General features: G+C 39.6%; 10 protein-coding genes across 11 annotated transcripts in view; 3 read left to right on the top strand and 7 right to left on the bottom strand.

Moving 5' to 3' along the window:
• The first annotated feature begins 12,839 nt into the window (after nucleotides 1-12,839).
• Nucleotides 12,840-24,066, top strand: fsd1 (fibronectin type III and SPRY domain containing 1). Its single transcript, XM_083888740.1, has 13 exons — nucleotides 12,840-12,910; nucleotides 16,778-16,873; nucleotides 16,956-17,087; nucleotides 17,882-17,983; nucleotides 18,253-18,275; nucleotides 19,221-19,342; nucleotides 21,479-21,688; nucleotides 21,784-21,882; nucleotides 22,371-22,518; nucleotides 22,963-23,045; nucleotides 23,149-23,400; nucleotides 23,745-23,833; nucleotides 23,936-24,066. Exons 1-13 carry the CDS (start codon nucleotides 12,896-12,898, stop codon nucleotides 24,044-24,046), a joined length of 1,482 nt encoding a protein of 493 aa, XP_083744866.1. The 5' UTR covers nucleotides 12,840-12,895; the 3' UTR covers nucleotides 24,047-24,066.
• A 2,335-nt stretch (nucleotides 24,067-26,401) lies between these two features.
• LOC310926132 (signal-transducing adaptor protein 1-like) lies at nucleotides 26,402-35,090 on the bottom strand (the record flags this gene model as incomplete). The annotated part of the gene is made up of 11 exons (XM_083888233.1): nucleotides 26,402-26,445; nucleotides 27,743-27,880; nucleotides 29,143-29,427; nucleotides 29,535-29,637; nucleotides 30,584-30,653; nucleotides 30,907-31,041; nucleotides 31,139-31,287; nucleotides 31,843-31,899; nucleotides 32,001-32,120; nucleotides 32,210-32,281; nucleotides 35,004-35,090. The coding sequence occupies 11 exons, from the start codon at nucleotides 35,088-35,090 to the stop codon at nucleotides 26,402-26,404; spliced, it is 1,260 nt and encodes a 419-aa protein (XP_083744359.1).
• Nucleotides 35,091-37,093: 2,003 nt separating this feature from the next.
• Nucleotides 37,094-41,287, top strand: LOC310926358 (ras-related protein Rab-11B-like). Its single transcript, XM_083888476.1, has 6 exons — nucleotides 37,094-37,146; nucleotides 37,246-37,313; nucleotides 39,211-39,406; nucleotides 39,487-39,680; nucleotides 40,111-40,191; nucleotides 40,510-41,287. Exons 2-6 carry the CDS (start codon nucleotides 37,274-37,276, stop codon nucleotides 40,653-40,655), a joined length of 657 nt encoding a protein of 218 aa, XP_083744602.1. The 5' UTR covers nucleotides 37,094-37,146; nucleotides 37,246-37,273; the 3' UTR covers nucleotides 40,656-41,287.
• Nucleotides 41,288-46,015: 4,728 nt separating this feature from the next.
• Nucleotides 46,016-48,800, bottom strand: marchf2 (membrane-associated ring finger (C3HC4) 2; the record flags this gene model as incomplete). The annotated part of the gene is made up of 4 exons (XM_083887999.1): nucleotides 46,016-46,174; nucleotides 46,288-46,497; nucleotides 47,737-47,932; nucleotides 48,619-48,800. The coding sequence occupies 4 exons, from the start codon at nucleotides 48,798-48,800 to the stop codon at nucleotides 46,016-46,018; spliced, it is 747 nt and encodes a 248-aa protein (XP_083744125.1).
• A 4,781-nt stretch (nucleotides 48,801-53,581) lies between these two features.
• Nucleotides 53,582-58,242, bottom strand: LOC310926408 (ras-related protein Rab-11B-like). Its single transcript, XM_083888529.1, has 5 exons — nucleotides 58,114-58,242; nucleotides 56,497-56,692; nucleotides 56,222-56,415; nucleotides 56,035-56,115; nucleotides 53,582-55,601 (listed from the first exon to the last, which is right to left on the bottom strand). Exons 1-5 carry the CDS (start codon nucleotides 58,151-58,153, stop codon nucleotides 55,456-55,458), a joined length of 657 nt encoding a protein of 218 aa, XP_083744655.1. The 5' UTR covers nucleotides 58,154-58,242; the 3' UTR covers nucleotides 53,582-55,455.
• A 6,596-nt stretch (nucleotides 58,243-64,838) lies between these two features.
• pip5k1ca (phosphatidylinositol-4-phosphate 5-kinase, type I, gamma a) lies at nucleotides 64,839-96,611 on the bottom strand (the record flags this gene model as incomplete). Its single annotated transcript, XM_083888232.1, has 19 exons — nucleotides 64,839-64,856; nucleotides 64,976-65,065; nucleotides 66,411-66,479; nucleotides 68,909-69,179; nucleotides 71,768-71,887; nucleotides 72,169-72,201; nucleotides 72,366-72,507; nucleotides 72,968-73,129; nucleotides 73,354-73,438; nucleotides 75,105-75,153; nucleotides 75,531-75,614; nucleotides 77,265-77,473; nucleotides 78,120-78,419; nucleotides 81,331-81,483; nucleotides 82,049-82,166; nucleotides 82,435-82,565; nucleotides 82,718-82,804; nucleotides 83,399-83,430; nucleotides 96,479-96,611. The coding sequence occupies 19 exons, from the start codon at nucleotides 96,609-96,611 to the stop codon at nucleotides 64,839-64,841; spliced, it is 2,286 nt and encodes a 761-aa protein (XP_083744358.1).
• Nucleotides 96,612-98,758: 2,147 nt separating this feature from the next.
• On the bottom strand, nucleotides 98,759-103,914 carry gpx4a (glutathione peroxidase 4a). Of its 2 annotated transcripts, none has more exons than XM_083888086.1 (7): nucleotides 103,783-103,914; nucleotides 100,626-100,711; nucleotides 100,385-100,529; nucleotides 100,024-100,175; nucleotides 99,859-99,883; nucleotides 99,675-99,734; nucleotides 98,759-99,074 (listed from the first exon to the last, which is right to left on the bottom strand). In XM_083888086.1, exons 1-7 carry the CDS (start codon nucleotides 103,876-103,878, stop codon nucleotides 99,042-99,044), a joined length of 597 nt encoding a protein of 198 aa, XP_083744212.1. In that variant the 5' UTR covers nucleotides 103,879-103,914; the 3' UTR covers nucleotides 98,759-99,041. The 2 variants fall into 2 exon arrangements, with proteins under 2 accessions (XP_083744212.1, XP_083744213.1); XM_083888087.1 differs by lacking the exon at nucleotides 103,783-103,914 and adding an exon at nucleotides 102,127-102,637.
• A 331-nt stretch (nucleotides 103,915-104,245) lies between these two features.
• Nucleotides 104,246-106,352, top strand: polr2eb (RNA polymerase II, I and III subunit E, b). The gene is made up of 8 exons (XM_083887494.1): nucleotides 104,246-104,401; nucleotides 104,812-104,986; nucleotides 105,302-105,417; nucleotides 105,564-105,644; nucleotides 105,738-105,796; nucleotides 105,888-105,966; nucleotides 106,066-106,134; nucleotides 106,220-106,352. Exons 1-7 carry the CDS (start codon nucleotides 104,345-104,347, stop codon nucleotides 106,129-106,131), a joined length of 633 nt encoding a protein of 210 aa, XP_083743620.1. The 5' UTR covers nucleotides 104,246-104,344; the 3' UTR covers nucleotides 106,132-106,134; nucleotides 106,220-106,352.
• A 341-nt stretch (nucleotides 106,353-106,693) lies between these two features.
• arhgap45b (Rho GTPase activating protein 45b) lies at nucleotides 106,694-128,065 on the bottom strand. Its single transcript, XM_083888117.1, has 24 exons — nucleotides 127,721-128,065; nucleotides 123,803-124,046; nucleotides 122,382-122,564; nucleotides 119,084-119,224; nucleotides 118,148-118,232; nucleotides 117,054-117,126; nucleotides 116,876-116,939; nucleotides 115,635-115,766; nucleotides 115,371-115,432; nucleotides 115,142-115,252; nucleotides 114,205-114,285; nucleotides 113,934-114,101; nucleotides 113,552-113,689; nucleotides 113,262-113,455; nucleotides 113,049-113,164; nucleotides 112,451-112,537; nucleotides 112,208-112,309; nucleotides 111,959-112,122; nucleotides 111,226-111,414; nucleotides 111,004-111,141; nucleotides 109,763-110,034; nucleotides 109,441-109,678; nucleotides 108,068-108,170; nucleotides 106,694-107,578 (listed from the first exon to the last, which is right to left on the bottom strand). Exons 1-24 carry the CDS (start codon nucleotides 128,045-128,047, stop codon nucleotides 107,148-107,150), a joined length of 3,843 nt encoding a protein of 1,280 aa, XP_083744243.1. The 5' UTR covers nucleotides 128,048-128,065; the 3' UTR covers nucleotides 106,694-107,147.
• Nucleotides 128,066-131,548: 3,483 nt separating this feature from the next.
• The window catches only part of tjp3 (tight junction protein 3), a gene marked incomplete at its 3' end in the record, with an annotated part of 14,269 nt that continues 1,638 nt past the window's right edge, over nucleotides 131,549-144,179 (bottom strand). The window contains exons 4-29 of the mRNA XM_083888231.1: nucleotides 144,139-144,179; nucleotides 143,931-144,034; nucleotides 143,638-143,830; nucleotides 143,440-143,515; nucleotides 143,035-143,132; nucleotides 142,728-142,830; nucleotides 142,182-142,355; nucleotides 141,874-141,977; nucleotides 141,499-141,583; nucleotides 140,676-140,752; nucleotides 140,106-140,202; nucleotides 138,591-138,679; nucleotides 138,388-138,460; nucleotides 137,986-138,059; nucleotides 137,667-137,736; nucleotides 137,385-137,541; nucleotides 136,727-136,835; nucleotides 136,424-136,643; nucleotides 135,997-136,202; nucleotides 135,794-135,889; nucleotides 135,594-135,667; nucleotides 134,404-134,614; nucleotides 133,990-134,090; nucleotides 132,841-133,419; nucleotides 131,877-131,935; nucleotides 131,549-131,675 (exon numbers count right to left, since the gene is read on the bottom strand). The exon at nucleotides 144,139-144,179 is cut by the window's right edge and continues 254 nt beyond it. Of these exons, the coding sequence (XP_083744357.1) occupies nucleotides 131,549-131,675; nucleotides 131,877-131,935; nucleotides 132,841-133,419; nucleotides 133,990-134,090; nucleotides 134,404-134,614; nucleotides 135,594-135,667; nucleotides 135,794-135,889; nucleotides 135,997-136,202; nucleotides 136,424-136,643; nucleotides 136,727-136,835; nucleotides 137,385-137,541; nucleotides 137,667-137,736; nucleotides 137,986-138,059; nucleotides 138,388-138,460; nucleotides 138,591-138,679; nucleotides 140,106-140,202; nucleotides 140,676-140,752; nucleotides 141,499-141,583; nucleotides 141,874-141,977; nucleotides 142,182-142,355; nucleotides 142,728-142,830; nucleotides 143,035-143,132; nucleotides 143,440-143,515; nucleotides 143,638-143,830; nucleotides 143,931-144,034; nucleotides 144,139-144,179 (3,397 nt within the window). The remainder of the gene's footprint in view (nucleotides 131,676-131,876; nucleotides 131,936-132,840; nucleotides 133,420-133,989; nucleotides 134,091-134,403; nucleotides 134,615-135,593; nucleotides 135,668-135,793; nucleotides 135,890-135,996; nucleotides 136,203-136,423; nucleotides 136,644-136,726; nucleotides 136,836-137,384; nucleotides 137,542-137,666; nucleotides 137,737-137,985; nucleotides 138,060-138,387; nucleotides 138,461-138,590; nucleotides 138,680-140,105; nucleotides 140,203-140,675; nucleotides 140,753-141,498; nucleotides 141,584-141,873; nucleotides 141,978-142,181; nucleotides 142,356-142,727; nucleotides 142,831-143,034; nucleotides 143,133-143,439; nucleotides 143,516-143,637; nucleotides 143,831-143,930; nucleotides 144,035-144,138) is intronic.

The raw sequence follows: 144,179 nt of genomic DNA, 5'->3' as shown, positions 1-144,179 counted from the left end.
CGTTATGCTGTGCTGTATGGGTGAGGCCACCTCCGGGCTGTAACTGATTCACTTGAGTGGCTGACTAACTGGTCTGCAGGTTTGATGCTGCTTGAGTCACATGGTTGACTTGACAGCTTGTTTCTCTCACTGCGTGGCTGAGAGGTTCACAGCAGACCAGCTGGTGAGCTGCCTGTGCTACAGCGTTCCATGACGGGGGCCTTAACAGGAAACCTAGCTATGGGAGGGAGAGCGTCCAGCTTTGACACTCCTTGTGTCACCGACTCTGTTGCGAAACACCGAGTAGAAAACACACCCCGGTTCAGCAGAGGGTTAGGTTTTTGCAAGCTCACATGAGTTAAAACGAGACATTTCTTCCCCCCCCTTAACGACAGCACCTTAGCACCTTTTGACGCGCAACCGAGTTGTAATTAGGTGTGAGCAGAAGCAACCTAAGGCAACAAAGGACAACAACGGAAATGAATACAACAACCACAGCAGTAACTTTCTTACTGTACTTGACTCTGCTCTGACAAATCGCTCCGACAATGACGAGACAAGTCTGAGTGGAAATGAACTCTTACAAAAAAAAAGGGCAAGCCTCAGCAGGAGCTGGGCCACAAAAGAAACATATGAATAGAGGAACATGTCTGCCTGGTCGACCAACAATGACTGACAAGTGCACTGACAGACAGCAACTCCCACGAAAACTGTTCAGAGCTCAAATCAACACCAGGGACCTGATTTTAGGAGTGTCTTTCATTTTAACTCCACTAAAATAAAAAAATGAAACTTGCAACTAAATATAAATACTGTACATTTTTTTGGTCAAGCAATTAAAGGTTCAGTATGAAACGTTAAGTGAGGTTTATTAGAAAAATGTGTTTGAATAAAGGCTGACTCACGCGTGTGAAGGTGGACAGGCGTGACACTTGGTGGCTGTCAGTGTTCCATGACCATGAGAAGCCCTTAAGTTTCTGTTAGGGATGGCACGATGCTAATTTTTCGTGGCCGATACGATACCACAAACTACAGTATCTAGCGATAATGATATCGGTCTGATACAGTTATTTTAGACCTTTTAAACTATGAAGCTGTAAACAAGACATTGGAGCTTTCAAGCTATTTCAAAGACATAATTCTCCACATGTGTAACATTTATTCTTCTCCTGTAAAGAAGTAATAAGAACAGATATATAGGACTTGTGAATTTTTCATATTTATCTTTCCGATATCCAATCCAGTGATTTTGACCAATATTGGCTTGATGTTGATACTGAGAATCCTATTAGCTCATCACTAGTTTTTGTAGCTTTAGAATAAGATTTGTATTTGTGTTTCTACAGAATGGACAGACCAGCCAGAGAGAGAGAGATTGCGTTTTTTGTATTTTGAAGCGGAAGCTTGAACAGGTGAAAAAACAACATCATTTGTGGTATGTGAAGGCCACCGTAGTTCCCTGATGTGCCTGGGAACGGGAGAAGCACAGGAGTCCTCTGATTATCACACTCTCTGTGGGCTTTAAATAGTAGACTATGAAATGCCAGAACTTCTGCTTTTGTCCAACTGGCAGCTCAAAACCCAAAGACATTCAGTTCAAAATTAGAGAAAAATGTTTTGATTGTTTTTTTGTTGTTTTTTTAACCCCCCAGTGAACTAATCATCTGATTGTGTCAAGTGTATCTGTGTAAGAAGGGAGTGTCTGTTCTGACTCACTGCTCAGTTCACTTATGGAGAAAAAAAGGACAAGCTGAAAGTTTTTCTTCACATCTACCTATCATGCCTCCTGTTTTTTTTTTAGACAAGATAATCCATTATAAATGTCAAACTTTACACACCTTTAAATTGCATGTCAGTCTTCCTTTTACCGCTGTGTTTAAATCTCCGCGTTTGCCTCATTGCCTATGATCTATTGCCCCTGCGGCGACACACAAGCGTAAAGTGTTTGCACGTTTAAAAAGAAATGCACACCAACTGTCAGGTGAGACCAGTGAATTATTTGTGGTGTAGCGTGGTGTGGCTGTGCAGCCGTGTCTCCACCCACTGACCCCACTGAGCTGCAGCGTGACAGCTGAAATTGGGCAATCCCCCCCGTGCCCATGCACTGACACTATGTGTAGATCCGCTTTCCTCGCCAGACTCCAGTATCATGTGCTATGATTCTCACGTTCATTAGGCGATTGAATGTCGCTACTGTCGAACCTCAGAGTGTTGGGTTACGCTCGGCTATAACGTGTTTAAAATTAAATTTTACAGTCTCTGTTGTATGTAGTCATAGGGCTGGGTGATTAAACAGGACATGAATAATTGATTTAATATTCCCCATGAGCAATGTGTACACGGAGAATCCATGTATTATTGTGAAAAAAACACTTTTGTATCATGGTTTGAATGTTTTATCTCAGATTGTTTGTCATTTTCTGCTCATAAAGTGCTTTAAAAACTACAATACCACTATGAATTTGTTTTTTAAAGGGTTAGTTTGTAAGAATTTGTGACATCTAATAGGGAAACTGCATATTGTGTCAGCTGGAGGAAACTACGGTAGCCTTTGCAGACCAGAAAGAAAGATTATTTTTGCTTTATTTACGTGGTAAGCTGTCACATTAAAATGCTTAACGCCCTAACATTTAAATAAAATACACAAAAAATACTTTTTTCTATTTTACAATGCAATCAGTATCGTTTTGTTCATGTGTTTTTGATGTAGTAATAATACCAAGTGCCTTAATGTTACATACTGGACCTTTAAGTTAAAAAAACAACAAAAAACAACAACATACACTACACAATAATCATCAAGATCATTTGTTTTGACAACGTTTTAGCCCCAAAGCAAAGATGATTGTGCAAGAAATACAGTGACTCAAAAATGAAAAGGTGTGCCAAAGTACACATTCATAAGTTATGTTTTCATCAACTTTTTAAAAAAAAATCTCCACCACTAAAAGTATTTAACCTTTAGTAAGATTTAAGGTTCAGAGGATCAAGAAAACAACAACTCATGAGCCGCATTAAATGGAATCAGTTGAGTTTGTTTCAGGTTTCATCCACTCCCACTCACTGTGTCACTTGTCCCGGAGCTGCAGCAGCAGCGACCCCGCAGTGCAGTCTGACACCACCGCCCCGGCCGGATCCGCGCTTTAAGTGTTGGATCAGTGTGTGCCACTACTGCTTAGTCTGTCTTTCGGCAGCTATTATTAGATTAGGATTTCCTTTAATCTTTAAGATACGACAGCCAAGTTACACCGCGGTCTGTCTCTGTCTCTGTCTGTCGCTCCCACCGGTTGCCAGTCCAATTCCCACAACAGCAGAGCCGCGATCAGTGGAAAACAAAAACAAGCCACATGAGACACAAACCTGCGCGTAAACAAGTCTCACTGACGAACAGCGGCTCCCGTCCGCGGACTTACCCGGAGCTGAGAGTCTGGTCTCCGGCACAACCCTCCACCAGACTGTCGCTGGTGTGTTTTTTCCTGCTCTTCCACCTGTAACGTTCACTCCAGTTCACTCCACATCGCTCACTCACACTCACTCACTCCAGCAGGGAGAGCGCGCTCCGAGCGCTGCGCACGTCATGTGACTTTTGACTGGACCTTTATGTTCAAGAGTTCACTGACTTTGCTATGGAAGCCCATCTGCGTCAAAAACATTTACTAACTGAAAAATACACGTTTACATATTTAAAATGATGACTCACATACACGAAATAGTTACTTTGAAACTCAAAATAGTGCCCTGCTATCTCATACTAATAACTATTGATTTACTATCTCTAACTAATGACTTACTATCTAATATCTAGAAAATAATTATTTACTAGCTCAAAATAATGAGTTAGTATCTCAAAATTATGATTTATTAGCTCAAAATACTGACTTAATATCTAAAAATAATTAGGTCATATCTCAAAATGATTATTTATTAGCTCAAAATACTGACCCAATAGCTCAAAATAATGACTTGGTATCTCAAAATAATTAACTATCTCAAGATGATGATTTAGTATCTAAAAAATAATGACAATTGTGTTATTAACATATTAACATCAGCTGTTCTCAGTTATTAAGTCATCATTGTAAGTTATTATTTTTGAGTGAAACAACAACGTTGCTGTGGACCTTTCTCATATTTGTGTTTTTAATATTTTTAATAACAGGTTTACAATGGCCAACCCTCTGTTACACATAAAAAAAACCTGTTAATTAACAAAATAATTTCATTAAAAGCATTTACTCGATTAGAACTGAACGAAACATTAACATTTTATACAAATAAAAAAGGTTCATGATGAAAAAAAATGTAACCTTTGCATTTTCAACATACTTGCACCATCTGCCATCTAGTGGCTGAAAACAGTATACATTCTGCAAAGTAGTACTTGAATCTACCGAATATATATTTATATATATACAATAAAGAATCAAATGTCCAGTTTTATCAGAAAAAAAGTACCAAATAAAAAGCCCTGTGAATGCCATTGTTTGTCTATCATTTTAAAAGCTACACCTATAACTACTGTTATTTACAATATACAAAATAAATCTGATTATAAAATTATATATTGGTGAAAAAAAGAAAAGAAAAAAAACCCTTCTGAATTCATCTATTTACGATATAAATATAACTGCTGCCATCTAGTGGCTCAATAAAAGCAATTTTGCACAATGGGTTCCATTTGAAAATACAAAATCTAAATCTATTAAATAAAAAATGGCTGTGACTTCCTCACTCCATAGATTACTGTCAAAATAGCAATTTGTCGAATATGGTTATTTACAAAACACATACAAACATATGAAAGTGGCAACATGTGCACGGTTGAGAAATAACAGAATAAAAATAATTCTGTAAAAAAACAAACATGTTTAGAATAAGCACCAACTGTCATATAGTGGGTCATAATTGCTACAATGGCCTCTATTTAAAAATTCCATGTCCATAATGTGACTTGAATTATTCAAAATACAACATACATGAACTGCCTATCGTCTAACGGCTCATAATGACTATAGATTATATATTTGAAAAACATAAATTAAAAAAGGTGTGTTCCTAATAAAAAGCTCCATGCCTCCCTCAGGTTCTGTACCTCTGGTTGTCGTATGACTTCCTGCTGGGACTCGGGGGTCTGAGGTTCCCTGACGACGACACGATCTTCAGGGTGTTCAGGTTGTTAGGGTTCGCTGACTGTCCCGGTCGAGGCGACGGCTGCTTGGCCACAGGACGTGTGTTTGCATAGATGGGGTCTTCTGCAGTGCAAAATTGTTATTTAGAAAATGACTATAGAAACTTTCAGTGCAGTTGTGTACACGTTTCTAGTGTAAAGGAGGAAAACCAAGGTTATAAATAATTTATTTCTGTTTAAACAGAAGCTGCCATTTTATTATTCATAATATTTTATTTTAAAATATCAAATAATCCAGACTAGGGTAAATGTCCACCTCATGGTTGCATTTCCTATTTATTCTCCATTTTTTCAAAGCCTCTTTGATGAACTTTGGCTGTTTTAAACGTTGCTATATTATAAACCTGATCAGCAAGAATCCATCAAAGCGTGCTTCAAATTCATCAAGAGGCACCAAGCTCTCTTTAGGGCCAACATGTTTTGTTGTTTGTCAGCAAGTTGGTTCATGTACCGTATGACCTCAATTCATTTCTATACATAAATTGCTAAACGTGTACCAAAGAAACCATAAAGAAAAGATTCAATACAGCAAACAAGCATGGAGTCCAGATGTGAAATGACACAGAGACTGTATCAGTATGAAAAGTCCACTGAAGACTCACCGAGTGTTGTACAGTTATGTTAAAAAGCTCATAATAAACACTAATATAAAATACATAAGATCGACTGTTTCATTAGTTTCTTCATTAGCAAAGGACATATAACTGTTGTCAGTAAATTTGATAAATTCTTGCCATGACACCATCGTAGTTTGCCCTCTATGTCTCTGCTGCATCCGGTGGTCAAACCACATCCCATGAAGAACTATGCTCACTCACTCACTCACTCACATACTAATGCGGGCGCCACCTGACAGCTGCTGCCTTTATCTGAAGACTTGTATCTGTACAGGTCAGGTTTGTCATCAGTGATATCAAGGTTGTTGGGGTTTGTTTTGGGAACATAATGACAAAGATGTCATGTCTATTTTGATCACTAAAACAAACACAGTTCATTGTCGCGCCGTGTGAACACATAATTGTGCATTTGAAATACATGAAAACGACTACTCTCGTCATGAAATCAGGCCTGGCGACTTATCAATATTGACAATAAATATTGGTTCATGTGTGAAGCTTTGGATTGATTTTATTTTATGATTTTATTTTATGATTTCCCCCAAGAAATCTTGGAGGCAAATAGCAGGTGGAGAAGCTGCAGCTACAGAATGAGTGTACTTTTAACTGATCGCACGATGGAAATAACTAATAAGTCAAAATCACTGTGGATTATTCATGTTTTAATTGATTACTAAACAAATAGTTTCAGCTGTGTGCAGAGGACAAGTAAACAGTGCTGAATATAAAGTATATAAACTACAAAAAATACATGGTAATACAAGGACAAATGTCATACATGTTGTTAATGCAGTGTAATAAAAAAGTAGTACCTTCTACCTAAAATTAGCATTTTATATTAAATCACAGCCTGAAACGGTACGATAATTAAGATGAGGAGGATGATTTGTGATTTTTATTCCCAGTTCTGAGCAGAATAAACCACCCAAATGTCGCTCGTTGTCTTTATCTGTGATCTGCCCTACAAATTAAAATAACAAAAACAAGCTGTGTGTTTGATTTTGCTGTAACCACACGGTGAAAACAGCTTCTGCTGTCCTACATTCTGAGATGACATTTTGAGATATTTGTCCCACGCTGTGCAGTTACAGTAAACTACTGTGTTTAATCAGTCCAGCCACAGCATGTGCCTACAGAAGAAGAAGGCAACGTATATGTTGTTCTCTCATTCAGAGAGATTTAAATACTTGCAACCAAAGTTTTTTTTTTGTCTTGTTTTAAACAGATCAAATTTGACCAGACAGGAAGTTTTCTTTGAGATCTTTTTGAGCCTCGTTTATATCTGCTTGTTTGCTGTAGTGTAATTTATCACATAGATGATCTAAACTGGTGGTATATATTACATAACCATTTTCTATTTATTTATTCTCTCATGGGCTTTTAATAAAGAATGTATTGCCGTTTGGTGAACTGTCAACCTTGAGAGAAGAAGTGAAGAAGTACCTCGTCTTCCGTGACATCTTCTTCTCAGCACGGCACATATTATGAGCAGCAGGAGGAACAGGATGAGAATCAAAAAACCCAACACCATCCACATCCACCACTCCATGAGCAGAGGGTTCTCTCGGACAAGGTTGGGAGTCACTGCAAGACAAAGACGCATCAGTGTATTTAAGACAACCAATTTTTTTTTTGTTAATAATTTGTATTCTTAAAAAAGACATAGTCCCTTTTTTAAATTTCAAATCTAGGACACACTGCTGATTTTGGTTTTTAGTATTTAAGAGTAAAAAACTGGTCATGCTGACGTCAAGCGTGACTCTGTGGTTTGCAGACGCTCACACCTCACAGTGATGCCTGTAGCCGTGATCTCTCACACCGACACTCTTACCACGTACAAACACACACATGAAATTCACTTTTTACTCTCCGCATTCAGGTTTTACACTCCGAATGTAGTTTTACCTGCTCCGGATTCCATTTATTTTCCTTTTTTGCCACATTTCATTGCACTAGAGAGTTGCTTTAATTATGTTATCACTTTTAAATATGTATTTAGTTCACTTTAAATTGTCCTGCTGTTACAAACTCACTAAAAACACTCATAAACACACACACACACACACACCTGCTGTACACATGCACACACACCTTGTTTTCTCGTCACTAGTGACGGCTGCGCTGTAGTTTCCATTAAGCTCTCTGCTGACACCAAGGAAGCAAAATGACAAAAAAAAGTATTCATGCAATCATAGCAACATAGAGTATTTACAGTATATACAATATATATATATGTTATATATAAACATCTGAAACCATTTATGAGCTTCCCTGATAGAGTTGTAAGCAGGTAAATGCATTTATGTATGTATTTTTCAACAAAACACCTGCTGGTTACCAATAATAAGTTGCATGACTGTGTGTGTATTCACAGTAAATGAAGGTGTCCTATACATTGTGCTGTTACAGTCGATTATTTTATCATTTATTTATTAAAGTGTACAGTTTAGTGTAAATCAACCCTTTTTTTTCACTCTAATGACACAGATACAACATATCTTTAGTGTAGTTTTGCCTACACATGATGTGATTTAGCTCATTATTTTCCTGTATAAGAACTGTTTTTAGTATAACTTCATAGTTAAGCCAAATTACTGTAAAAATAACACTTAAAAAAATCACTTTAGCTGAGTTTCCTGTAATAGTCACACATCATTATATGGTACCGAATCATAGCTAATCAGAGTTTTGACAGAACTTTAAAGCACTGCTTACAACTGTATAACGTTGTGTCACAGAGCATTTATGACGTGCTGCTTTCACTTACTAATAACCACTTGTGTTTTGCTGCTTTGATCAGTTTGGTAACCGGGAATTTCTTCTGTCACTGCACACTGGTACCATCCTCTGTCCTTGTCTGTAACGTTTGCTATGACATGCGTCTCCCCAGTCGACCCGTTGGACTTCGGGTCTGCAGATCTGGACACTGTGTACTCCTTGATAGTATGTGAGCTGTTGGGCGAAGATCCAGAGGAAGGGAGGAAGGTCCATTTCATGCGAAATCTTTCGTACGTTCCCGTCTCCAGTTTGCAGTGCATAGTCAGAGAGGAACCGATGGCCACGTCCACATTTTTCTCTTTGTGATCCAGAATCACGTGTTCCTGACCCGAGACCAGCAGCACTGCCGCTGGAGATAGAACATTGTTCATCAATGATGACAAACATTAAAGGTGTCATATGTAAGAATGTGGCCAAAAATGGTTACTACATTCAAATTCAAAATACAAAGGTCTTTTAGGTTTCGTTTTCTGACGTAACTGGCAACCCGTGGTTGCTCGGCAGCTGAGACTTGTCTTGGTAGACGGCAGTAGGTGGCGCCACATGCCAAAACATGATTTCAAAACATAAACCTGATTTGCAGTCTGCAAAATGCGAATATTTTGGCTGTACTGTTGTTGTTGTGGTGAGTTCAGTTTGCTATATGAACATTATTCCTGAGTCTCTGTGACTCTGTGAATTAGGAGGATTTTACGGCCAGTTGCTTTAGATTTATTACATAATCCACCTTTAAAATACATTCATCGTTGCATTGACCACCATTAACCCTTAGTAATTTGCCATGGGAATAACACACAACTCCTTATATGTACATCCTGGGTGTGTGTGCTTATAGGTTAAAAAAAAATTATTTCGTCATCTTGAGTCAAAGTTATGATGAATGTTTTATCGCATTTTTAGTAATGATATAAAGTAGCAATAATTCTGCAGAAGTCACAAAATGGAGGGTTTTTTCTTTTCTTTTTGTACATAAAAAACGAGCTCAAAGTGAACTTTGAGCTGTGATGTATTTCCAAATTTCACAAACTCAATCTGATTTTAAATTTTTTTAGTACTTTTTGCTCAGGTGTGTTTATAGATTTGGTGAAAATGAAATACATTTTTAATCAGATTGCTGGAAAAAAAGGATATGAGACACTACGCCTCTGTATATACTGTACATTTTAACATAGTAAGGGAAAAAAGCAGCCAAAATGCTCTGTTTTCTAACGCTTTAAACACACATCTGTGAGCTTTTGATTTGTAATATTTCAAGTCTCACCTGTGAGCAGCACCAGAGTCGAGTGTTTCAGCAACATTTCCAATCGTTTCATGTGAGATGAGCTTTTCCTCTCACACTCATCCTGTCCCTGCTGCCGTCTTTGTCTTCACCTCTGCCTGAGCTACACAGACGCATGCATGTGGGTGGAGAGGAGGAGTTTGACTTTTTTCTCTGACACTGTAAATGTGTGAGAGAGAAAGGTGCTTTTACTGAGGGGACTGGTGGATGTGGTATAAAAAAAACCTTAAAGATGGAAAAAAAAATCATGTAGGCTTTCAAAAGAAAGTCTCCTGAAAACATACTCTGTACAAATATAAAGACTGGTACTGATAAAAAAAAAAGAAAAGGACATTGTGCACACTTCTGCACATCGGTGTCACACACACACACACACACACACCGACTTGCTAGATGAATAGATATAAAACAAGAAGTCCAATTATAACTCAAGGGGTTTGTGAAACCTTTGTGGGTTTTGGTGCGAGGGTGCGAAAAACACATTTCACTGAGCCCCCTCTGTGTCTTACTAGAAAAGGAGCTGTCAGCTTCCTGTGACAAGACACAACCATGACAGACGTATGTCTTTCCTCTTAAAGTCAAAATGAATACAGGAGAGACGAGAGCTGTACAGGAATGTTGTAAAAACACAGGATTATCTGGGTGTTGAATGACCTCTGCTATAAACCCACGTTTAATTCACTGTAAGTCAAAGGAAGCAGCAAGTCGAGATAAAACTAGACTCAGTCTAGTCTGTGATGTAAGTGGAGCAACAATCTCAAAACCTTTGCTTAGTAGAACAGTAGAGGTTTGAGTGTACGCTGAAACATAACATGCCAACTTTTTCAAATAAAATGACTATATGTTAATTCAAAGTGACATATACTCATTTGCAGATGCAAAATTTGCAGAAAACTGCATCTCCCTGTGCGTTTGAGAAGTTTTAATACAGAGTCATTGTTATTAAATGACAGCTTTTTTTGTAGGTTGACATAATTGCACTGTTGTCACTGCTGGATCTCGTGAGCAGAGCAAGTTTTTTTCTAGTTATTCAACTGTGTCAAACTTGAGATAAGCTCATTATGTTCAATCAAAGTTACGTTTGAAACACTTTTAGTGGAGAAAACCACTGGAATCTCTGGGACTTTCTAGTTCAGCATACATTTTAATGTCAAATTTTCATCTGAAAAAAACTTACACATGTATTTGTCAAATAAGTGTTAGTGATATGATGTGAAAGTGAAGTGTGTGTCATGTCATGTTGGCTTTAAGCACAAATTCTGATTCAAACCTATCTTTGTGAGCACATTTAAATGGCTTTCTGAGGGGTTAATAGTTGGATTTTGTGGTTGTGGTTAGTTTTAGGTTTAGATTAGTGTTAGATCGAGGGTTAGACATTTACCTTAGGTTAAGGCGATATGAAATACATTTTGTTATGTGTTGACACAGTCACATTATGGGGAAGCATCTTCCTGTTTGTGTGGTTGGTTTGAGCAAATCACACCTCCACTCCACTGTGGTAGACAGATGCCCACTGTTTCACACACATTCAAGCCTTGTGGTGGTTAACTGCCACTTCTGTTGTACTTGGCTTCACTTTTCCAACTGCAAAACTATGTCCATTGTTATAGTCTATTGCTATATTACCATGTGTGAATATGAGAGCACATCCTCCCTCCATGTAGAGACAGGATCAAACACCAAAATAACAACAGAAATGACCTTACAGCCATTAATGAACTCTTACATTTTATCAGATGGAGGGTAAACGTATAATATTGCACCTGGATGTGACTGTGTGAGTGTCAGATCGAACCCTCGATTGGAAGCTTTTTAAATTTTCTTTGTCTTTTATATTTCACTGCAATTAACACAAACATTTCTCTCTCTGTGTTGTGGTCAAATACTGTTTGGCCTCCAGGCAGAACACCTGCCCAGACCAGGTTTAGTTCCTATTTATAACTCTTTCAATATGACTCCAACATTATCCATCAGAGGTGTCTAAATACAGTGTTGTAATGTAACAAAGAACAAATACTTCATTACTGCACTTAAATACAAAATTCACATATCTGTAGGTTACTTTCTAGCAACTTTGACTCCTCTACATTTCCTAAATAAATTGTGTCCTATATTTCCCATAACTATCTTTGTTACTCTTTACTACAGAAGCATATTGCATTCACTTGGGGGGAAAAAAACCTGTTTTTTGATTTAAAAAAATTTCTGTTTTGCTGACTAATATTTTTTTTCCTGTTTTTCTAATTTTTTTCCCTGTTTTTTTGAGTAATTTTTTTCTGTTTTTGGAGTAATTTATTTTCTGTTTTTCAGAGTAATGTATTACCTCCGCCACGGAGGTTATGTTTTCGCCGGAGTCTGTTTGTTTGTTTGTTTGTTTGTCTGTCTGATAGTTAGCAACATAACTCGAAAAGTCAAGGACGGATTTGGAAAACAGAAAGAAAAAATTTGCACGAAAAACAGAAAAAAAAATAACTCCGAAAAACAGGAAAAGTATTACTCAGAAAATCAGGAAAAAATCAGACAGAAAAACAGGGAAACAAATATTAGTCAGAAAAACAGAAAAAAAAGATTAAAAAAAACAAACCGAAAATTAATTACTCAGAAAAACTGGACTTTTTTTTTTTCAAGTGAATGCAATACGCTTCTGTACTTTACTACCAAATAAAGTAATAATAAGAATAGTTGATCATGGTATGTATTTATAAAATACATGAATTCATTACCTTCCACTCTGCTTTACTCAAGTATCCCTTTTTATGTACTTTATACAAGACTGTCCAGTTATCCATCTCTCCGATGCTCCGTGAAGGCAGCATTTCTCAGCTGCACGAAGGAAACTCCAGCTCCCAGGATTCTCCTCTGGCGCACGCGCTCTACGTACAACGGCCCAAAGGCGTTGGTGGTGGCTGGCGTCCGTCCGAAGATGCATCGCTCCTCAGCAGCAGCAGCAGCAACTCCGCTGTACCATTAAACCTAAAACATACACCCGGGAACGAAAGAGAAATAGCGGCGGTGTTTGCGGCTCAGGCGGCGCCGTAGTGTCTGCGCAGCGAGATGGGCGACCAGAAGGTGAGCGGGAACCGGGGGAACAGGTGTCTGTGATGGGGGAGAAACTGCTTCAGCAGCAGGGCGTTAGTGTACAAAGGAAGGAGGCGGGGGAGACGGAAGGAGAAGCCGGGGACTTTGTGGATGCTGCACGGGCTCGCGTTTCACAGCTGTGGTGTTTATTTTAATGGACCTTTGTCCGGTTACAAGCTTCGTCTCGTTCGCTCCACCGACGACTTGGTGCAGCAGTCACGGAGGGACCCGGGCCTTGGCTCAGCTCTTCTCTCGCATCAATAAACATAACACACTCCTTCACTATGAATGAGCCTTTTCATTGTGACACAGCAAGCGAAATGAAGGGCAGTGGTCAATTACAATGGGACAATAATACGATATTATCACGATAAAAAAGCAGTTGGTCATGGTGAATTTTCCTCATTGTTATAATTGTGAATGGAGAAAATGGTTAATATCGTTGTTACTGGCTTTTAAAGTCTGCCTAGGTCACTAACATATAGTCCTAGTCCATTATTTTTGTTTCAACAGTTTATTACTATCTAATTTAAAGGTCCAGTGTGTAAGAATGAGTGAGGAGAAACCCAGCCTACTTTAGCAAAGTGAATCAGTCATCTATGGTGGCCTTGACATACCAAAAAGGTTATTGTTCTTAATTAAATTATCCTGTCATGCACATTGTGGCTGGTTTGTCTGTTACAGCTACTGTAGAAACAAGATGGCGGCCTGTGTAAAGCAAGGAGCAACACGTTACAAAAATTTAACAATTTAATTTGAACTCCGACAGGATTTAGCATACGTACTCGTAATTACCGTAACGCCTAGAACGCTTGTGATATCTAGAAAATACCAAAACTATGGACTGGCGATCTGTGCACTGTGACCTCGCCTTTTTGCCCTATGTCAGCTGAGAATCCGGTAGGAAACGGATGGATTTTTACCGGAAAGAAGGAAAATAGAGATTTGCGCCCGTATACTTGTCATTACGGTAGCCCTCATGACATCACAGACCAGATTCACCAGCACGTCACACATGTTTGTGACAGCGTCTCAGTACCGTAAAGCGAAAGTTGGTAGAAAAAGGGGCAGAAGCACTCACTCATTGAGCATTTTTTGACAATTCTACCGCCATAAAATCTTAATAAATCCAGGCGGCCTGATTATCATGATGATCATAAGAGGGTTAAACCAATTATAAATGTGTTTAATGGTGTTATTTCACCCTAACACGCCCAAATAGGACAGACAAGACCTTTAAGATTCTTGTCTTCACTATTCAGTATATTTCCATTCCTTATTAAGATGTTTTTTTTTTACATTTTTGGTAACGTACACAATATATTTTGTACCAAGAGTAACATTAATTCATGTTTCTTCTGTAAGCTTTCAAAAGGATGTGCACCAGTACACCAGTGTGTGTGTTTCCTGTCAGCCTCATTATTAAATTATAAATGCTTGTGTCCGTGAAGTGTCCTCTCTCTGCTCATGAGCTAGTCCCCTCTGATCCCCTCTGAAGAACTCATGTGTAATCATCTTTAAAGGGAGATGAAAGCATAAAGCTGATTGTTCTTGCCGCACAGCCAAACACGTGACTATGTTTACATGGATAAGCTCAGTATTGTCCACCTGATTCGGACTAAGACGAGGTTTTAACAATCCTCAAAGATGCTCTAAATAGGTCCTCAGTCAAAAACATGCTCAAATAAAAACAAATGAAACATACACACATCATTCGTCCATAGTCACACACTTAAAATCAAATCTCAGAAACATAATGAGGCAAAAGGAGAGCGTAAAATAGATTATTTAAGATTACAAACGGGTCTTAAGGGGTAGGTTTTGGGTGGTGGCTGCAGTGATGTCATGCGGACGGAAATGGACACCACTTGTTTGAATATTGACTTTATTCCGTCATAATCCACTTTCACAAGTTGCCAATACCCATTTATATTCTGGTTTGCATTTTACAGAGTGTCATCTGATGATGACTCATGTCTACATTACACCCACTGCTGTGGTAACTCACAAGAGAATATTATAATCTGATTACGTTGTATACATACAATTAATGCAAAGAAGGTGTCGTTACGCCTGAATCTGATCTTTAAAGGAAGTCGTGTTGCTCAGTGGGCGACATAAACACACACACAGTTGCTGTGTGATTATAGTTTGTCTGTAGGAGTGATTTGTATTTGCTCTGTGTTCGTCTGTTGTGTGGATTTGTATGCTGCACGAGTGAAGTATCTGTGTTATCTTAAAGCGGAACTAGACCGGAAGTTCCTATATCGCTGTTTTTTTTGGTGTGTATCTGCGTCATTACCTTGTTTATGAAGCCTGACGGTTCGAAACAAACAGTTCAGCCATTGCTGAGAAAGTTGTTTTATTGTAATCTCGGGGCTCAACGAGATCACTGAAAATCCCGTTAATGTTACGTAAGCAGCGGTTCTCCTGAACAACCGATCGTCCTGCTCCGGGCGGTAGTCCGGGCACATCCGGTTGCGTACATTGAACCGCAGAAGAAGAATAACGTCCGTTGTGGAGGTGTTTCACGAGCAACAGTGTCTTCTGACTCTGGGTCTGACTCCGGTTTAAAGTCATAAAGGGACTGCGGCGGGGAGTCGTGAAGAAGCTATTTTTAAACACTGTTAAAACAATGTTTTGATAATGAGTAGCAATGCATCCACCGCTCCAGAGAGGGAGCTGCGCTTCTGAGAGCTGACGTGATAGATTACGTCACTTCCAGATACCTGGCCAATCACAACACAGGTGGGAAGGCTCTATGCTGGCTGGCCAATCACAACACACTCTGTCTTCTCGGGCGAGATTTATGGCTAAAAATAGCGCGACTGACAAGCGCTTCGAAAAGGACAGATTTCAATCGGCTCGTTTACATCAACTAGGAGGATTATGACCATAAAAACAACTTAATATATGTAAGTAGACCTCCATAACTCACATATATGTGCAACAGGACCACTCTATGTGACCTTTAAGAGATTTTCTGCGCACAACAGGGCAAAAAGGAAACTGGGTAGCTGCAGCGGCCCTAGGCCCTGTAAATCTGTATTTTAACAGCAGTTTCTGTATTGGTCTGACTCAAATTTCCTCCAAGGTAATAAAGTTTATCTTGTCAGAAAATTATTGTAACATATATGGCTGTTTAATTAAGTCTATCTGAACCAGGCACAAATCTATATATTGCTGTCCATGTAAACCATTGACCTTATCCTGATTCTGAAGAATTAAGGGTGCATTATGTAATAAATCTAAAGCAACTGGCCATAAAATCCTCCTAATATGTCACAGAGACTCAGGAATAATGTTCATATAACAAACTGAACTCACCAACAACAACAGTACAGACAAAATATTTGCATTAAAAAAAATCTTTTGTAGACTGCAAATCATGTTTATGTTTGGAAATCATGTTTTGGCATGTGGCACCACCTACCGCCGTCTACCGATCATTGCCGTCTGTAGAGTCTCAGCTGCTGAGCAACCATGGGTTTCCAGTTACGTCAGAAAACGAAACCTAAAAGACCGGTATTTTGAATTTGAATGTACTAACAGTTTTTATCCACATTCTTACATATGGCACCTTTAAGTTTGATCTTATTCTGGTGGTCGTTTTAACATGAGTTCTGACTCTATCACTGCTGTATAAACTTGCGAAAAGAAGATGTAATCTGGTCAAATCGTGTCTCCATAATCAAGATATTCCTTAATGCTGTTAAATTGGTAGTGCATTTTAATCTGGTTGATATCCCTGGCAGAGCTGCTCTAGTGTTTGGATGAAGAGAATCCTGCAAGAGTATTTAACTGTAATCTCCTGGATTTCTTTTGTCTAAAACAATGATGTTTTTGTCTTCTCATCAGGAGTCTCTGCGTAAGATCACCCACACACTGGCCGTGAAGAATGAGGAGATTTCAAATTTCACCTGCACCCTCAAACAGAGCCTTGACAATCTGGAGGTACAAGTGCACACATGGCAAAACCAAGTTTTTCCTTTTTTTAAGGGAAGTATTTCAGCTCGTTCCTTTTGGTTACCTTTAGGCAAGCTCCAGCCGAGTGCAGGACGACATGCAGTCCGAGTTCACTTCCCTCCACAAGGTCCTGGACGAGATGAAGGAAAACATGCTGACGCGCATCAAACAGGAGAGAGCCAGTCGCACATATGAGCTGCAGGTACCAACTGATGTGTCTGCATTCATAACAACTAATGTATTTCAGCATGAATACAGCTAGACACATATTTTAATCTACTCAAGCTATGGCTGATTATTGCTCTGCAACTAACAATTTCTTTCATGATCTATTAATCAGTCGATTATTTTGTCCATTTATTGATTTGTTGGTTGGTCTGTTAAAAATGTCCGTTATGTTGATGTTGATTTTAAATGACGATGTATGTACTCCAATGTCCACACTGATTCAGTTTTAATGATTTATATTGAGCAAAGAAACCAGAAAAATATTCACATTTAAGAGGCTGAACTTGTTTTAATTTAGTGCTGTGCACTAGGTTAACGCATGTTGCTGAAAAAGATGTGTGTGACACCCTAACCCTAACCCACGAGTCCAGGCACAGTTTACCAGTTAGCTCCGTTAGCTGCATTAGTGCATTAGCTCGATTAGCGACGTTAGCGCGCCTACAGACGAAAATAATCAGCGTACCTGTGTACCTCTGTTTTCAAAGTTTAGCGTTTCTTTAGAGACTCATTTTAAAAATCCGGTAAAAAATTTGCTTTGTGACTTCAGCTCTGGCTGATTTAAAAATTCTGTCATTACATGGCTATTTGTTTTGTATGATTCTCTTCAAAATACAAAATACTTTCTCTCCTTGATCTTTGGCATGTGCTCAAATAATGCAGCTAACTCCAAACAAACCCTGTACAGAGAACATAATAGTTCCATTATACTGCAGGGGGAACCGATGAGAGTTTGCAGATGTCTAACTGTGACTTGAATGTTTTCTGCAGAGTCAGCTGGGCGCCTGCTCCAAAGCCCTGGAGAGTTCAGAGGAGCTGCTGGAGCTGGCCAATCAGACGCTCTGCTCCTCTGAGACGGACGGTTTCACTCAGGTAAGTGACAAACTCCTCTGCTGCTGCTGCTGCTGCTGCTCCTGCACTGCTCTCTGTTTATTACTGCATTTTTAACGAGTGACGATAAACATCAATGTCCACATGTACGGTTTTAATCTGTCCTCCTTGTGTCGTCATACTACTAGTTGTTTTTTAACACACACAGCCACCTGCAACTTTTTTTGTGTCCAGTGATGATGGGACTCAGATTTCTCTTTGCTCCGTATCTCCTTTCTCTTTTCCTTTCCCTCTCTGCTCCTCCTCTCCAGGCGGCCAAAGACATTAAGGATAGGTATAGTACTCAGACATCCTTTTGCTCCCCCCCACTTTGTCATAGCCTCCTATAACCAATGAGCTATCTCATCGTATAGCATGCATGCATTCAAACGTATAGCCACCACACCCGTTCTGTAGACAATAAGCACTGTGGACAGACTTTCCACACAAGTCCATTTTGTCTTTTGTTTCCCACTGTCTTCCATCTGCTGTCCGCTCTTCCCTGGATGAAAGCTGCTCCATTCGTAGCGCTGCCTCCTTAGTGTTGATGAGGGTGATGAGTTGAGTCATAGTAACAGAAGTCTAGCTGGTGGCTACATCCACATTACTCCTTTTTTATTAAAAATTACATAAATTCACCAGAAGATCACTGAAAACAGAAGCTTAAGTGTTGCTGGGTTCTGTTTTCATTTGAGTCTGGGCAGTGTATTCCACGTGCAGTACATTAAATCCATCCCTTTCTTATGCTAATATTGAAGAAAATTATAATCTGATACATAATATTTATTGTATTCATGTTATTGTATTATTGCCCGGCCCTACTGGACCAACACAAATGTAGATGATACAGTTTCCCACATTCAGTTCCTCATCGACAATCAGTTTTGAATGAAAAGCTCAACTTCACCTCATTTATTAATCGGTCTAACAACAGAAATCCTCTTCACTTGTATTTTCGGATACTAAGCAAACAACTGCACAGGACAGAATCATCTTCCTGTTTAAACCAGCATACACATGACTGGTTTACTGCATGATATGCATTTATTAGGCGGGGTTTACTTTTATTTGATGTCATTCTCAAATGAAAAGGTACTAGTGTGGATGTAGCTGTAGTGATGAGCACTAGAATCACCAGTTTTCTTCCCCCTCCCCTGTCTCAGATTCAGTTGAATAATGCACCACGCTTGTTTCTACCTCGTGTGTTTGTGTCTCTGTCTGTGCATCTCTTTGTCTGCAGTGTGACAATGGCTCCAGCCTTTCGCCTCTCCCTGAAGGCTAAAGCCAGTGACAACATGAGTCACTTGATGGTGGATTTCAGCCAGGAGAGGGAGATGTTGCAGGGACTCAAGTTTCTGCCAGGTCTGCTCCACTTCCACTGCAAAGACACGCATAGAAACAAACTGAATTTACTGATTTACATCTGATGTGTGCTTGTTATTTACTAGCGTATATAACGACACGTATGAAGGTTGAAGATGCAACTTAAACACATACCTTTTTGGTGTGATAATTAAAGACACCATTACATGTATTTTCTCTTTTGCTCTTTGCACATCAGAAATGTGCTTGGATGTATAATTTTGCCATTTTAAAGATACATTTGGTTTAATAGTGATAGATAAACAACACCATCTATGTTTATATTGGTCCCTTATTGGCTTTGGGACAGGGCCAAGAGACATCATGTATTATTTCTTATCAAAAAACAATGAAGATAATTACTTCCAATTATCAATCACGTCACTTTCTGACTGGAATCGTTTGACTCAACGCGGCACTATGTCCTCACCAGTGTCGCACTACTGCTTTCTGTGGCAGATCAAAACCGAAACTGCGGCTGACATGAAAACCTTAAGACTCGCAGTTTGGCACCGTGTTGAGGTTTTGCAATAGGAAATTCACAGACATCACTGGCTGCCAGGTGATTATTGGATGATACCAGCTGTCAATCACAATGGTGTCTATTGGTGTCTCATGTGCTGTGCTTTAAGTGGAGCTGAATCCAGCGATTAAGACCATTAACTCTGTTTAGTGACGTTCTACCTGAAGTGAGAAGTCATTGCCACATACTTCTCGTCAAACAGACTTTTGTTTTTTTTTCCAACCAGTGGAGTTGTTGGTCACCCATGTATATGGTTTATGGTTCTTTTCGTCATTGACCCACCTCTCTACAAAACTTTATAGAAATTGTTGCTGTTTAGCTTTTTGAGAAATGATGACAGTTGGACAAACAAAGAAACAACCAGCAATTAAACTGACAATTCTACAGTATTTTAAAGATTTATTTTTTTATTACAAATGTAACTGGGCGGTAGTTCAAAATAGGAGTGTTGTTAAACTGTCATTGATGAATGTGCAGTAATAAATCATGAGCAAACATTGCGCAGTCAAATAGTCTGTGTATATAAATTAGTCAAAGGACATGAGCTGCATCTCGTAGCCTGAAAGCTTTTTCACACAGTTATGAAACCACAGAGATTCGTCTCTCAGTTGTGCTGTGTGTGTTTGTGTGAGACTTGTTAACCTCTTGAGTGTGAGTTTGTCCTATTGCCACAGACGGACTCTTCTGATGTCTACTTGATGTAACCATAGACACTTATCATGGTAGCCGTAGTGACTTGTAATGTGAGAATATACAGTGCTTCATAAATCTATGAGACCACCGTTCATAAAAATTAGATAACATAATAGATATCTTATGCATTGTCCAAAAAATGTGTTTAAAACAAAAAATTCTTCTTATTTATTTGGCAAAAAAACAAACATAATTCATCTTTCTATACCCAAATGTGAGCCAGCGGTTAAAGAGCTTCTACAGAATGACAGAAACAATTAATTTTTTTAATTATTACAAATGCTGTAAAATAAATGCTGCATATTTGTCCTTGTTTATTTAATACTTAGTGATTAGTTTTACATAGATATTTATTTACTTAAACGACCAAACAACAGTGTATAGGACCAGTTAGCTGAGGCTATAATGGGAACAAAATTGATATATGCATGAAAAAGTGTTTAGTATTTTAAAAGTGCTCTTTAAAGCAAAACTATGCAAGTTGTTTACCTTTAAAATAACAGCTACACTGTTATTTTGATGTGTTATTTTGTGAGTTTCACAAAAGTCACTCAGCAGATTCTGTGGAAGTTTTCCTGTCAACTCCAGCTTCAAATATCTGGATAATGTCCTTAGTGAGCCCATGCAAGAACAAAGCTAGAAAATATTCAGATAATTCATAGCTAGCGCTCTGCCTCCTTCATGCTCAAGCCAGACTCCATCCTTCGCCTGAATCTTCATGTTAATGTCTAAAAGCTCAAACTGACAGAAAGTGTAAGAAAAAATGAGCTGAAGTTGAGTTAAAGATGTAAAAACCTGCTTTAATAGTGAGCGACAGCATGTCCAGTAAAATATATAATATTCCTTTGATGAATATTCCGTGTGTTCAGTGTGGATAACTCTCCGTAACAGAAACGCCTTTTCTACTCTTTCACATTCAGTTCCTGCCACTCCAGAGATCCAAGTATCCGAGTGCCAGGTGTGTGACAACACGGTGAGCGTAGTGTGGACCTTACCGGAGCCCGACAGTAAGATAGACCACTACATCCTGGAACATCGGCGGACGAACCATGAGGGTCCACCACGCATCAGAGAGGACTACCCCTGGATGGTGTTGGAGGGGATACGAGAGATGGAACACACACTGATGGGTAGGAGGAGGATGGTGACAAGAGTTGTGGCATTTGTTGTCTTAACTTTGAAGAAGATGATTTCTAAAAGATAATTCTGTGTCGTTTATTGTCAGGTCTGCGGTTTGACACCCGTTACATGACGTTCAGAGTGAGAGCGTGTAACAAGGCTGTGGCGGGAGAGTTCTCTGAGCCAGTTACACTAGAAACCCACGGTGAGAATACTGGGCACGCACATTTGTCATATACACACTGGAACATTAAGTATGACATTTAATGGTTCTGTTGATAGGAATTTTTTTAGCATTATTGATCATTAATTCCGTAAATATGTTCAGCATTTTGTGATGCGATCACTTCTGTCACTTCTGCATCTCTGATTCTAAGCCTTGAAGAAATCTGGCCTGTGATGAGAGACCTGGAGAGAGAGAGGGTTCTCCTATTAGCTGTCTTATTACAACTACTCTGCCTCTGACTTCAGCACCAGCTACAACTTCTTACACCAAAACCTTCAATAAATGATAGAGTCTTAAAAAGAGTCCGACAGTAAACAGAATTAAACACATGTTAAAATCAGCAGAGTTTCAAGAGAAAACATCTGTCATGCACTCTTATTTGCCCGACCCTGCCCTCTTCTACTGAAAAGATTTGATTTTTTTTTTAGTTTCACAGTTAATAAGTCTGCTTCCTCTTTGGTTTCTAGCTTTCACCTTCAAACTGGACGCTGCTTCAGCCCACCAGAACCTAAAGGTGGAGGACTTGAGCGTGGAGTGGGACAGCAGTGGAGGGAAGGTGCAGGAGATCCGCAAAGAGAAGAACCGAATCAACTCCCCAATGCACTCTCCAGCCAGGTTGTAAGAATGTGCATTTCAAACCAAATGATTATTCACATTTGTTCTGACTTTAAGCAGATGAATCATAGGGAACATGATGTGTTCTGTGTTTTTTTTCTTTCTCCCTCTACACTGTCTGGCAGCTGTGCACTGAATCTATGTGTGTATAAATAGTCATTTTACATCACACATGCCTGTAATCAAGGAAGAAGAGCAGTCATCGGTGTCAGAGAAACTGTGTCACATGAAGGTGGAGCACCTGTGCTGCTCTTTCTTAACCTCTTTATTTAAATACACCTTTGACACAGATTGTTTTAATGCTTAAATTGGTTTAATGCTTAAAGCTTAAATTGTTTCACACCTTTAAAAATGTCCAAGTTCAGTAACCAACCACACTTATTAGCCCTGCGGTTGTGTCACTGCTGCCATTATGAATAAATCCCTATTGTTTTTTATAACCAGGTCAGCCCTCATGTCTCCTAAGAGAGGACCAACAGCTCGTCCAGGCAGAGACAGGTTTACAGCAGAGTCCTACACAGTGCTGGGTGAGAGTGGACTTCTTAAATGTTGTATAATCACTCACACAACTCAAGATTTTCACTCTGTAAATTCCATACATTTATCTTCTTGGCTGTCGTCTCGTTGCAGCTGACACCACAATCGATGCCGGACAGCAGTACTGGGAGGTGCGGTTTGACAAGGAGAGCAAGGCCTTCGCTGTCGGGGTCGCTCTGCGAACCCTCGGTCGATTTGACCAGCTGGGGAAATCCAGCGCCTCCTGGTGCATCCATCTGAACAACTGGCTGCAGCAGAGCCTCACAGCCAAGCACAACAATAAGGCTCGAACACTGGACTGTCCGATCCCAAGCCGTATAGGCGTCTACGTCAACTATGATGAAGGTAATGTGAAAACACAGTGAAGTAAAACTGACAATAATGATGGTGCTCGGTTCTTCACATGAAACACTCTGATCTCACCGATACTGGAGAGAGTAAAAGATAAAACAGCTGATAAAATGTTTAATCCTGATGTTTTTGTCATTGTTAGTTTGTTGAAAAATATAGAAAGTAATGCAAAACAAATGCAGATTCTCCTCTTCACCTTATGTGTTAGAAGGTTTAATACAACTATGGATATTGAAAGACATTTTTTTAGGCATAGTTTTCTAAGCCATAATTATTACTATTAACTTTAACTTTTCTTGTTGTATGTGTGAGTGATTTGTCATCTTTGTTGGCTCCAGGTTTATTGTCTTTCTACGATGCCAAAACTAAGCAGCTAATGCACACCTTCAAAACCAAGTTCCCGCAGCCTCTTATTCCAGCTTTCATGGTGAGAAATGTTTCTTCATCAGTGTCCATTACCTATACAAACTTTCTTGTTGTGTCTTTTTGCGTTTGGAGAACTGAGAACTATGTGCCTCCCCCCCCGCAGGTCTGGAATGGTACCTTCTCGGTAGTGACGGGCCTGCAGGTGCCCAGCGCGGTGCAAAGTGGCCAGAGGAGGAACAGCGGCACCAGCAGCTCCAACGCCAGCCTAACATAGATCCATCCACTCTCTGCCCGCTGGACACTCACCAGCTCTGTCTGACCACAGTCACTCACCTGCTGTGACTGTGCTTGCAGCTGTATCATGGAAGAGTCACATCACTGGTGTCTGATGGCCAGGCCTGTTCCTCATGTATGTGTTGCATGACAACAACGAATGGTTAAGGGAACGAGTGAGTCATCCGCACACTCAGAAGTCTTCACCTGTACCACTCTGGCCGTTGTGATCGCTTGGGGCACATTAGGTGTATTCTTACTAGTTTACCTCTCTCTTCATTTATTTCGCACTGTCGCACTGCTGCTCGAGCAAAGGCTTAGCGCTGGCCGCTGCCCTTTCATCATTCCCTCCTTCCTTCCATCACCAGATCTATCAGTCGTACTGTCACGCAGCAGGCTGCAGGCGCAGGTTCGAGCCCTCACCTGTTTGCTCTCTTTCTCCCTGTGCCTTCATTGTCATTTCCACTTTGACAGGCCAAATCTTTAATTTAATCAGCACCAACCTGCTAATTTTCCACTTCAGCAATTGGTCTCCTTTTGTCCCCATTAAGTGTATTGTGTCGGTGTCAGTATAGCCTATCGTAGCTTAGTGGTAATTATCACCGACTGAATCCATATACAGTATGTAACTCAAAGAATAACCTGCTCTTAGACCATGCTGCTAGTCCATCACTGAATCATCAGGACTCTTTACGGATCATAAGAAATGAACTTGCACACGTTAAGGACGTAGTATTTGAATTCCCGCCAATACTTTATGGTGTTAACTGCATTTTCACGTTGTAGTGAGGACACACTTTTCTCTGGATCTTTAAAACTCCAGCTGAGGTTCTGAGAAGCATTTCTATTAAGGGATACAGTTCAGTTCAGCACATTATGCACATATTTGCTGTTCGATTATCAAAAGTTGACCTATATCACCCCCACTTATGGCAGCCTTCTTGTTGGATTAGTTAGCACACAGTGGTCCAGCACCTTTTAAGGGTGGAGGTAGAAGCACTGCAGTCTGTTGATTGGTTCTGTGTGAAAACAGGAATGGAATAGGAACACCTTTTCAATATATTGTGCATTATGACATAGAAGACAATTGTCGTACTGAGATGTTTTCACACTGTTTATGTAGCTGATGTGGTGATTGTCATTTAGTCCACAAACCCTGCTGTGGAAACGCAAGCCATATCAGTGTTTTCTGTCTGTGGTGAGCTGAACTGTTCTGTTCTCCTTCGTGGAAATGCAGCTTTTGTATTAAACGAGTCACGTGACGGCCAGGCTCTGTACACAGTCTTAGTCTTGTAGTGGAGTCATAGAGGCTTCTGGACGATGGAAATGGCTGTTCTCTATACATTATATTCGCCTGACTGCACTCTAGGGCTTGTATGTTTAGTATGTTTGTGTCTAAATCCAATAACACAACTTCATCCACAGAGAGATGAGAGTAGTGGGCTCTCTGTTGAATAACAACTAGCTAGCCAGTAGCTCCAGTTAACAAATGATATGAGAGTTAAACAGAAACTAAACTCTGAAAATTGTTCATTGACATTTTTGACATTGATATCTGTGCACCATATGACCCCCCTGAGTAGCATCCACGTCAGTCTCACTTTGCCATGTTTCTCCCTCTGAATGCATATCCGTAGCCTGCAATGCTTTAAAGAAGCGTCCAGCTGAGAATTATGTTAGCTTTATTTCACGTGTCACGTTTTATTGTACAAAGTTGAATTTTTTTCCCACTATAATCAGCCATTGAGGTAATAAAGGAGTGAGAACAATTTGTTCACTGTCGTCATTTTCAACAAAGGACAACAAATATTCTAGTGCAACAAAGAGCAGAGTAGATACAGAACATTATGAACCTGACAGACTGGTTATTACTTTTAAACTTCTGAATAACAGATACTCGTCTAACCTCCAGGAACGAGAACAACAAAAACTTGTATGTACAGTACATCCATATGTATATATATATATTTACATCACGTCTATGAGACAAAACATAGACATTATAGTTCCATAAAAAAATATAAAATTATACATTATATGCAATCATACCAACAAAAAAGACAACAGTGAAAAAGAAAACACTGCTGTCAAAGATGAAAGTAAATAAACGTGGTGAAGATAATGGGCCCCTGTTTACAGGTGATTAATGCTAACGAGTGTCAGAGAAGGCTGAGTCGATAAAGTGTTAAGCCTCAGAGAAGCCTTTCTGCTGACAGGAAGCCAGTGAAGAGGTGGAGATCGACGTTTGAGAGGAAACCAGCTCCTCTCCGTCTCCGTGTGTGTCGGTCATTCTCGCAGACACGGTCTCTGAGACGACTGAACATCGCCGAAGCTGATGGTTTTCGCACGTTTCACGTCACTTTGCGCTCTGTTCAAACCGAAGTTTCAGCTCTGCTATAGCTGCAACAGAAAACAGTCACACAGAGACAAACGTTAGTTTTAAACACTTAGCAACTGCCCGTTACAATAATATAACCTAATATAATCTGAACTCAAAGCTGTGAGATTTGTGATTTGGTCAGTGCCACAATGATGATTTTTTGCAAATGTAGGCACCTATTGGACAATACCAGCTCTCAATTACACTGGTGTCCACTCACATCATTTATCTATTTTCCTCTAAATGACAAAATAAAATTGACACCATATTCATTGAAGAATAGTCAATACTATCATTACAGGCCATTAACTGCTCAGGAAAATGTTTACCAACATCATAAATCAAGTGAGAAGTAGCTAATTTTCCCATAGACTTCTATTCAAATGGATCTTTTTGCAGGCAGCAGCATTGCCCCCTAGTGGCTATCCAATGTATTGTTACTTTCAGATTTGCTTCAAGGGGAGGAAACTGGGAATCTATGTCCACTTTTTATTTATTTATTTATTTATTTATTTATTTATGATCTATGGTTTAATTTAATTAAGTAAGCATTGAACAATATGACATTTTTAATGTCACGATTATCCTGACCAAAACACAATTTAGTTTACAATATTGGGATAATTGTAAAAAAAAAAGTCACTTTACTACTGTAAGGTTTTGGTTTTTTTTGCAACGGGAACTGACAAGTCATGCTTTTGTAACACTTGTCAGTTTTTGTTTATGTGCATAAAATACAGTAGTTACAGTGCAGTAGTTTTGTACTTTGACTTATTTAAACTGTGCTTTCAAATCAGATTTTTGTTGTTGTTTTATGCCTTGAGATTTTAAATGCACCTCTGGAAGCCTGGACCCTGGTTTTTTAATTTAATATAAAAATATTTATTTACAATCCATACTGAACAGTCTATGGACCGAGTACAACAGGTGTCACCGGATTTGTTGACCCCCTCAAATTCAGAAGGCATAATCTAATGTATTGTTGTGATTTGTTGTAGGGGATCATATTTAACTAACAGTATGTGCTGCTTAGAAACAACGGACTGGTGTATTTTTAAGTGTAGAAAGGAAAATGCACGTGTTGAAGTTATGGGTAGATGCAGTATGCAGTAGAGTTCAGTTAAGAACGTAAAATGGGACATGATGTTCTTAAGTTTGGGAAAGCTGCCAGAAGCTGTCACAGTTGTTTTGTTTTTGTCTTCTGTGCCAAGAAGATTATTCTTTTGTAAGATTGAACTTTAATTCGGCTCATAACTGCGGCTTAAAATGAAAAGACAATTAAAGGAAAGTTTGATGATAAACAAAAGCTCCACTCACTCTGTCCTAAAGGGTCAGTGTGCGACCTCATTCTCGGCTCTGGGTTTGTGGAGGAGGCGAGGGAGGGAGTCGATGCTGCTGAAAGTGATTTGCGAGGAGCAGGAACTGGAGGTTTAATGGTGGGAGTTTTCCTCAGTTCTGTCCATTGAGAAAAAATAAAACGTGATGTTAGTCATACGGTGAGTAAAGGGGATTTTATTCTGAGATGAAGGATTAAATAATGGAAATTACGTTGTAGTGCAGCGACCGAGTCCTCCTCCGTGCTTCTGTCTGTCTGCACAACTGTTTGAACAGAGACGTGAGTTAAGCAGCGAGTAAAAAAAAAAAAATGGAGTCAAACCTGTTTGTGTTTGTAAGAGGGAAAATCCAGAGAGTGACTGATGCATTTAGAGTTAAACTTACACTCGTTTACAGGCCCCGAAACCAGTGACGGTGCTTCTTCTGTTGTTGGTAGTTTTACTGCAAAAGAAAACAAATGTATTGCTGAGTCAGTAATAAAAAAAAAACAACAGCTGCTGTCACATACAGTCTTAATAGTGATGAATCACTGCTGCAGGTGCGTTTGCTCGTTTATTTAAGTCCATAGAACTGAACTCTGTAGGAACGTGTAGCTGTGACTGAGTGAGTGGAGTCACGCCTTTACACTGTTTTTCACGCTGACTTTGTTCACACGCACAACAAGGATCTGACCTCAATCTGAGCTAAATGTAATCCAGATTATGAGTTGATAGAATACTGCATTCATATTCCTGTTTACATGTTACAATCATCTACATTCTGTCCACACTCCAGATTAAGACATTTACATTTACAATTAAAATACTCCATGTCTTAATCTAGTTTTTGCTGCATGGATTAAGATTTTGACGCGTGTCTTAAACTGATCAACACACAGATTATGGTAACAAACAATAAATGCAAAACATTGACATCAATAATCCAATTGTATAATCCAAATAAGATTGATAATGATGTTCATACGAGATGGTCATATATTCCTGTTTACATGTTACAGACGAAGTGCTGTTTACATGAAGTGTCTTATTTACAGTAGACTACTCTATTTATCTGATCGAAGACATTAGATTTTGATGTTAAATGTTTACATGCTACAAAGCTCAATGTGAATCCCATCCACATTACGTGAAATAATCTCACAACACTCCACTGCAATAGCAGATCATCATAATCACGTGGTCACTTTTCTGAATATTGCTATTTTGCGTCAGGGAAAGTCAAATATTAGCTCTTGCGGGTTGAGAGGAGACATTTCTTTTTTTCCACCTGCATACTTGGACATGTTTAAAGGCCAGAGAAAACTTGTCTGACGAGCAGTGTGTTAACCGTGTAGTGGCTGAATTTGTGTGTGTGTGTGTTATTGGATTTATTCAAAAAGTTACCTGGTCTACGAGGCAAACTTGGCGGGACGATGTTAGGACGGACGATGTTAGGACGGGCGATGTTTGACGGGAGAACCTTTGGTGGGACGACTTTTGGTGGGACAACTTTTGGTGGGACAACTTTTGGTGGGACAACTTTTGGTGGGACAACCTTTGGTGGGACGACTTTTGGTGGGACAACTTTTGGTGGGACAACTTTTGGCGGGACGACATTTGGTGGGACGATGTTTGGCAGGGCTTGTTGAACACTTATTTCTCCGTTCTCGTTGTCCGACTGAATAAAAGCTGTTAAAAAAAGAAGAAGAAAAAACTGAGCCACAGCTTAGACCAGTGCTGTGTGATGTGGAATACTGACACTAGATCAAATGTTGTGAATATGTGTTTGTACGTACTGATGCTTTTCTCATACTGTTCCTCAAAGAGCAGAGGAACCAGAACTCGGTCCGTTTTCTCGACTAAGTAGTTGACCACATCCTGCAGCGTGGCACATGGGACCTGCATGGGTGAAAGCATGCATTAGAACTCACTCTGCAAAAACAAAACAAGGATTTTTTTTTTACCTACATTGTACTAGGAAGTCATTAACCACAACATTATAGTTATGATATTAATTGGACAAAGAATGAAATCGTGTGCCAGAACATTTTGCACACAGTGAGTCATGACAGACAGAGTGACCGTGTGTGCTCAAGTCTCCCGTAATTGTTGTTGCTTGACCTGATTCTATCCCGGAAACACATGTTGTATTTACTCATCACGCCATTTACGATAAAGCCTCACAAAAAACAAAAAACAAACAGCGGCCATCAAGTACGACTTGTTATTACATTCCTGTTCTCCACCATCATGCAACTGGAGCTGGTTTACAGAATTTACTGCAGATTTTTATCAAGTTAAGTAAAAGACACGATGCATGACACTGATACATGTCTTCAAACACTTTTTAACAAACGACTCGGCTAATTAAAAAAAAATCTGCACTTGCTCGAGTCTAAAACATCTTACACAATAGCTTTGCAGCTTTTTCTCGCTGTTAAACAGTCGTTTATGACAAGAAACCAAAGATTCCATAGAGAAAACAAGAGATTTTTGCATCGCAGCGCACAGCAATTGATGCTTCTATCAGTGAGTTTATATGTGTTTATATGTACACTCAGATTTACCAAAGTGACACAAACATAACCAATGAGGCAGCAACTAAACCAGCAGCTCCCTGTCCCTGCAAGCTTAAACTGCAGATTTCCTGCAGAACTTTGGTGCAGGAGAGCGACTGCTTTACATATTTTTTTACCAATTTTATTATTAGGTGAGACTTTTATGAAGTTCTCCTTTGGGACTCCACTTGGCAGACATGTTTTCATTGATGGTGAGTGTACATTATGTGTCACTACCTCATATAAGCCCACTTCAAAAACACCTGAACTATCACTTTAACACTTACAGGGTTTTCCAGAGCGATGGCAAAGACCCCGTCATGTGTACGTGACACACGGTAGTGTTTGAATATAGCGCTGCGAGAGAAAGAGAGAGGCAGTCAGTGAGATATATCATGTGAGTAGATACCGTAAATATATATTTATAAAAGTGTTAATGAAACCAATATTTGAGACATTTTGGTCCTCAAATTTGAGTCAGGACTTAGTTTTAGGGTTAGGGTTAGAATTCATTTCAGGTGAGATTACAAGTTAGAGATGGGCATTTAGGTTAAGGTAAGAGGCTAAGGGTGTGTATTATGTCTATGAGTGTGTGCGTGTGTGTGCATACCCATCATGGTCCTCCTGTCTGGTGGTGATGGAGAAGGAGTTCCCAGCACTCCCAGGCCTCAGGAGCAGGTTTCCTTTCTTGCTTTCTTTCTCAAGCAGCAGTTCTGCCTCCAGCCGGGACACACCGTGGTAACAACTGAGAGAAAACACACACACACACACACACACATCACTGCATCATATGTCACTGGAAGAGTGTGTATTTTTTGTTTGAGTACTTCATAGTAACTCACGGTGGCACGTCCGTATCAGAAGTGTCAAAGGACCTGGAGGTGAAGACGCGCAGAGGAGCTTTTTCCTGTCTTTCCTTCTCCTGATCGACTGCCACTTTGAGCATGTGGAGCTGACCTGGGAGCAGGTTGAGGGAGGAGGGCACCGACAACTGTAAGGAAACGGGTAATTGTCAGGTAACTATGAGGCTGCATCTACGACTTCACTTTTCTGCACGATCATGGTAATGTTGTTTCCCTGCAAAAACTTTTTTGTTTTGCTTTCATACAAAGTGACATATATCCACGACATTAGGTACACATACATTAACACAAATATCACATGGTAACTGCTTTTTGCATTTAGTGATTCTAGTGGATGGATTTAAGTGCTTTTTATTCATTTAAACAAGACGTCTCAAACTTAACATAATAACAACTTATAATATGAGTTCTTTCTGTATTTCATTTAAATGAATAGATTTGTTTTGCATCATAAACCTGTGTTTATTAAGAGTTTTATATTGTCCCAAATCAAAACAAAGACTTTTATTTTGAAAATCTGTGAAATATCGTCACTACCCCCTACTTAAAAGTTGCTTTGGCTTCTTTTCTTTTTTTTTCCCACCTGACCAGACGGATGCTCAGTGGCCCCCAGGTCATTTGAGTTTGAGAGCCCCGATTTTCAACAACGATTAAATCTATTTATAATGTCGCACATCACTAACCTTAGACACAGAGATGATGTAGCCCTTCCACAGCTCACGGGCCTCTGTATTGGGGGCCTGTAGAAAAACAAATGGATGAAGAAGAAAAAAGAAACTGTGAAAAGAGCAATACACTTGGAAAAAAATGATGAATGACACGTTTACTCAAAGATCCTCACAGTTAATTTGATGTTTTCCTGTTTAGTGGTGACGGTGAACCGAGCTGCGTCCAAGTTCCGATCCTGGCTGCTGTCGTCCACGATGGAGATCACTCCGCTCACATCCAGCCTCTCTACATACTGAGGAAACACAGTATGCTCGATCACAAATATATATATATATATGTTTTATAATCGTGCATGTCATAACTTTGGCCCAAACAACGTACATCGGCGTCTCTTTTGTCATTGAAGAAGAAAAGGATGTTTCCACACAGGCAGCTCCACAGTTTGCGGGACGTCTGCACAAACACAAACACAAATGACAATTAGAAAAAGGGGATTTATTCTGTACTAAACATAACAAGGCTAATAAGTAGGACGCACGTGTGCATGTGACCTCATATCTGATGTGATGATGAGTCAAGAGTTTGTAGCCACAAGATGATCTTCGTGTGCTTTAAATAGTGCCAGAACTGGTCTGACCTGGGGGAGAAGCTGGTGATGGTAAACAGGTCGACTAATTCATTTAGTTTACGTAAAGATACATTTAGGAAGACAAAGAAAAAGTGATATCAATCTTCAGTCTTTTACCTCTTTTTAACACCTTAGCTGTTGATGAGATGTTTGTACCGATACATTTACCACCTTTAGTCATAACAAGCCTTTTCAAAAACATCTGCAACCCTCACATACTGTATATCCTGGTCATGTGACTGTGACGGCTCTTTTACTGTGTTTAGTGAAGCAGTTACAGCATCGTTAGGGTTAATTATGATGTGAAATAGAAATTCATTGAGACTTGGCACTGATCTCTGTGGACTGCAGGTGGGGCAGTGTGTCATTATATAGCTTCCTGTAAGTTCTGTGGACTTTGACGCCAGATTTTCAAAGATTGACAAACTGGGAGAGTGAGACCAAGCAAAGACCTTGAATAACATTTTATAACTGTGATCTGAAGGGAGGAGACTGGGTGTCGTCACGACGACTCTTTTCCAGTAGAGATGAGGAATTTTGGTCCGTATCGGAGCATGTTTGCCTTATAATGTCAAGTAGTTTCAGCTGAGCTGAGTGTGTTTAGTCTTGTATCAGTGATTTATTCTTTACCAGCCTGCCCTTCCACTTTGTTCCTGTTACTTTCCTTGCCCTTATCTTTATGGCACAGAGAACTGACAAGCAGTCAGACCAGTTGGGACAAAAGTGTCACTGAGAGTCTGGATTCAAAGTCCACATAACTTTCAAGAAGCCTTATAATGACACGCTGCCCCACCTGCTGAAAACAACTCCGAGCCCACATTTACCTGCAGGGCTGTCAATGACTGTAACCAGAACACACACTTGTAATAAGACCTCTTATCAAAGCAGGAGTTTTTTTGAGGTTTTAAATACTTTGCTTCAACTGAAGGTTGATCTGAATGTGAATAAAACTAAACCTCTCCCCCTCTGTATTGGATAGAGTTGTTTTGCACATGTGCTGAAAACATGTTTCACTGAATTTTATCACCGACTCTCATCACCTGTAGGCTCCAACATGTATTCACCCTGGATGGATCTCCAGACCATCGTAGGGCAACTAAAATGTAAGTTATATAAAGATAATCCCTCTCTTTGGTTCATGCAACTACATTCAGGTCTTTCTCTGTAAAGAGTTTACAGTTTAGACACTAAATCCCTTTAGTTTAAGGTCAAAAGAATCTATTGTTATTGCAGTGGTTTTGTCACAGTTGACCTGTAGATTTGTCAGACTTCTGTCCTATCACTGGAAAAACCTGACCTTAACCACAAAAAGACACATTCCAGAGGCGTGTCGTCACCTTTGTTGTGGTTCTGGCAGTGAAATGTTCCACTTCTTTGTCTTGATTTGGGGGGTTCTTTCTCTCTTCTTCTTGTTTCATTGTTTTCACATCTCTTACATTTGAACCCCAATACATAAATAAATAAATAAATAAATAATCGCTGGATGGATGGAAATCCAGCAGAAACTAACTAACTAATCAAAAACTTAACATGCATCTCGTGAAAATAAAATACGTGAGTAAATTGCTGCACGTCTGCTACACTGCAGGAATCATGTCAGCAGTATGTCAAAAAGTCAAAATACTGGAGTTTCACTGTGTTTCTGGTATAAAAAATTATAGGAAGAAGAAACATCAGCATTTTAAATGAGGATTTCTGAATATTTGTTACCACAGCGGTAGCATCATGATTTTGAAATGGATGTGACACCACTTTTTGTTATGTTTATTTTCTCAATCGGTTAATCTGACGATTATCAAACCAGGAAATGATCAATCAATCAATCAATCAATCAATCAATCTTTATTTATATAGCCCACAGTTTACAAAACATAGTTTGTCTCACGGGACTTCACAGGGTTGGTAACATCCTCTGTCCTTAGACCTTCGACAAGACATTCTTGAATGTCTTGTTTTGTCCACAAACCAGAATGATTCAGTTTTAATGATTTCTTTGTTATATGGAGCAAAGAAATTAAGAAAATATTCACATTTAAGAAGCTAAAACAATCAGAAGTCTTGTTTGAATAATGAAAAAAGCTTCAAACCAATTCATCGATTATCAAAATAGTTGACGATTATTCTAATAATTGATTAATGGAGTAATTGTCTCAGCTCTATTTAAAGCAATAACAATAAAGACAGTATCAGACTCCACGTGTGACATGGAGTCATTCCCATTTCAAATATTAGTCATTCTAAGCTGGAACTTCAAGTCCTCTAACTGATAACTTGATTAAACACAATCAGCAACCATTTTGTATTGTTTGATCAATTATGTCTGACATACAACAAGGCAAATATTGAAATGACTGCTCTAATCAGAGTCAATATCAATACAATCTTTAAAGATCAACGATCAGTGTTTGTCAACCTTATACAGATGCACAATACACACAAACAAAATTAATTATCATTAACTATAGTATTATAGTCCATGATAATAGCAGTGCACCTGTTGCACACCAGTTTGCACAGAAAACGCATCTCTGTTTAACAGCAGCTCACCTTGTTTTTGAACGACCTCTTCTCCAGGTAACCCTCATAGTAACAGGTGGGCAGTTGACCCCGCTGACGGCCATTACGCCTCGCCATTTCCACGTGTTTACACTCAACAGAACTTTGACCCGACAAACTGAGTGTGTGAGGTTTTCTCTATAATAAACTCCAAGTCCTGTTTGCCCCGTAACAAAGTTTCCCGGAGAGGGCGGGGTCAGAAGGGGGGCGGGGCCAACCCTGACGCTGACAGTCTCCTGAGTGCTGATTGGTCAGAGTGTGGAGCAAGTTTACGCTTTCAAAATTTCCCCAGGTGCACACAAACACTTATGACATAATCCACGTCTTTCTCGCGAATGGAAAACAATGGTCCTTTTGTTTGTGTGCGTGCGTGCGTGTGTTTGTTTTGTTTTAATTATTCCTGTTTGATTTCTAATTCAGGCAATTTTCTATATAAAATGGGTGTAACATGATGCGACACCTTTTAAGGTTTATTAGGAATTATTATCAATATTCATTAATAAATTTCTATAGATGTACAGTCCAGTGTCGTGTACAGGAGGGGGGCCCTGGGGGCAATCGCCACTCGTGGTGCCCTAATGGACAAAAACGTGTTAAAATTTCCTCTAGAATGGTAAAAAAAAAAAAGTCCTACTGACTGTCATTCATGTGGCCTCTAAGGTAAAATATATATTAAAGAAAATGTAGTGTTTGTAGAAATGTAGAAAAGGAGTGTCTTTGCTGGGTTCCCCTTACCCTAATATCACAATATAAAACTGGTGATGGAAACGCCTACATTGCCAAAAGAAAATCACATCCTGAATAAAAAAGTTGATTTTGACGCTCAAACTGTGCAGCTTCCCACTACACTTCACTACACACAAGGGCAGAGGAAGTCTAGAGCTGAATGTGGGTCCAATCACCAACAACCTCAGCACAATCAGCCTGAGACTCCTTTAACTGATCATCTGAACTCAATTAACTGAGTTAACTGAAATCATTTTTTTATCCATAAATAAACATACATTGTATAATCCATGCACTGGTTCACAGGGACACACTCGCTTGTAGTTTATAAATTCCCGACTAGGGATTTTTTTTAATGACTTAATGATTTCATATTAATTGTATAATTACAGCTGGCACAATCACACATGTACGTATCAGTTGTTGTCAGCCATGTGTCATTGTCATGACTCATTTGCTCTCATAAATAAGAAAATGGGTGGAGATTTAGAGAAATCCTGCCTGAAGTACTGTCTATGCCAATGTTATTGTTGTTTTTTTGTTTTTTTATCTGTGAAGCACAGTGATTGTATTCAGCTTGGATTTTTTATTTTATTTTGGTGCATCAGAGATTAGAGGGGACAATGTTGGCTCATTTTAAGGCTTTCTAAAACATGTAAAAAACACACACACATATATATAGTGTGCATAGTGATCAATATTATAAATGGTAATACAAATCATAAATAAAAATTCCCTACAACTTCCATACACATTCTCTTTGTCCTTTTTCCTGTCTTAACTTTTAATATATTATTATATTACTTATATTATTAGATAGATATGCTAATTTGTTAAGAAAATTAAAGAACCAATGGGCAGTACACACACACACACATTATATATATATATATATATATATAGTGGAAAGTGAGATGAGTAGGGATGATGGCGCCCTCTGTTGGTTTTGTGAGGGCATTTCCTGTCAACGCAGTCTCTTGGTGAGAATCGTTATCTGGCAATCATTTTTATAATAGTAATAATAAGATATTGAGTTGTAATTACCACATTATTAACTATAGTACAATCAACAGTAAATTTAATTACATGTTACTTGGTTTTGTAATTACAGTTGTCCACGTTATTTTTTATTTATTTCATTTATTATACTTATGTATATAATAATATATATATATATATATATATATATTGTGAGGTCACTTGGTATATTTTAACGATTCTTATTCTGCTCATAATTATTATTATTATCAAAATATATCAGACTTTTTATTTTGTTTCGAAAATTTCACGTGGCCCTAATCCTCTTCCGTACTTAGTCATGTGACGCCTGCTGCTGGGATTGAAATGGAGTCACGTGACAGTGTGGCGCTGTCGTAACTCTGAATCTCAGCTGCTCTGCTTTTCCTACGTAATATGCGCATTGTCTCCTGTCATCTTGGCACAACTCCCTGAGCAGAACTGGGAGGCTTTATTTTTTTATTATTTGTTTTATCTCTTATCGCCACAGACTCTCACACCGGTGATTTTATCTGACCATGGGCAACAGAGACGATGAGTACGACTTCTTGTTCAAAGGTAAGGAGCGTAAACTCGCTGTGAATAAACGCTGTTTGATGCCATTTGGGTGGCAAACTCAGACTAGCATGCTAACGTTAGCTGCGTCAACTTCAGCGTACTATCAGCTGGTTGTGACAGCTAATTGTAGCTAGCAGTCTTAACAAAGTGTTACTTTTCATAGTTACCTTTCATAATTATAGACACGTTCACTTTTATTTGAGGTAGTTGCTGCTTCTATTTGCGTTTAATTTACCACGTTTTAAGTAGGGCGAGGGTACGGCGAGTGCTGTGGTCAGAATAACGAGTAGGCGATTAGATTTGAATAAAGCAAATTAAATCTGCCTTTACTCAACTTTTAACTACGCTTTAAACCTTAATGACCAAACAGGAGCTCCGACAGTGGTCTACCTGCAAGCAGGTCTATATATAATCTGATGTAAATCCACTTTATTAGGTTTTATTGTTCAACCGCTTGTTAGCATAAATATTTAATCAGCCAATCACATTTCAGAATTCTCAATTCATGTAGTCATATAATCACTGACAACACCAGCTACAAGTGCTAACTGGCATGGTTGTTCGTGCTAGAATAGCATTCACTTGGACCTTGCCTGATAACAAGCTGCTGACTCTGAAAAAGAGGCATTCTTCTGAATAAAAATCAGCCAGTGTGTTACTGTTTTATTATGTCAAAGTGCTCCACTATTACAGTAAATCACATGACATTCATTTAAGGTTTACTGTTATATTGTGTTACATGTCTTGTTGTGACATTTAGAAGTGTTTGTTGTGGGTAGCCTACCCAACCCACATTTTCTCCCTGGGCACAGACGTGTACTTTCCCTGAGTGTGTCATTACTTTAACAATAGTGTGGTATTTATATCATTTATAACAAGACTATATACTTGAAATGTTTTTTCAGCACTGGCATGAGGAAAAGCAATAGCCTTTCTGATATGTGAAGGCAACTGGATTTCCTTTTCAATAAATATGGTTGCCGTGTTTGAAACTCTTTAGTGACACAGGAAACAGAAAAAAAATGTAGGATAAGTAATTCTTTTATTCTTATAAGTAAGAGTTGAGGAGGGTAGACTATCTGTGCTGTAAATAAAGTATTAAGAGGCTCAGGTCTTAATGCTGCTGCTGCTGCTGCTGGAAACTCAACACAATGACAGGAGAGGCCTTGAGAAAGCGTTGACTCAGAGTTTCAGTGTGAGCAGGTTTTTGGCAGCAGCGTCTCGCTGTGTGACTCCAGTCCCAACAGGCTGAAGTCTGCTAAGATAGAAGATAAAGTAAAAACAAGTCAGCACTTTCACGGCCGACTCAGTGGTGACCTGACACCTCTGTCACATTTTATCATCACTGTTTTTTATTCTTATAATAAAAATCATCCACTTAGTTAATGTAATGTACATAATTTCATGCTTCAGTAGCAGTGGGTGGTTGTGGCGTTAATTTGCATTAAACATCTTTTTCCACCATCATTAGTTCAACTGTTAAACAGAGTAGGGCAGCAACTGATTAAATGCCAATTATTCTCTGGAATAATTGATTAGTTGTTTTGGTCCTTAAATGTTTCCCAGACATTGAACTGATTTTGTCCTCAAACCAAAATGATTAATTGTTAATGATTTATTTGTTATATGAAGCAAATAAACCAGATAATATTCACATTGTGTGTAAGTGTTGTTTAGTAGTTTAAAAGATATTAAATGACTCTTCTGTTACATACATCATACTAGTATCATTGTAGCATCATTGAACAGTGGGTATTCTGTAGTTGGAACATGACTATCAGCTCCAAACATGGGTAGAATAGTAAACAAAATATGTCTTGATGCCCAACTGTCACATTTTCCTTGAATGTTTCAAAAACAGTTTGGGTTCAATTTCTTTGTGTGCATGTCGTTGCAGTTGTACTAATTGGAGATTCCGGCGTGGGGAAGAGTAACCTGCTGTCCCGTTTCACGAGAAATGAGTTCAACCTGGAGAGCAAGAGCACCATCGGGGTGGAGTTTGCCACCCGCAGCATCCAGGTGGACGGCAAGATGATAAAGGCTCAGATTTGGGACACGGCTGGACAGGAACGCTACAGAGCAATCACCTCAGCGTGAGCTTGTCTTCTTTATTTATTCATATTAACAACGTAGTGTGTCGATGCACTCTAATCTAGTTCCCTGTTGCAACCAGGTATTACCGGGGAGCAGTCGGCGCTCTCCTGGTTTACGACATCGCCAAACACCTGACGTATGAGAACGTTGAACGCTGGCTGAAGGAGCTGAGGGACCACGCTGACAACAACATCGTCATCATGCTGGTCGGAAACAAGAGCGACCTCAGACACCTCAGAGCCGTGCCCACTGACGAGGCTCGGGCCTTCTCAGGTAAATAACATCAGGTGCCCCCACTTTAACACTATTACGTGCCTGATATCTTGTCACACTTGAGTATCTACTGATATCAGTGCAAGACTAAACTATGACGCTGGTAACAACACATTTGAGAAATTTCAAGCTGTTTCAAATACGATATCAAAAAATATCGGTCCGATACTGGTCAAAATCGCTGTAAACTGTAAAATTCAGTACAATCCAAACCTCTTGCAAGAATATTTATTACACAGTTAACAGCTTCATAGTTTAAAAGGTCTAAAAGGACTGTATGTATCGGACTGATATTGGTATCTCCAGATATTTGATTTTGTGATATTGGTATCGTTATCGGACACAAAAAAGTGTTATCCGTGCCAACCCTATATCTGATCCAGTGATTCAGAACATGTTTAAGATATCTCTCTCTTGTCTTCCCACTCAGAAAAGAACACTCTGTCATTCATTGAGACGTCAGCATTGGACTCTACAAATGTAGAAGAAGCCTTTAAGAGCATTTTAACAGGTAAGACAAGCCAGACCCAGGCGACTGTAGTTTATCAGCACGTGTGTCACATACTGTACTTATCATTTATTACATTTTTATATCAGAATGTTTATGAAGAATCTTCAGGAAAACTAGGAAAAGTTATTTGCTGCTGCATAAATGCAAATGCTCCCTCAGTCAGGTCTGATAGTTTTGCTTGCCTGTTTTCAGATGAAGGACGCAGCATACAGTTAATGTAACATTGTTTCTGTCCATTAAGACAAAACCGAGGCAGAATAAAAACATCAGCAGCAACAATAATCCACATAAATGTATATTTTTGGTTTTCATCTGCAGAAATCTACCGCATTGTGTCACAGAAGCAAATAGCAGACCGATCAGCACACGATGAGTCTCCAGGCAATAACGTGGTGGACATAAGTGTCCCACCGACCACTGATGGGCAGAAGGGAAACAAACTCCAGTGCTGCCAGAGTCTGTGACACTCACTCAGTCAATCCTATGACACTCACCCTTTCATCCACATCACATCACCTGCGCACTTTCTACTCCTTCATCACTGTATTTTTTCTTTTCTTTATGTTTTATATAATACTTTTTGAACTCCTCTCTTCTGCTGATGAAAGGAAACAAAAAGCCTTTGTGTCACGTGGTCATTCGAGCCGTTCGTGGAGTCGGTGTGCAGTTAACTGCAAAGCAGGAGCAGAGCACACATCGCTGTCTTTAAGAAGCAACTTGCGTGAACTTTGTACTGTACTGAGCTGCTCTCATTCACATTTCAGTGGTTACCACTTGGTGGTGCTACGTAAATGAACCACAGCCTGGTAAAAACAGTATTATGCCTTCTGACGCTGTGGTTCTTACTTTCTAAGTTGTCATGCCAAAAAGAAACACATCCTTGTTAGGTATTTATTGAAGAGTATTTGGTTCAGTTTGTCATTTTTTGAATTTCAGTTTAAGAAGTGTTTACAATAAAACTCTTGACAAAAGCTGTGTGATGATGATTCTCACTCAATTTCCCTGCAAGTATCCTGATTCAATTTGTCCACATTTCACAGATACTATATGTACTACAGATAAACACAGTTCATTTTTGTTTAAGGTTGAGATTTTACACGTGAGACATGATCAGTTTATATAAAAAAATATAAGAATCTGTTCTCGATTAGCCGATTAAACCCTTTTAACCCTAGAGACGCTGTGACTGAGGGGAGTAAAAGTAAACAGTACATGACATTTGTACATTAAAAAAAAACTTCAAACGTGAAAACAATTGTTTAGACTTTTTTTTGTCAAATTTTGGACATTTTCTTTTTTTTACTTTTTGTCAAATTCTGGATGACATTCAAAATTCACAATTTTGTCAAATTTGGGGCAAAAATTTTCTTTTGACCTTTTTTTGTAAACATTTTGGACGACACTGGTATGACTTTTTTTGTCAAATCTTGTAAAAAAATGTTTTTTTTTTGGTTTTTTTTCCAATTTTTTTGATTTCCTTTTTTTGGTCAAATGTTGCACGACATACTGCAGTATGACCTTTTTGTCAAATTTTGCACCAATTTTTTTTTTCTTTGTCAAATTTTGGATGACAGTGACATGACTTATTTTTCAAAATTTGGACGAAATTTTTTTTGTATGACGTGTTTTGGACCAAAAAGTATTTTCATAAAAATTCTTAAATTTTGGACCACAAAGTATAGTATGACGTTTTTGTCAAATGTTGGACCAAAATCTTTTTTTCAAAAAAATGGTCAGCTTTTGGATGAAATAGTGTAGTATGACATTGAGGTCAACAACATAGTATAGTATGACGTTTTGGTCACATTTTGGGCTAAAAAAATTTTTTTTAAAAATGTTTCAGATTTTGGACGACATAGTATAGTATGACATATGGCAAATTTTGGTGAAATTATGATGTTTTTGTCAAATTTTGGGCCAAATTTCTTTTTTTCAAAAAAATGGTCTGATTTGGGACGAAATAGTGTAGTATGACATTGCAGTCGAAGACATAGTGTAGTATGACGTTTTGGTCACATTTTGGGCTAAAAAAAGAATTACATTTTTTTTTCCGATTTTGGACGACATAGTATAGTATGACGTTTTTGTAAAATTTTGGACCAAATTTTTACTTCCCAAATAATGGTCAAATTTTGGACAAAATAGTGTAGTATGACATTGCAGTCGAAGACATAGTATAGTATGACTATTGGTCACATTTTGGGCTAAAAAAAGAATTTCAATTTTTTTTCTGATTTTGGACGACATAATATAGTATGACGTTTTTGGCAAATTTTGGACAAAATCTTTTTTTTCAAAAAAATTGTCAGATTTTGGACGAAATAGTGTAGTATGACATTGCGGTCTATGACATAGTATAGTATGATGTTTTGGTCACATTTTGGGCTAAAAAAAGAATTTCAAATTTCTTTTCCGGTTTTGGATGACATAGTATAGTATGACGTTTTTGTCAAATTTTGGGCCAAATTTCTTTTTTTCAAAAAAATGGTCAGATTTGGGACGAAATAGTGTAGTATGACATTGCGGTCGAAGACATAGTGTAGTGTGACGTTTTTGTCACATTTTGGTGTAAAAAAAAAAATTTAAATTTCTTTTTCCGATTTTGGACGACATAGTATAGTATAACGTTTTTGTCGTTTAGGACTAAAAAATTTTTTTTTACAAATAAATGTATGACATAGGGGTCACATTTTGGACAAAATTAAAAAAAAAAAAAAACATTGTGACATTCTCTCATTCCATGGTAGCACTATGTAACACCTGTTTGTGATAAATGTCCTGTTATTAAAACACACACGTCAGTCCACTGTATGTAATTTATCAAAATTTTTTTTTTTATTATTTGTTTGTTTATTATTATCAGGTGCCAGAATATCATTGAAGAACCCCCCCCCCTTTACATCGTGATATTGGTAAAATGTGAATTGCAAGAAACAATATACTGTATATTAACAAAGTCACCCTCCAAACAATACATGAAGTAAAACATTACAAACACATGCTCTTTAACATAAGTAACAACAACATGATGTTTTTTTGTGAAATAAAACAGAAAAAACGATTTTACAAAGTGAAAAGTGAAACTCTTTGGAGAGACTACGATCAGAAGCTCAGGTCTCCAAAGGAAAAGTACTGTTGTACCGTTGTATTACTGTATTATCTGTATCTGTATTATTCTTGAAATTGTGTTTCTTTTTTTGTAGGCCATTTTAAAATACTGTAACCCTTACCCTTTAAATCCATGTCCGAATAATCAACACTCAAAGTAAAGCCTTGTTGATGACAAACAGACCAGCATAGTATTGTGGGATATAATCAACAAAATGATTAAGCAGGTCAGTATGTGCGACACTGACCTCGCTATGAGCCAAATGCAGCCAGGATGAGGAAATAACAGCCGCACTATCTGCACTCAAACAGCTGTGATGTCCATTTCCCATTAAACACAGCACAGCGCTGTGATGCAGCGTGTTCCTGTTCACTGCTGCTGCTGCTGCACAACAACAACAACAATGAGCCGTTAAGCCTCTACTGTCATTTTAAAACCACAAGGTCAAGCACAGATGTGGACAAATGTGTCGGTAACCTTGCAGCACGTATAGGTTTCATTTGTGTTAAACTTTGCTTTGATCAGTTTTCAGTTATTACAGAGAAACATTGTGAGCTCCTGTTTTTCTTTTTCCATGAAATGGAAGTAACACATTTCTCAGATCTGCACATGAGTCAACACACTGCAGGAGGAAACTAGGACCGCACAGAATGTCTTTCACATTAGTAAATATCAATAATCATTGTGATGAAAAGTCAGATAATTAACATTTGACTTTTCCCCCTTTTGAAGAAACCAGTTCATTGTGGTTGATTAAAACCACGTTAATTCTTTATCGGCAGAAAACAACAAACATTAAAACATTTCAACTGTGTGCAAAACACAAAATGATACATACTGTGCCTTTCTTATACTGATATTGAGGGAAATTATATAAATTAAATAAACCTCTAAAGTTTCCTCGCACCAAACGCCAATTGTTCAATGTCTGATTGTTATTAAGTGAATACAAATATATCTTATAACTCAAAATAAAAGGCGACAAACACTACAGTCCAGACGACTGGACTACAGTCTTCATCTTGACTTGAGTCATCAAAAATAAAAGTGCCAAAGCTATAAATGTCTGTGCTGGAGAGAAAATAATAAAATTACATTTTAAATTGTTTGCAGCAAGAGGATTGATTCGTTTAAATCGTCAGATTAAAGCTTGCTTTGTTGCTCTCATGTTTACAATAGCCAAGATATTGCAAACAAAAATGTATAAGATATATACAATAATACTGAGTTTGAGGTTTTTACACCTGCATTTCTTCTGAGTCTGTGGCCTTCGGCTTGATTCAACATCGTTCTTAGTGCTACACACCTCGTCGTTGAAGATGAACAATATGAACCACAGTTCGTTTTAACTGGTAATTAACCAGCTCCTCATCACCCAAATTAGAAGGAAAGAAGAAAATTAAAAGAGGTTAAAGAGAGGATCACGTTATGACGTGTAAAATGGAAACCAAGATTAGTTCCAGTTTGTGATTTTAAACTGCACACCGGCTATTTACACAAGACACAAGAGCGAGAGAGATGCGAGTATGTTTCTCGCTGTCCAACAACACAAACAAGCCGATTCTGCTCAGTAACAACATACTGAAATAAAAAATGACACCCATCAAATGGACTGAGAAGAAGAGCAATGGGATCCTCCAAAGGATAATACAAAAACAATAATATCAATAATAAAGTGTCAGATTTGGCCTAAGTGGTGTTTGCATAAGGTATCAGCCATCACTGTTACAGGTTAACTTTAGATTTGGCTGTGGTCAGACTGCAGCTAAATCTGCAAAAAACAAAAAATGCAATAAGCATATCACCCCAATTCATTTTTGATTCATTTTTCACTTTTAAAAATGTATTACACGCAGTATTCATATCATGAACCCCTTAACCTTAATGATTCAGCCCTCTTTTTCAACATGTTGGTGTACGTTAAATCACTTCTGTGCAGCCAGTGCAGTCAAAGTGAGATGCATCTGTACAAATCTCATTTGATCCCTGTTACGACTTTCAAAAACAATCTCGGCAACATTTCTTGCAGTCTGAGCAAAGCCTAAAAAACCCTTTTCATACATGATGCCTAACAATCACTTCCATCATACAACATGCTTTTGTGTCCCTGATTGAATTATGAAAGAACTGAAATGATATTTTAGTGAACTGCACCAACCACTAAATAATACTCCTGGAGATATTTTCCTCTAAAAGCCATTTGGATTTATTTCTTTAAATCAGTCTATTTAATATAAAGACTTACTTGTTAAGTGCTGATAATACAAGAACCTCTGTGAGGACACTGTTAAAGCCTACTTCAGTAGGAATAGTAAATCTGTTCACTCTTCACAAGGATATTACAATCAGCGAATCCCCCCAAAAAACTATCAACAGTTGTTGCATGCGTTTGTGCACGACCTCACAGTTCACAGTGTTTTCCCTTCTCTGGTCCTTGTGATGAACTAGCATCACATCCTTTGACAACATTGTGTTCATGTGTCTTTCAAGTGCTGTTCCCTTCTTCAGTGCTTTTGCATGAGCTTGGTAAAGACCCATCACGACAAACGTACAATGATAGATTAAAAAAAAAAGAAAAAAAAAGAAACCTAATGGGGGGAAAAAAAGGGGAGAAACACAACCACAAAACCTCACGAGTGCTTCTTTTTAAGTCTTGCTGGCAGCCATGATGCATTGAAAAAAAAATCCGCCACGATCAGCATCTCCATTTTGGTCTCATACTACACTCTCACTGGGAGGCTTCTTCATCAGTTTACTAGAAAGCAAAGAATGCTGGGAAGAGTTAGACTCCTTTGCTTCAGGTATGAGCAGACGCACTTTCTGATTCCTTCGTCTCCACTCGGAGTAGAGCTGACAGTGATAGCGGAACGACACCTGCGGAGACGAGCGGGGAGGGAAAGAGGAGGACAGGACTTTAATTATTTAAACGCACAGAGCATCGTCGAGTAAGTGTTTCTGTTCTAAATGTATGTAAATTAACTGTTTACCAAGGTCCAGAGAACGTAGATGGTGAAGAGGGCGATGGTGAGGGCGATGAGGCCCACCGCCTGCAGCCAGCTTCCCAGCTGAAGATGGTCCTGAGCTCCTCTCAGACACAGCCAGCCTGAGATGGCTGCCAGAGGCGTGATGAACAGGAAGCACACCAGGTCGCAGAACAGCGTCCTCTTCTCGTTACGAGGACCGGGGTCCCGCAGCCACTGTGGAGTTTAAAAGTAGACAATTAGACGGCCTTTTCTGGCGAGAAGTCCATAAAGAGAATCTGTGTTTTTAGCTGTTGGTTTAATGGTGGTGTATTTTGACGTGACTGAAAGATGGCCTCAAATATTATTTGCTAGCGTCCAGTGAGTTCAGCTATTAGAACGTGTATTAATTGATCAAGCGTGTCTTAAAGGGGTCATATTATTCCCTATTTCTCCATGTTAAACTAGTTCCCTGGTGTCCTAATGAACATGTCTGTGACATGCTTTGGTCAAAATACCAAGGATGAAGCACCCAATCACCCTGCTTAAACAGCCCTGTTTAGTAGTATCTCTTTAGGTCCACCTTAAAAAAGTAAAACAAAACTTAAGGGAGAGGAAATGACATCAGCCACAGAGGCTACTGTGAGCTAACAGCAGTTAGCATTTGGAAAAGTGATCATTTGCAGGCTCTAGCAGGCACATTGCTGTCATATATAACATGTATCCACTGGACAGATAAACCCTTTGAGGCTGGAAGTTTGAGTAGGACTCTGTGCTGCACTGTGGAGCCAAGAATAGAACATTTTGTGGACTTCGCAGACTTCCGGTTTTCAGACACCGTTCCCTTTGCCAGCGCTCTCGGGTGTTTTAAGGACAAAAGGGAGCTCCGCGAGACAACAATTCCATGAATTTAGCGTCTTGTGACGTCCCAATGAACACTGAAGTCAACATCGCGTGTTTCATCTCCTGTACTTAGTGACTGAGGAGGACCACAAAAACATGAGTGAGTCATCTTTTTTCACATTTGGCGACTGGTCGGACCTCCAGAGTCCCAAATATAAGTATTAAAATGATTAAAAAGTTGATTTAGCATAATATGGGACCTTTAAATAAATCTGACTAATTTCACAAAAGCCACACATTTTCCACATATAACAGGTGTTTCCAGTGACATTAACTATGGTTCCATTCCATTCAGGTTTAAAAAAGCCAGACTGTTGCTATTGTTGAAGTGTAAGTGGAGGCCACACCAAGTACTTGACACTCTGACACTGACGATGAGGAAGTCATCAAATACTGACTATTAAAAACAGTGAACAATCAAGCTGAAAGAGAAGATATATAGAAGAAATAAAAGCGACTTTGCCTTACAAACACACACACACAGTCATTTACCCCCCAAGCAGCTCAGCGAATGACAACAGAAGAAGAAGAAAGACTGATGCAGACAAAGCAGAGGACATTGACCTTTGTTACCTCTATGAGAGGCCGTGGACAGCGCTCGGTGCTGAACTCCGTGTGACAGAGTTCACAGTAGCTCGTGTTGGAAGACGAGAGCCACTTCTCTAAGCAGCTCTTGTGCACGGCGCCCAGGGTTCCTGTGCAGTCACACGGGGACAGGAGACACTCAATGCTGCCTCCTTCATGGCAAATACGACATATGGGACCGTCGCTGTGGGAAAAACACAAAACAAAAAACTGAAACAGCTTCTGAAATTAATACAATCATAACACTTAAATGTGCAGTCACACAGCAAAGAAAATCAGGATTACACCAGCTCAAACTTCAGTGAAATACTAGTCTCTCAGTCTCAGGGGTAAGACACTAATTCTAGGAGAAACTTGTCTCATATTCCACAACACTTAATACGACCAGGAGCCAAAACTTCACCAGTTCTGCTTGTGTGATTAGGCGTTTTAGTTGAATGTGGCCTTCCTCGCACACATGAGGTAATGTAGGGTGTAGGGAAGCAAATTCTAACAGTATTAACAGACAAGTTAGTCAAGATGACATCACTGACAGCAGCAGGGATGGATTGTTACTCAAGCATCAGAGGCTTGCAGTAATTGACACTAAACACAAATGGTTATATTTTACATAATCACCTTTAACTGACCTCCGCCAAGGAGGTATATGTTTTCACCAGAGTTTGCAGAGTTTGTTTGTCTGACTGTTAGCAACATAACTCGAAAAGTCACAGACAGATTTTGATGAAATTTTCAGGGTATGTCCACAATGGGACCAGGAACAAGTGATTACATTTTGCCTTTGTGAGTGCTTTTCTAGTTGTCATGTTGATGACACTAACCACAATAAGAAAATCTGACATGAGATGATTAGCGCCGAGTAAACCGTACCTTTGTGAGCTCATGGGTTTGAGCACCGACGACAGCGGCCGTCCATCGTTGGCCGTGACCTGGGTGACGTAGAGAGCCTGACCCCCTTCACCGCTGACGTCCTCCACACTTTTCCACCGACCCGTGCCGCTGGCACAGTCACACAGTGAGCCGGGCAGGTGGCAACAGCCGCCTGTCGTCATGGTTACGGTGTCCACACACACACTGGCCGACCAGATGGAGCACAGTGCACAGGCTCTGCTCTGCTCTGGATTATAAATGCTTAGATTCTACGGAGAAAAGGAGAGACACAGAGGCAGCAACTGTCAGAATGTCTGTGGAGATTCTCACAATTATACAAAACACACTGAATAAGTAGCAACTCATCTTTAGGACATTATTTTACCTGCTACTTAATATAATCTGATTATTAATAGAAAGCTCACAACAATTTATGATACATTACTGAAGTTGAAGCAGCATATTAAACTTAAAAGTGATCCTTACAAACTGGATTATCCACACTATAACACACAAACGTTCTACTTTCACAAACGTCATAGGACACTAATGTAAGCCTGAGCTATGAACTCGGTTCTTTTTCTTCTTCTATGGAGTTTTAACGGCAGCCTGCATCCACTACATTACACATTACTGCCATCTTCTGGAATTAGAAAACACCATCACTACCTCGTCTATTATATACGTTCTCATCTCCTCCACCTCATCCCATCATCTCCCCATAATATTATATATAATATACTATTAGAAGAAGCCTTGTCCTTTTATGTGATGAGGCCTTTCATCTGTGTGTCATTTCTTCTTAGTAAGAATCCTGCTCAGGAAAATTCTTAGGACTATCATCAGAGGAACAGTTGCTAAAATGTGTGAAAAAATTTTCATTCATTAGTCAAGCTCTCTAGGAGAAGTGGGTTTAAGATTAAGAGGAAACTTTCAAAACTGAAAAGAGGAAGTTATATTTGTGACCAAGATTGTCCTTTTTTTTTTTTTTTTACCACTAGTGCAGCATCCGTTTAATATGTGCCTGGGTTTTAAGGGAACGAAACAGTCTTTTACATTGATACGTCTGATGCTTTTCTACCAAGATGTATACATCACATAATTTTGTAAAACAGAATGGTTAATAGTTGACAGTATAAATGAAATTATTAATTAAAAAAAACATCAAGCAATAGCCCAAGTAGTGGGCCATAGGAAATTGATGTAGGGGCCGTATATGGAAACATGCAGTGGTGATTTCAATTTTAAAACCAGGGGAATCCTGAATGGTTACTAAAAGACTGGTTTATGTTCTTGAAGTGAGTGAGTACTTAGTGGTTTTAGAATTGGTAGAAATACAATAGTCAGTTCAAAACCAGGAAGTTAAGAGAGCAATTATTAAGCTGTAATTGCAGGATTTTCAGATATTGCAAAAAGCATATGAGGGAAGAAGTTAATTTAAGCTTCATGATGCCGGAATTAAAGGAAGAATGTTTTATTGGATAAAGAGCTTCCGTCGCCACAAATCTATTCAGAAATGACTATCCTTTTTTAACGTAATGATTCATGACATTTTTTATTTAAATTATTTGCAGACAACATCATCATCTGGAGGAAGGGAAATAAAATATTTTGTGGGTCCCTGGACATTCAGGAATTGAAGGAAATTAAATGTTTGGTCAGAGAAGACTTTAATATGATATGAAATGCAATCATTTTAGTAGAATTAAACTTGAAGGCAACCTTACCTTTCATGTCGCAAAATAATTCATCTGTAAGCCAATCATTTCCTGACATGTACGAATACTTTCATTATCTGCACACAGACATGCTGTCATTTTAAAAGAGAGCCAGTTTACTCATGCATCTGCTAATCCACTGTGAAAGCAAGTGGGATCATCTGTGGCAGCGAGTATGACGTACAGTATAGCACACTGATAAACAGCTGCTGCCTCTTAGATATCCTCCTCACGAAAGATAAGAGAACTACAGCACATTTTCTAGAGTATTTTAGTTATTTATATTAAATATTGCAGAGCCTGTGTCTGGTAATGATCTTTAAAATGCTGGAAAATCAAGCTGCTACTTTATTTTTTATAGAATTTGGTCAGAGAGTAAATATCGTGTTGTTGTTTTCAACTTCACATAGCTCTGCAGCTCAGTAGCCTGTATTACGCTCTTATTTTGTATTATCCTTTGTGCTCAACACGGTTGTTTTTAAACAAAGGGTTTAGTGTGGCAGATGTGGCTTCATTCTGTTGTTTTTAAACCCTTAATGTGATTAATAGAGCATCAGTCACCGGTGTTGGACAAAATAACATGTGGAAAGTGCCGGCAATAATATAATTACTGCAACATGAGTATTTGTTTTTGTCACCTTAGCCAAGGTTATGTTTTTTAGCTGTAGAATAAAGAGCATATCTGAATCATTCATTAGGGGATGTGGGTAAATTTTGGTGGTTCAGAATTTTTATTCAAAACATAGTTAACCTTGCAAGATGAGGTACGAGGAAAACATTGTAATCCTCTGCACCTGCACCTGTGACGGTAACTGTCAAAATCCAAATGTGATATGAACTTGATCAAACTGTGGGTGTTATTATATATATAATAACCACACATAACCAAACACTAAAACAGCTCTTATTGTCTGGTTGTGCAGCTGGGCACATGTTTAATGATGCCTGGACTTATACAGTACATGGTGAGACAAACTAGAGCTAGAGCTGAAACAATTACTATATTAACGGTCAACTATTTTGACATTATTAATTATTTATATTTATTTTTAATTAATTATATTTATCAGTTTGAGTGTTTTAAGAATTAAAACATGTTTTCTTATTTTTCAGCTTCTTAAATATTACAGTTTAAAAAAAATAAAAAAAATGGTTTGAGAACAAAACAAGACATTTGAGAACATATGATGATTATTCTTGAGAATAAACAGATTATGAAAACCCTGTTAGTTGCAGCCCTAAAATTAACTTCCATGGCACAGGCCAGGATGTCTGTGAACATGTTAAAGTTATCCCGATGCATCTAATCTGAAATAGTTCAGAGATGACTTCCTACACCATACCTACTACATACAATACTTGGCTGAGATGAATTTGAGAATCAACAGTTTACTGTGACACAATCGATGTATTGTGAAATGATGAAAAGAGGAAGTGTTTGAAGTACCATTTACATCTAATGGTACATGTAAAAACACAAATAAAACACACTTTAGGTGGTTTTCCTCGAACTAATTATCCCGAGAAAATTGAAGTCACTTGCACCTGCGAGTGTAACGGTCATGTTCCTCTTACTAGTTCATGCTAAAATGATGTATTTCACATTTCAGGCAGTCGACAAAACTAATGTTATCTTGTCTTTTTCATTCCGCCTCGACGCAGCTGTAGTTTCCGCTGATGTCGCCAGATGTTACAGCTTTATATCAGACGATCATCTGGCGCAGAGAGGGTTGTGTCAGGTCAATAAAGTATGATATATGTATTTAATGTAGCAGTGTTGCACTTTCACGTACTGTTCGTAATATAAACACTTTCGCTACCGATAGGAATTATGCAGTCTTTAGTTTTTATTATTATTAATACTCGGTGAATAAACGTGGTGTGTTGTGTCTCTGTCACAGCTGTGCTGTCTGTTAGCTGTCAGCGGCTGCAGTTAGCCGTCCGCTCCGCGCACAAAAGACTATAAAGCTCGGTAAAAAAAAAAGTAAACTCACCCCGTCATCTTCTTAGTGGTACATCGTCCTCCGAATGTCCTCATGTTTTCCACTCGTTTAATGTTTAGCTGTTACTTTACTCACACACACACACGGCAAAACATACCGCGCAGTCAGCGCTGTAGCTAGCTCGCTCGCTAGCCAGTAGCTCTCAGCTGATAGCATACACACACACACATACATACATACAGCGAGCCAGACTTCCGCTTTCCCGGGACTTTAAAAGCGCCACAGCCTCTACGTCAGCTGTCTGCCTCTCTGCGGAGGTCACATGACCACGTCACAGCAGCACAACATCACAGTTTATGTGGGATTAGTATCTTGAATATCTAATCCTGCATGCATTTTTGTTTTTTTATTAACAAGCACACATGATCGTAAACACTCCCACTTTAAATCGTTAAAACGGACAGTGGACAATGATGTAATAAACTGATAAATGTTAACACTTTCTTTCATACTAATTCATACATTTAATTGGGGGATTAGGCGAATTACACACTCCTTACCATACCATGGGTGTGAGAGTGAATGGTTGTTCAGGGTCAGGGTGTACCCCACCTCATGTGGAGGATAAAGCACGAGCAGATGGATGGATGAATTACACTCACTCAACTCCTACTGCTTGATCCTCCACATAAAGGTTGCAGGGGCGCTGGTGCCAATCCCAGCTGATATAGGCAGGGTGGGGTACACCCTGGATGGGTCACCAGTCCATCATCACAGAGACAAGCAGCCAGTTTTATATATGTTGTGGTTGTTATACCGGTTACTATCAAATAACACCCACTTTTATTGAATTCAAAAAGTGCTCATTCATGTTTATTTTAATCATAATCAAGAGCTCTGACAAGAACTATCCAGTACATTTAGTCCACGCTAAGCTAGTGAAGTGTTAGATATTGCAATGCTACATGTTTTTTCTGCCTTCAGTAATGGTGCCAGGTCATTAGTGGTGTAGGTTTTAAATGGCAGACTGTCAGTGTGGCTGAACAGACTATGTACAAACAGCTGCCCTGTCACGGTGGCCACCCATCAGCTGTCAAACAACAGCAGTACCAACCACAGTATTACATCATCATGGTGCACCAAGTCATGTTCATTCACATTACAGATGTTATGTAATTGCTATAAATGGTTGTCTGAAGGTTTGCAACATTAAAAAAAACAACAGGTAATGTAAATTAGGTTTATTTACGCTTCTGTGTTTTCTGTGCAGCAATTAGCAAAACAATCTCAGGATTGCCAATTTTGAAATAAAAACATAACATCACACATGAAAGCTTTTCTACCAGATGGGTTAGAAGAGGCATTTTCAGCCAACCGTGTAAACAATTTGCATTAATGATTTTCAGTTCCATTTTCCCATCAAACAAGGGACTCCAACTTCTGTGAAACACAAGTCTTTGTCCAATCTTGTTTTACAGATAAACAGACTAATTACAGCAAAGTCTGCTGATAACTGAAACAGCTTTCAAAGGCTATTTTCAACAATTCCCTTGCAAGCAATAAGGAAACTGTTTAATGTGATTTAACATGTAAGGTGATTTGTTCAACTGAAAATTCTGGACATAAGTGCAAGTAAGATATTTATTTTGCAACTGCCTGCTCAGAGACTTTGACTTAAGTCAACACATTAAAAGGAAGTATACATGGGGTGTTCCAGGCTGATTGCATCATTTAACACACTCATTACAATTGATAACACTTTTGCTATAATAGCATTTAAGATTACTGTTGCCAAATAGAGCAATATCTCCAATCTTCGGGAACCTCAAATACGATTAAATGAGAAACTGATATCAAAAACGCCAGAACTGATATCAATTGCATTTTTCTCCTTTGGTATCTTTGTGAACTACTGTATAATCTATGATCAACACACACAAGCGCACGCACACACACACAGTCATGCACACACAAATAAAATCATTTGATTTGTTTCACACTTGCCCATATTAAGTCGCACAGTCACAGCCAGTCGGGTCCCTGGCTCAGGCTAATTTAAAGCCTCAGTGGGCACAGGGCTTAACGATGGAAAGACACACAGAGTCAAACTCTAAATTATTGATGCACATCTCATCTCCACTACACCCGTATTGCATGATGGACAAATTGAGGTCAACCAGACATGAAAGTGAAATTTCACTTTAGCAGACATCAGTATGTTAGTCTGTATCATTACAGGCTGAGAACAGGAGGTAAGTAGAAAACATGTAGAGCAAACTAACAAACAGACCAGCTAATCCCTCACCGCTCCTTCATCAGGAGTGGGTCAATGGGACCATAAAGGCTTGCTAATTAAAAAGAAGTCCTGACATCAGACCCACAACAGAGGACATCATGGCCCCAATTCAGACGTGGTATAAATATCAGCTCTCAGGGATCCCATAGCATCCAGACAGAGCTCTGTAGGACTGTTCACACCTGGCAGTAAAATGCATCCGGATGCATCTCCTGTGACCTCATGAGATCACATCTGCTTCCCTCGCTCTTTATTCTAATACACACTGACATAATGTCAACAAATTATGTTTTGACAGTCTGACTGTTCAGTTGTCTCATCTCAACATGTCTCGAGTGTTACTGTGTGTCTGAGTGACAGGGAAATAATAAAAAAAAGCTGCAACATGAAATAACATTTTAACTGATAGGAAAAATAAATCATGCGATGATCAGTGCTCGTAGTGTGGTAGTGGCTACAAATAATTTAACAATTGCTGATTATTGTAAATAAAACTGAATCTGCAGTAGATCAGATGACTTCAGCTGAAGAGACCTGACGACAGCTTGTGTTCATGCAACTCAGGAATGTAGCCACATGTCCTTAAATCACCTATGACTGAGGTTGAATGAGCATTCCGACCTGTACTCGGCGCAATCTGCATATGATCGGCTCACTCAGGAATGGATGTTAATACCAGGTCTGAACTGAGTCAATGACAATATAACTGAGAGGAAGACAGACAAACAAATAAAGAAGAAACCAGCAAAAGGGAATGTCAGCTTCAAGAGTCCTGAATCAGAGACATCTGAGCCAATATGAGAATCATGATGACAAGTAAAGAAGAGGTGGAGAGAGGAAAGACCAACAGAAAGTCGAGGATGAAAACAAGGTATGAGCATCACAGGCTTTGACAGCAGGGCATTTTGTTGCCCCTCTGTCCATCCATGGTCGGAGGGACACTTATGTCCACTACATTGTTGCCCGGAGAATCGTCATGTCCAGATCTATCCGAAATTTGCTTCTGCGATACAATACGGTAGATTTCTGTGGGATTAAACAGTAACAGTTCATCAAAATTAGGGCGAGAGAAACTTTCACATCACATAAAAAAGGTCCAGCGTGCAACATTTAAGACATTATCCACTATGTTTATAAATGCGTTAACATAAACATGGTTTGGTGTTCATGGCTTTAGAAGATGCTTCTTATATGTACATTAGGCAAGGACCTGAGTATACACAGACTGACAACTCTAACCACTATGCTTCAATAAACTAACCAACCAAAGTCCACATTACGCAAAAGCAGAAGCTTTCCATGGAGAAGAAAATATTTCACATTTGTGGTATGCAAAGGTCACCGTAGTTCCCTGATACATTTAGAGAAAGGGAAGGAAGTCCAACCCTAACCCTAACTGTTAGTAACAATCTGCAATTTCAACTTACACACTGGACCTTTAATACTTAACTTTGCTTACCTGTCAGAATATTTTTAAAAGCTTCTTCTACATTAGTGGAGTCCAAGGCTGAGGTTTCAATAAAAGAGATGGCATTCTTTTCTGAGAAAAATAAACATGTAAATGTTAGCAAGGGAAACATCAGATAATATCTTTCGAGACCCTACTTTAATGATAGTATTGTTTTATCCAATAGCAAAACGTGTACCCGAGAAGGCACGAGCCTCATCAGTGGGCACGGCTCTGAGGTGTCTGAGATCGCTCTTGTTTCCGACCATCATGATGACGATGTTGTTGTCAGCGTGGTCCCTCAGCTCCTTCAACCAGCGTTCAACGTTCTCATACGTCAGATGTTTGGCGATATCGTAAACCAGGAGGGCACCAACTGCTCCCCGGTAATACCTGGTTACAGCAGGAAACTAGATTAAAGTGCATCGACACATTAAATTGTATGTGTATGTCATAATAAGAACACAAGCTCACGCTGAGGTGATTGCTCTGTAGCGTTCCTGTCCAGCCGTGTCCCAAATCTGAGCCTTTATCGTCTTGCCGTCCACCTGGATGCTGCGGGTGGCAAACTCCACCCCGATGGTGCTCTTGCTCTCTAGGTTGAACTCATTTCTTGTGAAACGGGACAGCAGGTTACTCTTCCCAACTCCAGAATCTCCAATTAGTACAACTAAAAACAAAATACACACAACCCACAAAAACATTACAGAAGGAGCTCTGACAAACTGTAAAAGACAGGTGAACATTTTGGAACTGAGACTCCACCGGTGGATATACAAGAGACATAACTTCCTCTCTTAATACATTTCATGAAACTTCATATTACTGACAACAGCGTGTCGTCTTTATTTTAAAATTAGTAGGTAAGTAGTAAGTTACAAAATAGTCTAGTCTCCTAACCTATTTGACATCTAAATGATCACCAGACTGAAATTCCACTTTTCAAAGGGACGATGAAGTCACCCAAGCTGTTTTCACCCAACTGTATGAATTGTTGTTATGATTACCACAGAATGAGTCTTTTATAACAATAATAGTAAAATACTCATAACTGATCCTACATGTTTGAGAAGAGAACTTCACCAATACACTTCACACACACTGTACCTTTCAGGAGAATCTGGGCGTTTTAAGATGTTATCCTCTTTTCCAAAATGGATGGGTAAGCTTGAACATTTACAAACCAATTGCACTAATTTTAACAGAGTCTGTGTGTCATAAAACACAACTTTATAAGGTGTCATGTGTACCTTATATTGTGACCAGTGAGTGTATGCTACAAGGAGAAGAATACCTAATTGTCATTGATGGATGAATAAAAAAAAACTCCTTCAGGCAAACTGTATTCATATAGTGCCAGGGCGAGATATATTTCACTGCCATACCCTGTACTTTGAATACACATTCCAAAACACAGTACAGAGAGTTTGTGTAACAGCTATGGAATTTACCAAAGCTAATTTCATCTTCGGTCCCTTGGCAGGCCAATGACAGCCACATAACACAATACAACAATAACAGATACAGAAGTTGACTTAAGTGCAGAACAACAAGAGAAAATGTCAAGAGACGATGTCTGACCAGAAAAAAGTACCACAGCGACCAAGATGTTAAAGTGCTAAAGTGCATTAGTGATCATCACGGTGCTCAGTAATGGTGTTATTGCACATTGCCTGATCAAATAAATGCTTGATTTAATATTTTTCCCCCCATTTTCAAGTTAACGTCAGGTTCACTCAGGTGAATATTTTTTTTACTGAAGCCAGGTAGCTCTCATGTTAGCATACTAGCTAATGTACAAGCGTTGAATTCCACCACTGGACTCGCTGCTTAGTTTGCGAGGATGCAGTATAACGCTACCACTTGCTCCAATTATTATAACATTGCTTAATTAACTAGCACTAGTGACCAACAGTGAGCTAACGGTGAGCTAAGAGTGAGCCACTGACCGGTTATCGTTTGCCTCTTTGCTACTAGCAGCAGAGCTAACTTTAGCTGGCTTAGTTGACTTCCTCAGTCGCTGCTGTCACCGAAGTGTCTACAAACACGACGAACTCACTGTCAGTCGTTCATTTTTAAACGAGAAATTACCTTTGAACAGGTAGTCGTATTCGTCATCTCGGGTCCCCATTTTCCAAGAGCGCTGTTACACTTTTTAAGTACTTTTTTACGAAAACAACATGAACCACTGACCCTCCCCACCGGTAGCTAGCAAGCACCGCCCTCATGAAAAGAGAGCGTGCACGTGAGATTAGGTACGTCTGTTTGGACCAATTGGAAACGTTATCCTAATGATTGACACGTCCGTTGACCAATCACACGCCCTCTCTGAAAACAACAACCAATCGTCATATAAAGCAGATAGCACGGCGAGGCAGAGGCACTCTTTGTTCTCCAAACTTTGACGCCCTAAATGCCTTCATGGAGGTTGCGCAATATTTCATCTCCTCTATTTTATTCTGTTTTTTTTGTTTATTTATTCATTTATTTAAACTTCTCATTTACAACACTGTACATTTTGGACCTTTTTGAGATAAACAAATAATAAAAACAACACTGCACCAGACAATTAGGTACAACACATATGGAAACATGTACAACATAAAATAATAATTAAAATCCAGTATAAAAAAAGGAAAGAACAAAAAAAAGACACTTTCTTTGATATGCTTTTCTTCTCAAACATTATCAAATGAAATGCATTATTATTATTATTATTAGGGGCCCACTACAGGACGCTTAGTTCGCTTATGCCTTGGACCGGGTCAGACGTCTGTGCTTGAAATAATTGAAATTTTAAGGGTTCAGACATTAGCAGCTCTGTTTTGCATCAGCAAATCCATTCTTTATTCATTTGCACATTTGTCTCACTAACAGGATAGTTGCTAAACTGGGCAGATATCAGTGACTGGTTTAGTCAGTTTGGTGAGCTAACCTTTCTTTCCTATTGCACAACCATCAGGCTCCACAGGCAGCTGATACTTCACAATACGAAGAACTGATGCACTGAGCCACTTCATTTATCAAACGTGGTGCTTTCAGACACTGTGAGACTTTGTTTGTCCATTTATATTTGTTGTTACTTTTGTTATTATTACTTGATCACTCCATTACTAATTTGACCCCTATGACCTGTGAATCCACTGGTAAGAAACGACTTCAGTCAATCTTGATCAGTCTCTCAGGTCAGCCGAACAAAAACTGCATCCCTTAACAGTGATGACTGGAAATTATATGAATATATGTATTCAAGATTTTGACAAACAAAGAATACATAAAAACACAACACGACATCCATGACATATCCATGGACAACAATTCATAGAACTGCTTTATTTTGTTTTCATTCTGATTGAGTCCAAACACGCACACACATACAACCATCTATTTATCCTCACGTATAAATAGATGAATATACACAGATATACATAAATACACATTTCTGATATGCATATTTGTTTTTTTGAAATCATGCTATGTCTCTGTAAAGGACTCTCCCTATCGGATGAGGGCACACGGTGAATTGAAAACACATACACGACACAGCTGAACACTCGGAAGAATCCCTATTGATTTGCATGTACATGTAAAACCTAAAATCCTTTTCCATGTTTGAGATATCTTACAAAGAAACAGCTGTAGTTTATAGACCATAAATATACAGCAGCTGCATCTCAATAAACACACTGAAGAGTATGATACAGGAAATTATGTAGATTGCAATCATTTCTTGCCCAGCAGCAAAAATAAAACCAAATAAAAATAATATTCTCCAATTCAAATGGAAAATATATTTGTATATCTTTATATATGTATTTATAATTTTATGTACACATTCTCGGGAGCACAACTATGACAAAGGAAATAAATACAACAACACGTGGAGTGGGGGGAAAATATATATCAACGATAGATCTACGTGTAAAATCTCTCAATAAGGCAATTAAAATGAACTGAAAAGCAAGACTGTACAAAATATTGCTGCTATGGTCTCCATGTGATGAACGACAGCAAACTGATAACAACTGGCCACTGCACATCATGACAACGAGCTGATTTCTATTTTACACCGCGTGACACTGCACTGAAGAAAGAAAGATTACTTCAATCGGTAACGCCTACATTTATCAATTCTATCTAAAGTTAGCCTCATATAACTTGCCAACTTTGGCTTAAATTAACTTGGTTAATGTGGCTGTTACCAAGTGAAGTTTTTTTTTTCAAAATTTCTTTTAAAGTCTGCTTAAATGTTCTTTTTTCAGAGTGACGTGTCCTCCCTTTACACACACACAAACATGTGAACAGAAAAAGAAACAAAAACACTTTCTGGAATTAGCTGGGATAAAGCAGCTTCTTGTTGAACTTAAAGGTACAGTGTGTCAAATTTAGGTGGAATTATTTTGAATTTGGCAGTAATTGAAGATAGAATTGACCTGATTTTGGACCACTATGTTTTTACAGTAGCCCACAATGGCCAAACTAAACATGTTTGCAGAGTTTTCTCGAAGGCTACATAGGTTTTCCTTCCACACATTTGAAAGGGAAAGCTCAGGTGAGGGATCCTCTCCCGCAACATTCAGCTTCACCAATAAATGCTGCTCAGTTTACTGTACACACTGTACCTTTAGGATCACACAGAGAGAGACTACAGTAAACATTTACCCTACAATGACTGTGATCAACTTCACCATCACACACATACTTGATCACCAGAAGGTAAACACTGTCTAAATAACAGGCTGTGTGAAGGCAGAAGATCCAATATACTGACAAAAAGAAAAGACAATAATAATAATAACAAGAAGCTACGATAACATAATGATTATTTGGCCTCTATCACTGGTTCATCTTCAGGTCCTCTTCAGGTTTAAGTGCAAACAACATTCAACTCATTTTACAAACCGCCGCGTCTCAACAACAAGCCGTCACCGCAACGCACCGTGTTGATTCAAATGTACAAATGATGGGCACGATATTGACCGCAAACACTACAACTGTTGCTCTACATCTACACACCTTTTTTTTTTTTTTAATGTCCAGTCAATAGATTTCTTACTTTCAGGAGGTGAGGTTGACCAAATATAGATAAATGTCACTGTTATACCAATAATTCTTTCACTTAAAGAAGTGAAATTACTCTGATACAAATGACAGCTTTGCCCTCAATGATTGTACATGTATATATATGTATACATATAAATATAGATATATATGTATATGAGTATACATACAGATATATGTATGTATATATACATACATATACACATACATATATATCTATATGTATACATAATAGATATATATGTATGTATATACACATATACATACACATATATACATATCTATATACACACACATATATACATATATCTATATACACACACATATATACATATATCTATATATACACACATATATACAGACATATCTATATATACACACATATATACATATATCTATATATACACACATATATACAGACATATCTATATATACGCATATATATATACACATATGTGTGTATATATACACACACATATGTGTATATATACACACACACACACAGTTGAGTGCATCTTGTCCAAAAAGAGGGTGACACTGGAAGACACTGTAAAGACATGAACATCACTGTACTGACTAACAATGTCTGCTGCCTTTACGTTGTAATTGTAAATGTAAACCTTCTGTTTTGAAGGCAATAGTCTTAATCCTCAGCCGTTTCCGCAAGAGCTTTAGTGAAAAAAAGTGTTAACACCAAATATACACAACAAACTAAACATAACGTCAAACAAACAACGAAAAAAGCTGCAGTGCTTAAAATGATCAAACAAAACTGATTTTCTTTGGATGCTAATGGAGGGGAAACAAAGGTGTACCGTAACAGTGTATACAAGAAGAAAATACAGACGAAATAAATTAAAGTTCACAGTAAAAAAAAAAAAGACCAGAAAAAGAAGCTGAAGAAATGTTCAGATATACAAAAAAAAACCATCTGATATATTTATAAACTATAATGAATTCCAACCACGTCTTATCACTGTTTTTTGTCTGTCAAATATCTCCTCTACAAGCTAAACTACAGGAAACGTGAGGATGACGTACAGTAACGATGACTCAATGATCTCTTTTCATCGGTCTAACGATGGTTATCACTGTAACTCCAGTTCTACGATCACAAGCACAGTCCTCTAATGCCTCAGGCTCCACCACTCGCTCGCTGCGTGTCCACACAGTGACGAGAGGGCTCATCTAAAACACTAACATGCATATTTTAGTGGGAGTCGGGAGGTGGTGAGAGCTCACCGCACAAACTCCTACAGCCTCAGAAGTTAAAGCCACAGTAATGTTCTTCACTGGCAAAGATAAAGAGCACTTCCACGGCTTAGATGGACAGAAAATGGTCCTGGTTGAATAGTCAGTACAAAATATAGACAACAGTGTTAGAAAATATCAGGTTTCATTGATAAACACTCAGAGCCACAAGCGTGTCTACATAAAAATGGTAAAATAGGGAGTTAAGATTGACTCTTTGAGGGCATTTTGGTCAGAAACATCCAATCAGAAATCAGGAATCAGCAGTTTTTGAGTTTCCAGTTTGGTAAAAACTGCAAAGACAAATGTTATGATGTTGAGACTTTTTCTTTTTCCACGAGAGGCTTACATGATTAAAACTGAAGAGCACAACACCAATACACACAACCCTGTTTCTATGACGTGTAACAATGAAGTCACTGTGTGTTTAATCCAGTGACATTCTTGGAAAACTTAAATGTAATAAATTAGATCCTGGATGGAAACACAAGACAATTGCATTAATCCTCAATTTTGCATTTTAAATGCATCTTATAATATAATTTTAAATAATAAATGTATTATAAATTAAGCACCAGTGAGAGGTGGATTTACTGATGATGATTTGCATAAAAAAGTGATTATGTTAGTGACAATTTAAAATGCAAAGCTCATCTGCAAAATTCAAAGGAACGAGCGAGCAGAAGCACTTTAATCACCTGTTCTCTCAGGTATATGATGATTAGCACTGCGTCACCTTTGCTGCAGCATTACATAGGACACAGCTGCCCATCTACATAATGTGCAAAACAGATATAATTGTGTCATTTCTTAAAGCGAGTAATGAGAAATAGGCTTTAAAAAGGTTGGATGGAGGCCCAGCGTGACTGAGTCAATTAAACATTTGAAGTGGAAATGCAGAGTGAGTTAGCAGCGGCTCTGCTCATGTCACAAGTGTGTGTGAAAACTGAGTGGAAAAGCCTGTTGACAGCCTGTTGGAGGGCTGTGCTTGTATGAATCAGAACCTACAGTCTACTCATGTATGTAAACATATAAGACTACCGCCTTATGCGTACTATGTCACACATACACACATTAAACTGATATATTTTTTCATTTTGTAAAGGGTGGAAGGCAGGGGCATCGTCATAATGTCAGGATCCCCCCCCCCCAAACCCTCTTGTGGTCAGTCTCTTTTTTTTTTTTCCTCAAGTGTCTTTATCCTCATCATCTGCATGTTTGTCGAAAATCCTGGTTCAGACAGAGATCCTGCTGCTACTGCTGAGGTCTGCACGTCAGAACCCGATGAGTCCTCTCCACGGAGACGCTCGCTCCCCTCTGCCAGAGAACAGCGTTTTTACTGTTGGAGACACACGGTGGACGCGTTAACACAGAGTTCACGTTGTACACACAGTTTATAAGGTGTTTATATACCCTTAAGCACGACTTAATGATGGCAAATAAAATAAATACTAAGCCCGCAAATCAAAATGCATTAAAAGGAAGCAGAAACAGGAAGGGTGAGGAAATCGGAAATCTCAGAAACACACAGTATCAAACAATCTTCAAATCTCATAAGATAATAAGATAATATCTTGAATCAAATACTGCTATAACAATAATGACGTTCTGAATGGCTAAATGTCACAAATGTGGAATAATTATTGAGTTTTAAAATAATATTTAACATGTGGAAAAGAAATGCTGAAAAAAATAAACCCCCCTCATGGTCGAAGATATTTTTTTATTCAGAGAAAGGTAAACAGCAGTTTGTCAAATTTCTATTTGGTAGATACTGAGACACCAGGATATAGACTATCAAAGTAAAACAAAGCACCAAAACGACATACAATCATTACAATATTAGTTTAAATGTCCAGTGTGTAACATTTAGGAGGGTTTGTTGGTAGAATATACTATACACATATGTTTGTAAAAGAGTATAATTGCTTTTAAATATCCGAATGTTTTCATAGGCTTACAATAAGCCTCTTTATATGCACTAGGCAAGTGCCTTGCTTAATGGAGGCAGCTGTTTTGTCTCTATAGCAGCACAATCACAAACAAAAACAGTGTCACACACATAAGCCTCAACAAAGAAGATGGAGGGCATGAGGGCAACTGCAGAGGGATATAATGGGAGTGTTTACATCCTTTCTGGTAAATATAAAGGTGACTGTAGTTCCCTGAAGCACTTGGGAGTCTTCTGCGCTCTCAAAATTCTGATTATTACACACTGGACCTTTAAAAGAACTCACCCACTGTACATAAGAAATCATTTGGAAAAGACTTGATGACCATGTTCTGTTAAAGTTAGTCGTAATGCGGACATGGTGGTGGTGACGCATGAGGCTGATGCTGTGACATGGTGCAGTAAACTCTCAGCAGACACAGGATGACTGGCCTTGGCCTGACTGGTCATGCAGGCAGCCTGTGACCATTTCCACCTGCTTTTCAATGACACATGAATGCTATAATGAAGCGGCGGGGTTTTTGGACATAAGCCAAGCCAACACTTGGTGTAGTCATAGTCTTTTGGGGATCTGGGATTTTTTACACAAACACTCACCACCAAACACAACATAATCTCGGACCAATTTTACTCCTGATCTAAGGGATTTTTCTCTGCACTGTATATTTTAGTCCGATGCTTCTCACTTACTGTCTCTCTTTCCCAATCCCCATCTGGCAGGGCCTTTGACTCTGAGCCATAGTGTAGCGGAGAGTACACCCAGGTCCTGTCCTCTGGAGGCTGTTTTTACACACCCACCACAGCAGAGGGAGCCAGAGGGTCAGAGGAAAGGCCAGAGGCACAGAAACAAGCAGCAGGGGCAGGCAGGAGAGAAAGACACAGGAGAAGAGAGGACAAGACAGGAAATGAAAATTAGGGATGCATAAAGGAGGAAATGATGCTGAGACACATTGGAAAGTGTGAAACTAACAAAAGGATGTGTTAATCCTTTCAGCAGTAAGCAGACTTGACATACTGTAGATACATAAATAATGGCAAATATGTTGGTAAAGAAGACTGCTGGAAACACGATGGGTCCTTGTGATGTGTGTTTGAACCCTGTGTCTTAGCGTTGGACTACCTCGTCTGAAGCAAAGTGAAGTGTACAGACAGAGCGAAGGGACGAGTCGCTGCATCAGCCAAACAGGAGCGAGGATGGGGAGAAAGAGTTAGGTGGTGGGAATGGGAGGGAAGCCAGGATGCCAGGACAGTACGACACAGAGAGCATCCTCAGTTAAAGCAAAATGCAGGATAAAGACTTTTTTTTTATTTTTTATCCTTTTCCAACAATAAAATAAGTGCTTGCTGGTCTGTATAGAGTTTCTGAAAGTTTCAGCAGGTTCATGTTCACTGTGGGTCTCAGGTCTTAATAGACCTTAAAAAGAGGGAAGCAGCTGCAACAAGGTACATCTGTAGACGGTGACACACACATATATAAACATATTTTTATGACGGAGTGCTAAAATTATGAAAATTATTGCAATATAGCTTCAATAGCTCGACATAGATATGTTTACGCCTCGCACAAAAACTCTTGGTTTGCACACAAGATAAGCTCTGCATGTTTCACTTCAGATTTGCAAATTATTTCATTAATTACCAAGTGTTTTGACATGATAACATACATTTTAAAGTTTAAAATGACAAACTTTATATTTGACATGTTTCAAAATGTGATGTTTAGACAGACCGATTCGTTAATTTTTAGCCGTAATGCTACTGTGCTCCCTGTGCTCAACATGGGAATGTTGCCAAGCAAAACGACATTAAAATATGTATATGTATAAGATATTAATTCACTACAGCCTTCATATTTCCATACTGTATATGGTTGTTAGAAGAATGAGTTAGGTGAGGAATCAAATAAAGGTCAATATGAGTAAAGTTTTGTTTATTTCACGCCTCACTGTCTCCACCGCGAGGTTTGAGGGCATTTTTATATTTTATTTAAAACCCCTACAGCTATAAAAAGCTGTGTTCCATGCAGTATCCGCTCAACATTGTGTCAAACAAACAAGTCCACAAAACTAATCCAACCTAACACCAGGACAGCACATCGTATTTCTTTTCCTTCTACCTCACTTACTGTCCTTTTGGACCGGCATTTCCTCCTCTGTCGGACAGGAGAGACCACCCAGGTCCTCCCATCAGGAAACTGACAACAGCAGGAGAAACATGACACGTAACGCAAAACAAAAAAAGACATGTGACAAATAGAAATGAACACACGCTGAGGTGAAAATGGAAAAGAATAGTTCTGGATGCTCAGCAGAGATACACGGGATGAGTCAGTGGTGACAGATAGATTCAGAAGTCTCGCAACCACTCTGTTTTCTGTTTTGCTGCCTGCTGCTTCACCACTTTCATTATGACTCGTGACGAGAACCACAGGAAACAAGCAGAGAAAGTGAAAGAGCATGAAAAGGGCAGAGAAAAAGATGGAACAAGGGGAAAGTGGGAATGATTGAAGAGTCGGGGAGAATAAGAAAACAAGAGGATAGAGGTGAAGATGAAGGAAAAAGACAGTTGGATGTGGTAGAGAACCTGAGGTGAACACGCCTGTCCTCGCCTAAACCGGTCATTCCCACAGTGCAGGCTGCAGCTCCCTGGTGGTATGTGAAACTACTGCAAGTGGGCCGTGAAAGATCAATACATTAAAATAGTTTTTTAAATGTACAGTTTTTGAGTCACATATAGTAGCTCTTGTAATTGGCGTGGGATCATAGTAGATGGAATACATTGTTGATGATGGAGTGGTGGCTTTCAGGTGGAAAAAGGAAAACAATGAACTGCTTAAGGACTGCAACAGAGTCCAACATTGCATACAAGTTTCCGGTTAGGGTTGCAGGGGGCTGGAGCCAGTCCAAGAGAACATAGGGCTTAAAATGCAATTTGCTGATTGGTTACAAGCACTAAAATCCAATTTATTTTGATAGTCTCTACACAAGATACAATCTAGCAAACCATGGCAATAGCTCACACATAAACAGACCAAAAAAGATGACACCAGTCAGCCAGAACATTACAAACACTACTGTACTGTATATTCATGGCACGCTTTAAAAAGAGGGATTCTGTGCATCAGTAATACAGTTAAAACTATTCTTTCCTGTCCACTCCACTCAAGACATATCATTCAAGCTACAACACAACTTAATCATCAGTTACGTATTATTAGTATATTATTAGTATATTAGTTTGAATAAAATCATAGTACACATACATAGAGCTCTTGCTTTTCTCGTTGGTGGTTAGAACGAACAATTTAGGCATTTATCAGTGGAAAAGGAAGCTGAAGTGATGACGCAGAGACCCGGTTTGTGTGGTATGTCAGAGGAGAAATGATGACAGTACGATCTAATGATGACTCAGCTGACTGAGTTGCTAAATGGTCAAAATGAGGAATGTGGTGGCGATGCCAATAATTCAAAATGTGCCTTTCCGCATTTCACATCCAAGACAAAGTGAGGTTTTCATATTCAAGTATGGATATTTGGCAGTGTACTCCGTCACTCCCGAGAGGCCACTTTGTGACCACACTGCCTGTAGCGTGTGTCTGTTCATTTAAATATCATGGCGTTCAGGGTGACTTGGCCTCATGCAGTGCTGTCGAGCCCCTGCTGCTGTTAGTAGAGAGAATATCTGCTCCCTCTGAAGTATGAGCTGGGCATCAGCCAGAGCCGTCAGCTGAGAGGGCTGTTAAATAACTGAGGGAGCTCAGTGACTAACCTGCTGGGCATATCACGTCATGTGCCACACAAGAGGATGTTTAATTGCTGATAAGGGACACCCCATTCTCGCCATTGTGGAACGTTTCTTTCTGTGATCGGTGGCTCCACTCTCCATGCTACACCTGACACTCATACATAAATGTATAGCAGTGTTTTTGGGCACATTAACACCTGCCAGCACAACATTATCTCGTGGTGACTTCAGTAGGATTCTCCTAACACATGCACACTCCACAAAAGCTTTAGAGCCTTCAGCTTTGCAGAGGATCAAATTAGATAGGAACAGCAAACTGACGCTGGCGCAACATGCCATTATTCCTCTGCAAACACTCCAAAAAAACACACTGCAATACTTTAAAGGAAGAGTTTGACACAAGGGGAAATGACTTATGACAATGCTTATTTCCTTCTCCTGTTGTTAAAAGCTGGAGAAGCCATTTTTCTTTTGAGACTGGAAATTTGGAAACCACTTTCAAGTACATAGAGAAAATCAGCGATTTTGCACTGTAATGACAATGTGTCCCAATATTTCCCAAAATGTTAAATATGTCCTTTAAATGAATGCACCACACACATCAAACAATAACTGCACATGCTCTTATTCTCATACCAGCCTGCTGTGTGTGGTCCTTTCGTCAATGCTTCTGTAGGAGAGCATCATACAATTCTTTGATACTGAACCTTTCATGATCTGATGGCTGATGTGCAAATATGATCAAAAAGATGAGAAGTGACAAGAGCTAGTCCTAGCCTGACGCCTCACTATTTTCCCTTTTATTTTCACACAATTTCTTAAAGTATGTGTGAATGTGTGATCACGTGTGTTAGTGCATGCGAAAGGGGTTTTACTTACAAAGCAAATATCTGTGGCCGGCACATCTTCGTCATCATCGACTGAAGCCTGGCTGGTGCAGCCAGAACCAGACATCTGGCTGGCCCGGTCTGCTTCTATCACCACCATTCTGGGACTGGATGGTGCTTCCTCTGTTTCCCCAGGAGAGGAGGTAGCAGCTGGGGCAGACGAGGAGGAGGCCTCAGCCTCAGGTACTGATGGACTGGACGAAGGTGCTGCTGCGGCGGCGGCGGCTTCAGGAGCTTCAGCACCAACTATTTCGTGAACCTCACTGAGGAGAAGTAGATGAGGGATTGTTAAAAGTCTGACACTATCGGTTGACCCTCAGACAACACAATAATATTATTATTATGTGACTGTCTCTCTGGAGCAAGGATTATCTACAAAAAGGTCCATGTAGTCTATCAAGATAAAAATAACACATGCATACACACATCACTTGCAGACATTAATTGGCTCACTTGCCAAATCCACTTTCCGGGCAGCAGATGAGAGGAAACGGGACCATCTTATGGTCATAAGGTAGCTCAGGGTAAAATTTAACAGCTAAGAGCGTGGGTGTTGATGGTTTTGCTGTTTAAGCTCAAGGATTTGCCAGCTGGCTGCGTGCTGCCCATGGTTCTTTATTGTTTCTGGCCTGATCATTAACGGTGAGGAGGGATTCAGGCACATTCACATTAATTTCTCAGACTCAATGTTTGGCTTTTACTCCACAAGTCTGCTAGTGTTGGCATCTTAGAGGAGTTGATTTGCTGAATTAATGAGGAGGGGCAAGAAAGGATGGTGGTTGCTATGCAGAAAGTCTGATTCTGCCTTTCTCTCTTTTCTGCTAGATATATGTTCTTATCTTCCCCTGATATATTCTTCTCTGCTTCCCCATCTTAAATTTGGTGGTGCTGCTGCTCTCTTGTCCTAGTCCCTTTACCTAGTTTAATTTCTCCAGCTCCAAGAATGCAAGTGAGTTGACGCTTCTTGAAGAAGTCCAATTGTTCAGGTGGTTATCTTCTTGTTTGTTGCAGCTATTCCCACTGCCCACCCCCTCCTCCCATCTCTTTCCAGACCCCCAGGCCATATGTCTAGCCAGCATCAGACCCAATTTATTCGGTTGGTTGCCCTCAGTAACCACACCCGACATAAACAAATCAAACCGTAGCCCACTGAGATGCATCAGCTGTTCGTTTCCACTCACAATTGATTCCATGTGGACTTAGTCATGATGTTGTGTTTATTGAGTCTGTATCTCCTGCTGTTGTTCCATTTTCACTTCTGTGTCAAGTGTAAGCGCCAAAACAAAAAAAGCTTAAATCAGCCAAATCCGGGTTAAAATAAGCATGTCAGGTCATCCTGGAATTATGGGAGCTGGTCTGTGCATGCAGCCTTCCTGCCCCACTGCCCTACTTATAATGGCTGGTTACCCCATGTCAGGGCTCATTTAGCCCCTTGTCTATACACATACACAACCATTCAACACCAATTAATATAGATGTGCACTTTCTCATAGTCTCATTACTGTACGGCACTGACTGCTTCACATCGTGCCTGCAGCATTTAGCTGTCTAGAGCAGGAGATCCCTGAGCCCCAATAAGCAAATGGGTCTAGCTGATGTGTGTGTGTCAGTGTCAGAGAGGAGCGTGTATCCAGGTGAGACAAGGGCAGGTTATTATTATTGTCACATCAAACCAAGTCATATAAATGATTGGGGTCATGGAAGACTCACTGCAGCTCAGCAGCTTATCTACTCTCTGCCAGGGTCACATACATACAGAACTACAGGCAGCGAGTGACAGAGTTCACTCATCTTCTAGTCACTGTTTAGGGTGAAAAAGTTAAAGCTGTTATCACTGTTATCTATGAGCCATCTAGTTTGTTGACAGATATTCAACCTTAAGAGAAGATGTATAGTATGAGGCCATAACCTGTGACAAAAGGAAGAAATCAAATTTCACATTCAAACCATCAGGCAGTTCATATTGTGCTATGCCAACACTGTCAAGTAAAGCACTGGAGTCTACTATGTAATAGGAGTCATAAGACCTCCCTAATGATGTTGTGAGGAGGTGCTGCCCACTACTGGTCTATTGACACTATATTTGTGACAGATCCTACAGTGCTGCACTGTACAGGAGATATTTGGCTCATGAAAACAGGTCTACATTAAAGCTAGAGTCAGAAAGTCTGGAAAATCAAGTAATGACAGGCTACACTTTAAAAAGCACCCCCCTCACGTTGGCCCTTTAAATAATGCTACACCCTAAAAACACTGGAAGTCATTGTCTGCACTGGAAGCAGGAATATTGGCTGCACTTACTCTGCCACAAGACAATATTTTTCATATATGCTCTGGTGGTGAGTTCCATCCACCTCTTTTAACAGCTGTTTAGTTTATCCTTCTGTCAAGGTTTGCTCAGTTGTTATCTATATCTGTGCTGCTTTGCCTTTGTTTTGATAATGAATAGATGTGATATGGTTGATGATGTCACTGAGGAGGAAAAGATTTTGAATTTACTTGTCCTGAGAATATGCTTTGGTCTGACGGCTGAAGATAAAACGTCTACAAAGAGACACAATGTGTGACAAAATATGATAAAAATATGGAACAAGGAAATTCCACAGGTGTGTGACCAAAGAAGAAAGTGTCCAACACTTATTCTATTTCCTTTTTAAAGTGTCAAGCAGAGTATAATTCAGGCTATAGAAGTGTGTCAGAAACACTTAAGAAGCCCTCACATTAAGTGCACCTATCTCTCTGAAACAGTATTAATGAGTACAGGAGATACTGGACGATAAAATGCAGGAGTTATTATACTGTTAATATATAATCTCACATGCGTAGACAGTTTTGTTGTTGTGTTATGTACCGGGTTTCCGGTGAAAGCAGTGGAATAGAGATGGTGGGCTCGCTGTCATGTCTCTTTAACTCCACCTCCACTGTGATGGTCTGCTGATCCTCCTCACGCACACGCAGCTCCTCCTGGGTCCTGAAAACAAACAAAAACATGTGACGTACAGGGGAAAAAAATGCTCAGAGGAAATTAACCACACGTGAGAAAATATACACACACACAGCCTCATCATAGCAATAGGAATAGTGTGACCACTCATAAACACACCGACCGACAGGCTGACCCCACATTTCACGTCTTACCTCCCACCACACCCTGAAAATATGAAGCTAACAAACCTCAGCACATTATAAAAACAGCTATTCCTGCTTTAAATGCTTGACGCAGTGAAAGTAGCATTCATGGTCCTGACTCACCTCACATCATGGCTGAGAGACTGGGTGTGCCGCCTGCAGACAGAGGATACAGTGTCAGTGCAAACTGCCTATGAATACTGCTGACCTCCAGTCAAAATGTAGGATGTTAGGTGTTTCTATTTAGGATTTTAACCCAACAAAAGAAATAAACAAAATAAGATCAACACTAACTAAGGAAAAGACAAAAGTCTATGTACCTGTAGCGAGGATGCTCTGATGTGTCAGATGGGGATCTCTCAGGAATGGACAGAGAGGTGGTAGAAGACAGCGTGGTGGCGATTGACGCTGTGGTGGCTTCCTCAAACGATGGAGGAGTACATGGAAGAAGATCTGGCCGCCCTGGAGGAAAGAGAGAACGAGACAAACAAAGAAATTCTATTATTCATCTTTTCAGAAACTTGGTGCATATTCTAGTATTTCATTTCTATTCTATGAATTTTTTACAAACTACTTAGTTGATATTCCTGTGCAGCCATTTCTTTCCCTTGGCAAGAGCTACAACCCTCTTGTTGACAAAGGGCTGAGATCAGTCGCACTTATGTTTACAAAAGACAACTGCAAAATATTGCATGTCATGTAGGACAGAAACAACACTGTGTTTTGTTACCCCAAATACATTGGACTGAGAAAGTGACTGAGACAAAAGCAAAGTTCTGGAAAATAAGCTTCTTCGAAACTCTTTACTGCCTCGTGGTAACTGTGGTTGGTACATTCTGAATCTGTGTATGGGCTCTGTCCCAATTATCTGTCTCTGATTATCTACAGTTATGTCACTGCATTGCAACACTGATTTATTTACCCTCATCCTCCAGTGTTGGGAAGCTGCGAGCTCCTCTCAGGTCGTAGATGTTCTCATCCCTCTCAGAGGGCAGCTGGCTCGCTGACCAGGCTGCACCGGGACCAGCGCACTTAGGCACCATCAACGACACGCGACCCTTCTTAGACGGAGAGGATTTCAGAGCTGAGGGGGCGAATCACATAAACACGTTAAGCCACACAAGGATCAAACTGGTGTGGTTCTCTCACACAACATGCAGCAGAGCCTAATAAGGCAGTTGGCTCCTGTCTCTTATTGTCCTGTCAAAGCTCAGCAGTAAAAAAGACACTAAGCCTGGCATCTGACATGTGCTTGTGCAGCTCTTCCCACACAGCTCAGTTTGACTATGTAAGGCAGTGTTTACTCACAGGAACTCTTCCTGAAAACTGTGTTGCTCATGAACTTAAGGAACCTATCCGCATAGAAGCCGGGCCGGTGGACTGACACGGTGTCCTGAGGAGAGACAGACATTATGAGACAAGTGGTGCATGCATAAAATGATCAAATGTGTGCATACAGTAGATTAACAATCCTATTTCATTAACTCTTTTGCCAAGGTCAACCCAGGACAACACACTAAAAAAGACAAAAGACAGACAGAAACAGCCAGACGAGGCTACAGACGAGTCTCTACATTATTTATGTTGCAGCAGACGGCGATCGCACTTCTAGCAGACTGACAGATGACACTTGGTGTTTGGTTTAGACTGATAGAGGAGAGAAGGAGGGATGAAAGAGGCAGGCACTAAGTCACTTCTTCTTTATTATCAGTGGAGTGCACCATGATTGTATGCAACAGTGAGGGTGTGAGAGAGAGGGGGAGAGAGAAGCAGTAGCAGTGACATGGTCTGTTGTTTTCCCACTCATACCTTGTGTGTTAGTGTGCTTCATAGTGGGAAAAAGGAATGAGTAAGTCAGTAGTTAGGTCGTTGACATGAGATGTGAGGTGCAATAAAGGAAGGAAGGATCTATAGTTGTAATCTATCTTGTGTGTATAGTAATATAATATGATGTTACCATGGTGTCCTGGTATAACTATGCATGTGAAAAAATAGAGGAAGCGCCATTTTGCGAGGCATGAGAATTGTGAGAATATTGTATTGTGACGCCTCTGCCAGTTCCCACCTCTACTATCAAGCGATTGTATACATAAGCGCACAATTGCAAAAAATGTTCCTCTTCCTCTGTAGCGCCAACTATTGCAGGCTTCACACAACACTGTATACTATCTGTCCCCATTACTGCAGAACTGACTGTTCATAAAGGTGATTTACTGTGGAAAATGCTCAATAATGGCTAATCTTAATGACAATGACACGCCACACTGCAGATGGAGTTCACCGCAATATTAAAACAGTTGCTCTATAAAAGAGAACTGCTGCTGCTGATAGGTATATAATTATGTTTAGGGCAATCCATCGCTACCTAAAGCTGGCTTTTAATAAGATTTGCTACACAAACAAACCCATAGACATGAATAAATCGAGAGAGACCTGCTCGATGAGACTTTTTAAATAAATGTGTGAAGAGAGAGGGAGGGTATTGGACATGTTCACAGGTTTGCAGCTTAAGAGGGAGTGACATGGACAGATGAGGGAGGAGGTGATAAAAATCCAGACAGACAGATGAGCACTACCACACGCCAATAAGGTTTGCCAAACATGAAGCTAATAAAACTCCTCAAACACAAAAATCTGTAAACAAATAAAGCTCAAGGCTACAGTTAATCATAAAATGTTATTCACAAGTCAGAGAATGAGATTTCTGTGACTGAATTAAACAAGAGCCACAAGGAGATGACACCTCGCCCACAAAACTTCACATTCATTTTGTGCCGTCACTGTAATCTAAAGTTGTAACATTTCCTTCAGCTAGCTGTTCAGAGACAAACACACAAGTCAGATTCCCTGACGAGAACACACAGGTGCTCGTTTCACTGGAAACCCAATAGGTGGAGGGTGAGTGTCACCTCTCAGTGATCACAGGACAAAGAAACGGAAAACTACAGTTTATCCCCCTGCATTATCTACCTGAGAGTAAACCATTTGTGATCACTGCAGAAAATATCCCTGCATTTGACGGAATATGTCTGCACATTCAGAGCTATTAATAAACTCACCCCATCATGAACCAAAGCTTTCCACGTGTGCTCCAGTTTCTTGATTAGCCTGCAGAAACAAAGAAAAGCACAGATTAACATAGTTGTGTTTCGACAGATTTTTGGCTAACTTCTTGCATCCGTGAACATTCCCCTTTTCTCCTCCTTACGTCACCTCATTAAAACGTTTGGTGAGGTTGGAGCATTTATTGCTGCACAAACCCGGCTAACCTCACCGCCCTGGCTCCTGACTCGAGCTCCTACATTGACTGTCTGACCCAAGTGCGCTAGATGATTTGTAATTGTTGCAGCATGAAACACATATTTTAACTGAAGTATTTAACGGGCAGAAGATTTATGTTACTTGTTTTATGATAATTATATTAGTGTAGAATATGAGGACAAAAGTGCCATTACATGTATTCACTTGGTTACTGTAAGTATCACCTGTAGGACTGCAGGATGTCGATGATTCCAATGTACAGAAGGAGTCTCTCGCCCTTTCCATTGACTGCTGGGATACCACCCATCCTGGAAGTAGAAGGAAAATAAATTCACTATAAAGCTTGTCATTCATGCAGCAATTATGGGCAGAAGAAAATGTTTTTAAGATCCCATTGAATGGTTGTTTGGTCCAGCAATGGACAATTGACCTTTCCAGGGTGTACCCCACCTTTCACTCTATGTTAGCTGGGATTGAGCCTAACCCAGCACCCCTGTTCTTCCACTTATTCAGATTTGAATTGTAGGGATGCAGCATGTTAAGCTGGGTTTTTACAGGTGGGCTTATATCCACAAACTTGGAAATCCTTACACAGTGGTCATTGAAAAAAATGTTTCATTCCAAAACACAAGCTGATAAGGGGTAATTATCCCTAAGGTGCCATTATTAAACTCTTATCAGAATATATAATTAGCATTAGTGGGTCATTAACCAAATCTACTTTACCTTAAAAGTATATAACAAAACACTACCAAGAAACTACCTACCAAGTTTTTGTCATTTTTGACTGGTAAGATTTCGATGGGTGCAGCATCGATGAAAAATCTACATAAAAGTGAAAGGACGGAAAGAATCTGCACACCTTAGAGCTCCCATTCAATTTTTTTTTATTGCTAGTGATGTTTCAAGCACAACACTTCTTCTTCTCCACTAGCGGAGGAAGTTTAGGAAGTTCTCCTTTAGGAGTGGTGTTGAAATCACCTCCCTTAGCTTCTTGACCTGGGATGAAACCTCTTGCATGGTTAGCGTCATCAGTTTGAATGAGCATTTATTCAGGATTTCACACCAGCGATTGCAAAAATTTTGTTGTCTTTGCTCAACATGAAGATTTTATTTTTTCTTAATCACCTGGGGATTAGTGTTACAAAGAGCAACACGTCATTAGCAATGTGGGAGTTTTAAGGTGAGCACATCCTTTTCTTCCTTTAACTTTATATTATAACTCACATATTTTCACTTTGAGCCATACTGCCAAACTTTTAATCCACACTGAACCCAAGCACAGCCAGTCTGACGATGACTCCTCATTACTGACTGTTTGATGAGTAAATCTCCAGTTTGTCACCAAGGTCAAATGAAAGTGGAGGGGCCTGCGTTATAGTCGTCTCAACTTTTACATCTTTCAATTAATTTAATTCATACAGTTTTCTTCATTAGTCACTTTCTTCAAATTGGAATTGGAGTCATAATTTTCTGGGAAAAGAGTAACAGAGTGCCAAGCTAGACTAAAATGGCATGGTTAGATAATGAAAAGATTAAAAATGGGACATTATTTTCATGCAAAATGGAAAATGTGGGGTTTTAATTTATGGTTAAGCACTGCAGTTGAAAAAGTTCCAACTTAAGAAGGTTTATTGTTATTAAAATTGGGGTCATAATAACCTTTTGATTAATACAGTTATTTAAAACACCATAAAATGAAACTCAAACTCAAATGGTGCTTAATAGGGAAGTTAGTTTGAAGTTGGATATTCAATGGTCTTTATGAGGGAGTAGAAAAGTATCATTCAAACCTACATGACAGACTTTACATTTGTTTCTGACATGATTTTGTCAAACATTTAGAACACATAGGAAATGTTTGATTAATTCGCAATTAATCGTGAGTTAACTATGGGCAATCATTGGATTTATCATCGCTAAACTCCACTGCCTCTGGTCTCTCTGGTAAAACTCACGTGTCGTCAGTGTCGATGGACCCTCCACAGGCTGCTCCGCCCTGGATGGACTCCATGGCTGTGGAGTAGAGGGCCTTCTGCTGGGCCACGGGCCTCTTCTCATCACTGTCACCCTGTGAGCCCTCCATCTGCCTCTCCCTCTCTGCCTGGTCCATATTGTGAACGCCAAGCAGCAAGCTATAGTCCATGATCTTGAAGCTTTCCAACACCTATGCAGATAGACAGATGTGAGTGAGTGCAGTGATAGGCAGGTGTTGTAAAGACCCTTTAAAAAAAGCTTTTATCGCATAAAAAAAGGAAATGCAACCTGCAACAGTGGAGTTATTAGCACCATAAACATGAAACAGAGACACAAGCATGCACACATTAATAAACCATGTATACGAGAGCATGTGCATGCAAAAACACTCCCTCTCAAGCACACAACCTATAAATGTAAACATAAGGTGGTGATTTACATGACAAGGGTGTTTTCAGCTTCCCTTAAACCTGAAACCTCTTGCTAGTGGCCAAGCTCTAATTTACAGTGAGGGATTATGGAAATGTCGAATACATCATACATAGCCTGTTCTCTTCCTGCCTTCTTTCCCATCTTTCTCCATCTACTGCACCATCCATGACCCATCTTTTATCGATCAGGGCATCATCAGTATGGTGTTTCTTTCTCCATTATCTTCTGCAGGGTTCATCTATGTCCCTTTATGTGTCGCTTCCCTTGGAGACACTGCAATTTTATTACTTAATGTGTCTTTCTACCATCCCTCTAATTCTTCCTGTCTTGGATCTACTGCTTCTCTCTGGAGACCCTTTATCTGTGTGTTATATGTGGATCTTTCAACCAATGTGTCGTCTTACCAGGCAGTCTCTCTGTAGCGTTTTGACAAGTGCGTTATATGTGTCCTGGTCCAGCATCAGTCCATCCTGTAAGTCTTGCATGAAGTCCAGATCTTTGAACGTGGGCCGAGCCTTCTCCCTCTCTTTCTTTGACGCTCGCCTCTTGTAGGTGGAGCCCTTCATGTCGTATTTGAGGTGCATGCGTACTACACGTGGAAGGACATTATTCATCACCACCATGCGGATGTTTTTCCCGCCTGACTGGACACAATAGAGGCCAAAAAACTTGGGCAGCAAAGTGCGAGGGTTTTGATTCAAGTTCTGGAAAAGAAAAGAAAAGAAAAGAAAAGAAAAGAAAAGAAAAGAAAAGAAAAGAAGAAGATGAGTGAGAAAAGGCAAATGGTCTTTAGAGATGTCATAAATTGGGACTCGAGAGGCGAAAAAAATTTGCAAAAGAAAGCAGTGCTTTCTGCAGACAGTTAATTTAGTATCATTCCACATTTCTGTAAACACACTTTGGCTACAGTTACACATTGGTCATCTGATATATAGAGTGAATACAAATACAAAGTTTTATTCCTCTGAGTGCTATGATAGATGAAATTGGAAGTGCTCAAGGTATAATTACAATTCTTTATTGTCTGAATAAAATTGAACATTGAACCAGAATAATAAGTAAGTAAGGTTGAATGATGCAGTCACTGGAGTTTGATATCCACCCTCTTTTTAACCGGCTTTGAAATGTATGGTATGTATTTAAATGCAAACTTTTATAGCAGTATTTCAGTTTCTTGCTATCTAATGGCTCATTCCTCATAGGATAAAAAAAATAAACCTTTAAAAGCACCCGTACTTACACAGCAACAGCTTCAAGCTTTTCTGGTAAGAAATTGGTCCATGATTTACTATACAATTAGTCATCCACCACCTGATGCAGGGTTTTTATCATGAGCTCATATGGCTATGGGATACTCAAAGTACATTTTTCAAACAACCATTTCAAATGCCAGGAGCCATTCATTACCAAAAGTTCAGTTTCTAGTGCAAAGGGCAATAAATCTAAAATGCTCAATTTCTCCAAGCACACACTGAACACTGAACAAGTATGACTCAGGACACATTTTTCTGTCTGAACCCCACCTGAGCCAGGTGTTACCGTGGTTACAGTGCAGTGTAAGAGACATATCATAATGGACAGAGATATAGAAAAAAAATTACATTAGCAAGGCAACAGAAAATATAAAAACTAATTCAACAACACAGACTACTATCACCATTACTTTAAAAGATCCCTTTAGTACCTTTTCCTGTTTTGTTAACATTCCTCTGCTTTGACAACACTCAAGACTTTCAACACCATCATCAATCTGTGCTGAATGTTTTAGTAGTCAATCCACACAAATGAGGTTAGTCGGGCTGTGCTCCGTTAAAAACCTGCTTTGACCTTGGGACATGAGCCAGTTCAGTTCCATTAGACAAATCAGAGCAGAGAGAGAGAGAGAAGCCCATGCAGTGATGCACAGTATTCCGATGTGGAAGTAACTACAACCAAAGAAAGAGAAGCAGACACCGTGTAGATAAAAGCTAAATGTGAAAGTGTGGCTAAAACACTCAGCAGGTGTGGATGACTTTCATCTGAGAGAGTGTTAAAAAAAAAAAAAAGAGAGAGAGAGAGATACAGTGGGAGACAGAGATAGAGAGAGCATCCTCAGCCCTCAGTCATACACGACCCTTCAGTCAATGTCACGCGAACAGAGCAGTGACGAGTGAAAAACACTGACACGTGAGTGAGAGAGAGGGGAGAATAGAGGGAGGGAGACACAGATTAAGAAAAATAAATCACAAATACATGTGTGTTAGAGCAGTGAGGAAAGTGAAATGACATATTCAAATGTGAAAGAGGATGGAAAATTGAGAGATAATAGAGGGGCATAAGCACAGAAGGCAGAGTCTATTACATCACAGCGATGTGTATGCTGCCCAGAGCAAGACTTCTCAGCCTCCCTGCTACCATAAGTAAGTCAGCAGCACACAGCACGGATTTGTTATTTCTGTAAATCCATATACTGTATTAATGAATCTACACCAGGTTTTGTGTCTTATTTCCTTAGTCCACCTGCATTGACCTTAGGCTGAATCTCTCCGCTGTTATTTCTCTTCATACACCTATGAAAATGTGACCGGAACATCCCTCAATGAAAACGTGAATTCCCTGAAATGGTCTTTGGCCACAGCTGATAGCACATGAAAAAACACAGGTCCAAGTGCTGTGACCCTGAGAGGGTGGATTAGTAGCATGTACATACATGGAGCTGTTGCTGGTTGATTTAACGCAGAATGTGCCTGCAGACTGTAAGGGGGAGGGGGGTGGGGGGGCTTTTTCCTGGCTCAAGTCATGCTCTGTTAGTTTTTAAGTACAATATATCCGACTAACCAGTCTCTTATGAAACCACACAGCCTGGGGTTTCAGTCAAATGAGGGAGCTGTTATGTCTGCTTTACATGAGAAGGACTCATGTTTGGAGGACAGACTTAGGTTCTTACATAAGGAGATTGTAATATGACAAGTTGACATTTAAATGAGGGCAACATGTGTGCCATGACCTCGTGCTTGTTAACACAGCTAATCAGCCAGTCACATTAAAACACGCTTGAGAGTTGTTAATGATATCTTGAAACTGTCTTGGTACTTTTAGCACTTTTCTGTCCACCTAAAGCAATACTCCTAGATTGTGTGGGGTCCCACAAGGCAAAATGTTAGGCCCTCTCCTCTTTTATCTGTATATGTTGCCTCTTCAAAATTATAAAAATGACAGTGAGCAGAGCTTCTCTGGGCGAAAATATCTCTTTGACTGCTGGTTTGAGGTGATAGAAAAGCAACATCACCACTCATATAACCAAATTATGCAGAACACCATCTCAGAAGGCACATGCCAAACCTGGAAGCAGATGGCCTTCAGCAGCCACACAGGATGCTACTCTGGCCAAAAGTCTCTGTACTTAATATAGTGGCTGATGAGCACTCATAGATAAAGGGGAAACTACTAAACCTGAATATTGCTCCAAAACTGGAGGTTGTATGTAGTAGATTTGTTTAGTGACAGTCAAGTATGCCAGCGATTCATTTCATGTGGTCTGAATGAAATAAGTTGCGTTTATCACTATATTGTTAGGGCTACAAAAACCATGTTTATGTTCACACACATACAGTACCACATGCTGTCTTTACTTACCATGTAGTATCCAGGCAGCAATTTCTGTAAGAACTCAGCTTCCTTGTGCATCACAGTCTTGATGATGAACTCGTCGTCCTTTGTTACATAAAAGACTGAACCACTTGCTCCAGGATTAGAAAGTTCAATCAGGGGCTCGTTACACAGGGAGTACTGTAGGTTCACACAGACACAGAAACAGAGATGTAGATCATTTTTAGAAAATCAGGAAAAACTTGTACAAAGACATACATTCTTTTAATTACTTATCCTTTGAATGTGCTGACTATTCTATATTGCCTGCTGTCCCTTCCATTTCTTGATGAATCACCATTTGTTATCTGCATCATTTATGTACCTTGCTTAACCTAAAGCAGGGATTCAACCTGGAGGATTTGAGTTTCGTCATTAATTACAAACTAAATACTTTCTGGCGATTATCAGCCTCCCAGGTGATTCTGTGTGAAGATTGTGTGTTCGTGCAGCTGAGGAAGGAGACCCTAAATTGCTTGTCAGCAAAGTGAACTTGAGTGTGAAAGGTTGTTCTTCTCTGTTTGTTGGCTCTGTGATCGACTGGCTACTTGCCAGGGGTGCACCCTGCCTATCAGCCAATGTCAGCTGGGATTGGTTTCAACTCCCCAGCAAACCTCCAAGGATAAGCAATATAGGTGATGGATGGAAGGGTGGATGGAATGAGTGATTTGTTACAGCTATGAACAAACAAAGGACCAGGTCTTACCAGGTAGTCATCTGGCCTTATGCCAAAAAGTTCTCTGAAGTAACGGAAGGCCACAGGAGCATATGTTTTGAAGCGGAAGTCTGGGAAATGGTGAGCTGGAGTGAGGTTGCTGCCTTCACTAAAAGTCAGAGAAGAAGATAGTGATCAACTTGATATGCATATGTGGGCAGGAAATACACAGGGTAGATTCTCATTAATCCAGGTCAAGATGTGTCACCCCTCATCCAAGAGGCTTCTTTACTATTGACAATTGTTGGTTAAAACCATGAATTGAACTAACCACCAACTTTCAGAATTGAAGAAGTCCCATGGATGAGACGTGAAATGCCCAGTCGCTACTCCTGGTGACTACTTAAGTATGTTTTGTGTGTACGTGTGTGTGAGACCTGGGGAAAAAGATGCTCTCCACCACATAGAAGTCCTGCATCAGCACATCTCTCTCAGGCTTGGAGCTTAGATTTCCCACCGTGTAACCAATGCCCAGCTGGATGGCACCTTTCAAGGCAGAGGATGTGGTCTACATTGGTGGGGTGAGAGAGGCAGAAAGGCGTGTGAATGAGATTCAGTACTTCTACCTCCTTAAAAAAAGCACGTCATATGAAAACATCCCAGCTCATAGAACCTAGCTTGTTTAAAACCAGAGAATATGCAGTGCTGTGTGTTCAGTACCTTCTTGTAAGTAGTTTCTCCTGATGCATCAACCCCTCTGTGACCAATCTTCTTTCCCTGACCAGGCTGGCCTGATGATGAGGGCATCTGTTCACACACATACACACACACAGACAGACTCTTAAGCTGTTCATTAAATATTAAAAGACAGGCAGTGACACAGTATATCAATGCATGAGAATAATTTCAAGCTTAGATGAAGGCGTTCACTGAGCAGACCAGGTGTTCATTATGAGACAAAATGCAAATATACCTACGTCTGTTATGAATATCTTTACTTGGTAAAAATTAACTTCCTGATTCAATCAAACCTAGACCTAGAAGGTTTGATTAGGCATTTAATCTGATTCAGTCTCAATGGTAGAAGCTGCAATCAATGTTTTAAAATGAATAAGCCCGGCAATGAATAATACTTACTATTTGTTCCGTCACAATAATTGTTTAGCATACAGTACAGAAGATCTTTTAGTTTGAAAACAATCATTGTTCTGCCTTAATCACTGACATGTATGGCAGTGTTCATGGATCAAGCCAGGACAACGAGGAAGTGCAAACATTAATTAACCGAGATCAACCCATCAAACATTTCTGTGTAGTGACGGCCATCATTGGTGTGTCCGTGAAAGACATGTCAAAGAATAACAACAGAGCGGATTATGACAGAAACAGATGGCAGCTTACCTCTGTGATGAAGGCTTTCTTAGCTGCAGCATCTGAGAAAGAGAGAAAAGAGACAGAGATGACAGTCTTAGTCATTTTAAAGGCAGAGAGACTCCATTATTCAGCATCATTAGTTTTTGCCCCCCGAGAGATAAATGAATTTCTGCAATAATGGTGTCAAAACCAGTAAGGGCCTGTCAGTAAGAGGGTCTGCGGGAAAGAATATTGTCAGCTACAAGGGAATGATGAAATCTCATTTCTCAGTTCAGAATGAAGTATGATATTGTTTACTTGTTGGATTACTATGCAAATTTGTGCAGACATTTATTTTCCCCTGTGGAAACATTTCATGACTTTTCCTCAGCAACACTGACAGGTTGATATCTGTAGCCTCTGGCACTATTAGATACATTAGCAAGAAATGCAGAACACTCAAGTGAGCCTTTAAGGTCATCAGGTCTTGTATTCCTCCCATAATTAATTGGCAAAACTAATGCCAGTTCCAATTAGGATTAGCTTTGTGCTTATTGTTAAAAAAGAATAAGTTAGTGAACATGATTGCATTCAGCAATGCTGAGGCTGGCATTCAGCTCCACACAATTGTACCTTTATTTGTAGATCTGTTCTAACTTGATTTATTAATTTAAATGTAAAATATCACATGCTTTTGCCAAAAAATACTTAAATATGTGGAATTGCATAGCTCTCAGGGTTTCTGAGCTGAAATAAAACAGAATATCAGCCTATGGTTGGTAACAGGACCTCTCGTGTTTCACATGAACATCTTTCAATCTGCAAAGGGTTAAGAGTTCACTATATGCAAGAACAGCGGCTTTGCAAGGCTAATATTAAATAGGTTATCACATGCTACACCACGAGATTAAATTTGCAAACTGCACATGGCAAAAATCTCAGAAGTAAAACAGCCATGCAAAATGCTATGTTGTGATAATTTTCTTGTTTAATAACAGGATGCAGGCAGTAGAGGAAGGCAATCAGATGACTGTTTTCACCGGGAAGGCCTGAAATAGATGCATAATTATAGATGTATGACGCTCAGCATAATAATGCAGAGAAGGCTAAGGAGGGCAGGAAAGAGAGGCACAAAATGAGCAAATGAATGAGACAAAACGAGCAGATGAAAGACAGCTTCAGACAGCACAACAGTGAGGCTGATGAATTCCCCCTCTGTTATGACCAGTTTCACACTGATCTTTGCAGATGGTGGAAGTTATGAAGAAACTGACTGATATGTTTATAGCAACATCACAGTCTGACTGTTGTGAATAAATAGAAGTGTGTAATCATTTAACAGATACAATAACCCTATCAACGACAGAGTTCTATTGATATGATTTCTGCATTTTTCTTTCACATGATTTAACAGGTTTATATTTATGAAAGTGGATTTTTTTTTTTATCAGAAATTTTGTAACACATTTCTGTACATACACTAGATATTTCTTCATTATAAGATGCATCAGCAATCTTTCTTGAGCGATTATGACTCAATGCAGAAATTCAACAGAGACACATCTTCTTCTTCTTTAGATAATTTTTAGTTTTATTGATATCAATATATGAATACTAATATCAATATTCAGTATCTCACCATTGATCTTTGCGATTTAAAAAGAGAAATAAAAACACCTGTTACATGAGCTGCTTTATACTTTAACCTGAACATTATCGTCTTTATACCACCTGAACTGAACTGTTGTGACTCAGAATGGTTCACCGAGTCTAAATACTGTGCAGAAAATATGCATAGCATAACATTTCTAAGAATAAAAAAACAAAAAAAAACAAGAGACAGATCCTGCATGGTTTAGATGGATTTTACTCAAAAATCTAATGAATTGGCAGTTTGCTGTTAATATCCTGCCCTAGTAAACTATTGGCCAATGCAGGTCATAAGAATAAGATAAGCATAACAGTGGCTAGAATCTCTCCTTCTGAATTCAATCTTTGATTGAGTGTCTCCCTCACCAGCTGAGACACGAACAGCTTACTTGTGCAGCACAGTGTAACCCAGTATCTCTCAGTGGGAGTGGGAAAGCATCTTCACAGCTTGACTCAGTGCTTGCAGCTGAGTTGATAGCCATCCTCTCTCTGCTCTCCCTCTTCGCCTGTATCACGTGCATGCCCATGTGACCGAGCCACAGAATAACCCATTTGCCACCCCTCCTCCTCCTCCTCCTGTTCTTTTTCTCTATCTCTCTGACTCTGCCACACAAACATAAATTCACAGTTGGATGAATGCGTGCCAGTGCATTCCCAGCATCACAGCTCTTCCTGCAAGCTGAAACAACATTTGAAACAACAATAACATCTGAGAGAGAGAAATTCTGCATGTAGTGATAAAGGAATGTTTGCAGTGCAGTGAAGATAACTGAAGAGGATGCTTCTTTTTTTTGCCTGTGACTAATTTTGTGTATGCATCCAAGTGTGGGAATGTATTGCGATTGGCTGGCGAAGTGTGGTTCTTTAAAGTCTCTTCTGCCATTTCCAAATTCCTGCTCATTAAGGTGTGCAGGTATTTGTGTCTTTTAAAAAGAGGTAGAGAAGGTATGACATGTTTCTCACTGCAGCCACGTCTCTTCCTTTCCACATGTCTGCACCTGTTAAGACTGCTTTCAGTGTGTGTCTGCATGCACAGGTATGTGAGTGGGGGTTAGAGTGTGCGCCCTGCTTGCTGACACAACAGGCTTAAAGTACTATGTGCTTGTGTGTGTGTGTGTGTGTCAAAGCATGTGTCCATCCCTCACTAGTTAACCAATAACAACAGTTAATTTGTTCCCTTTCTGGTGCATTTCAAACGAAGCCCAAAGTCATCAAGGTGCAAAACATTCTCTCTATTCCTCTCACAGTACAACCTCAAAATGCAACATGAACCGAAAAAAACCCATCAGATTTGCTGATAGAATAGTTGGATCACAACACCTGCAGAATAGCATAGGCTAAAAAGCAAGTTCGTCCACATAAAATAGTCCATGATCCATTAGCAAGGCTATATCAAATGAAACAAAATGAAACCAAGCCATGATTACAAGCTTTACTTCTACCTATTTCAGTGACAGGACATGGAATGCTTTTCCTGAATTTTCAATTTATCCCAGGCTATCATTTTTCATAAGGCCGTGACAACAAACCATCTCTCTAAAAGTGTGACATAAGACGAATGCTTTGGAGCCACGACCAAACTCATCACCACATTTCTTTCATGTTATGTTCAGAATGGTCCAACATCACAGCATGTGATGCCCCACCAACTTAACCTACCCCTACATTTTGTGAGTACACATGTATTGTTGTTGAAGAAAGGGGGTAGGGTGAATTTTTTCCCAGACTTTAATTGGAGGGCTGTGACTGATTGAGCGAATCAAATGAAACCAGTGTTATTGTCATAGAGCTAGAAGTGGTTAGCAAATTATGCTTCGCTGCAGACGAGTGCATATAATTCCCATTGTCCACAATAACAATTTAACAGCTAACAGTTGCTTTTTTTGGTTGAATCTTTGGTTGAAAACAAAAAAATAAATACAAAACATGTTGTCTTTGCTTACTTATTTTTAAAGGAGCGTCTCGGGTAGATTTGAAATATTACACAATGTATCTCAGTTTCATGAAGCATGGTGCAATGGGCTGTGCAGTGCTCAAACATCTGACTCTGTGGTATACATGATGCTTTTTCTGTAAACTATCCTGAATCCTTGATTAAAATTCCACTTTGATTGGTCTTTCTGCATGAAGTTTGCATAATCTCTCTGTCAGTGTCTATTTTTTTCTCCCATAATCCATAGACATGCAGATTGGGATCATTTGAGACTAAATTGACTATAGGTGTGAATACGAGTGTGACTGGTGAACCCTACTACTTGCCAAAAGCCAGCTGGGATTAGCTCCAGCTCCGTACGTGACCCTCAAAGGATAATGAATGGATGGCACTCACTTAATGTATTAATCTATCCCCACCCTCACTGATGTACAAAGTAAGCCAGCACAAGAACACCATTACTATGAATAAATTAAATTATGAAAAGACAGAGATAGCTCTGGAAAGAGGAGATGCGTGTGCATGGAAGTAGCTGAGGTACAACACATCCTTGTTATCTAAACTCAACACATTAGTATTATCACATCAAAGGAAATAAGGGTGATTGAGCTTATAAAATGTAATCTAAGATATTATTTTTGACATAATATCATATAATATCAACAAAAACTACCACCATCATATCACAGCAGCAGTCTGTAGAGATCTTCAGTGTACAGAACAAAAAACAGAACCATCAAAATAAATAAGAACCTGCTGAGACTATTGCAGAGTTCCGAGTTTTAAAGTGCTATTTCTACAATTCTTAAAATTAAAAACAGTGTTAATCCATAATATCTCCACTGGTATTTGAAATAAAGTTATGTAGGTTTGCACAATGTTTATAGGCTGCACAAATTACATTAGAGTTAATACCATCATGCAGTATGTATCACATCGGTGCATCTCAACTGTAATTTACCTATTCTTTGAAGCAAATTCCAACCCTTACCCAACCTTAACCTATTACACATAGGGAGTGTAGAGTGTGTGTCCTCAACTACAAGGTTGTGTAGTAACTGTACATAGTAGCATCGATGTGTATTCACTGTCTGACCCAGATGTCTCCCAGAGGAGGGGACAAGTAAGAGGCAGTCTCTAAACCGATCGTTTGTTATGTTGACAAAGGCTAAGTGATGTTACTCCAGTTATTGATTAGATGCAAATTTTTTATGCTTGAGCAAAGAAGCATTTTTTTTATTACTGTAACAGAGTGAGCAGAACTGCTAGACTGCCGTTGCATATTACCAGAGTGGAAAAATCAACAAGGCAGCCTAAATACAACGTGGAGTAAAATGTCAGTATTCTGCATAGTGTCAAATATCTGTGGGATTGTAAAATGACCAACTCTCATTCTGAAGCCTCCAGAATCGCTAGAGCCATGTTGACGTTCTGCAACAAGGAGTTCAGAGGTGGTACCTGCAACCAATCACACTGGTGTCCATGTGCCATGCTTTAATGTATGTTCTCTTAATGAGAACAAAATAATTTACAGAATTGACATCAGGTTTTATTGAAGAAGACCTAACACTAGTAAACAAGATCATGAAAATCTAGATTACAAATGAAGTGGGAAGGCACATTTTCCCCATAGACTTCCATTCAAAGAGTTCTTTGAGGAACCAGTGAAGTCGCCCCCTAGTGTCTATTTCATACTGTATTCTCATTTCCTGGTTGGCCTCAGACTGGATGCAATGTATCAATGTGACACTAATTAAACATATTGGTGGCATCTTCTTTAGCTCCATGAGTGAGTCATTTGGACAACATTCGAATTTCCAATGATTATTTTTTTTTGCAGGCGGGTATCAAAGACATTTCATTTTTGAGCTGCCACTAAATCATGTAATAATGAGTCAATAGAACATCTGAAATATCCTGAGGTTTTGTAAATACCTCAAAGGTAAACAGCAACACTAATGCAAAACCAGACCAAGTCACAGTCACTGTTTTACTATCTTTACTTTACTATCCCTAATCCAAATCACACTAGGCGTCCAGACTATCTGTCTGGATTATCAGGATAAAATGCAAGGACAGGTGGAAGTCACGAGACCGTCTGTCTGTTTTTCTAGTTTACTGGCTGCCTGCAGCGCACCATCTCTGTCTGTGCATCAGCATTTGTGCACATGCAAATAATCACTTTCTTTTTTTTAATTCAATAAGGAAGTTCAAAGAACGTTGCCTTTACTGAGGAGGAGTCAAGCTGGTCGACCATATCCTGACAGAATATTTTGAAAACCATAGTGACAGTGGCTTGTTTTAACACACACACACCCATATGCATCTCCAAGTCAATAAACCAGCAACTCCTCCCTCGCTGTCAGGGATGTAGACATACCTGTGTCTTTATGGGAATGTCAAGCCTCCCAGCAGTGTGACTCAATGTGAACACTGAGCCAGAGCAAACACACATTAAGAGATTAGTTGCAGTGATTAATATTCCTCTATTTGTGGTTTTGGTAAAAATGTATCCATGCCAACGGTTAATGGGAATGCTGAATAACTATAAAAACATTAGAGTGAGATATTAAAAGGATGTGGGGCCTATACTCCCTCTGGCAGAGTGACTTTCATTATCGAGCTAAAAACAGCTCAGTGCCCTCACCTCCACAATATGACACATGCTGAAACTCTTTCAGTATGTTTTTCATTGCAGGACTGAGCTCAGCGAACATCGCTCATCCTCGCAATGCAGTGAAAGTTGTCGAGTAAGACAAAAAGGTCCTTTCATGGACTGAGGAGGAGAGACGATGTTTTCCGTGTTGCCTTAACAGGGTGCTAATCAGCCCGACTCCTGTGTGCTGCTGTGTTACTGCTGAGAGCTGCATCTTGTGCAGCTGCAGGTGACTCGAAGAGTAATCTGCTGTAACTACAGGAGGAGCAAATTCTTAGGTCACAGCTGCTCCCATTGATATAATACCAGCACAGTTAAATATAAGGTTAAACCTACAGATTTACTGGCTCTACAGCGCTGAAACTCAAACATTAATTGTGTTAATCAGGAAGGCTATGAATAGCTTTAGCTTCAGCCTACACCATTGGGTTTTTTATTGTACTTGACAAATGACAAAAGAAATCATCATAACGCTTCAAGTTAACCATTTTAAGTCAGATTCTCACATTTCTCAACAAGGATGCCAATGACCATCATTCAAAAGCTCAGTTACACTGCATTCATAGCAGTGTGCCTCTTAGACACATTAATAGTGGAGCTGCTGCATCACACTGATCATCTCTGAAAGGCTGCCATCTAAGTAAATAGAGTGCACATGATCTGTTGTGTAGCAGCTGTAGGTAAATAATGTAAATAACTCAGTGAGCCAGGTGTATATTATCATTTACCATTCTACTCACACAAAGCAGCTTCTGTATTTCTCTCACGGAGTGAGGCTCCACTGCCTGCTGCTTCAAAGAGGAGTCCTCCCCACTACTACTGTAGGGCCAGACAAATACCCCACAGAAAAATAAAACAGACTGACAGATAGACAGACAGGAGCCTTGGCCTTTTGTAATATATTATATAATACAGCAACTAACAGCCAGCAGCTGCTGAGCTAAGTCAAAATTGTGAAGAAAATAACACCTCTTTCCTCAGGCTGCCATGGAATATAGAAAAATGGAGGAGAGAGAAGAAAAAAAGGTGTCTGTGATGAGTGTAAACACAGTATACTCCCTCTACAGTGCAGACTGTAATAATCAAACAAGATGAGATTTCGGAGAGCATATTACAATGTGGGAGCAACATAACAACATTACCAGTGACATAACAACCTTGACGATGTCCAGACTCCAGAGGCAGAACTGTGGCTATGAAAGTAGAATCAAATTTGCACTACGCTATTGTTTCAGTTTGTGTTTACATTATAGTATACAGTATAAGGAATTTTTTGAATTATTCTGGTCATTGGAAAAACACAATTATGGACCGAGCTGAGAACAGCAAGCAAATAAATCAGTGAATAAATATGTTGACAGAAAAACTAATTATATTAATGGTCATAATCACCAATAATTATGCATCTAATCATTAAATTTCACAGAAGAAATTCTCCTCCACAACCTTCTCATAACATGGTTGTGCAAAGATGTGTAAAGCTGATGTCACACACATATACTGTACTTCCTCTCATCCTATGTCCTATAGTCTTACTATAGAGGCAGCAGATGGAAAGACCTACAATGTTGACAACTCTGTTGTTCAACGTCATCCCACAATAGGCCTGTTTCATGGTATGCTGTTTGACAGGTCACAGCAGGAAATCCAAGGGCAAATACTTAAATTGATGACGGCAGAAGCTTATCTGGAGAAGCAGGGTACGACCTGTTCCACTTCACCCAAACTGCATGTTTTTAGACTATGGAGGGAAGCTGCTGAGCACAGGACCAGCACGGTCACGGTCGCCCCTGAGGTACCAATACCAGGTCTGCAGTCATCCTGCATCACTGCTGATACCAGACCACAATATACCCTTGCTTTTAATTTCCGATGAACCAAATAGGTCTAGCGAGTGACGCCTGAGGCTGGCACAACTCCCAATGCCTTATTCAGGGAAATAAAAAATAAGCTCCATCAATTCTGTGTGGGCACTTCAGATACGTCTGACAGCTTTGTGGTCCTGTCTGAAAGCTCAGTGCTCGCATGCTCCAGGTGCTGATGATGAAAAAATAATCGCCTGCACAGTGAGCACAGTAACACACTCTTAATTGAAAACAGCAGGTCCTTCCTTTCCAAGCCTGGGAAGAACAACACTGAAGTGTAAAAACTGAGTGTAAAAACTGAGTCAGAGCCACATTTGGTGACACATACTGTATATAGCCTTTTTATGACAGCAAATTCACCACAACAGAAGAAACAGCATTCTTGAACTCTTTATGTGTCACATATCACATAAAATTTACTGGATTGTGGAAGTCTGACTAAAACTGTACTTTTAAAATACATATAAGCAACATAATAGACTAACTGAAACTGTACTATTGCATGTATTTGGTCAATCAAACCCAAACTGGCCAAGGCGCTGTGATTATGTTCCACAATTTCCCACCCACTGGCTTTGACCCAGAAATAATAGAAGAAGTTGATAAACAGAAGAAGACCACAGAAAAACATGGCAAAATCCAGGTAAATACATTTCTTTTGGACTGATGATGAAGATGAATTAAATGTTTGAAAGTTCATGGATAGTAGGAAGAGATATGCTACCAACTATCGCCAGCTAAACCATCCACCGTCTATCTTCCACAAGAGGGTCACGGGGCAGCTAGTGCCAATCCCAAGTTTTTGGACTGTGGAAGGAAATCATAGAACCCAGAGAAAACCCACACTCACGTAAAGAACATGCAAACTCCATGCAGAAAGGCCCGTGTTCCGACCAGGTCGCAAACCCAAGTCTTTGCTTTAAGGCAACATCGCTAACCACTACACCGCCGTGTGGCCCCAGCTAAACCAGAGTCTGCCTGATACTAACCAGCTAAAAAAAGGACATATTGCCAACTAACAAAGCAGAGGCAGAAACTCCTCAATCGATAACTCAATACCCCGCTAGTGCTTATACAAAGGGACAAGGACAGTGGTCCAATCAAACAATGTGGGTTGACTTAAGTGTGCACGGAAATGTACCGACTCTGAGAATAAAAAAAATGGCCAAGCACAAGGACAGAGATCAGCAAGCACAACACTCCTCCCATGTGGTGTTTAATATACGTAGTGTGTGTAGGTACACATCCCCCCACGAAATCAGCAGCACAGAAGACGTAAATGAATTGCGTCATCTTCCACGTGCAATAATATGACATCAAATAATGAACTGGCCACTCAGGATATAAACTGATCCTGACGCAGAGGGAGAGAGATGGAGACCTTGCAGAAGAAATAATGCAAGGGAAACAGATGGATGGTTGAATCCATAGGAGGCAACGACCCTTTGTGCTTCCGTCATCAATTCTGACAAGCCATGCCTACAGAAGAGAACTGAGAAAAACAAGAGGGGGGTGTACGGTGACAAATGAGTGGCAGAGCCAAGGGAATCACTCAGAGGAGGAGGAGGTAGAAGAGTGGCATCTCACTCAGGGATAAGAGGACGGCAAAAAATGGCCTCAACAGAGGTTGAAGGTGACTGGAGTCGAGCACATGTGTGGGGAGAAGATAAGTAAGATTAATATTGTTTGACACTATGAGGATGAAAAGCTTTAAATGGGACTGCTCCGACCGCTATTAAAGAGCCAGCTGCAACACCCACATAACACGATATTCACACATTCAGAGTAGCTGAGCTGAACACTGAAATGACACATTACGGAGAATCTGACGTTGACATGTTACGTGAACATCTAGCATGTACACGAGCCAATAAGTATCAAGCTCTGTGACCTTTGCAGCTCACATTGGCATTCATCCTTTAACCACAGCCAGTATTCCACAGTCATAGAAAATCTAACACAATCCCTGTTAAACACAAGAATCTCTTAAAGGCTGTTTGCTGACAGATGTTGTAAAGCAGCCAGGGTGTGAACCACACCTACCCGGACCTGCCATTGGGCTTATTACAAAGAAAATACCTTTAACAACAATAGCTTTGTGAGAACACACACAATTTTAGGAATAGAAATAGAATGAGTAAAAGGTTTAAAATTGAGGAACAGATTCTGATAAATAAATAATTGCTCATAAAGTAAGACAAATGCATTAACACAGTGATAAACAAATGATATGTTCTCACTACCTCACAAATATACAAAATACAGAGATCCCTGTGCACTGCTATGGTCATTTCAACTTTGCGTGTCCACTGCTGAGCGTCAATTGAAGGCAAACAACAGAAAATAAAATAAATAAAAAAACATCTGCACGTGCAATCTCTCTCACTATCCTCTCAGAAAGGCCTGTCGTTTGTATTTTCCATTACATGAGAAGGTGCATTGACTGTGCAGGCATGCGCTCATGAAATTACCAAACGTGGATAAGACACGCACCATCTAGCACACTAGGAAAAAAAAAAGGCATCTGCAGCCAAAGGCAGCCGACTTCTATTTTCAACCCATGATACAGCTATGCTCGATGAGTAACCCTCACCAGGTGGCCCTTTGATTCACAAGCCTGTGCTGTGTAGAGGTAAAAATGCTCCTTGAAAAATCTGTGCTTCATATAGCAGGGACAATGAATGCGGTTTTCATATACGATCACAATCTGACAGGGGCATTGTGGTGCAGGATAATTCTGCCAAGACACTGAAATGTAGATTGAGTCAAAGTAAAATTTGTCTCACAGAACTATTACAGGGTTAATTACTGATATGGCACAGGGAAAATAATAAACAACACTTACTGTGTTTATATGCATAATAAAAGTCAGATTTAGTCAGACGAAGACAATAATTTGGTTTTCTTAATGTCACGCAAGCGCGTTAGTCCAATTAAAATCGAGCTAGTCTTAGTCGGACTACCATACCTGAATAATGCAATTCATAGTCTGATTATACGCTTAGTCGGACTGTCGTCAGACTTGACATTCTGCGTAGGCACCAAATTTTCCTCCCTGCTCTTTGACCAAGACGTAGAAGGAGACGATGTATAAACTGCATGGATGTTGTCAGAAATTATGCGCCGGTGTCTTTCTGTCAGACAACACAGCAACCACAAGAGCCATGCTCGATCTAATTTGTATCACGATTAACATGTACAGCAGGTTCAAAACATACAGAACCACAGCACGATCCATCTCACAATCCAACTCACCGGTCCAGAAAACGGAATCCATACACACTGGCTTATAGAGAGATACAGCGCCACCTACAGAGGCGGAGTCAGACATACACTGCCAATAAATCATCACCTGACATCAAACACCCCACAAATATTCAAGTCATTGCATTGGAGAGGCAAGTATGATATGCGTTTAATAATTCAGTATGAGCCACAAATACCTGAAATGGCCCTAGGATGGAAATTAAATTTATGTTGCTCTCCACGATTATGAAAAACTGCAAAGGACAAGTTTGTGAAAACAAATAGCTTCACAACAGAATATGACAGTCATTTTGATCATTTTATCTTTCTGTGATTAATGGATAATACATACTCCAGTTATATTCTCTCGAAAATGTGTACCTGCCTCCATGTGAATAGCATAAGTAACAGTCTTATTTTTCCCATTTTATATCTGCATTAGTGTCAGTGTGAAAAAATCCATAAAATAAACTAATGTCAGAGAGGCAGGCATCGCAATCTGTCACAAGGTGAGTTTCCAGTGACCTGTTTTTAATGTTTGCATAACAAATCTTGTCTAAGTTTAAAAATCTAAGTTTTTAAACACCTGAAGGGGGTGGAAAAAGTGCCACATTAAAAAAAAAAAGGTACATATATACAACAGGAACACATTCAACAAATTAAGAGTGAAGAATCACCTATGAGGAAACTGAAACATTCCACTCAGTTGCACTTATTTACATTTTGTCAACAATTTTGACAACCTCAAAAAAAGCACCAAAGAATTGTGCAGCAATATTTCAAGTTTTCTTAAAAATTGTCTGTGCTTCCATTTTGTTTTGTTGTTGTTTGGGTTTTTTTAAGTGCAAATTAAAATCAATGAAAATCCACCCTGTCAGAGAATGAGACACCAGCTGTAGTTTGTTTTACAGCCTTCCTCCTTTGCCAAATGTTTTCTGGCACCAGAAACTGCCAGCTAACAAACATTAAGCCAAAATAGAGGCTTTTAATGGTTTCAATTCAATGCAATATCCTAATTGTGCATATTGTTTATAAAAAAAAAACTGCCCCATTTCTATATATCAAACCAGTAGAAAGCAGAAAAAGTGTGTTCAGGCATAGAATGATAGAATTTCCACTGGCTGAACTATTCCAATTATTGCAAGGTAGTAAGTACTCTAAACAAATGTTTTATGCAGGTGTGGAACATATTTGACCAATACTGAACTGACTGAGATACTGGGTGTAGTATTGCATTTGCACTTTCAGGTATTTAACAAATATGTATTAGTTCATGAACTAATTAATGTTAATAAAGCAACACCTAATGTGTTGTAAACAAAAAACTAGGTATCAGAAAGTGTCAAATATGATGTAATATTACATTATATTAATATTATTGAGTGAGACAGAATTATCACGTCATTTAATTATTAACGGTTTTCTCCACCATCTTCACCATTATCCCAGGAATGGAAATCCAACATGTCAACTTATAGTGAGAGCTTTTATCGCGATAATATCGTGGTTATATGATTGTTATAGGACTGTCCTACATTAACAGATACATTAAACACCACATTATCACATGTATAGAGTCCATACATTACTTCACCTGCTCCATCCATTCAGCTAAGTTAGCTAGTAGCCTACCTAGCTTACCACTTCTTTGCTAGCAAAGATGAGTCGGGACTTTTTGTGAGAGCAGCAGCAGCAGAAATTATGTATTTTACATGTAAATGATGTGAAGATAATGAGAGACACATTCAATGTGAAAAATTAGTCATTGGTCAACGTACCCATGTCTGCGGCGTCCATCCCGTAGCTAACTCCAACGACCGTGTCCCCATCATCGGATGCTGCGTCCCCGGATAGCGGGCTCCCGTCCTTGGCCTCCGACAGCCCGACCGCTCCCTCCGCTGCCGCTTCCATTCAGTCTCCCGGAGGAAAAAAACAGAGAAGCCCTCCGAATGAAAGACCCGCAGCGACAGCGCTCTCCCGGTGGAGGAAAGGAGCAGAGCGTGATATGGTACGTAACAACTGTCAGACCGAGGAATATGTTATGATTATCAGCGACGGCGCCTTCATCTGTGCGGTGCTTCCTCGCACTCACCACTCCGCTCCTCTCCACTCGCTCATTTCCAATCCTCCTCCCTCTCCCCCCTCTCCTCCCTCTCTTCCTCCTCCTCTGTGCTCCGCGCCGCACCGCACTTGCTGCCGCTGCCTGGTTATGTCCTTCTGGTGCTGAATACTGTGGCGCCCTCTGTCGGAGCGCGTGGGAAACACAGCCATGAGCTCAAAGCTGCTGTAAAAACACAATCCCATGTCAGTGCTCTGTAAAGATGGGTTAATAAGTGATTTTATGGAGATAAAAAGTTTCAATTAAATTACATGGATAATTTCGAAAGAAATATAAAGAAATAGTAGATAATAGACAGTACAACTCATAAAATGTGTTTGCTGCTTTGACCTTATGACCTCAAGGTTTTTTCTGCCTCGTAATCACTTGATTTCATACATGAGGGTAATATTTGGCAGATTATACCTCGTACCTGATATCAGATTTCTTTAGGACAGGGGACAACATCCCTACATAGTACACGCAATATTGTGTTTGCCTTGTTTAAACTGTTTGTGTGACATTTGAGCAGCAGTGGTGAGGCACTGGTATCTGTACATCCCTAAAAGTAATTCAGGATTATTTCAAATAAGGTATAGGAGAGTGTACCGATATTGTGAGAAACTGAGCAGCTTTGGTGGAAGTTTATGCTCGCTGAGTGCTTTCTGTGATTTACTCCATTCATCTCCTGCGCTATTTCATTTCAAAGCCAGTTAATCCAGCACTTTACTTATTTACTTTCTTATTTGACTCACTCTTATCCATATATTCCTTAGTATTTCATCTTGTTCCTTTATTTATTGTAAACTCTGCCTCTGACGGCTCCTGACAAGACACATGCTCAACATGGGTTGGCACTTACAATGGCCAGTTTCCTTTTCAAAGGATTCAAAGGCGTTATTGTCGTGCAAAAATAACACTTTATCTCTGCAATAAAAATACTTATATCAATAAGGGGATACGGGAACATATAATACTAACAGAAAAGAAATAAAGATACTATACATAATAGACACCATGTTCAGTAGATATGTACACAAGAGTAGCAGAGTAAGCTTTAGTGCAGTGTAAACAGTGAGATGAGTGGATGGTATGTGAAACTGAACATCAACAGTTGTAATAACATGATGTAAAAATCCAAGGGATGAAATAAAGCGCAGTGTGGTGCTTTGTCTCTGTTGAATCAACAAACATAGTATGTATGTGTAAACAGTATATAATCCGGAGATGATACAGATTATGTCAAGTAAAGTGGTATTGACACCATTAGTGATTCTGTCGGGGAGAGCGGGGGGAGGAGACAGTAGGTTTGTGGATGGTATGAAGTCATTATGGCGTCTTTTACTCTTGATGTCCTCTTTCACCATCGGGTATCAGCTGCCTGATGGCAGGAGTGTGAAGAGGTGGTGTTGGGTTTGTGTGTGTGTGTGTGTGTGGGGAGGGACACTGTTGCTGTGCTGTGGTTTTAATGACTCTGCAGGCATCTACAGTCTGCCTGTGTGCTGCTGCTGCTGCTGCTGAATAGAGGCAGGACGGCCTCTACTGAGCCTTCCTGCTCAGCCAGGTTACACAGTGCATCCAGGTGAGGTCAGGTTTCAAGTTCCTCTGCATCCACATCACTCTTTCCACTGAGGACTCACTGACGTAAAGTGGAGTCCTGCCTCAGGTTCACCGTCACCTATTTTGATGATATGAGGACATACAGTTGTGTGTGTACAAAATTCCTCTCTTTGTGGCTGTGGGCCATAGAAGTTTTCCAATTTTATTAGGGACCTTAAAACCTGTTAAATGGGAATCGATTAGACAATTAGAAATCTTTTGTGATTAGGTATATGTTCGAATTCCTTCAAGCTTAAAATGATTGCTGGAAAAATTCTTAATTGTAGAGGTGTTTTTTTTGGGGGGGAATAGGACACATGATGACATTCCACAGAAGAAGAAACAAACACCACAGACTAAATAAAGTCAAAAATAAATCTTAGAGATGTTTATTAGGAAAACACTGTTAGACATAAGGAAATTCTCTTCTCCTTCTCTCCAGAGAAACAACTGAATACAAGCTTGGAAACTCTCCCAGGAGGTTTGCACGCCATTTTCATCAGGTCTGCCCTGCCCGACATGCGGGTTTGTAAACAGACCGTCACTGGTCTGGGGGGTGAATCCAAACTATATAAGCACTGAGGCTCGGAGAGGCAGAGAGGAGAGGGGAGGGATAGTGGACTGAGTATCAGTGAATTCAGTATCTAAAGGTATAGAGGAAGATCCCTCTCCACCACCTGGAAAAAAAAAGTAAAAATTGTCACCTATCATATGTCCAAATTAAATTGTATAAACAAAACATGACAGGGAACACATAGTGCAGATGTAGTGGCATACAAATGTGTGGGATGTACTGCCATCTAGTGGTAAAATAGCAAACGCCAACCAACGGGACACCTTTTTCTCTTCTTGAACGACTACAGTACAGCATATAGAATAAATATACTAAAAGCTCTCACTAGTTGGAAATGTGAACATGTCAGACTCTGTGGGAGAGGACCTGCTCCTTAAAGAACTCAGTTAAAAATACTACTGACACTATTGCACTCAACACTGATTTTGCCAGAGAGCCAGCCGGAGACACAGACCTCAATGAATGTAAGGAAAAACACATTTCAACCATTTTAAAGCCAAAAGGAGTGGGGGACACTTTGTTTGCCTTCAAATTCTAAGACTTTTCAAGGTCTTTCCTGGACCAACTCCCTCAAATTCAAGAACCAAATCTGCTGACAGAGTTTAAGGACAAATGATTACACAATCACATCGGAAAGCTAAACCCACAGTCGAGCTAGTATTTCTGTACACTAGTATTTGCAGAAGAAGACGCGTGTACATACAACTGGATCATCCACGGGTCCGTATCGCTTCACCACCTGCCCCTGTCTGTTGATCAGAAACTGAAGGGGAAGACGAAAGGAAACTGATCATTTCATTTTCATGGTTTACCTTTCAAAGTAAAATAATAATATAATATAATATAATATAATATAATATAATATAATATAATATAATAATGTTTACCTTTGTGTAATTCCACTTGATACTACTGCAGGAATGAAAGGAAATCACATGATCAGTAAGAGACAGTCTTCACAGTGTCAGTGTCCCTGCTACAACCTGCCCACACAAGGCTTTTTTTTTTTGGTTATTAATAATTAGTGAAGTTTTGTGATATTTATCACTTACTTTCCCATAAAGCCACTTCCGTTGGGCTGCTCCTTCATCCACTTCCACAGAGGGTGAGCGTTGGCCCCGTTCACGTCGATCTTACTGAACATGTCGAACCTAACGTGGTAAGACTCTGCAAAAGTCTTGATCTGAGCTTCGGTGCCAGGCTCCTTCAAAGTAAAAACCAGTACAAAAAAACCTCTCAGAACCAGTGGATTAACAGTATATTGAATTATACATATATCTATATACACTTAGTAAGTAAAGATTATTTCTATAGTACATTTAAAAACAACCTCAGTCACTGTGCTGTACAGACAAAACAAATCCTAATATAAGGAGCATAAGAAATAAGAAATATAACATTGTGTTTGTGTACCTGGTTTGCAAACTGGTTGGAGGGGAAGGCAAGGATGCGTAAACCTCTCTCAGCGTACTTGGCGTACATCTCCGTAAGCTGAGAGTAGTTTACTTGTGCTTTGCCTCATTTAGAGGCAACATTGATGATAATGACGACGTCCCCTCTGCAGACACAAAACAGACGCACATCCGTACAGTTTTCAGAGACCATGGAGTCGTTACGGGATGCTGCAGCAAAACTTGGGACTCCTCAGATTTACCTGTATTTCTCCAGGGAAACCACATTGCCATCGATATCTGTCGCAGAGAAGTCGTAAATAGACGTGGCCGTCTCTGTGGAAGCAGACTGTCAGGAGAGGACAGAGGGCGGGGGGGGAAGAGTGATGACTTTCAGAGTGCACAATCAGGTCAGGTTTCTAACAACATTTATACTTCTGTGTGTCCCAGCGGATGGAGCAACAATTGTCATGAAATACAATACAATAAGCCTTTTCTCTCAAGGATCGTTATTTCATTATAAAAGAGATAATTTATATTTGTTCCAAACTGTTAGAATAAATGTGTTTAAAAATTGTTTACAAATGTACAAATAATATATGCATAAAGAAGACCAACAATGATCATGTTCAGCACACGCAGGATATAGCTTATTTCTTTAAAGAAGAACAATTAAAACAAAGAACACTATTATCAATAAAACCACATTCATAATAATACATTTCAGGGTTTTTACAGTTTCTTTCCCTTTCATATCTTTGAAATATTTATGCTTGTTTTGCCTATTTGATATGCACTAGGGCTGCAACTCATCATTATTTTTGTTGTCGATTATTTTTTCGATTAGTGTAATCTTCGTAAGCACCTATTTTGGACTACCTGACACAATGATCACAGATTTCTTAGTGCTAAAATATCGGATTAATATGCTCCAAATTACACAGTTGATACGTGAAAGAGGTTTAATTACAATTTATTATAAACGCTTGTATCGATAGTATTTCAAAGCAGCTTCGCCTGTAATTCACTGATTACTGCCGTAAAGTACGCGTAAAGTGTAGCTCACTTACGTAAGCAAGCTTCTTCCATGATTTCCGACGGATGGACATACGACACAAACGTATTATGTACTTACATTATAGGCTGATGGTGATTTAAAAAAATATCTACGAGGTATCAACGTTATTTGTGAACTCACTTCTATGCGGTACGTGACGATACAGCGGCTCCGGGGTGTCGACGTATTATGTGTTCGTGCATCGCCGTAGTGCTACCGTGGAATGAGAGTTACGCTTCACAGAGATCGCATTTAACGTGTTTCGCTGGTTTATTTTCAGTGAAATGTTCCCAAACTTTGGAAACTTTGGATCGGAGTTTTTTGTGCGTTCTTCTCTGCTTCCGTGTGGGTTGTAAACAGCTAGCAAAACTGCCCACAGCACTTCCTGTAGCTAGTTCTGGATAGCACGAGTGTGTGTTCACTCGTGTTTGTTTACACTGCGGTTACAGCTGAGCACGAAGCAGACGGTGTGCTATTTTTGTAGTCGACGTAATCTAATCTTAATGATACTGATAACGTAATGATAATGGGGAAATTACGTGGATTAACTTAATTAAAATGTAAATAAACAGATCAAAGAAAACGTCCAATTTCCAGTTAGTTAGTTTACTATGTTATCAATTCAATATAAGAGTATGACATGAAAATAGGTCCTGATCCTTCGGTATAAAAACATATTTAGGTTAAAATGTCATTTTCTATCTTACCATAACCTGCAGCAGGACAGAGAAAAGGACAGTGGACCGTATCAGGCGCATGACTGTACTTGAGTCAGGTCCTCTGAAGGCAGCTGCGATGAAATCTCTGAACCACTCAGTGGCTTCAGCTTCAGCTGCACATTCACTGATGCACTACAGTCCCAGTGAGCTCATATAAAGCCAGCCGGGTGATCATTAACACAACAGATGAGCTCTGATAGGTTCCTCTCTGCTGATGCTTTTAAACGCTGACATCAGAAATGCACGTGTCGTGCCACAGTTCACAGTTCATTATCATGAGAACACACTAAAGACTGTTGGAGTGATTTAAAATCAGAGAATTAGACCACGGGAGGTTGAGGTCCATGTGGCCAGGGCAAAGAGCAGCGGTGTGAGGAAATACATGAGCCTGTTAGATAACATGCTTAATGTCAGTGGAAAAACAAAAGGCTACAGTGAATTTGCAGAATTTCCAGCATCTACTTAGCTTCCCAAGTCTCACAAAGCTAAATCATTCATTCAATATAACACATGATCAAAATCTGTCTTAAAATTATAGTCTGGTAATAGCAGTAGAACTGCCAGGACATGTATTTATAGAGCAGAGTGTGACTGAGCATAATCATGACCTAATTTATTAAAATTATTTTACAATTTAATCTGGCTTATCTGCATGCAAGTCATCAATAAATCAGTTATTTATGTTACAAAAACACGTACCAACACACTGAAGTAATATTTTACATGTACTAAAATAGCACATTATAATTTATTATTGCTGATGTGCTGAGGCCCATTTACATCCAGGAAATTCATACTGTATTTGGTTTAAATAGTTTTCAGTAGTAGAAGATAGCATCACATTTCAAAAACAAGTTCTGCTTTTTAGTGCCTAATCGTGTATTTTGCATATTTATAAATGTATCCATTTATACCAGTATCTTGTATCAGTTTTTCATTTTGCTGCTGGTATAAACTGATGCATTTCTAAATATGTGACAGATATGTTGAGGCATCAAAAATATCACATACATTTCTGTCTTTGTTTTTATTGATACATTTGCCAATACTTTAATTCTAGTAAAAATGGGAGGAAAGATGAACAGGTAAAATAAATACAAAGGCCATTTAAATAATAATAATAATAATAATAATAATAATTCCCCAGTCCTTGCTCCTGTAAGGGCATTTAACACTCTTGCTCTTGGGTTATTGTGCAATTTGATTATTCACTGATTTGATAATCATTTTTTGTTGTTTCCTATTTTCATTGCCACCATCAGTGACTGAATGTTGTGCTGTTCATTGACTTGTTTATCAATGACAGTATATTTACCTGTGTCTGATTTGGTTAATGTAATTTTACTTCTAAGTGAGCACCAGTAAGCAGTAAACTGCATTGGTGACTAATATATCTAGATATAATATATATTTATTATTATTTATGATGTTTAGCCTTTGTTTACATGCTGTCAGTCAGTGTTTGTTATAGCGTCGTCGTCATATTATTATATATTTATTCATTTACAAAACAAAGTCACATGTGATGAAAAACAAACAGTTATCAGTGAACAGTGGTGTGTTATAACACACACTCTTAATCACCACTGTCATGAAAACAAGAGAAAACCATATCAAAAATCATATCAGTGTATGTTACGTTACCGTTATGGACAAGAGGACAAAGCACAGTATCGTGGTCACTGCTAGTCCAACGCTCGTTACAGCCCCGCATATTAAAATAACACCTAAAGGCCTCATATTGACAAGAACAGGTAAATTAATCGTCAGCCATTTTTCAAACAGATCTTAAAAGTGGGCGGAGTATAAAGCTAATCTCCGGATTCTTCTTCTTCTCTGGTCTTAATGGTGGTTGGCGTCTTCCTAATTAGGCGCATTGTTGCCACCTGCTGCTCCGGAGTGTGAACCACAGATTATAACCTTTCCACCAACACCGTCTTTTTAATACAATCAAATAATATACGTCTTTGTTAACGCGGTAGTTCCGTCAACGTTTTAAAGTCCAAAACACAATCAACCTCCTCATTATCCGATGTTTTTGTTGCTGTTTTTAGCTCATACATTTCCTGTCGTCATTGCTTACGTCATCGGTCTGCGTCCTGAAGCTTTAAGCGTGCGTCGCTTCGTCCGCTTAGTACAGGGATAAACAACCAAAATATATACATATATAAAGTAAATCTAGATAAAATAACATATTTGAGACGACATGGATGATGAGGAGGAAACATACAGACTGTGGAGGATTCGCAAAACCATTATGCAGGTGCGTGTAACTGGATTGTTTTCATTTTAGCTTTCTAGCATGTAGCATGTAGTGCATGGGAAATGGCGGCGTCTGTGATGTGTAACGTTAGATTTTGGGGGTTTGTTGATATTTGTCGTCATTGTAAAATCATTTGTGTTTTATTTACTGACACGTTGTTTGTTTATTGTGAGTTTTTGGCGTGCCGTGGCAGCAGCTGACCTACAGGAAATGTTTATGCAGATACATGTAGCTGTTAGCTCTCTGATACTCTGTTACAGTTCAGGGAATAAGGAAGTGCTGCTCTTCAATGATCAGCACTGTTAGAGCTAGATTGGAGTGTAGCATTCTTTGCTTTTTTTTTTTTTTTAAACATAATTATGTTTAGTTTCTTACATTCGCTGACTTTATGACTTCACGTTTGTCCTCAGCTGTGCCATGACAGGGGCTACCTGGTGACACAGGACGAGTTGGACCAGACGCTGGATGAGTTCAAGAGTCAGTTTGGAGACAAACCCAGTGAGGGTCACCCCAGACGCACAGACCTCACTGTGCTAGTGGCACACAACGATGACCCCACAGACCAGATGTTTGTTTTCTTTCCTGGTAGGTAAAAGACACCCAGAAAAACAAATACTAAAATACTTAACCTCCCCCCATATAAATACTCAAATATACCTGAAATGGAAGACAAGGCCAGTACACTTTGTACCTTAATTTTCTGGTTTCATTGCTCCATCCTTAAAGGTTTGGGAAACACCAATCAACATTTCATGTACCAAAACAAATACTAAATTAATCGAGAAAATAAGCAACAGATTAACCGTTTTTGATAATAATCCTTAGTTGCAGCTCTACAATTGTTAGGCCTTAAAATGATGTGTTACATGCTAATTTCTGATGTTTTTATTCACTTTTCAGAGGAGCAAAAGGTGGGAATTAAGACAATAAAGATGTACTGTCAGCGAATGCAGGAAGAGAACATCACAAGGGCCATCATTGTTGTGCAGATGGGCATGACACCCTCAGCCAAACAGGTAAACATCAATTTAAGGTCAATGTCAAAGAAATGCAGCTGATGAAATATAATTATTATTAGTACATGCGTTATAATGCTGTGGTTTTTGCATATTACACCCTTCAAAGAAATATTTGTAATAAAATGTATTCAAATATCTTACAGTCTCTTGTTGACATGGCACCCAAGTACATACTGGAACAGTTTCTACAACAGGAGCTGCTTATCAACATCACAGAGCATGAGGTAAAGAACACACTGTGTTATCTCAATCAATTTAAAAAATGCTTCTGATGGACATTTTTAATTTGATATATTACTTTTTTTTTTGTCTTTCAGCTTGTTCCAGAGCACATAGTCATGACAAAAGAGGAAGTGACTGAACTTTTGGCCAGATAGTATCCTTCAAAACTGCTGTTGATTTACTCCTCTAAGTTGTTTCCAGTGAGAATGTGCATTTGTTGGTTTGTCTTAACATTTTTACCTCAGTAAGTTAAAAGAGAGTCAGTTGCCGAGGATCCAGGCAGGAGACCCTGTGGCTCGTTACTTCGGCTTAAAAAGAGGACAAGTAAGACATGACACTCTTTAACTAAAGTAATGTGCAGATGAAAAAAAATCTATACATGGAGGGGACTATAATTCTGCACTTTTTCTTCAACATTTCCAGGTAGTAAAGATCATTAGACCCAGTGAAACGGCTGGGCGGTACATCACGTACAGACTGGTGCAGTGACAGGTATGTTGTATGCAAATTTTGTGGTGGCACACAACTATAATTAGAAGTTGAAGATATTTGTAAAAGTACTTTTTTTTTGCTCCAGGTTTTTCTTGGTCAACATTTAGGAGGAATACTGAAGATGTTAAATCTGAAATCCTGGATTATTATTTTTTATTCTTGACCAGTTTTGTTAAAATATTTCATGCTATTAGATTTTGTAAAATAAATAATTCAAAATGAAAATCTGTTTTTTTGTGCTTGTGTCGAAAGTTAACCCAAAGCAAAACACCAACAAATCATGCTACATTAGGTCATAGTGATTTTGAGATGCCTACCTTTTTCTTTCTTTTGAAAGGCATGCTGTAGCTCGTGCTGTGCGATGCTGCTTCTGCTTCGTTATCCGTCAGCGCTTTCACTCACTGTCGAGAACAGTTTCCCTGGTGCCAGCCCCACTACCAGGAAGTCACACTATCACTTGTTTTGTGGTAATGACCATTTTCATGTACTCGGACTTGTAAAAGAATAATAGTTTCAAAACAAGATCATCAACTGAAAAAACAAGGATACATTTAAAATAAGACTTTTATTTAAAATAGACCAAACACCCATAAAAAGGCAATACAGGCAACATTTATAAGAAACGTCAAAACTTATTAAAATTTTAGTGCTGATATTAAATCCGCAGCACTTGAAAGAGAAACTACTTAATATTGCATTGCACACATCCAGACTGCTACACACATCTTCCTCTGGATTGTACGACAAACGAGTAAAAAATAGACCACTTTTATATAATGAGTAAAATCTGTTGTAAATGACAGGAAGAAATGCTTTGAGCAGCAAAAAGCGAGCAGAGGTTTCACTGCCAGGATAGATCAAAACGCACAGCTGCAAAATCATATAAAATCTGAATTTTCATGCACACTATAAAATAGTCCACACAGTTTCACGTATCATTATTCACCAAATAAAACTAGATTCTTGTCATGCAAATAAAATCTCACATATTTGACAGTGATGTTTTGAGAAGATCAGACAAACTCCGGCTCGCTGCCCCGGTTCCTGGTCAGAGCTAATTTCTTTCCACACAGACGTGCCAGTGGAAGCCCAGACAGGCCCAACACGGGTGAATATGGGTAGTTGTTGTTGGACTGGTTCACGTTGAGCTCGGCTAGGGAGGAGCTCAGATTCTGCTCTGGCCCTGCGTCATCTTCCGGAGGTCCGCTGTCCGGCACAGCAGGCGGCTCTTTATCTTCTGGGTCGTCTTGGTCCTGATCTTGGTCTGGGTCGGTGGGAGGTGCAGACTGGTTGGACAGATCCAGACTGTCCCTGTAGCTCAGCTGGTCATCGTCCACACTGACCTCGCTCTCCTGCTTCATCAGGCCACCAGAGTGTGTACTTCTCTGACCGCTGTCATCCAACTCAGATTCAGAGAGCTGCTCACTGGAGCCCAAAGAACTTTCTAAATGGAGATTAAGTTGCCACAGGTCACAATGTGACAATAGCAACATTGTGCTGGTAAAACAAGGCAACTGCAAACGGGTTAAGAGACTGAAAACACAGTGTGGATACAAGACGATATAAGATAATTCTACTAATAAACACGTCCTGGCCCCGCCCTGCACTGCTGGTGTATATGAACAAACGCTTCTTCTGATCTGATAGTATTGTTTGGCAGAGCCTGTTTTCAGGTAAAGGATGCAGCATATATATGTTAAACAATAGACAAAAGTGACAATCACTGGGCTAACAGTAAATAAAAAACATGGCATGGATGAAAACTATATATAAATGTGCAGTGTCTGTATTTCTGTAATGGGGATGATTACGATTTAAAACATTTGAGAGATTTCATCATCTGCCTTGTAAACACTTGTAAACATCTGTAACTCAGCAGGAGCTCTGTTATCTGCAGTATTATTATGTTTACTTGGTCTCTATGGAAACTTACCACATCCCTCCTCCATCTTGTCAGAGTCCAGTTTGCTCTGCTGCTCTCCTCCATCTTCCTCTCCATCAGCAGGACTCCTCGTCTTCTCCTCTGCATTAGGACCCTGAAACCAGCACCAGGAGGAAAGATTGAGTGACATCAATGAGATAACGCACAGTGTGTGGTTTTTGTTTTTAAGTATCAAACACTAAAGACACATTTATTTTATATATATATGTTTAAAAGAGACAGGATATTACTGATCATCAGTACACAGGGTTGAAAATGAATCGTTTCTATGGGCCATAACTCGGGGTGTGAAATGCACGTCAACCTTTTTATTTGCCATTTACCTTTATACCAGATTATGTTCACGCTCATAAATGACTGACTCATTTCAAGGTTTCCTCTTCCCCATCATAAAGTTACGTTTGTAAAATAACCGCGACTGAGCTTGATCAAGTTCCTCCGAAGCCTCAACTGAATAATAAAAAAAACGTCCATGAACAAGAAACATCCCTCTTTAAAAAAAAAAATTGTGGTTACAGGTACTTATGTAAAGATAATAACGACAATACCACAATGATTTTTTAAAGCATATTGAAAATCAGTACAAAGGGCGTTACCATATCATCTCCTGTACTGAGATTAACCCAATTACCTGTTAATGTTTAACCTTTTATTGACGACATATCAGTTTATTTAATCCCATAGGACACTTGGTCATATTTGTTTTAACATTTGATACGTGAATTCTTGATCATGTCCAAAGAGGTCACAGTGAGTGAACGCTGACCGTCAGTCCTGGTGAACATTTGTGTTTCAAATACATAGTACATTTATTATTTGTATGTGGTTATAAACATACATTGAATAAAGCTCAGAGCTGAATTTTAGTTCATGAAGTTGGTAATTGCATTTTAAAATGAGAAGTACTGTCCGAGTAGGTTTTATTAAAAATGTCCAGTGAAACCGTTAGGAGGGTTTATTGGCAGATACTGAATATACTACCCATAAATGTGAATATTTGCATTAAAATAAAACTTTACTTGGTTTTTGTAGACTTCGAATAAGCCTGTTTTTTTCTCAAAGGACTTTAGGAAGGCTACAACTTGTGCCAACATGTTTGCAAACCAATAGAAGGACAAAATAGAAGACATTATGAAACAATGTTTATATATTTTCTGGTCTTTCATCTTTCTGGTTGTTGTACCTTTTACCCCGCAAAGAACTCTGGTCAAACCTGGTTGATTTAAATGTATTATAGAAATGAAGTTGACTTCCTTTTTCCTTCAAACACTTGGATAAAGGAAGGTCGAGTCCTACGTTTATGGCCCTCTGCAGTCTCACATCTAAGCTCATTAAATCTCACAGACTGGACCTTTGAGACATACCTGCTGAGCGGTGATAGAAGCAGAGCGACAGATTTTGTGTGACTGAGAGGTTTTGGACTGGAAGATGGATGAATAGAAGACAATGAGGGCCTCCACGATGCGGGCCTGGTGCGGGTAATCAACCAGAGATGACAGAGATATCGTGGCCCCAGTTGGACGTGGACGCATCAGCGAGGGTCCAAACACAATCCCCAAGTTACTGGGACTCATCTTGTTATCTTCCTCCAGCTCTGAGATTCTGGGAGAAGACAGAATAGACAAATGATTTCTGCACTTCATTGACTTTAACAGTACTGGGCTGTTTTGCTGCATAGTAACGGACCTTTGCAGGTGACGAATGATGTATCGCAGTGAAGAGAAGTTGGTCTTGGGCAGCTCCTTTAGAAGCTCCTTCAGCTTGTCCACAAGCACCAGAATCTCTGGATCGGTGTCTGGACCCAGGTCGACCAGCTCAGGCCCTCTGCCCGCTGCTGGGTTCACACTGCTCGACTCCGCCTCCTCCCCCTCGGGTGTTTCTTCTTCACTGTGCAGACTCTCTTTGGCCAAACCCATCAGACTGTTGTACAGGCGGAACAGCATGATGGGCTCCGGAAGCTGGTGGACAAAGATAAAGGAAACACAGTTGAACTGAGCACGAAGAACAAAAAGGAGACAACGAAACACGTTCTTTACATTTAACAACATTAATTAAAGACTCATTGACCTGCTTATTAATGGAAATACGTGTTTTATAATCAATATGCTTTTCACCATCACTTTAGACACGTCTGTAACTGGTTTCGCGCAACTGCACATATGCACTTTTGCTTTATTTATTCTGTATTAATTATGTTTTTTCTTCAGTTTTGTTTCATTTCATGGATCATTTTCTTGAACTTGCTTTAAAATGTTTGAAAAACATCTGTCCTCTGCCTTACCTCTGTGTTAAGTATAATTTACTGTTTCCTCGTGAAGAAAGGTGATTTAAGTGAATGTAGCATGGTTTTTAGTGCAAGAATTTCAGAAACTACTGATCTTAACAGTGGTTCAATCAAACAATAAATATCCAGTGAGTGACATTTCTCAGGGTAAAAGAATGCCTGGAGAATGACTGGACTGGTTTCAAATGATAAAGTTACTTGAATAAATCGTACGTTACAACACCTCAAAACTTGAAGCAGATGAGCTACAGCAGCAGAACACATCACTTTATTTGCTCCTGTGTAACTGATAAAGTGGACTGTGAACATGCAGTGCATATTATTCACAATCAGGTGTGTATATAAAGTGTATGGTTAGTATATACTATTTCAAAATTTATATTTTATGGTGCCGAGCGCGACTTATTGCAGATTCAAATAAACAAATCCAGACATGATTAGAGTACAATCAATCTCTTGTCAACTTAAATAGTCAAAATGATTTACAAATTCAATTAGTTAGAATTTTACTTGATTACCTAATATAATAATACTTATAAAAGCTTATTGTGGAATCATCCTGTCCAGTAAACTCAAAACGACAAGCTCCTCCATGTGATAGAGAATACAGCTGCATATGAAAGTATTTTAGCTGCACGTGTACCTGTCTGAGGTAAAGCTTGAGAACGTTGCTGATATCGTGCGGTGAACACTGGGACAGCTCTACCAGCTCTTTTCCGTTCTCAAAGGCCTGACACAGTTTCTCCACACGAGTCTTCACCCCGTTCACCCTGTAGATTCCCTGTAGGCAGGAAGCAGTGGTTATTACTGGACAGTACTGACTCTTCCTCGGTGTCAGACTGTGACCAAACTTAGACGTACTCACCTTCATCTTGAGCGCCCGTCTCTCAATCTCAGAAATGCACTTGGTGATGATGAAGGGGATTCCGTCACTGGCGCAGCTGGCGACCTGAGAGAACTCCCTGCCGAACAGCTGCAGACGACCCTGCAGCTTTTTATGGCCGCACTGGATGGCCAGAGTCTCCAGACAGCGTTTGTGACACGCCAGGAAACACTGAGGACAGAGAGGATTTGAAGAACCATTGAAAACATCAATTGAATACTTCAAGGAGCTCTGCCACAGCAAAACGTTTTTTGTGCAAAGTGCAGCTCACTCAACGAACAAAATACAGCATGTCCCTACTCCGACATTTTAGAAATTTGATCTTAAGCCTTCTAACCTGTGTAAATTATTTATTTAAAGCTTTATAAAAAAGGTTTTAAAGTCATATTTATGAGAAATCCATCATATTTCTGCTCCTGCGTGATACAGGAGGTCATTCCTTCCTTCTGCAATCAGACCACCACTTCTCAGCATCTTAAAAGCGTCAGTTTTTTACCAATTCTACACCAACATTCATCCATTTGCACTACCTTTAGCCTCTCACTGCATTCTATTCAATGCAATTATTTATTTTTGTCTTTCTCTGGTTTCACATTGCAAATGAGGGTAAACCCACAATGATTCCATGAGTATAAACAAAGGTAGTATGCATGTAAAGTACAATCACATCACATAAGTGCTTCCCTCGACTCAAATGTCAGGATGAGGAACTCACCTCCTCACACTCTGCCCCCTGGAAGTAAACGTAGCTGTCACACTCGCGGCACTTTGACGGAGTCCGCAGTTTCCTCAGTCGGTGAGTCTGAGCCGCTTTGGACAGTCCGATGTTACGGAAAGGTCGGGTGGACACAACCACGTCAGGATCCATGCCGTTGATATCTGGAGAGGAAAGAAACAAAACCATCAGAGAGGCTCTAACAAAGCCAAGGAAATGTAAGATCATCTATAAAACAAAAGATCTTACTTGGACTTTCAAATGAAGTCACGTTCCCGTCTTTCTCATCTGCATCTTCATTAGACGACATCGTTCCAGTGGATGATGTTCGAGCAATTTTACTGATGTCACCTACAAATCAACACCATCTTTAAAAACAATTGTCCGAGATATGCAGGGAAGACTTCAGCAGAGGAAAGTTCTTATCTTTGTGCCTGATGAGGAGAATCTGAGAGTGTAGTGAATGTTACTGTGAATCTGAGGTGTCCTTACTTGTGCTGATGGTAGGAGACTCGAGGCCTCCGTCTCCTCCGACACTGTCATCACTCACTGTTGAACCCCAAGACTTGTGACCTTGCCCTGTGGACAGCCAAAGTCAGTCGTTTTATTTTATTCTTATTAGTTTATCAGTCTGGGACCATGTAGGAAAACAGCTTTTCTTTCACACACACACACACACACACACACCAACATCCCATTCAATTCAGGAATTGGTAATGGTTTATATTAAATGTCGATCTGTGGATTTTATGAATCGATATTATGATCTTTCAAAATTATCACACTAACATTTTTGAACCGAGCCATAGTTTATATATGCAATTTAACATTGTATTACTTTTAACTATAGGTCGATTCTCAAGTAGTAGTTTGTAACTATTTAATATAAACAAATCAAGATTTTTGGCTTCACGAATGTGTTCAAAAGCACTCCCTGAACAGCTGTCTGACTATGAGCCTGCATGTTCCATGTTACAACTGCTGCTGTTGCCTTGCTGCAGCTCCAAGTAAGTATCCTGGATGCAGTTCAGACAAATAATTTGATATTAATAGACAGATATACACCACAGCAGCAGGCGACATCACTTACTCTTGCGTTGAACCTCTGCCTCTCTGTCAGCAGCTGTTGTATCCGAGCCAGTGGCCGGACTGTCCGCGGGGCTCTGCTCTGTGTTGAAACTGTCGTTCCTCGGCCTGTGGCCGTGACTGCACCAATGAGAAGATTATCAAATCAAATTAACAAAAGTTAAAACGTCAAACTTTGTCCTGAAAAGGTATTGATTTAAAACTTTGAGGTTCTCACTGCGATGAGCTGGAGGGGGAGTAGGCCTCAAATGTGTAGTGAACAGTCGGCTGCTCCGGTAACTGCAGGTCTCTGACGTGGGCGGCGTACTGTTGTCCCGGGTCATACAGCTTACTGCTCTCACACAGAGTCTGGTAGTGGACGGGCAAAGCTACCGTTTGCATGTGCATGAGCTGGTAGTAAGAGATGGTCGCCTGGAGGAGGAGGAGGAGAAGTTCAGCAATCGACATTAAGCTGCAGCAACGAGGAATCGGCAGCTTGCGAGAGTGTGTTTTTGTGATTCCTCTGACCGAGCGAAGAGTCTGGTCGCTCTGTTTGATGACGTCCTGCAGCTGCCGTAGCACAGTGACCTTTGTGTGCTCCAGCTCCAGCTGCTGAGTGGTGGCGTCTGCGATGCATGTCCGGTAAGTTGCCTCAGCTTCATCTGCCTGCACGAGCATATTGTACCATTAAAATAAAAAAATCTCTTTATCCTTTTCTTTTTTTAATATCAGAACAGAGAAAGTTCCAGAGAGAACATCTAATGATTTTTGCATGCAGTCCTGAGTAAAGTACCATTGTTCCCCAGGTGCATGTCCTTGTATTTATATTAAATTATTTAATTTCTAAAGGTTTGTGAACAACTGCTCTAAACCTCCACATGCAGAAAAAACAGAAGATGCAGATAAAGACCTTATTGCGAGCTTCTTCCTCCACTCGTTTCTTCTTCTCCAGAGATTTCGCAGTAGATCCTCCTCCCTCCTCCTCAGCTCGACAGGCCGCCATTTTGGCCTTGTCGTAGTCCTCGCAGCGAGCCATGTAAGCATGCTTGGCCTTACGCAGGTTCGCCTCACACTCCATCTAAATAGAAACACAATTTTTTTGGTGCTTTTCCCTTTTCTTATCTTTACTTGGGAGATAAATGGCTACATGTTTGTACACGTAAATGAAAATGAGCCTGTACCAGTTTTCTCTTTGCTCGAATCCAGTGCTCTTTGATCTCCTTCCGTCTCTTTTCGTGGTCCTGTTTTCGCTGCATCAGAGGCTGCACAGAAACAACAAAAACAGATCAACACAGTGTGCACAGGAGCATGACACTCTGGTATTAAAAGCAGCAGGAGGTTATGAGTGACTTGCAGGGTGATTTAAAGCTGCAGTTGGCAGAATGCCTAGAAAAATAGTTAACTGCCGAGTCCTCAGGTCATTAAATACTAATATTTATGGATCATGGCTCTATGTCCTGAGCACCTCCCACCTAATGAGCATAGACCCATATTTTTAGAGTTTCAAGATGTTTTCTGCCTGTATTGTTACTGCAGGGGCCCTTTGCCCACAAGGCGCCAGACCCTCCAACTGTGCTATCCTGACCCCCCCAGGTTCATAGTAGATATATTCTTCCCATATACCATACCGTCTCCTCCGAGACTCAAAAGTCATTGAGTATGAATGTGTACATGTGGTGAGTGGACTGCGGAAGCCCGTGTTTCTATCGAGTGGAACGGTTTGGTATTTTTTTGTGTGTTTACATTAAGAATAGTGCCAAAATAACAGTAAGGTCAGGATCATCCAGAAAAAAGATGACTTCTCTGTGAGTGGTGTTTCTTCTTGTTAAGACAAACAGCCACAAATCCTCCATTATTGTCTGTTGTCTCACGTTTGAGGTCGCAGCAAAGGTACAACATCACACTATGCATCTCACTGGCCATCAGGCACAGCCCACACTACTCCTACCAAGTCGTACTGTACCAACATAAATTGCTCTTCAGAGAGGGCGATACAGAAAACTGTCTTTCAGATCACTTGCTTTACACTAAACCGATTATGGCATTCTTGTTGAATAACACCAAGCATAATAACATAGCACAGCATTTTTAAACAGATGAAGTGAATAGTTCCGTCACCTGGATGAAGGTCTGGCTGTGCAGGGTGGTGCTGGCCTGCTGCAACCCCACACTCTGCTCCTGGTCCTGCTCCAGAGCCAGAGAGTAGATGGAGAACAAAGGCATGTGGGGCTGGAGGAAGTAAACAACACCAAAAGTAAGGATTTGATACTCGGATTTAAAGTATTGTTGGTGTTAAACAGTTTATCACAGAAAAATGGTGAGAGAAGGTCAAAAAAGGGGGGTTTACATGCGTTATGCTGTGTTTGCAGGACTGGTATAATCTCTGGAGGCCCTTGGAGAATTCAGTCTCTGATAAAAGAGAAGAACACAAATAATGTAATGTGTGTTTGCAAGTGTTCAACAGTACATTTATATTCTGATACTGATATATTAATGCAAACAAACATCAAGTTGCAAAGGGTCAAACTTATTTATTTCAAACTATTCTTTTGAAATAATTGTAATTTCTTAAACACATTGATCAATGAACTCATTTGGCTCAGACACTTACCGAGTGAAATTCTCTTTTCCACGTAGCTGATCAGGTCCTTCATGTACTTGGAGATGGTTTTGGCATAAAGCAGAGCAGAGTCCACTCCTCCCTCGCTGTGCTGGAGGATCACGTCCACTTCCTCTCCTCGGCCTGCACGTCAACACACAAACATGAGTCACTATTTTGAGCTAATGATTTGTGGTGAGGTGAAGATGAAGATCAGTGAAAATCTCCAACATCTGGCATTTTATTTTGGTGATAACCGTTTATTACAGTTTCAGTCTCTTTGAACCGTGTCAAAGCTCTAAATGTATTTTTATAATAATATACTCGTCTGCAGGCTGTTTAACTTATCAGGCCTCACTCTTACACACAAGAACCAGTTCAGAAGAATACACAAGTGCTGTATCGCTTCAGCTTTCTCATCATACTGCATTGTGGTACCAAAAGGAAAGAAAACGTATTTACTTTCCTTAGTCCCCCTGGCTTCTGTCTCCATTTGTGTGATTGTATACATTGTTAATGTATAGTTACTCAAATAAAGCTTTATCTAAAAAAACCTTTGGACATAGTGTGCATGCTTTAGGGGTCTATTTTTGGTGTACTTCAGGGGCAGCATGACAGTGTCATGGACATACCCGATACATATATGTACTACAGCATTTAGGGTTGTATTGTGTGGATAAAGACAATTCTTGAAACAATGCCGTGCTTACAGAAAACTTTTTAGAATGAAAAAGACAAGTTCCAATTCTCCACACATTATCACACAGCAAAATGAGCAGTTAACTGAGCTGTAACTCACAGTACGACTTTATCATTCCTAATATTTAGTATTTATTATGGTGATGTAGATAAACTAGCCATAGACAAAACTCTAAATGTCTTTTTTTTTTCTTATATACTCTGCAATAAAGTCTAAGCTCATGTAGCTAGTCATTTAGTTGTTTAACCGATCAGGTGTTTTCTCTAAATATCTTCATGCGAGAAAGCAAAAGTCTGCAGACGCACCTGCAGACATAATCCAATCAAATCTCTGCATAATGTCCAGAAGAGAAAGTCTGGTTACACCACAGTAAGTGTCCAGCCTCCTTCCAGCTAAAACCAGACACCACCGTGCAGTTTACTGTCCAACATAAATGAACGACAGATTACACAGACATCAACTAACCAACGAGTGACCGGGAATACAGATGTGCAGACGTAACAAACACACACACGCACACAAGTAGGAAAGTGAGACAGGACTAATTTCCTACCCATGTCTTGCAGGTCGCTCCTGAACTGACCGCCGTCCGTTGCAGCGTACAAGTTCTCCATCGACTGCACAACAAAAACAAACTCGGATCAAAACTCCTCATCATTCATTCATTTTCTCTACACCCAATGCAAAACTGGAAGTGTAAATAATGTAAACTGTGATAAATATTCACTGACCCTGCTTTTCTCTGTGGGCAGCAGAGAGAGCAACGTGCTGCTGTCCACTTCACCCATCAGCAGTTCTGAGACACTGAGAACCAGAAACACAAAGACACTGTTACATCAGTACTACTTTTATACACTTTTAATAAGAACTCACTCTTCTTGTAGGTTTTAAAACAAAGACCAGCAGGGGGCACTGTAGAGCAGATTTTAAAGGGAAGGGAAGGCAAGGCAAGCCATTGGAGAAACCACAGCAGGATCATAAATTATAAAAATAAGTTGTATCTGCATTATTTCTGCCCAACACATTTGACCCATTGTTCTTCCACTTTATAATTTAGACACCTCTCTTTCAGATGACCCGACTTAAAAAAACAAACAAACAGGCAAAACAAAATAACCTCTTGTATTTTTTTTAGTTCATGGATGAAAAAGAAGAAAAACAGAATGAGGAAACAGACTCTCAGGCAGATGTCAACCATGTGTGCCAGCTCACTTCCTCCTGTGACTGATAACCCCTGAAACGCCACACAATATACTCATCTTAGACAACGTAAACATATTTAGTACAAAGACAATTTATTATATTATTATATATATATATATATATTTATATTATTCTATTTAATATATAATTTTAAGGACAAATTCATCAGGTAAAGACACCAATTTTGCACTTTGATGATTTCATAGTTGATGTAAATTCATTGGCCCTCGACTCGTCTCCACTATTTCAAATCAAAAGAAGAGTCTTTATCCTCCAACTCTCCTGTCAGTGGCAATCTGTTCTTTTAGCAGCCAGGTAGTGAACAACAACTTCAAGTTTTGGTTTTGTGTCGCACAGCAGACGAAAAACCACTTCCTGTTTTCAGCTCAGCCTCATGCAAATGTGTCACCATCATTGCATTTCTCATTCCCAACAACAGACTACAACGTTCATGTTAACACACATCCTGCCTGTAAAAGTACAGGTAAATATCGCTGTTTCGCTGGCAAGGGAATGCAACTATACCAATAACAAGTGTTTGGAAAAATGAATACTACAGGGATCGGATTGTCAAGGGATTATTAAACAATAACAAATATGAAAACATAAACCAGGTACCTACTTGCTGCTAAAAGCAACAGCAATTGTTTCAATTGCTTTTTCAAACTCCTTCTTGTCTGCCTCATTACAGGCCTCATAGTGGAAACCTGAAAAAAGAAAAATACACATTCAGTTTCAGTAGTGTTAAAAATAAACATCGATTGTATACACCTGCACATCAGTTACAGATCTATCTGAGCAATAAATGCTACTTCAAATACACGTCAGCCTCAACATGAGCTTTAACTGTGCTGCTGCAGAACATCAACCCAGAAACAGAGGCTGCATCTCTGAACACCACTGTTATCTTGGACACAGCAGCTGCACAGAGCGAGGGAGGGTGAACCTGCTGCGTAATTTATGTGCAATCAATTCTTCCCAAAAACTAAAGATGGACAATGTTTTAACTGCAACGTTAAAAACCATGCCATAATATTTGCATTTTTAAACACACCGTCACTCAACCTGCTGCAGCTGCTGCAGCGGAGGCCGTGTCCCGGAAACAGCGCTCTTATGGGACATCCTGCTGCTATGTCTTAATGCAAACGTCACTGTGTGACCCGTCAGAGTTGTCAGTGAGAAAACTCTCCCTCTGGCTCAAGTTTAGGGAAAAACTCAATAAAAAGGACTCCTGTAGCAGTTAAAACCAAAGCAGTAGAAGCAAAGCTATGACCAAGATGACGATGAGATAAACAACATTTTAGAATAAAATGACATTAAATTATACATATAATAGGATTGTGTATACATTAAATTGCAATATCTTCTGGCGATCCACACCCCTGGAATCAATCAACAGATACTGAAAACAGTATTTAAAGTTCATCATGATGTTGTACACCAACTGATGAAGTCATGAAGTTCAGTTGGTTTCAATAACTGGAACAATGCAACTTCACTACTAGATGCCACTAAAGTCTATACACTGGTCTTTTAAATGTTCTCTCCTTATATTTACCTTTGACTTTTGATATGAGCTTCCCGGCCGCAGTGAGGATCTCCACAGTGTTTAGCAGAGGGTAGGTGTTGATGACCTGACGCAGCACACGCAGGACCTCACCCAAGCACTCATGGGCCACGGGCCGCTGACTCTCCTTACCTGGATGGGAGGGAGGGTGAAGAGGGTGGAGAGGTGGTGGATGAAGTTAGCCACACGACAGTGAAGCATTTGTGGGATGTTTAACGTTTGTGGTTAAACTTTTTATCGGTATGGAATGGGGTTTGGTTGATGAGAGAATCTAAATGTCAATAAATGTAAATGTCAGTGTGAATAGTTGTCCACACTAGGATAGGTGACGTGTGAATCAAAAATTGTCTTTCAATTACGATTAAAAATTAGCAGAACAGAACGATCGGAAACAAAACGACGATTACAAAATGGGGGCTTTTATTGTTGTAATGGTGTTACACTTCCTGTCTTGCTTATCATCCAGCAATAGAACACAGGCATTCAGTGGAATCGGGTTAAACACCCAGAGTGAGTAAAGATATATACAATCATGTATAGTTATTTTAAGGTTAATTCAAAATGTTCATGTTCAAAGCCACTTTTTTTTAGCAAAGCTTTGACCAAGATGATGAGATAGAATAATGTTTCCCAATGAAATAAACAGAAGAACATCTTAGAATAAAATGACATAAAATTATATGTATAATAGGCTTGTATATTATGCAGCCGTTTAAGTTTGGGAATATGCTTTGCAGTTGAAAATGTCAGTAAATTGCAATATCTATTGGCGACACACACCCCTGGAAGTATTTAAAATAAGGTACAACTTGTACGATGGGAACCAAGTTCCCTGATCCGTTAACCGGCTTAAACTTTTGATAATTCTTATTGATTAATAACTGCTTGTAACCAGCCTCAAGCAAAACCAGTAAATAATCTAAAACTAAAGAGTAAATATTGAAGGGAAGTCTTAGTACACATCACTACAATGGCAGTATACGACAACTCTTTCAGCCCAAAATAATAACCAAAAAAACAAACCCCAACCATAAGAAAGCAACCAAAATGTGTCCTCACAACCTCCGCAAAGACACACAAGTTTCATCATCTTTAAGTTACACAATTTTGCCTCCTCCTGCTGAACTTTGTGATGGAGGCACGTAGCTGACAGATGAGGCCAGAGTGCAGCTGGTTCCTCTATCCTCCCACAGTCTGGATGCATCTGAGCACTGTGAGCACTGACAGCAGACAATAAGAACAGAGTGATCTGGACACTGTGCCACAGAGCATGTGTTCTTTTCTACTGTTTTTCAAGATTAGACCACAGTTTTGGTCTCAGTAGCTAAAGAAAACAAATCACCTTATAAATACACACTCGATTTAAACAATAGTTTGAAGTTAAATAAATGAAAATGGGACCTAAAATGCAAGCAGAGCTCAAATTGAGATTAAGGAACTCTGGATTGCAGCAAAGCAGTAGACAAGATCCAAACTCTGATTGTGCGGCTGATTAAGAGGAGGAGACGTCGGGTCACGATGATGTAGCCGACCTATCAGAGGAGGAAGTGTGGACAAGGCCGTTGTGTCAGAGACTATCCATCATGGCTTCCTGTTTAGAGAGCCAACGCTGGGTGGAGAACATGATAGATCCAGAGTCAGATAAGAGCAAACGGAGTGATACAAAACCAAAGCTCTGTCCATCTCATCGTATCCACAGAGGATGTTTCCCAACCACACAAATTCAATTCATTACACAATGCTTTAAGGACTTGAACTCAGACTGCGTAGCTGGGAGCTCGGGCTATTTGATATTGAGCCATTCAGTCGAATATTAGGATATGAAATAGCGTTAAAAAGATACAGGATCCACATGCAATTCTACAAGAAAAGCCTAAGAAATACACCTGATACCTAAAAAGTCACAATTGTGCGTGTGTATATATCTATATCTCTACAACACACCGTCACTGCTCTTTTTAGAGGTTTATGCTCCTCACAGGAGATAAAGATCATATATCAGGACATAACCTTTAAATATTGAGATATTATTCATATTCCGTAATTCCCAGCCCTATAGATGATAAGCTGCCCTCTCATTTGTTTCCAAAAGACTTAAAAAATAAAATGTACTTTCATAAACATGATTGATAAAATCATTTTTGACTGAATTAATTCATTCACCTGTTGTAACCAATGTGCCAGCCAACCTACCCATCTGTGCAATTCACGAGGACAATGTCCAGCGTACATGACATTAGGAAAAACATATTATTGTTTTAGACGCGTTATTGGTAGAGCTGGCTAATTTCTCAAAGTCAGACTAAAACACGCAGACAAAACGATAAAAAGTTGAACTACTGTTGCTGAAATATCTTCCATTGGACGGGAGTTGCAGTCGCTTGAGCTGACCTGGGTGATATGCAAACACACCTACAGAGTTCCTACCCTGGCTAACACCCGGAAATAACAAAAGCAGCCATTACACATAATATGACAACAGCGACCGTACATTTGTCGGATTTACGAGGAAACGGATTTTACGCGCAGGGCTGCTGGTGCCAACCCCAGCTGACATAGAGCATAGACAGGTCATTATTATTACTATTACATATGACGTTACTCTATGTAAAGTGTCTTGCCGTTTTAAACCTTGCCACATTGCTGAGGAAGAGAAGAGTCGAGTGTCAATGAGGCTTCAGTAAACAAGAAGCTGGCTTCCTGCTGGAGACAAGAGTGCGGTAGAGTCTGCGGGTGCAGCGGAAACACAACCCTTCATTTGGAGAGAGTAAGCTCAAAGTCACTTGTTGCCTTGGTTCTACAGGTTTGTTCCAACAACCACCTTTCTCCTACTCCCTTCACCTTCCTTATCAACGCATACTCAAAAGTATCAATGTACAGAATCGGTGTAAATCGACAGAAACCTAATTTCAGCCCTTCTCAAAATGAGGAGTGTGCGACAAAAGGGGAAGCTGGAGACGAGACTGTATTGTTCAAAGAGCAAAGATAAACACGGGGCATACGGTCACAAAACATTACTCATGTCTTAAATTTTGTGACTGCGTCTTATTCCCAGAATACTGAGTTCAAACAGAAATGAGAAACGTTCCTGTGACTTGTGCTTTGGTAAACATGCAGCAACTCATAAAAGAAACATAAACCAAACTCGTTTTGACAGGTTAGAAGGTAAATATTTGAACTTTCATACGTCATTGGGAACGTTTCTGCGGAATGATTAGAGATGGGTGGCACTTTGTACTTGTGGATTAAAAAAAAAATAAAAAAAATAAAAATAAAAAAGGTGTCATACCTTCAGTGAGAACCACATCCTTCAGTTTCTCCACAGCTTCAGCAAAACGCGCCACATCCCTCAGCAGGGCCGGGATGTCCTCCACTTCAATGGCTGTGCTCTCTGGACTCTCAGATGGAGTCGTTGGGGTCAAAGCCCCTTTCCCTTGGCTCTTGGAGAACACCCAGGACTGAAGTGGGAATCCTGAGAAGAAAATATGCATAAATAAGATTAATCAACAGAGAGAGACTTAACCATGTTGCCACAAGTGAATTGTCAAAATGCATTTTAAATGACTACTGTGTGCATTTCTTATGTTATTGCAGTTTTATGGACAAACCGGCTTTTTAGCATAAATTTGGCTGAATAACTAAGAAGCTGCAGTCAGCTCGCAGTAAGCGTAGCAAAATTCAGGTGTCTTGAGGTGAAGTATAATTGTTAATAAAAAAATAAAAAGATATGTTATATTTAAGATTTAAACAGTGTAATTGAATGAGCTTGACATGCTAGTTGGACGTGATAGCTTTTTAACAAAGTTGGGGCTAATCGTTTCCCCTTGCTACCTATTTCTATGCTAAGTTTAGCTAAGCTAAACAACTGCAGGTTCATATTTAACAGGCACGTATGAGCGTTGTACCAATGTTCAAATAACTATTTCTTTAAAGTTAAGTTTGCTGCTTGTTTAAAGGTGCATTGTGTAATAAATCTAAAGCAACTGGCTATAAAATCCTCTTAATATGTCACAGAGACTCAGGAATAATGTTCATATAACAAACTGAACTCACCAACAACAACAGTACAGACAAAATATTTGCATTAAAAAAATATTATGCATACTGCAAATCATGTTTATGTTTTGAAATCATGTTTTGGCATGTGGCGCCACCTACCGCCGTCCACCAATCATTGCAGTCAGTAGAGTCTCAGCTGCCGAGCAACCACGGGTTGCCAGTTACGTAAGAAAACGAAACCTAAAATACCGTGGTATTTTGAATTTGAATGAAGTAACCGTTTTTGGCCACATTCTTACATAAGGCACCTTTAATTTATTTCACAACAATTTCTCAGAGAATTATGTAATTGAATGAAACAGAATAATGACTCAATGATTTAGTGCCTTCAAATAGGACTTGTGAACTTGTGTTGAGATAAAAAGGAGAAGATTTACATGAAGCAGCTAACTGGTGTCCCGCCCTGTTTATTGATGCTCTGTTATTTATTTTATGGCGACTGTGGCCCCTGAGACAAACAATTTGCCCACCCATGCTTTACTCTATTGAGACTTCAAATTGCATATTCAGAATAATATTTAATTTACACCTTAATGAATCTAGAAAGGTTGTGATAAAAATATAAATTAGATTCATTTGTTTCAGCTGTGGGTCGATCAAATGTTGGACATGTCATGAACACAAACAGGTACTGATGAGTTTGAACCACACCTGCAGCGCTGGCATGTCTGCTCAGTGCAGTTGGTCTCTTCAGGGTGGACACAGGAGATGGGCAGCTCATCCCTTGCATGGCTGGCAGCTTAAGGTGCTGTATGCTCGGGGTACCGGGTGAGGACATGGAGGGGTCGTGGAGCCCGGCAGAGGACGGAGTGAGTGTTGGACAGGAGGACGTAGACAAGGGGGAAGAGGATAGGGTGACGTCACCTGCATCTTTACGCTCCTGGAGGATGGACAGCTGAGAGAGCAAAGGTAAAGGGGGTAAAAAGGTCAAGACGATCACATGATTCCTGAGTCCTGAATGAAAAAATACAACAGTGTGACTTCACTGTGCTCTCGCGGCCTCAAACATAAGTGGCACTGCTGATGTTAGTGAACACATGCACAAAGACTTTCACAAGATCCTGTGTTGCATAACACTTCCTGGCTCCAAGCTGTTATCGGGTGTGGCAAACTGAGCAGAGTTTCAAAAACAGATATTTACAGTTTGGAAACATATCAATAAAGAAAATATGCATCATTAATAAGGCTAGTTGTTATAATAATTAGGGATGAAATATTTACTAAATTAATCATTACTCGTTCGTTTCTTTGCTCCAAATCATTCAAATGTAATCATTGTGTTTTATGGACAAAACAAGACATTTGAGAACATCATCATCATTTCCAGGTTGGAAAAAAAAAAATGATCAAAGTTTTATGGACCAAATTATTTCTTAATTAATTAGTGGTGAGAATCACAGGGTACTTCAATATGGAAATGGCTCATTTGAATCCACTTCCAGAGGGTTTACAAAAAACATCTTCTCAAGACCGTTCATCAAAAGGGCAAATAAACAGGTGTCTTTTTGTGGTAGTAACGTGACGGCACAGTCGCATGACAGAAACTCAACGCCTTTAGGAACGTAAACATAGTCAAGACGACGTGCTATGGTTCAAATCAGGCGACATTAAAGCAACATCAACTCAAATAAGACTCATTACAAACAGGGTATGAAAAAGACTGGATGAACAACTGATTACACCTTGAAACAGATGAGCTACCATAACGGGTTGTCCAAATAAAGTGGCTGGTGGTTATCAATATATATAAAGGGAAAGGACAATGACAGGGTCTCTGCAGGTTTCAACAAGTCAAATTTAAGACTTTAAGAATTTTTAAGACCATAATGAATACAATTTAAGACCCATTTCAAATCCATACTGGCAAAAACGTACAAAAGACATGAAGGAAAATTAGAGCCATAAATCGTTCGGCTTGGCTGTGGGTTTTCGTTTAGTTTTCTTCGCTGCTATGCTAAGCTGTAACACAACGTGGCGCGCGCTCAGCGCACTAGCTAGTGGTGCTCGATAAATTCTCACCGGGCAGCACAGGTGGCCTACTTTAGTTCCGTGTTGTAGTTATGTTATCACATGCTCAAAAATAGAAACATTTCAAAGAGAGACTGAAGTTTATGCATGGTTTAAATAAAGGTAACATTAATAGATTTTTAAGACCTTTGACAATTGTATTTAAGACCTTTTATGAAATTTTAGACATTTTAAGGCCTTAAATTAAAATTATTGGATTTAAGACTTTTTAAGACCCCACGGATACCCTGAATGACTATGTCATTTTTATCTTTCATTTTATTTGTATTTATTTCTTAATGTTTTTCATATACATTTTACCTGCCTGTTTTTTTTATTTTATATCTGAATGTTATTTAATAAACGTCTCTTTTCTATGCTTTTTAGTGTTTTATGTAAAGCACTTTGATTTACCTTGTTGTTGAAAGGTGCTATACAAATAAGCCTATGTTGATTTTATATCTTTGTGACTGAACGTCCTTGAGGAGGAAATGACCTTCACGTCTGCTTACTAATGTCATTGTAACGTCTTTCTAGTCGAGTTAGTGAATTTAATTTTCCAGATATGACAGACTCACGTCACAGTTCATGCCTCTCAGAGTTAGGGCCTAACAGGTGCGTCAGCAGCAAAGCCAAGGAAGACTACGACTCAGTGACACAAAGAATGAAAGTATTTTCCAGCACCAAACACTGTCAGTCACACTCACACATACCTGCTTGAGCCATATGTTGTGCTTGTTGGGCAGTATGTCCAGACTGTCGTTGCCTTTGACCCCAGCTTTCTTAACTCTCTGACTGGTAGAGTAAGGGTTGTAGCTACTCCTGCCGCCTCGCTTCAGCATGCTCCTTCCCCCTACGGCTGTGTCCTCACTCTAACCAAGCACCAGACAACGGTCGAAACTGATCTTGCAAGAGTTTTCACACATGCCTCTGCCTCATGGGTGAAAACCCCACACGCAGTCACAATTATCGGAATATTTAACCCGGTGACATCAGGATAACTGGATTTATATGGGTTTAATTTAGACAAGCAGGGCTGGGCAATATGGCTACAAAAAGATATCACAACGGAAACATTTCAAATCAGTCCTTATTGATAATCATCATCGACGTCAGATGATTAAAGACTCATTTGTAATCCTTACTAAAATGGAAACATTGTGACTGAGGAGAGTTATTCAATATAAAATATAGAATGATATACATATTTTTAGAATATATTATATTCTAAAACACAATAGGATCAAGTGCATTTAAGCTGAAAGACGCTGCAAGCTTTTGATAAAGTCTCTTTTGAAAAAATGTGTGATAGAACAGCATCAAATTGAAATCATGTAGTGCTGCAGGAATTCACTGTTCAAAATATCACTATTCAGATGAGAAAATGTGTTTAGTTTGCACAAAATGCCAATCGTGATTTTGATAATTGTGAACGTATGTAACAGAAGTTGCACCAATTATGAAACATGTCGCGATTATAAGATTTGTCAAAATCACTTTTTTAAAAACAATATATAGAATATATTATTGAATTATTGCCCAGCACAAGACATTATTTTACTTTCTCACCATGATCACATCTATTTCAACAATGATTAATGAAAACTTGAAGTGTTTATGTCTCGACTTTCCACAAACTTAAATTACTTTAAAGAACTGTTTTTGTTGGACTTATTGAACTTAACTTCCATTCCATTTGGACGGTCTAACCACAACCTTTAAGACTGTTTTTTTTTTATCCTTAACCTAACCATAATTCACATCTTACCTCTAACTTTTACCCAAAGCTTCAGAAAAGTGGTTCTGCCTCATTAGAATCAGGTTTTGGACTAATGGTCCTTAAAGAGTCGGTGTATGTGTCAGGTCCTACAGAGGCCACAAGAACAAGCACAAACACACACAGAGACCCCTGGCCCAGAGCTTCCTCTCTGCTGCCCTGTCCGCTCCGACTGAAGGTCATCACACACACACACACACACACACACACACACACACACACACACACACACACACACACACACACACACACACACACACACACACACACACACACACACACACACACACACACACACACACACACACACACACACACACACACACACACACACACACACACACACACACACACACACACACACACACACACACACACACACACACACACACACACACACACACACACACACACACACACACACACACACACACACACACACACACACACACACACACACACACACACACACACACACACACACACACACACACACACACACACACACACACACACACACACACACACACACACACACACACACACACACACACACACACACACACACACACACACACACACACACACACACACACACACACACACACACACACACACACACACACACACACACACACACACACACACACACACACACACACACACACACACACACACACACACACACACACACACACACACACACACACACACACACACACACACACACACACACACACACACACACACACACACACACACACACGATGCTCGCTTGCACTCACACACTGTGCGCTGCTCTGCGGCCCGGGGCTTCCTACTCGGCTCTTCTTCGAGATGGATGGCGTCTTGATCAGTTCCCGTTTCTTCCGCGTGAACATCTTCAAAGTGCCTTTCCCGTCCATCCTGACTTCACGCAGTTTCACGTAGAGACCCCCCACCCACCCCCCGACTCTCCACTTGGCCGATGTGCCGCCGGCGCTCAGCAGCGGGACCTCGGTGCCATTCAGACCGACCTGTAGCCACGGAGTGTGTCTGTCCGTGTTCCTCCTACTCCTGCCGCCGCCGCCGCTGCTGCTGCCGCTGCTGCTACTGCCGCTGCTGTCGTACATCGAGCCGCGCAGGCTCACTGACGCGCGCGCGCGCACACACACACACACACACACACACACACACACACACACACACACACACACACACACACACACACACACACACACACACCGCAAACTGTCAATACGCTGCTGTCTGCATCCGCTCTGCTGCGCGCACATCCAGTTCCGTTAAAGAGGAGGGAAAACAACGCGACTTTAGTTTACAAACTTTTGTCGGTTTTCGTGAGTGTTTCACTCCGTTTTTACGCGCTCAACAAAATATATATATATATATACACGCAAAACAACGTCACACCAGAAATAACTGCGCCCAAACAGACACAAACAAACGCTACGGCGATCAAAGTCACGCTAATCAACTCCAAGCTCGACACACGTGCGTCTCTTCCATCACGTGACCTGAAGCTTTTGATGATGATGATACATGCCGCCCTGTGCACCTGCTGCACCTGCCGCGCGCACTCATACACGCGCACACACACGACACGTTTCATATCTTATCGAGGACACATCGGAGAAACAATAATTAATTACCATGATTCTAATAACACTAAAACTAGGTCTTAATCTGAAAAATCCCTTTAACGTGGGGACCAGATAAAATGTCTCCATAATATATGCGCAAAGATAGGTTTGTACGGTGTTTTGGTCCACACACAAATAAATAATATATGCACACACACACATTATTGTGCATATATCTTTTTTTTTGTTTTTGTTTTGTTGTCCAAAATTTGACATATTTTTTGAAAAAACAAAAAACAAATTTGGTCCAAAATTTGACAAAAACGTCATACAATACTCTGTCGTCAAAAATATGACATATTTTTAGAAAAAAAGAAATTTGGTCCAAATTTTTACAAAAACAATACAATACTATATCGTCCAAAATGTGACAAAAACAATACAATACTATATCGTCCAAAATGTGACAAAAACATAATACAATACTATATCGTCCAAAATTTGACAAAAACATCATACTATACTATGTCGTCCAAAATGTCACATTTAAAAAAAAAAAAAAAAGTTTTTGGTCCTAAATTTGACAAAAACGTCATACAATACTCTGTCGTCAAAAATTTGACAGTTTTAGAAAAAAAAAAAAAAAGTTTTTGGTCCTAAATTTGACAAAAACGTCATACTATACTATACTTTGTCATCCAGAATTTGACAAAAACTTCATACTGTACTATGTCGTCCAAAATGTCACATTTAAAAAAAAAAAAAAAAAAGTTTTTGGTCCTAAATTTGACAAAAACGTCATACTATACTATACTTTGTCATCCAGAATTTGACAAAAACTTCATACTGTACTATGTCGTCCAAAATGTGAAAAAAAATGTGAAAAAAAAAAATGGTCCAAATTTTGACAAAAACGTCATACTATACTTGCATATATCTTGAGTAACTACACTGGTAGACATGCTACATTCCATAGCCCCTTACCCTTACCTTAACCATCACAACTAGATGCTTAACTTTAACCCTTATCCTAACTTAACTTCAAGGCTTGAATCCCCTTTAAACCCTTTAAAGTTGTGAGGACCAGCCAAAATGTCCTCTCATCCTATTGTTTCTGTTTTGGTCCTCAAAAGATAACCATAACCAATTAATGTATGTCAACCTTTTAAATCTTAGCCCCAAACTTAACCAGTTCTTCTGAAATGAGGATCTACCAGGTTTGGTCTCCATGTAGGCTACTGGTCCTCACAAGCTCAGTATTTCTGCCAGAAAAGTTCCTAAAGAGGTAACAAATACACACATTTAACATATGTGTTGCTGGTGCTGCAGCCTGGGTGAATGTTACAGCAGACAAAACAAGCAATATATTATTTTTATATTTTTTAATACTATATTATAATATAGTATTGAAAAAAACTAATAAAAAACACTATATATCTTCTATATCGTGCCTATCAAAGATTAACCAAAATATTGACTTTGATGCATTATTAGTTTTGTGTAGAATCATACTGAACATCTTAAAAACATTCTTTCTTTTTTTTTTTCCTAATAATTCCACATCATCTTGCCCATTAAAGATCCACTGTGGAAGAATTAGTGACATCTAATGGTAAGACTGCAGAATGCAATAAGTGAAGTGTGTCTACACATACCAGAAAGCATATAAACACCATTTTTTCCACAACTCTCTTCTTCCTTGGTACATTCCATCACTTGCAAATGAAAATGGAAGTGTATTCAGGCTGCAGTAGAAACATGTTCGCTCAAGATGACGGCACAGAGGTGTCAAACTGGCGGCCCGTGGGCCACATGCAGCCCCGCAGTCGATTACATGCGGCCCACCACCTCAACATCGTCTTCCTTTAAGCACAGCACACATGCTTGAATTTGAATTATAGTTGTCTATGTTATTATTGAAAATTAAATAAAATGCTAGATTTATTTTTGCATAATTAATGTTTTTATTGTAATTAATGTTTTTATTGTGAAATACACATCATATGAGAGAGAGTGGGTGCTGTCAGTAAGTCCACCTAAATGTTTAATTTAAGACCTTTAAAAGGTCACAGTCTATGTAGTTTAAAAATGACCTGTTACCAAATTGAAAATAAAAGTAGTCTGAATAAAAATATATAATGCTAAATAAGAAATTGTGCATATTTGCTTTGAAATGATAAGTGTCACATACTACACTTCATAGAGAGATTAAACAGTGTGAACTGATTTATTGAAGTTATCAAATCTAGATTTTGACACAAGGATCCTGTACAATCAAGATCTGTGTAAACATGTTTTACATCTCACTTTACATTGCGTATTTAATTTATTTTTCTTTAAAAATAATAATAATAAATCCATCAGGATATTACTGATGTTGTCCTGTTGTTATTTTAGCCTCAGACGCTCATGAGAATTTATTTCACATACATATACACACACACAACCTTTCCATTCAACAATTAGACTCAATTCATATGAAAACAAAACATGTTCACATGTGATCTGAGTGACTGAATGAATCAGGATTCATTTTAACCTGAAACCTGATTTAGAAAAAAAAAACAAAAAAAAAAACATATATAGGCTTGAACTGTTATGGGCAATAAAAAAAAATTACAAAAACACTTTAATGTAGAAAAAAAGAGGCATTTCAACATTATCTTAAATGTCCTGATATATTTCCATAAAAAGAAGTTACAACTAGAATATGCTACAACTGCATACATACAACAGCAACTACAAATGCCCCACTGATTTCAGATTATTTCAAAAATAATCTACAGTTACTTTGATCTCAACATTTATCTGGCACCCTTCTGAGCTGAACACAACGAGGAGCAGACCAACATCTTCAGGTGTAAAATGTAACTTTGTGCCTTTGTGAAACACTTTGAGACGTCTCAGGTCTGAATGATGCTGTATAAATATAATTGCTTTGGCTTTTGCAAAGAAAAACTAACCCAAGAATTCTTGGCGGTGTGAAATTGTCCTTTTGTCTTGTTGAAAATCACCAGACCTCAGATTTTAATCCTAGAGTTCTGTCGCAGGACCCCACTCGATGTCGTCCGCTTCGCCGTCGTCATCGTCGTCTTCGGAGCTGTCGCTTCCTCTGATCTGTGTGCGTCTGAACTGGACTGCTTGGTGATGATGTGCTAGCCTGTTGAGGAGCAGAGGACATTCTATCATAATCCTGTTTCTATACCAAGCACAACCTGAGAAAACATTGAGCACTTGAAGTACAGTAGAAACAGTATTTCTGATTTTACTCCAAGTACCACCAGAGGAAGCTTGCGTACCACCCGTGGTACACGTACTACACTTTGAGAACCAAGGCTGTAGAGTGAGAGAAAAGACTTACACGATGAACTGAGGTCCTTTCCTCTCCTCAGGTTCTGCCTGTGGCTCCGCTGAACGAGCCTGGAAGAGACGGCAACAATGACTTTATACAAGGATTTATGAGCATCTTTGGTCTTCATTATATAATAAATATATTATAAATCAGTCACAGATTGTGTTTAGAGTTTGTACGCGAGCACGACCCACTGCAGACTCCAACAGCTTAACTTGGGCTGAATGATGATTTTCAAGACTATAGAGCATTATCACAAGATACCATCAAAGAACTAACTTCTATAATATAATGCAAAGATGAGAATTTGAAGGTATTGTTTCCAATATTTTCCAGCATTTTCTAATCAGCACAAGATGGACAACAATCGCAACTTTAATGATTAAAATACAGCCAACAACCGGCAATTCTCAATTTTTTTAAAGATCATTCTAACAAATGTTAGGCGACCTTGAGTGTCTTGAAAGGCGCCTTAAATATAATGCATTATTATTATTATTATTATTATTATTAATAAATGTGTGTATAATTTTGACCAATTCCCATAGTTCTTTTTGAATTTACATAAATTCAGCCACTGGTTTGTAGTTGGCAAGGTGACATTGTTTATATTTTGGGTTTGTCACAATAATGCAGCTTTAAATGTTCCCGTTTTCCACTGATGGTGTATTCAGTTGTCGCTCAGTCAAATCAGACACTGAAATCGGTCTGTCAATAATAATAAAACAATACTATTAGCTGTTAAAAACAATTTGCATTTAAATATAGGATGCAAACAGTTTGTTGCACAGCAACTGTAGCTAACCATTACTTCCAGTCATAAGTAGTTTTTGTCTCTGAACTTCTAGACAATTGTGACAAAAGTCCATTCCAGTGGACGTTTCCTGATCTTAAAATAAACAGTTTTGTTCATTCATCGTTTTGGACCTAAAGGAGTAAAAAAACACAAGTGTGCTCCTTTAACTGTATTTACCTGCTGTAGTTTCTCTTCGATTAAAGACAGACTGGCCTGTTGTGGACTTTCAGGCTCTGCGTACGAAGGCTCATTCAGAGAATATCGAGTCGTGGGGTCTGGTGCTACAAAATCTGGAGGTCCCTCTGATGGAGCGTTGGGTGAAACTGCGTCAAGCGCACTGAAGTCAGAGTCGGTAAAGCTGCGATGCGAGGGTTCCTCCTCCTCCTCCTCCTCTGCACCGCTCTGAGGTGGACTGTAAGTGTTTCTGCGGCTGGGCCTGGGCTCAGGAACATGCAGCAAAGGCGGGACTTCTCTGAGCGAGTACCGGTCGGCTTCAGGCTCCTGGTCCGAGCTGGGGCTGTGGCGATCGAAGGCCGGCTCTGACGATCGGGCTAAAGCGGATCCGGCCACCCTCGACCCTCGCGAGGTCCTGGCTGCCTCCTGACCGGGATACGCCTCCTCCAGCTCCTCGTTGTCGGTGTAGGCCTCGTCTGTGAAGGCCTCTCCGTCAGTGTCTTCCAGGTCACTCGCAGCACTGAGGTAGTCGGACTGGGTTTGGTCCAGAGCGTCCAGGTCCTGCTCTCCACCGCTCTCCAACTGCACAGAAACACAAGGACAAAAACATGTTTAACCAAGCGGAGGACAGATACCACTGCTCTTCACTTAAGATTAGGATTAAGACGCTTCTAATTTGGTGTTAGAGTAGAGTAGTAACATACAGGTTAAATAAGAAATAGGTAGCAATTTAATTAATAGTATTATAATCAGACAGTAAAACAACAATCATACACACAAACTAATACACGTAGTCTGAAATATTTTTTATGAAGGAAAAAAAGTATATTAATATATAAATTAAATACCCAAATAAAGATTTGAGACAACTTTCACTATGTGATTACAGACATAATTGCACTTATTTTTCCCATTAAATTTAATTAAAAGTAAAACAAAGGGAAATATTTTGGAGATCTTGTTGTTTATAGGTTGTTATGCTATTATTTTACTGGTCGGGCCCACTTGAGATCAAATTGAACACACCGGACCTTTAAAAATAAAATTAATATATGAACAAAACTGTGGAAGTTAAGATTTATGGTATTAAAAGTAAAGAGAAGGAGAACAAGTGTGTGTGTGTGTGTGTGTGTGTGTGTGTGTTTGTCCTACCGTGACTTCTGACACCCAGACAGGTTTGGACTGCTGATGGCGGATCTTATCCTTCAGGCTCTCATACCAGATGTGAGAATTGGGTTGAAGGTCAATACGTGCTGGAGGGAAAGCATTTCCATTAATATTATTATTATAAACTGGAGACACTACACATGTATTATCCAGGAATGATTGAAAATATATAATAACTAACTCAAGCATAAATGGATAAATAAATGAACTGTATTTGTCAGGAATAACACAAAACAGCCAACTAGGATCTGGTAAGTTATACAATTTATCTGTCACGAACATTATGTATCAATAAAGTTTATATATTATTTATTTAATTAATTAATTAACAATGTTGTTAATGTGACCCTTTTAAATTAACATGAAATAAATGAAATGAACCTATGTTTGTTTTCTTACCTGAGAACAGATGGCTGTAGTGTTTCCTCAGCTTCATAGCCTGTGAGTAAAGACGTCTGGAGCTCTTGTTGGAGTTGGGGTTGTATTTCTGCCTCATGGCCTTGACGTCCTTGCGGTTGTGAGGGTCTAAGAACAGAACCATCGGATGGTACTGGATGTAGTTGAGTCTCTCTACTGCAGTGGGGGTGATGTCCAGAAGAGGGTGTTTGTCCTGGGAATAAAGAGAAAAGACAAACACAGAGGCACAGAGAGTGTGAGGTAGGGCTAAAAACATCAAATGTGATATATCCTCAAGTCAAGGGTAAGGGTCCTCAAATATGGATAATGGAAGGCGCGCTAAAGTAAACTGTACTACTTGATGCCTCTTCACGGTGGCGAAGCTCAAATGAATGAGGGACACTCAGGGCAGAAGTTACATGGCTGAAGAAGACGGAGTTTGCAGCGGGATAACGGTGGAGAAAGTTACGTTAAGAGATGATCCATCCACGTTCAATACATAGACTTTATGCATTTTGTTCCCCATGTTGTGAAGAAATAGAGAAATCCTGCACTTTGACTTTTTAGAGACGTTTTTGTTTTCTTCCGTTACACAGATATCGTGAGGTACCGCTATATGATCGTCTTGCACTCTACCGTTCAAAAGTTTGGGGTCACCATTACAATTTTTGTTGCGTTTTCCATTAAAAGTCACACTTTTATTCATCAAAAGAGTCGCAAAATGAACAGAAAATATAGTCAAGACATTGACAAAATTAGAAACAATGATTTTTATTAAAAATAATAAACTTTATTTTCGTCAAAGAACCAGCAAAACTGTTTTCAGCCGTGCTAACATTATTGCACAAGGGTTTTCAATGGTTTTCTAATCATCCAATAGCCTTATAACGCGATTAGCAAACACAATGTACCATTAGAACACTGGAGAGATGGTTGATGGAAATGGGCCTCTATACACCTATGTACATATTCAATTAAAAACCTGATTCATTTAATGTTATATTCATTGCAAAAAAAGTGTTTCCCCCCAAAACAATTGAACGGTAGTGTATATTGATCGTCATAGATATTATTGGTATCATGGACCATATGTCGCGTATCCTACCGTGAGTAATCCTGTGATTCCCGCCCCCTTGTGTAAGGTGAAGAAAGTACACAAGACAAAGTGTATATTAGTTTTTTTCCGTGCTCACCTTCTCTGCGATTCTCCTCACAGTATCCAGTTTAATAACTGTGGAGTCTCCTCCTCCACTGCGAGGAACCATTTCTGCCACGAAGCAACGGGAAAACAACAAATGTTTAACATATAAAAGTCATCAGGAGAATGAAGAAAATTGAAGAAACTTGTCAGAAAAAGGAAAGAAAAAAAAAAGAAGAAGAAGAAGAAACCCACCTGCCACCTCGTATTCATCAGGCATCTCTCTGGCCAGCTTCTCCATGGCAATATCGTTAAGAGGACCCAGAATGACGATTGGCCGTTTGAAATTAGCTGCAGACCCAAACAATCGAGGATTATCAAAAACTTGTTCAACTAGTTACAGAGCTAGGACTTGATTCAACATGATGACTGTACGTGTAGATAAAAAAACAAATCACCTTCTCTGAGCAGGACTCTCTCGTAGGCTGGGAATTTGCCCTGAATGGTGAGCTGCAGCAGGTCGTCTCGAGTGCGCCGGACCGTCTTTTCGTTCTTTTTGTTCCCTCTGAGCCCCCGTAGTTTCCAGAACTCGGCTCTTGGTCCCGTCACCTGCCGTTCTCCACTCACCCGCTGAGCCTGCTCAATGCTGGCCAGTGTCTCAGCTCTGCAGGAGATAAAATAAAAAATCAACATTCACCTTTGCTTAAAGGTCCAGTGTGAGACTTCTATTGCTCTCCCCTCCCATAGGAATTCTGAGTGTTGACACAATGGTGATCTCACAGAACCCTTAACTCCTCCATTAACCAGTTGCAAAAAACATTTATCCCATGAATCTACAAACTACAAACTACAGCTTTAAAGTAGAACTAGAGCTCTCTCCCTGACCTGGTCTGGTTAGGGATGGTGCCTTTATCCATCTCGTGCAGGTTGTTCCCCATGCGGATGGCCAACCAGTTGCCGAGCTTGCCGCGGTGCATGGTGTCCACCACCCTGAACACCTCCCCTCGGGTGAAGCTCAGACCAATGGGGCCGTCTGCTTCGTGGTCAAAGTGGGCGCGGACGTAGAAGTTGTCGGCCAGGTTGGACTTCATGATCTTTTTATAAACTGAAGAGACAATAGAGTGTTTTGAGTGACTGCTGGAGAGTAAAGCAGGTCTTCCTGTGATGAGTTATTAGCACCACACTTACTGTCCATCTTGTTCTGAGTGCAAATCTCCACTTTATCTCCATTTTTGATGTTGAGAAGGAGGTTGGCCGCCTCTTCGCGTGTGAAGTGGCCAAAATCAACTTTATTTACCTGGAAATAAAGGGAAATTATATTAGATTTCCATCATTTATCATCCTCTTTTAGCTTCCACAATAAGAATTATAATTCAGGTTTGAATTATTATTGTTTACAATTGTGGTGATAGTATGGAAGTAATTTGTAATATGGCAGTAAAATAGTGGTAATTACCAAGTAATAGCTGGATAATAACAATGAAAAATATGTTTCATGTGCAGGTATTTCCCTGATGGTAGCCCATAGTAATTATTATTACCAAACTATTACTTTGAAAATAACATGGTAATAATGTAATTTTATTATAATTTAAATTTTTATTATCTCCTTAGAATTACACTATTACTATTGTTTTTACCAAACTAGCAATTGTGACCAAAATGTGATGGTATTACCATGATATTACCTCCCTAATACAAATGATTACCACACTATTGCCATGATAATGTACTGTATATAGTATGTATATAGTGTATGTTTTTCTTATTCCCTTGGTTCTTGTTTAGTGTTGAAAAAGATGAACAATCACAAGCGTGTATCGCAAGTGTAATCCCAGTATCTCACATGCATAATCTGGTCTCCCTCTCTCATTCCCTGGTTATACGCGGAGCTGTTGGGCTGAACTCCACCCACGAAGATGCCGACATCGTTGCCCCCCACCAGCCTGAGGCCCACGCTGCCCTCCTTCACAAACGTCACAGTGTGCACGTCTGAGCTGTACCTGAGTCAGTGACACAGCACAGGAAAACAAGACAGCGGCTCAGTTGCAGGGAGTTTATTGATTTAATGATGAGAAATGTGTTGATGTCAGGATTAATTCAACTTTGGAGTGGGAGCAACACTCACCCTGGATTAGGTGCTGCCGGGTAAGAATCTGGAGGTAAGGAGTAAATGGGCTCTTCTGTGGGGAGCTTAGCTGAAGGAGGCGGAACAATTGTGACACATTCAATTATCACTTTACTGGATATTGAATTATTTAATCAATAAAATGTCAACTAAACAACAGCTATTATGTTTTTTCTGTTATACACACTGAGATACAAAGCTAAGGTGCAGCAAAGGTTTAGCAATTTAATCTGGTGACTTAGTAAACGGCTAATCAAACATCACAACCACTAGAAAAGCAATATTAAGAGTTGACATGACTGCGAGTCTGGAGCCTTACAGTACAGAGGTGGGTTGCTCTTCACAGAAATCCCAGACCTGACGTTAGTGCTTCCATTAGCAGGATGAGGAACTCTGTGGAAGAGGAGGAGGAGATGCTTGATGGTTGGTTTTGACATGTTTACAAGAGAAAGAGAGCAGTTGACTGACTTAGATAAGCCAGGAAAGGCTGTCTAATTGTGAGAAAAAGGGGAAAATATATTCTTAAGATATAAGCAGGCATAGATTTAATTATGTGAGCCTTTTGTGAAGTGGCTAAAAGGATTTTTCTGTCCCTGTAAGCAGTCATGTTATCAGTGAGAGCCTGTGTTTGAGTCAAACCTCATACAACCACACTTCAAAAGCCTGAACTTCCCCTTTAACTTCAGTTTATTCAAACATATAATATAATATCAGTGTTTACCTGCGGTGGCTGTCCTCTCGCTCAGAGCTCCCAGACCTCCTGAGATGTGAGAGGTCATCGGACACTGAGGAGTCTGAGGGTAAAACAAACAGAGAATGTGGTCACAACAGACTTCAGCCTTCTGGCTCTAAAACTGTAGGCGACGGTAAAAAAGAGGGGAGAATGAGGATAAGATGCGACACATGGGTACAAGAAAAACTGACCTTCAGGAGGTGGTCTGCTGGATGACGAGACGCGACGAGGAGGCTCCTGCTTCACAGCCACTGCAGTGTAAGTCGTGTCAGGAAGGACTCTGAGAGAAGAACAGCAAACGTTAGAAAAAACAAGTTTCATATGCTCCAATTTCATAGTTAATTGTGAAATACAAATTAGATTTAACGTTTGTCTCAAGATGTTTGATTTTGCAGCACGTGCCGTCACTTTGGCAAACACATTAAAGCTAATTTATGGTAACTAACCTCAGGTCAACATCACTGCAGCACTCACTGGGTCTGACTTGACTTTGGCAGTTTGAGTCACTGACTATCATTAAAGCTGGAGCATGCTAATCTTTAATAAAATGTAACCGTCTGTCTTCTCACCAAACACATGAACACGCACTGCCTGACAACTGCTACAGGCCAAGGAGAGGTAGAAGAGCACTGGGAGGACATATTTGCTGACATCCATCCACTAACTACCTATAAAATTGTCATGATGAACTGCCCGGGTCAACAAGGCAGGTAGTGACTGGCACTAGTGTTTATTACAGTACTGTGAATGCTACAGTAACTCAAGCTTCAACTCAAGTGTGTAAGAATTTGTGATATCTAATGGTGAGATTGCAGTTTGTAACAGATGGGGCACTCCTCCTCTTTTCCACATGTAATGTGGAACTACGGTGGCCTCTGCATGCCAGAAAAGACATCATTCTTTTTCATTCACAGTAAAAGCTTTTAAAACATGAAACATGGTGGCCTCGGTAAAGCGAGGCCCTTGCCTTGCCAAAAGATTTTTATATACACTTCGATAAAAATAAGCCACTACTCCTTCTTAAATGTTACAAAATGGACCCTTAAACACTGCAAAGACAGAGGTTCAAGCTCAAGTCATACAAAATGATTTGATGTTGTTTTAACATTAAGGTAAAAAGCTGAGGAAGTGTCCTCACAAATGACATAAGAATGCATGTCTCTGTGTGTGGGTAAAGCAGTTTAACCAGTTCGTCATCCAGTATCATGTTAGCACACATAAAGTGGACAGTATTTACTATGAGATGGTGAAAAGTATGAGTCTATTTAAATACATAGAATCTATTGATTTTTAAATCTGCTGGTGATGACTTTTCCCAAAACCATAAAGGTCAGCGTCTTCCTTTCCCTCTCAGAGAGAACCCAACCAATCTGAAATGACTGAAAAGACTCCATGACCATGAGATGTTACTGATCAAACTGATAGAACATTTCAGTTAAGTATCTATATATACTATACACTATATTTGATACATCTTTGACATGTCACGTGATCTGCCCATATTTATTTTCAGCGCCTAGTCAGGTTATTATCAGTGGTCAGCAGCTTTACAGTCAACAGTGAAGTTAAATCTAGGTTAGATCTAAAGTTGTCCCACAGGTCAGGTCTGTGGGACAGTTTTCAATGTGACACTTCACACATTTTATTCAGTGCTGTAACAAATTAAGACCTAAAACATTGTGACAGTCAATGAAATGTCCTCTTACCTGTACCTGTCGTTGACAGTGTTGGTGTTTTCACTGCCTGGAGACGCTCTGTGAGTGACTGACGTGTAACTGGGCTCAGAGTCCGATTCTGAAGGAGCTGTTTGGATTAACACATAAAGGAAATATATCATATTTAAGTAGATTGTATTGTGGATTAAAGAACATAAAAAAGCAAGCACCTGATCCATATATAAAAAAAACTTGAAACTACATTTTAGGCATGATTCAACATTGAGGATGAAAAACATGAAAATCTAATTTTTTAGAAGATTATTTAATAAAAGTGACGGATATATACGTATATATACATATATACATACATATACACATAAATATATACATATATGCACATATATACACATACATATACCTATATGTGTGTGTGGATATATATACATATACATACATACATACAGGTTTTCCCCTTTAGTCAAATATTTGATTCTGGCACACGACTCTTGAAAATCAAACAAAGACACACCATGACTTCCTTGACAATTTTTCATGAGACTTACTACAAACAGAAAAAAGCCCACGTGCGCTGAAGCAGTACAGTACACATAAACACACCTTTCCTTGGCGGACTGCTGGCAGGGACACTGGCAGCGCTCCACCGTGGCGGCTCCACAGAAACCTCTGGCAGGACTCTGCAAGAGAAGAGAGGGAGGTGGGAGTGAGGGAAGAGGAAGAATCTCAGTTATGTTTTGAGAGGGGGGCACCTGTGGCTAATATGATGATTATTGCTGAGTGCATGAGACTTAAATGTTTAATAGTCACCTTTGTACCTCTGAGGGAAGCTCTCTCTTTGACGCTTTACTGCTTTGTGACTGATCAAAAGTTATTAGTGGTCCTGCTTAATTGTTTTTCATGTTGTGTTTACTACACTGAATAAAACATGCAGGGACTGATCGAATATTTTACACAAGTATGTTTTACTCTGTTTAATCAACACTTAGCCACATACAGGAGAGGGAGATGTTCAGTGAAATTCACTTTTATTTCATTGATTAACAAAATGTCAGCACAAACACTTGGTATACAGCCAAAAACACAAAATCAAGCAACATAAAAAGGCTACCAAAAAAAGGCAAAAAAAAGGAGCAATCACAAGACAGAGAGGGATAAGTTATGGTTTAAAAAGGTAAATAAAAACTTATGATTATCTAATAATAATAAAAATAATAATAATTATTATTCCTTCATTTTCTATTATTCAATTGAACGCACATTCGTGCTTGCACCCTAATAATAATAATAATAATAATAATGCCAGAATTTATACACAGGCTCTCAGTTTCCACTCCGTGAGATCCTGTTGGGTTTCAGGAGTGGGGTGGGGTTTGGGGTGGGGAGGGGGGTTGGAGGTTGGGATTGGCCGAAGCATCATCTGTACCTGTATCTGCTGAGGGAGTCTTGACTGTATGAGGTGCTGTGCCTCTGAGGAGGCGCTGAGCTTTCTTCTGACTCGGACTCAGAGTCTGAAAGAAAAGACAGAGAAAATTCTGTTTATTTATGTGTTTATTTATCAGAATCTCCATAAGTTGCCATTAAGCGCAGCTGGGCTTCCTCGGGTCCTGCTGCACAGAGCAGTGTTCATGTTATTCCTATGGATGTATTTGTATTTGACTGCTGACACCCACTCCACAGCAAACACAGAAAGATCAAATATTGTTGTAGAGGTGTCAGAGAAAAGTCCGGGATGTTACCATCACAAGCAAATGAATGTTTTTTTGTGTCTATATGCATGTCTGAGACAGTGTGTGCTGACCTGGGGGCGGGGTTCTCAAGGGCGAGTTGACCCTTCTTGGTAGATCCTGGCGAACAGGAATGGGGGAACTTATCATGCTTTGGGGGCGCAGATCAGGAAGAACTCTGAAATAAGAAGAAAACACAGTTAGAAATAATAAGAAAAAAAAATCTGCTGGGACTTAAGATGTTGAAAACTATGAGAATCTGACACTAAGTAAATTCATATATTGATAAATGTCCATTTATCCTCCATACGCATATATTCTAATGATGGGGAAGCTTTTATCTTTATTTAAGCTCTGAGATTAACAAAACATCATCTCTTACCTGTATCTGCTGTCTGGGTGTGGGCTCTCTCTGGCTGGAGGAGGGGAAGCGCTCCGTTCAGAGTCCGAGTCCGACACGGGTCTGCGGGGCCGCGAGGCAGAGGACGAAGGGCGAGAGGTCTTCCAGTTAGGCATTACAGGAGAGCGGGGGAGGGTGGACATACCAGAGAGAGATCTGCAGAGAGCGCAAAACTAAAAGTTATTGATAAAGAAACTCATTTGACACGTGAATTGTTGTTTCTCCACTGAAAGACCAATAAAATGTGACAAAGTTGGGATTAAGACTGGTCTGGTGGATTTTTACTATGGAACTTATACTCCTGAGGAAAATGTTTCTTGATGCTAAACATAAATCAAGTGAGAAGTAGGCTTATTTTCCCATTGGCTAGGCATTATTTTTATATCTGCTCACAGAACATATAATATTATATGCCACATTTCCAGATTACATAGTAAACAATACTAATCGTTTTATTTCTGGCACTGCATTGTAAACATTCTTCGTTCATCAAAGTCATGAAGAACAGACAGAAGAAAATGAACTGACTTGTATTTGCTGCTGGACGGTTCACTCCTGTCCAAACTCTCTCGCTCTCTCCTGATGGGAGGAGGGGGAGAGGCGCTGGGTTCAGACTCTGAATCAGATGGAGCTGAAGAAACAATAACAGCAACAACAACAAACACCAAGTTACAATTTAGAACTCAATGTGTCTTCCAGCAACAACACACAGGATCAGCCACAGCTCCAAAATTCATTCTGCCGTCAATACCTGTACAGGTAAGACACTCTGTGTTTATCGAAGACAAGATGTTTGTTTTTCTGGTGTTAATGAGTGATTTGCTGCAGGACTGACCTCTGCGAGAGACGTAGGACGTGACAGGATGCCGAGGCAAGGTGGAGCGCACAGGTGATGACTCCCGAGACTTGGCTGGAGGAGGAGGGTCAGCTCTCCTGGATAAAGAGAGTAGATACAGGAATTTTCTTATTGCTTCCAAAGTCAAAATCCAATGCAGACTTTGCTGCTTTTCATCAGGGGCTGAAATAATCTGAGATCTGTTTTAAAACTAACTAATTACTTCAATAATGAAATTACAAGTTTTAAAGTATGTAAATGACAAAACAGACAACCTATTGAAATCAGCTCTGTGTGTAAAGCTGTAACTTGGCGGTTAGAAAATTAAACTTCAAAGTATCCAAAGTCCAACGACTATAACTATAGATTTCAGTGTTATCAGGCAGCGATATAGTTGCTGTGTACCTGCGTGTCCGTTTCTCTCTGTGGGGTTGACGGGATGATCTGTGAACTGCGATATCTGCGTCAAGGTCTGAAATATCTGTGGTGGGAAAACAGAAGCATTCAAATAATCAACCCGTTTGTTTTTTTCTCACTGCTGTCATTAATAGCTCTTCGTTAATACAGTTCTCCATAACGCTACACCACTTCTCCCTCTCTTACCCTCGAGCTCAGAGCTGCTGTCGCGGCGGCGGCGGTCGTCTTCACTGTTGGGGGCGCTGTCCTCCACCTCTGGGATGCTGACCAGGAACTTGCGATCGTCCCTGAGGACAGTCATGGTCAGTTTGCCTCGGCTCTTCTCCACCAGGTGCTTGGTCTCCAGCAGGGATAGATTTTCTGTTGTCATGCCATTGATCTGGTCACAGGAAACAAATCAATTAGCACAGACAGAGGGTTCTCTCACATACAAATGTTTGTATGACAGGTGTTAACTTTAGGTGCAGTTAAGTTTGTACCTTGAGGATGAGATCTCCCTCCTGCAGTGTGCCTTCTTTTGCTGCTAGGCCTGTTTCTGTCATGTGCTTGATAAAGATCTGACTGCCCAGCTTCAATCCATACTCTGCAGAAAAAAAGAGGTCTCATCTTTCTCGACAGAAATCAGCACTTTATATAAAAGGTAACAGGTGTGGACTACCTAAAAAAACTAAAATCCAGCCAACTCACCATCTGTAATTTTCTTTTTAGTCAACGTAGTTCTGATGGGT

The sequence above is a fragment of the Microchirus variegatus genome, assembly GCF_963457635.1.
Source record: "Microchirus variegatus genome assembly, chromosome: 4".
Taxonomy (NCBI): domain Eukaryota; kingdom Metazoa; phylum Chordata; class Actinopteri; order Pleuronectiformes; family Soleidae; genus Microchirus; species Microchirus variegatus.
This window is presented reverse-complemented; position numbering and strand designations above follow the sequence as displayed.

Excerpts from the sequence above, each read along its gene's own strand:
- LOC310926408 (XM_083888529.1), bottom strand. The coding sequence starts at position 58,153 with ATGGGGACCCGAGATGACGAATACGACTACCTGTTCAAAG. Across the intron at positions 56,693-58,113 it reads ATACGACTACCTGTTCAAAG|TTGTACTAATTGGAGATTCT; the intron begins GTAATTTCTCGT and ends TTTTGTTTTTAG. Across the intron at positions 56,116-56,221 it reads TGAGGCTCGTGCCTTCTCGG|AAAAGAATGCCATCTCTTTT; the intron begins GTACACGTTTTG and ends TATTTTTCTCAG.
- arhgap45b (XM_083888117.1), bottom strand. The coding sequence starts at position 128,047 with ATGTACGACAGCAGCGGCAGTAGCAGCAGCGGCAGCAGCAGCGGCGGC. Across the intron at positions 113,456-113,551 it reads GCGACCAGACTCTTCGCTCG|GCGACCATCTCTTACTACCA; the intron begins GTCAGAGGAATC and ends CTCCTCCTCCAG. Across the intron at positions 112,310-112,450 it reads GTCTCCTACCATCAGCACAA|GTGACATCAGTAAAATTGCT; the intron begins GTAAGGACACCT and ends GTTGATTTGTAG.
- fsd1 (XM_083888740.1), top strand. Across the intron at positions 22,519-22,962 it reads CCAATGCACTCTCCAGCCAG|GTCAGCCCTCATGTCTCCTA; the intron begins GTTGTAAGAATG and ends TTTTATAACCAG. Across the intron at positions 23,401-23,744 it reads CTACGTCAACTATGATGAAG|GTTTATTGTCTTTCTACGAT; the intron begins GTAATGTGAAAA and ends TGTTGGCTCCAG.
- polr2eb (XM_083887494.1), top strand. The coding sequence starts at position 104,345 with ATGGATGATGAGGAGGAAACATACAGACTGTGGAGGATTCGCAAAACC. Across the intron at positions 104,402-104,811 it reads TTCGCAAAACCATTATGCAG|CTGTGCCATGACAGGGGCTA; the intron begins GTGCGTGTAACT and ends GTTTGTCCTCAG. Across the intron at positions 105,418-105,563 it reads TGACACCCTCAGCCAAACAG|TCTCTTGTTGACATGGCACC; the intron begins GTAAACATCAAT and ends AATATCTTACAG.
- LOC310926358 (XM_083888476.1), top strand. The coding sequence starts at position 37,274 with ATGGGCAACAGAGACGATGAGTACGACTTCTTGTTCAAAG. Across the intron at positions 39,681-40,110 it reads CGAGGCTCGGGCCTTCTCAG|AAAAGAACACTCTGTCATTC; the intron begins GTAAATAACATC and ends CTTCCCACTCAG. Across the intron at positions 40,192-40,509 it reads CTTTAAGAGCATTTTAACAG|AAATCTACCGCATTGTGTCA; the intron begins GTAAGACAAGCC and ends TTTCATCTGCAG.